Source organism: Dermacentor albipictus, chromosome 2, assembly GCF_038994185.2.
Source record: "Dermacentor albipictus isolate Rhodes 1998 colony chromosome 2, USDA_Dalb.pri_finalv2, whole genome shotgun sequence".
In the NCBI taxonomy this organism is placed as follows: Eukaryota; Metazoa; Arthropoda; class Arachnida; order Ixodida; family Ixodidae; genus Dermacentor; species Dermacentor albipictus.
This window is the reverse complement of record NC_091822.1, coordinates 189265390-189409568: the sequence shown is the minus strand read 5'-3', so window position 1 is coordinate 189409568 and position 144179 is coordinate 189265390. Positions and strand designations below refer to the sequence as shown.

Below are 144179 nucleotides of genomic sequence, written 5' to 3'. Positions count from 1 at the left end.
TTCTTGCGCAGAAAAGCGTAGCCGTGGGTCTGAGTAACCGGCAATACAGTCTTACTGGCAGCATAGAGTAAGACAGGGCACAGAAAAAAAAGTACTTGCAGTACAGCTCCTTCTCTTTTTTTTTTTTTGCCTTTCTCGTTGTTCTGATTGATCGATTCGCCAGACAGAGAACGCTTCGACAACGTTTTGCTTCAAAATCGGACCTTGCCGCACAGATGCCGGAGTTTGTGATGCCTGCCCTTTTCTGTGTGTCCCTGTGGCACTGCTGTGCAGTACACATTTCTTTTAACACACGAGAAATGCGCAGCGTGCGAACCTGACCATCTGATTCCGCAACCGTTAGTCAGTGTGGAAACACGGGAGGAAATGACCAGTAATATTTACAGATGGTGGTGTCCAGAGGCGCGGAGTGATGTTGAATAGTGGAAGCGTTGCTTTGTAGCACATATTCAACGCTGACTAACTTCAGCGTTCCCAACTCTTGCGAGTATTGTGGGTCGTACTGAGCAAAAAAAGAAAGAACGCGTGTCTGTGTGTCCATATGATATTGTACTGATTTTTCTCGTGATCGCTTCTTCTTCTTCTTCTTTTTGCGTGTGCGGGGGTGGTGGGGCCATTTGGTTGTGTGCGCGTGTTTACAAGTTTGTTTTGAAAGTGTTCGCCTATTGGTCGAGGTCGGCTTCTCCTTTTCCTTTACAAGTTTTATAAAGAATGATCTGTTTGGACGCGATAACGTTAAGGGCTCCGCATCGCAGAAAACCTAGTGTTGGCGTAGGAGTCGGCGTCCGAGAAAAAACATCCCGAACCACGCATTTCTATACGGCACTAACCCCCGTATTCAGAAATGAATCTTAACTTGAAACCCACGCTTGACCTAATTTAAATTTCACGACCCAAGACATTTCCTGCGGGTCGTGAACGCCCCAAAGGAAACATCTTGGGCGCGCTCACATCAGGTGTCAGTTATATCAAGTCAAGCATGGGCTTCAAGTTAAGGTACACTTATGAATACGGGAATCAAGTTGTTCTTCTATCACTAAAGTTGCCAATACCTTGCCTTACGTTCCTTACAATGTTATTGCTCGGAATTTTGAGAATGGCAGCCCACAAACAAATGCCATGAAAGAAAACACGTCAGCGCATGTCGTTTATGGTAAATCTTCTCAGACTGAAATGTCAAAAGTGCGAAACAAGATCAGAAGATAGGCCCACGCAAGAGGCCGCGTTTCAACCAGAAAACTCCACTTGCACAGATTTCGCCGTCGGGGTTTAACGGTTAACATTACAGTTACCTATAAGCTTCAGTTGTCCGGAAGCGTGAGAAGCAGTCAGGCATCCTTGAATGCTATCGCGTTCCACTCTTAAAGGCGAAGCCTAAGCGTCTTCCAAATTTTTTGCTTATGCATGCTCACGTGTTGCATACAATATTTGTAACTAGACGAACAATTCTGTTCGTTAGCCATCAGCACGATCACCGACCACTATATCTTTCCTCGTGGAAGGTAATCCAAGTTTATCCATCTGTAGTGGACGTACAGGGCTTACTTTTCTCAGAATTGTAAAGCACCATTGTATGTATCTTTGCTGCGTGATTTAGCAGTTGGGTAGAATGGAGTCCACACTCTATTCACTTATGGCAGGCGTCTTGGACGTTCCTGGACCATAGTGTATCCTGCCTTACAATGGAACTTTACAATTCTGAGAAAAATAAGCCCTGCATATCCGCTACAGGTGGATGAGTTTGGACTGACTTGCACGAGGAAAAATCCAGTGGCGGGTGATTGTGCTGATGACAAAAGAACCGAATTTTGGTGTGACTGAGGTACTTCTATCATTCCTGCGAGATACAGTCCTAAGTCGCACTGTAAATGAAGTGTGTTGGTGCGTTTCGTGTGCGCGTTTCTTTAAATGCGATTAGCGTTCCCTGCCTAGTCCAAGCGTTTTGAATCTGTCCAACGTCACGCTGTCCTCATTATACCATCGTCGCCACTTTGTCGTTCTCATAGAGTTGTCGTCACGCCATCGTCATCACACACTTTTCGTTATCGCACTGTCCTCGTGCCGTCATGGTTTCTCCGTTTTCGTTACCCTGTCGTCATCATTTCAGAATCGTCATCTTTTTGTCGTCATACCGTCTTTGTCGTTATATCGACGCCATTCCTTTGTCATTCCGTCGTCGTCACTGTCTTCGTACAATCGTCGTCACCCCTTCATGCTTACGGTCGATCATGGCAAGCAAGTGCCACAGGCAAATTGAGTGGACACCGTAGATGGTGTATGTCGCATATAGCCGAAGCAACGGAAGTCTGAGAATGACCCTTACAGACTTTAATAAACGTGATGTCAGCGATACATTGGGTGGCTTCATTGCTTGAATGTTAATTGAATTACCGTCGACAGTCTTCGTGGGATGGAATTTGCCGTGTTTTTTTCCCTCTTCATCTATCTATCTATCTATCTATCTATCTATCTATCTATCTATCTATCTATCTATCTATCTATCTATCTATCTATCTATCTATCTATCTATCTATCTATCTATCTATCTATCTATCTATCTATCTATCTATCTATCTATCTATCTATCTATCTATCTATCTATCTATCTATCTATCTATCTATCTATCTATCTATCTATCTATCTATCTATCTATCTATCTATCTATCTATCTATCTAACCTGCAGGAAAAATTACGTCTACGCTGCTTTTGAGACAACGTGAAAGAACAGCGATTATCCAATGGTTATACAGCGACGCGATCGAAGATCGCTGCTCCAAACGCGAGTTCAGTTTGCGTTCATTTTCTCCTCACACGGTTGGCCTAGGCCGCGCCGAGTAGTCAGCCGCCGAGCGTGGCTGACGATTTGGCGCGGCCTAGGCCAGTCGCCTGAGGCTAAACTGAACTCAAACTGAACGTGCGTTTCGAACAACAATCTTCGATCGCGTCCCAGCTTACTTCAACTGATGTTCTGTGCTGCCGCAAACAAAAGCTTCGCTTCTGAATACATAAGCTTTCCAGAAAAAATCGCTAAATTTAGTCGATCATAGGATGTGCAGCGATGCGTGCATACATTTCGCCGTCTGATTTGTGTACTGTTTTATTTGCTTTGCAGAAGTATCGAGAACCAGAGAAACTTCGTGGAGCTCAACGAGACTCAGCTGCAGTGGTACCCTTCCCTGAAGACACTGTGAGTGGAATCGGCCGTCTCCTTTTGTAGAAGTTCGACTGTTTTCTTTCTTCTTATTCTTTTTAAATTGAACGGCGACGAGTAATGAAGATATTTGAAGTCCTAGGGTGTATTCGGGTTCTCGGGTTTAAAACCGGTTAGCTCGGTTAAAGTTTGAACAGGCCTAACTTCGCAGAAGTTGTTTCATCGTTAGGTAAAGTTACGTTAATACTTATGACCGCAGAACTTTTTGGCACATTGTCAGAAAGCACTCACTCCGTTGGCGATTCTGGGACGCCTTTTTCGCGGTCGGACATTGATATAAAGACCTCTTTGTTTGTCACGACATTCTCTTGTTAGCCGACGTTGGGAAGTGCAAAGTGATTCACATACAGCAATATATAGTTGTCTTTCAAGTGAGAAACCCATGGTCTCGGAAACGCTAAGCCAAGCCGCAAGATGCGTCAGCAAGGGTAACAGGCACAGGTTAGGAATTTTTTGCGTTTGTGCATTAGTGCGTTCTTTCTGTAAATTGATAATTATTCTCCGCTTCTTACATCGCCTGACTAGCGGAGACTTGTCTCAATGCTGCAAGAGGGTCCTCAAAGACGTCGCTATCCTAAAAGACTGTCAGAGTTAAAGCAGCACAACAGTTTCGGTTTTCCATTTTACTTCTTGCGTGTGACCAATGTGATAATCTGAGAGCAAGATACCGAAACACACACAAAATATTTCATTAAATTCATTTCATCTCTTGTGTAGTCTCAGCGTCGTGCTCTTAGATAGCAGTCACTCGACGCGCAGCCACAGCTGAAGGCTGCGACAGCTGTGGCGTCGACTGCAGTCATTGAGAAAAATGACGCTCGTTACGTTTCAGTCTACTGATCCCCAAGCCGCAGTTTGTGTATTTTCCCCGACTGAGCGCGTCCCGCTGCAAATGCTGTTGCTTCGTTGGTTGAGTTTGATTAAACCTGGGTTTTGGGCTTCCACGCGAGCTTTGCACACGAAGCCAGGTGATCCACGAAACAGAGAGCTGCAGGTCATAGAAAAAGACTGCTATTGAATTCATTTTGACAGACAGCGAGTTGCGCCTCATAATCAGAGGTTGGATACGATGCAATGTAAGAAAGACAATGATTCAAAAATTGATATTTGTTACATCTGTTACAAACTGTAATGTGTTGTCATACTGCCAAACACAAATAAATGCAAAAAAAATGAAACTCCAGCAGAACCCATCTCAAGATGTATGCTGACCTTAGTGCGATTAGCATTGAAGCAATGTGGTGACGCACCATATTGTCATTCCTGAAACGCTTCGTGTATGAGACGTGTATGTAGTAGCGCTTCTCTCTCTCTCACTCACCCCTGTGGACACGCTGCGCCATCTAGTGACGACGCCGCGAAGCCCACGCATTGTACGTGTGTGAATATATATTCAGACAAGTTTGAATACGCCTATGTCACCCATATGCTGTTCAACCCAGCACTGGGTAAATTTTAGAGGATTTCTGTTGTCCTTGAAGAACGCCACATCCCCAGTGTCACATAGCCAGTGACCCAAGTTGGCGTGAAAGAGATTAATTGAAGAGTGACAAATACCCAGTGTCGCATACTCAGCGACCAAAGCTGGTCCAACGGGTGGTTTTGAACAACGTTCCCTCAGCACAGCAGCCCGACCCTCCACCCATTAGACCATATCTGCCCAGTGACCCAAGTTGGCGAAACATTGGTTAGAGACATAGAAGACATAGAGACATAGATATAGACCGGATAGTCCGTGAAGTATCTTAAGAATGCTAGTCTAGTATTAAAAAAACAGTGTTCCTGGCAGATTCGTACCACCTTCTCAATCGTGAGCCATCAGGCCAGACCCTGCTGCAGCCCTTTTTATTATGGCAAGTCAGTTTTTAATTCTCGATGTTATGATTAGGAAAATTATTCCAAAATATTATGTCATGCTGATTTGGAGAATAAACACGTCAGAGAAACATATGGTAAGCTTAACAATTTTGGGCTAAACAACTGAAACTTTATAAAGGGAAGAGTACTCCGACTAACTTCGCTAGAAATTCCAAGCGTGAGGTTCGTATTCAGCGCACGATCGCGGCAGTTATCGCCTAGGGCTCCACGAGTGAAAAATCACCACCTGTCAAACGCGCCCGACGTTAACAGGAACGATTTGTCAGGAGACCCACCACTTTGCCCGTCAACGATGTTAATCCGAGCGACAACGTTAGTGCACACCACTCGCCTCTCTGCGTTACAGCGCGGGCAGACACAGTCTATGCGTGTGAGCGCCTCGTCACAGCTGCATGTGTCGCATGTGGGGCTCTTAGCCATTCCAACGAGGAAAGCGTAGGGGTTAGTAAATGATATGTACTGTGACATATTGAACGTTCAGTTGTGAGAGCGTACTGGCAAGCTTGGAGCGAGGGGGTATGCAGGGGCGCGCGGGGTGATTAGCTCGGGTTCGTAACGATACCGAAAGCGCGTGCACTAACTCCGCTGTGCGATGGTCGAAGGGACGCTGTGTTCGCGGTGAAGTCACGTGCGCTTTGAACTCTTGCGAACACCGGTCACAAACATGGCGGGCAACTCCGACATGCTCATCCCACAGTAAAGCTTGGAAGGGCATTCGCTGGTGTTTATATAGTTTTCGCAAAGATGGGCACCTCCTTGATGGGTATCCCTGCAGTCTTCTATGAAAACTGTTATTTAATTACAAGCAGCTAGGGCTTACAATATGTACTAGCAATATGTCAGCGTTCATTTTGCGTAACATATTTTTATTACAGGAGGTCTCCTTTCAGCTATGCGGTCTGTGACCTCATTCTGTTTATTCATGTACACATGCATGTTTTTTTTTTACGAATAAGATAAACTGAAACTGAAACTAATCCCTCCGGTGTCATCTACGCGCCTGTTGCGCTGTTTAGATCTGCACATGATGGCGTCAACTGCGTTGCCATTCTTCTTTCGAGAGCCCACTCAGTGAAAGAACATTCCGCACTTGCGCGTGACCTGACATTAACTCAATGGAATTCATTCGAGTTCACAAGTACGCGCCTTCATACCCTGGACCCTAATTTACAGCTCCGTATTCCTCCCGACTTTCCACGACGTAACTTCTATCATTAGAAGCGCATCAGTCCGTCTATGGCTAGGAGTAGCATTTTTAAATGCGTACTCCTTTCTTATCTGAATGGCCAACAGCCCGTTTTGTGTCTTCTGCGGGTGCAATGAAACAATCACGCACCTTCTTTGTGAGTGCCCTTGTTTCAACCCACGAAGAGCAGTCCTCTCAGCCACCCTAGACAAACTGGACAAGCGCCCAATGACAGAAAACAAGATCCTTGGAAACTGGCCTACGCGAACATCAACGCGATCCGCTATGAAGGAGCTGCTGCAGTACTTAAAAGACACGGGACTGTCTGACAAATTGTAACTTTACACTGTGTGACATAGGATTTCACGGTGACACTGCATAATACTAGGAACGCCTTTGCGGGCTGCGTGACAATGGCCGCAGAAACAGTTCAAGCGCGCGCGCGCTCGCGCGCGTGTGCGTGCGTGTGTGCGTTTCATTTTTCATTTTTTTATTCTTTTCTCCCTCTCGCCTATCGCATCACTTTGCTCTTCCCTCAGTACATGGTAGTCAACCGGAAATAATATCTGGTTAACCTCCCTGTATTTCCTTTGCCCTCTTTCTCTCTCTCTCTCTGTCTCTCTCATTGCGTCAAGCTGATTTCGTGAAGCGTGCACCGGCTACCGCCGCGAAGCGTCCCCGGTTACAAAACTTGATCGTGAATTTCTATCCTAAACCTGTCCTAGTCACGACGTCGTCCACGCTACCAATTATCGTCTTCCCTTTTATGGACAAAGCAGGGCCGGTTTCTATTCCGCGTTCTAACTGATAAGTATCACGCGGCAGCAGACGCGAAGCTGGAAGGCGGCCTAATCTAGCTCGGAGCACTAGCTCTCCGCAGGTCAGCGTAACGCAGGTATTAGGGTAGTGGTTTGTGCGGGGGCTCTACGGTCAAGAATCCCGCAAGACGTAGCTCTCCTTGTCTTTGTTGAGGATCTGGTGGATCAATCGCCCGGCCACTGAAAAGTGGAGCACGTGGTTCGTGGGGACGACGGGCTGGCGTCGCGAGTGGTGGAACGATGTAGTCGTGGCAGAAAGACAAGAGCAGATACCGGGACTCACAAGAAAGGAAGGGGGGAGGGCGAACAGCGTTGTGCGTGTGAGCCGGCGGCAGTTCATGCGAGCGGCTGTAAAGCCGAAGGACGAACGGAGACGTCGTCCTCGCAGCTTCTTTTACGACAACCAGTGCGCCAGGGAAATCTCGTCTTCTTGGTATATACTGTCCGCCGCTTCGCCAGATTTTATGCGCGCGAGCATGCTCTGGAGCGGCCAGGCTGATGAATCGCTTGCCTCTGTGTTAGTCCCCTCTGTGTAACGAGTATGCTATAGTCTTTAGCCGTCATGTCACTGCGAGTGTCTTCCGAACTCTTTTTATCTCTGTCTTTCGGTCTTCTCTCTTAGTTCGCGGTACTGCTCTTTATCTGTCTTCGTGTTTTTCTTGTGTATAATACATTCAGCTAAAGTCCAGTGTCGCCACCTTGACGACAAACGTCTTCGTGCTTTGCCGCGGCTTCCGCCATGAACATGAGATCCAGCAAACATTTATAGAAAAAGCTAAATAAGCTATCTGTTTCTCTCTTTTTTTTTCTGTGTGTGTGCGCCTTTGCAGAACGTCTTTTACGAAGACGTGGGCCTGCGATTTTGTGCGCCCACAGGTCTTGTCATTGTTAGCGACCGGGAAAGCACGAGCACTAAGCCCCGGCCGGAATAAGTGGGCCACTGTTCGGATTTCGTGGATTAACCTACCTCCTTTATAAAGGTTATTTTTTTTTTTGCTTTCCTTCTGGCTTCATCTCTTTTTTTTTTTCTTCCGCAACTATAGAAACGCGTTTTGTCGGCGTGCGCCTTTCGTTTTATTCCGCTTGACGAGGCGACCTTGAAAGGTAAATCCTTAGCGATGAAAACTCGCTGGGGTTTTTCCGCTCGCAGTATGAGCGCAACATAAACATTTCCGTGGAGTACTTCCGTCAGCAAGCAGAAGGGGGTGTGGCAATGAGGGAAACTTTAACTGTTTGTCTAACTAGGAAAGTTTAGACGTTTAACTGCCTGTGAACTTAAGCACATCACGTAGCCCAACGACACAACCACGAAATCCCGACCACAGCGGCCGCATTTCCATGGGGGCGAAATGCGAAAACACCCGTGTACTTAGATTTAGGTACATGTTAATGTAACCCAGGTGGTCCAAATTTCCGGAGTCCCACACTACGGCGTGCTTCATAATCAGATCGCGAGTTTGGCACGTGAAACCCCTTAATTTAATTTCTAATTTTAACCACGAATTAAGACACGTCGCAGGCGTTGCGATGCCGATGATTGGCTCCTGTGAGGTGTCTCTAAGTCTTGTTTTTGTCGTTGTGCTACGTCAAGCACTTTAGCAAGCACGAACTAACACGACAAGTTATCCAGTAGCCCTTGATCGCCCGGCGAGTAATGGTTGCTGTAGAAATGCTAACATTCAGTAAGGAATGGGGTCGATGCGCTGCTCTCATATGGTTGAGTTCTCAACAATGCTCTCGCCTCAGATCCTGGATGGCCCGCGCATCGTCCATCAGATGCGTTTTCAGGTGACTGGTCTGGAAAACGTAACTCTCGCGAACACAATCGTGAGTAATAGACACGTTGCATCTTTTTAGGAAAAGTGTCAGACGACCTGCAACGCTAGAAACCCGTTCGCTCACTCGCTTGGTCAGGAAGGGTTTTTGCACTGCTATTTCTTTTTCATTGTGTAAATGTTTTTCGCTTCTCTTTCTATGGCTTATGGTGACGTAATTTGGGGTTTGTTTTCTGACCGTCTTACTTAAAGAATCATAGAAATCAACTTCATCACTCTATCTTACTACGACTCGCCTCACACCGGTGCATCACTTGCATCACCCTTGTTCCACTGTTTATGTAGCTAGCGATCTGTTGCTCTCTGAACTAGGGCAGTGAAATGACCATATGTAGCAAGATGTCGAACAACAATGTGAATCATACGGCGTGACACTGTTACTATGGTGCATTGCTTGCTTTTCGTTTATGCGATCGTCTGCATGGGGCTCTTGTTCTTTTCTTCTTTCTTTCTTCACAGGACTGTTCACAAATGTGGCCTGAAATACGTCTCTCCTAAAGCCTTCCAGCACAACCAGGAAATCCAGAAAATGTAAGTGGTGCCACAGTCATCAGATCTGACAGGACGTCTCGAACTATCTCTTAGCCTATCTTGTTATCTCCCTCCAAACAATGTGTCCTTTTTTTTCTTTCTTTTTTTAAAATCTGAGTGGTCATTCGCACCTGCGAGGAACTTGAAGCAGACGCGCAGTTTTTGGCAATTTTTTACGATTGGTTGGTTGATTTATTTCTTTATATCAGTAACCTTGAAAACGTTCGTCGTCGATTTTCTCAAGGTATTGGATTGTCAAATGAACAGGGCAAAATGACCTGAAGAAATAGTAAAATAAGAAATTCCAAATTTTTCTCCTCCGTCACTTCATTTATTTTTTAAAATTTCAGATGTAATAAAGTAGGAAGGCTGACTTCGCTCGCTTTATTAGATTATAGAGGTATTATTGTTCTCAAACATCGCTACTGACAGCGCAGAATGCGCAATACTTCAGACTGCGAAATATTCTGTTTACTCGTACATACTTCGCCGCCCACATTTCACGATAGTGTATGCAACAGTCCTCGTCGAACATTGCAATTTACAGCAGTCGAGTCACTCACTCCGTGCTCAAGTTAAAAAAAAAGAACAGACAGGAAGCCGGGATCAACCATTGTTACTGCGAAGTATAGACGCCAAATTTAGACGGAGATATAGGCACTCTACGGTCGTCTTGACATATATGCCGCTAGGCCGCCTCCGCATTTTTCTGACAGACTGTGACGTGAAGGCACTCTGCTCACTTTCAAACACGGCTATTGCCCTTGCGTAGCGTGCAAAGCCTGACTCCTGAGAGCGAGGACGTGCCAGATCGCAATGTGAACGAGTTAGGACGATGTTGCTGCAACAAGCTCGGCAGCAAGGACCGTCGCTTTTCTCTACTGTCTATCTTCCTTTCGCAAGAAACTGTCGTTCACTCCCAGTGTCTCGTCAGATTGCCGAAAAAGAATGAAAACAGAGGACGCCACGAAAAATCAGGCACCGTCGGCAGAGAGCGTGGACCGTATATGAGAAAGTGCACCTGATCTCGACGTATCAAAGGGCTGTGCTTTTCCGAGACTCCATCACGCCGGCTGCGCGAGCTGTAAAATAAAGTCCGCGCCTCAAGATTGGAAGCGCGCCGACGGCAGAGCCCGTATACACTGCTTCATTTTAACAAAAGCCCTGGTGCGGAGACGGATTCAAGCGTGTGCCAGCGCCGCATGAACTCGCTCCCCGTCATATACTTCTCTTTCTTTTACTCTCTCTTTTTTTTCCGGAGACTCGCATATCGCTCCTGCGCCCGTCGAAGCACTCCGCCCGTCGCCGTCGACCTCTGCGCTGAACCTGCTGGGCACTCACCCCCGATTCCCGCTAGGCGACTGCTTCCCGAAAGGTCTTCTTTTCTACCGAAAGCATATCTCGCTCGCGAAAGCCAATTCGCTCTCGGGCAAACAACAAACGAACGAGCGGCCCCGACGCGGGGGTCATCAATTCTTACGCGACCTTGAAAATAACGCGCTCGGAGCTGACAGCGGCACTCCCATTTGCTCGTCGACATTGAACAACGGAGACCCGCGGACCGAGGCCGTTGTTTTCATTAATCCGGCCGTCTTCGTAGAGCGTGCGAGAGAGGGCGCGGGTTAGAGGGTGAGGGAGAGCGTGGGTGATTTCGAGGCGGCATGGGACGACCGCCTCGCGACAACCTCGGCGTCCGTTATTTCCACAGGGATCTCCCGCGATCTCAGCGAGCGGGGAGCTCGGCGGGCGTCGAAGCGCGGACATGCTGTGTTTGCGGCTGCACACACACGCGCACTAACACGAAGGAAGTCGCGGCTTGCTTTGCCTTCACGCCGTTCTGCCACGAGCGAAGTCGATATTACTTGCTTCGGCCGCGCTATGTGAACACGTGTTAGGGCGAGATTGTTTCGAGGAAGCTCCGCCGAAAGGACGGAAACGTGCACCCGCCTTGTCATCAACTACGTATACCACACATTCGGCACCCGCTGTTACGTTACCTTTATTTATATTGGCATAGGCAGGCTATACATCGCTCCGGTCGTTACGCCTCCTAACCCAAGCACGCTAATTTTGTACACATAATCTGCTGGCTTGAGCGAGAAGTCGGATATGTTAGCCTGGCGCGCTGCTTCTCCGAGTGAGCGGCGAAATATCGCTATCGCGCACGCCGACCACGCGCGCCAGCTCGCCCGCACCCGCCTCGAGGCTTCACAGGAGCATCAGAGACGCCTCTATGATTGCCACCATCGCGACGTGCACTTTACTCCGGGTTCTCTGGTGCTTCTCTGGTCACCCATTCGACGTGTGGGCCTTTCCGAAAAGCTGCTGTCGCTCTACACTGGCCCATACCGTGTGGTGCGACAAGTGACCGATGTCACGTATGAAGTCATCCCCGCCGAACTCTCAGCGTCATCGTCGGCTGCAAGTGACATCGTTCACGTGGCGAGACTAAAGCCATACCACACACCTTTAACCGCGGATGTGTAGATTAAGCACCTGGACGGTGCTTCTACTGCCGGGGGTGTTGCTACGGAACAGCCGCCACAGTGTGGCTGCACTGAGGAGGAGGAAGACGACGTGGGCCCGCTTGACATAACGTCGCCATTTTGGCCTTCCGTTAGCGTCCCTGTAAATAGAGTGTATATAGCATTAGGCTTCAGCTACACGTAACAATATCAAGTAACATTTGCATACACTTTTCCACCGCTGCGCAAACACCGTGCGCGCATAACGCATACCTACCAAGGCAAACGTTCTAGCATGTTCCAGGCTTCGTACAAGACGTCGCTGAGTCCTGCTGCCCCTATGAATACCGGAACCACTTTCGCTCGGTCCGAAGCGCCATAAAAACTTCCGCGAGTTTATTAAATGATCAAAGCTTGATCCTCTGCTAAACGTCAACGTTCCGAGAGAATGAGGTGAACTGGAAGATGGGTATTCGTTTAGAGCCAACTCTGAACGAAATGAAGCCTCAGAAGGTGGTTAGGCTGTTTAGGCAGGTGAATCTATTTTTCATCAACGTCTGTGGGGTAATCTTTAGCAAACGTTTTTTATACAGCTGTACTATCCTCGTGTGACAAGGTGCAGCCAACACAACCCCCTGTTACCAAAGCCTCCTTACTTAATGTGGAGTTTTCGAAACCTCATCACAAGGTCCGAATTTCTCATTAGTTGAGGTTTATTCCAAACAAATGCACACGCCTTACCTTCCCTCGTCAGTAGAGGTATTGTGACACTGCCCTGTTACCTTGTGTGTATTGCTGTTCGTTTGTTTGCTTGTTTGTTATTTGTTTGTTTTTCGATGTCTCTCTCTTTTTCTGTGTGTGCTTTTCTCCTTCATCTTTCTCTCGCCACTTACCCCATCCCCAGTGCAGGGTAGCAAACTGGATATCTATCTTCCGGTTAACCTCCCTGCCTTTCGCATCTCGTTTATTTCTCTCTTCCTCTCTCGTCGCACTCTCTTAAGCACGAAAGAGGCACCAAGGCGAAAATAGGGTCAATATTTTAACCTTGGTGCCTCTTTCATCAGTTTGCATGTCCTTCTTTCTGTAAAGAGTAGATTAAGCAATCGAATGTGTGCTTTGTTAAACTATATGTCAGTCTCTTCTCTCTCTCTCTCTCTCTCTCTCTCTCTCTCTTTCTCTCTATCTCTATCTCTATCTCTCTCTCTCTCCCTGCGTTTAAAGATTTTACGGGAACACCTCTAAATTTTGCTTCACTAAAAACTTTTGAGGACGTTAACCTCAACGTCTTCTCACTGATGCTAGTTCTTAGTACAAGCTGAGACCTGTTATTGACGAACCTGTTAAAGAGGTCCCATGGTAGCTATTCCCGCCAGTTCTCACATTATTCTGTGGGCGAACAAGCTCGCTACTAAACCTCCTTTTTCAAGGTCGCCTTTAGAGCAAGGCCATTTCAAAGAGAGTACTCAGAGTGGTATTCAGGGCCATGCCCAGAGCGGAACTAAGGGTGCGAAATATCTGCTTTGAAAAACGCTCGATCGTTGTTCCTCTCTAGTTTCGGTGCGACATGTCTCTGAAATTCTTGTAGCCGCCTTGTGTTCACTCCGACACGTGTCAGGCAATGAAAACCCTCTCGCTTCTTAGCAGCGCAGCTGAGCTGTGTCAAAAAAGCGAACTTAACGCTTGCGAGACGGTTCTGTTGAGTTCCCGGCGTCGGTTCAGATTCCGCACAACTGAACACAAGAAAAAAAAATTTTATGAAGTAGTTTTATGGTGACGTAAGTAACCTGCGTTTAATTCAACCTTGTGAGTTCGGACATTCTATCTTTGTTTTCTTCTTGCCGAAAACGGGCGAACATTGATGTGCAGAATAAATAATGCTGTGTTAGTCAGCTTTCTTTCGAAACGAATGTTTAATAGTTGTGCGATGCGTTTACCTTTCACTTACCTAAAAGGTCCTTCAAAAGCAATGGAAGTTTACCGAGTTGGCATGAACTAAGCACCTTGAAAAGCGGCCTTCTCAATGGTTTTCTTCTTAATTTTTTTACCGTGCTCAGGATTCAAGAGCGTACTAAAAGAATAGCAACCATAAGCGAGCTTCAGCTTATTCTTTGAGCGGTTGTTTAGTGCGCGGGCCCGTTTACTGGAAATTCGTAAGACACGATTATTAAAAGGCCGAATCCGTTGTCACAACTCCGGGTTATAAGGGTTAAAAAATCATGTTAGCTGGCTAGCAATCGCTAGCTCTGCCCACAAGATCGTTCTGCAGTGTAAAGTGAACGAGTAACGAAATACATGAAGACACCCACGCAGACGCGCGCACGAATGCATGGACACACATAAAAAAGTGTTGTGCCGATTTGTTTGCTGTCAACTATAACGCAGACGGTGGCCTTTCACTCAAGTGTTTATGCGGCGCAGCTAAACCACTGATAGCTTATTTATTCATATTTCATTGAAATGCTCATTTCTACTCAGACTTATTCGCAGCCTTTAATGAGTTGAAATTCAGGATGTTTCGCATCTAAATCTTATTGATTTGAAAATAAACTTTACGCTCTCTCTCTCGCAACTTGATCAAGGAAGGTCACTGTGCTTCAAGAATTTTACTCGTCTTTCTTTTTCGTTCCTGTCATTTTCTGGGATTCTTCTGTTAATGTCTTTCAACTGCCTCATACTTCGTAAACAGCCAACTTAAGCAACAATTTTGTAGTTTCTTTTTTCTGGCTTAGTGCTTTGGAACAATGCGAAAAAGAGGGCTCTCCCGCGTGTTGATCAAGAAACTGCTCGTCAGGAACGGGAAAAGAAAATATAAATCACGTGAAGTGTGTTGCATGCAAAACGCAGCAGCAGTACAGGGCAAACTGAAAGTGGTTTAGCCGCTTCTGGCACATTTTATGTCACTGTCTCCAGCCTCCAACCGATGAAAGACATCGTGAACGCGAGTAAACAATTACATTGCAGCACTACAACAAGAGAACGCGGTGAGATATGCGAGAAGAGAACGACAGAGGAGCCAGCATATACGCAGGCGGCACACGCAGACTAGGTCAGTAGTCCACGCTCTTCAGGCAGGAAATAGCTGAAGAACCATTTCGACCGTATATAAATAATGTGCCCCGAAGAACACACGCACTTACATATAAATAGATGTCCGGTTTCAAAATGTGCGCGGGGCAAGCGATGGCTTCGGCAGCCATTTATCGCCGCTATGTAAAAGCGCCGCACATTACAGCTCGCCTCGCCTTTTATCGACTTTTATTGCATGTCTGAAACAATTATTATGTGCATATATCTCTGCTTTATCCGACTTATCCTATATCATTTATGTCGCATGGGCCGGAATTGCTGTGTGTTTAAAGCGCAAAAAAACGCCCTCTGAATGAGTCTATTCGATATGCTATGATGGTCTAGATTACCTGCTCTTTCAGAAAAATGTTATGCAAGGTCGTAATGATGAGCACTGTTTCAGATGGCGCGATACACTCCGAAACTGGTGTGACATCTGTACTTGTCTTTTATTCTATTTCAGCGATCTAAGGTTCAACCAGATAGAAGCGATCGCCTGGACTGCCATCGACGGACTACAAACTATAGAGCTGTAAGTAAGGTTACCGGCTTTTTGGGAGGCCGGTCGGTGTTTAGAAGTTCAGAACTGTTTCATTTCTTGCAACCTGGCGAGGGTCTTGCAGGCGAAATACAGTTACATGTAGCTTCACTAAGTCTCAGGGCTCTTCAAGGCTGCGGAATACTTATTGAACTTAAACAGGCGCTTGTTGAACTATAATATACAGCCTAGAGCTCAAATCAGCTTACGAGAGAGTATGTAGATACCAAAAAGATCAAATACAGTTGAGCTAGGATTTTATGAATACCAATATTACCAGTTTGTTCATTTAATGAACACTCAAAATTACAAAACGTTTGCCATTCGATTGAATGTATTTACGAATTCAATTCTACGAAGAAAAGTTTACGACCGCTTCCGATTTTGCGAAGCCTGTCCCCCCCCCCCCCCAGAAAAAAAGAAGGGGGGGGAGGGCAGCTCAAGGCGCCACAGAGAGAGCTACGCGAACTACAGCTGTGTTTTAAGGCGATAGCTCTGCTCCTCGAGGTACAACTTCCAAGGTCAATCTCGGCGTGCATTTGACCTTCAGCTATCGGCGCGCGAGTGTGAAAGTGTGACGTCGCATCACGTGATCCACTGCAAAGAGGCGTCGCAGCTGGGCTCACTCGAGTCTCACCGCTGCGTACCACGTGACTAGGCGAGGGTTGCTTCACCGGCGCTTGGTCGCTTAGTCTTGCCATGGATGAAGCACGCGCCGGTACGAGCGCATCAACTATTCGCCGCAGGCACCAAGCTGAGTCTGAGCACCCTGCCGATACAGCTCGCCGGGAAGAAGCACTGGAGAACCGTGTCTAAGCATGCTTAACAGAGCTTTCGCTCGTATTACTAGGTTCAAGCCACGTTGAACCCCAGCCACTTTATTTCCTTATCTAGAAAAAAAAAAGAAACTCAACCGCACTTATATGAGCCTGTCTTTTCTCACCTAACTGATTGTAGAGGAAATGTCACATACACCTGCCTTGCGACTGTTTGTGGGTGATAACGCACTCGCGAGCTCCTTCAGGGCAGCTGTAGATGCGATTACGCTATATTGTAGCAGTAGCTAATAATGATCTTTCTTTCTTTTCTTTTTATTTCGTTGGGTTTCCAACTAGGCATTTCTTTGGTTCATACTAAATGAATAATTTCCCTGTTTGACCTGGACATTATTCTGCTGTTCGATTTTACGAGACTCACGATTTTGCGAAAGTTTGAGCATTCCGCGTCGACTTCGTAAAATTGGGGTGAAACTATGCAGACATTCACGTAAGTAACCGCCGAAATTACCAGTGTTCACTAAAGAACACATACACAATCTTAAATCTGTTACAATCGTTACATCTTCAAACACAAGGTATACACACGATTCGGCGCCCCAACTCCAGCGCAGAAACGGAACAAAAGGAATAACTTGATGACACTGACTTGAATGTATATTCTTTCCTATCTTATATTATTTTTTAAGAGGACGCTTTCTCTAAAGGTTTCTTATGCGGTGATATTAAACTAAGAGCAAGAGTTGCATTCTTTCAGATTCCCCATATTATTTCATCAAAGCAACGATGCGTTGGGGTCAGATGTGACTAAGCTGAACATCAATCAGAGGGAGGAAGCATACAAACCAGAAGAGTTGCATTGTCATTAATAGTACTGTGTGGCGACCAGAAGTCCACGAAGCCATCATAACAAGCTGGATGCTCGTAGTGAAACGCCCTAAAAAAGATAAGCTTAATTATGAAGCTGTTCGATTGTCGGCGGTGTTACTCTCAGAAGCTTGTTACCTCTCTCATTGCAACCAAGCTTTCTTCAGTCGCCGTTTATTGTCCTAAATTTATTAATAATTTAGAAGAATGACATCAGGTTGCAAAGTTTATTTCACGCGTAAAATGTTCTAATTGTAACACGATGTAGTTGTTACCATGTTGTCTCAAGCGCGGCCAAAGTAAGTAGGGATTTCTTTTTTGCAATAAACAAATACGATTCTTCATTGTTGCACTAAACAAAGACGATCCTTCATTCATTCAGTTTTAACTGGTGTTTTCAGTGCTCTAAGTGAAGCTCTAACACTTACTTTTCAATGTGTGCTTTCTATTATCTGTCTGCACGTCATCGTCTCGCTTTGGATCACCTTGCAAGAGTGTGCGCTCCATCACGTTCTTCGACTAGATCAGACGCGGGCAAGATATGGTCCGCGAGCCAACTGTGACCCTCCATTTGAGCCCCATCCGGACCACCGAGCCCAATTCATAGCCTCGGAAACTATCCGCCTACTGCTTTAAAGCCAACATATTACACATTTCATTACCTGATCCCGATACATTTCTGCATGTGTCAACAAAAAAAGTAACAAGAAACAATTAACGTAAATACGACAACAACTCAGTTAACTCACCTAATTAATGTGGATAGCATTTTCTTCGGCAAACTGGCCCCGGCCCCTGTGCCTCATGCGGCCCCTCTAGAACAAGAATTGTGCAAACCTGAACTTCTCTGTCATAACATTGCGTACAATAGCTAACGTAAGTAGCTCATCTGCGGATTCATATGTTCCCTTTGGACCATTGGACCGTTGGACCATTAGGGTTACAGAATGGGTACCAAGAGAATGGAAACGCAATCGAGGACGACAGAAGACTAAGTGGAGCGATGAAATTAGGAAATTCGCGGGTGCTAGTTGGAATCGGTTGGCGCAGGACAGGGGTAATTGGAGATTGCAGGGGGAGGCCTTCGTCCTGCAGTGGACATAAAACAGGCTGATGATGATGATGATGTTCCCTTTGGTCCCTGTGTTCTTCTTTTCCCCGTGATTCAGTGCTGAGAAGCATTTAGCCGGCAATAGTTTCAATTAAGGCAGCGCATTGTTATGTCATACAGGCAGTGGAGCGTTCCTCATCTAAATTGCAGCTTCCTTCGAGAATGGTAATTTTTCGGTCTGATCGCTTCCGCTCGATCAGCAATCGCTCCCGACCGAGACCGCGGTTTCACTTATTAGGTGCCTGACTTTTTTATTATTTCTGAAATGAAAATAAATAGAGGAATTATTTCGTCGCATGCTGTCGCGGTCTACTATATTCTATTAATATTATGTAATAAATTATGTAATACACAAAAAATATCAAGATGCCTACAGCGCACCTGTCTCGCGCTGTCTTTGCAAGTATGAAAATGTTTCCTTTAGTTAAGTAAACATAAAGGCGATATATTAGCGTGCTAACTGGAGAGTTATAGGTGCACTCCAAACAAGGGAAACAAAACAGAAATGTTGGTCTCTCCTAAATGAGCCGCTGACAACCCAATCGCTGTTGAGTTATTTCGAAATATGATTGAGTGGAGAGAGGACGCAAAAATTCTGTGCAGCGGCTAAACAAGAAGTATAAGGGCACCACAAGAATAAAGAAATACCCACAGGCACAGCAACGTGTACTTAAGCTTGAGTCGCATGGAGAGATATTTCCTTCTCGAGTCCTCCTCATCTCCCATCCCCAGCTGTTTGTTGCTCGGCACACACCGTCTCGGCAGCATTTCGGGGAGACGAAATGTTCGCAACCACCGCTCATCACGCAGTACGCCTCCCCTCCCACCGCTCGCAGGCTGATCAGCGACAACAGGCTGTCGTGCAACTGCAGCAGCAAGTGGATCCAGCTGCAGATCGCGCGCAACAGCAGCATCTTCGGGCCCCTGGGCAACAAGATCGAGTGCTGGCCGCCAGACGGCAGTCCGCAGCCGCTGCTCCTGGCCACCTACCCCATCACCGGATGCGGTAGGTGCGCGCGAGACGCTGTCGGTCGGCCGCGCTTTCCGTTCTCCTAGGAGGAAGCGTCGCATTCGACGTATCCGTACGTAAATACACGGGAACGAACAAACTACACTGCCGAGTCGAGTTTGATTAGGTTTGCCGCATTTGAGATATGCACTTTGTTGTTTGTCTTAATTATGTCGTGATCTAGGCCGAACGGCGTTGCAGATGTGTAGTAGAACGGAAAGCACAACTACGAGAGAGAGAGAGAGAGAGAGAGAGAGAAATGAAATGAAATGAAATGGAGGAAGGCGGGTAGTTTAACCGGACGAGACGCTTCTGGTTTGCTAGCCTACATTGAGGTTGGCTAAAAGAAGTGGCTGTGGCCTTGCGTTGATGAGCTGCACATCGAGGGCTCGATACAGACCGCCTTTCGACGGAGGCGAAATGCAAAAAAAAAAAGGAACTGTTCGTGTACTTATATACAGGTGCATGTTAAAGAACCTCAGGTGATCAAAATTGTTCCGGAGTACCCCACTGTGGCGTACCTTATAATCAAATTGTAGTTTTGGCAGAAAATTTAAATTTAATAACCTATTCATAATTCCCAATTATGAAATCTTAGCTAATGCCTTGCTGAAGTTTGTTATCGACAATGGCAGCTGTGTCTCTAGGAGAATGCTTCCATTCCTACGATGTTCTGAGAGAGAGAGAAAAAAAATGGCTGAAAGCGTCATGCTTGCCTGTTCGGTTTTTACCTTGGCGCGATGATGGATGTGACGCACCCGCAATAGTGTTGTAAAATTGTCACTCAAAAGGGGAAAATGGTGATACTATACTTTCAAACGGGGTCAAATGTACTGTTGTTCTACGTGACGCAAGAGATAGAAACGCTATATTCACTTTCTTTGACGTTATACTAGCAGTACGGTTAAGAAGAGGAAATAATTGAAATTAATTGCACTGAATTATTTTGAAAAAGCTACAGCGAAAAAAAAATGGTTTTCATGATGTGGGTACTGCACGGTTGCAGAAAACTCTAGTTTAGGACTCACTAATAGTTTTACCTACTAATAATTTTAAAGATGATGACATGTTTAAAGATCATGGAGCTTTCAGAATGAGTTCATATTTTTTTGTCTAGGTTTATATTTTAGAAAAACTAACAAAAAACAAACGAGAAAGAATATTTTATAGCAGGAAGCAGGACCTTTATAACCTTCTAACTTTGGAACAAAGATATCTCAGTACGATAAACTGCATCGATTAGGACGTATGAAGCGAAAAATATTGGGATATTACACAAAGCTATCAAATATACGACTGATTTGTGAAAAGAGCTTGTGCAGAACTTGTGAAACCTGGGTAACAACTGCGTTTAAGCTGCAAGCAAACATACGGTGTATGTCCGTTTCGAACGATCTAATAGATGAACTTGCAGAATAGCTGTTTTCGGTGCGGAGTTACGCATATTTGAACTGCGTTCTTTTTGTCTTTTTTTAATATAGGACTTTTAGACACAATTTATGCAATATTTTAGGCGATACGTCGAAATTTCCTTTCCGACAGGCTTTAGAATTCAGCAATTTCACTTAATTTTTTTTTAAATTATTCACATACATGATTTTCCAACATAGGCATTTCTGTCTTGGGGCGAACTCCGGCTCCACTGTTACAATAAATAATAAACGAGTGATGAGAAAGACTTTTATTTTAAGGCTTTCTCGTATAATCGCTTGTTATTTAACCATTTAGTAATTATCTTTTATGGTAATGCTGGTGGAAAAATAGCTGCCAAACTTCATAATTTGTGTGATTTACCGTCAGAAATGGCACAACGTATCTTCTTTTTTGAAATCTTTGCTTCTCCTATAATTATTGTTTCGAGCAGAATTGTCGTGTCCGTGGAGAGGCTGGCCAACCTCTTTTTAATACAGTTAATAAAAAGAAATATCTAATCACATTGAAATGAATCCATCGAAACACAGAAAAGTTATTTTATTTGACATCCACTGAACCAATCTAGTATAAAAAAATTTAAGGCAATCGCCTTCAGTACAAAACAGATGAAGCAAACAGTACTTACTGAAACAAACACCTTTCAACTTGCGCATTAGTACCGGTCTCCGCCAGTTCCACGACTCCCGTTTATGCATGCACCAGATGTTTTTTCAGTCGCACGACGTCACTCGTAAAAACGTTCATTAGTTTAACAACACAACGTGGAGAAGGAAGGATATGTTGCAGCGAAGCTGTTAGCGTCTAGTTGGTCGAGATATTTCGTCGGCTCGTGCTCATCTAAAACCGGTGCCGCCACCTAGCTGCCGCGGCCACTCAGACAGTCCTCAAATAGCAGTTGGAGAAGGGCCTTGTCTTTGAGGTTCTGCGTAATAGAATTATGTTTTGTCGTATATGGTATAATATGATTACTATCCGAAGGTATCATTCCTGCAGCTTTTGTATAAATCGTAATTTAGGAATTTTCTGACGCAAGAATTCTATTAGTTCAATAAGACACTTGCGCTTGGCGGAGTGCCTGGACGAAAAAGGATGTAGGCTGCACTTCCGCACGCGTCTGTGCGCACGTGATGTACGTGGGCACACAGTGTATCTGTCCTTTGTGGTGGTGGTGCTTGTCTAACGTCAGCAACAGCTTCGCTGTACATGCACTTTCACAGGGTGGAATGGAGGCGGATTTTTTTTTTCTCGATCTCGTCTTCTGAAAAGAGAAGAAAACGCTTTGTTTGTTTTTTTTACAACTTCTCCCGAGTTCCAGAATTCCTTCCAGATTTCTCCCAGATATCGCAAAGAAATCTACTAAACGGGAGACTCGTACGACGAAAGCCATACCCTTGGAAACTTTAAGGCCGGGTTCGCCTGAAACAAGCAACACTCCTCCTCCTCCTCCTTGGTCGAACCTAAATTTTAAACCGGCTGACACGACAGAAGGGCAGGTTATGGTGTCTGCCAATAGCTCTTATTTTCATTTGTAACGGTGTTTGAAATCATTGCTTCCTTCAAACTATCGCAGTGCTACGCCGTGTGTCAACTTCTTTAGGCAGACCTCGCACGTGGAAGTGGTTCGTGAGTATCACTTTACGAAACCATGTACGTCGAAGTACAGTGTTTTGAGAGCTCGGCAAATACAGAGAGCGGCACACTTCTTGAAGCTCTCCGAACAGAGCACTAGACAAGGATGCACTCCTGTTTATTCTTGTGTATTCTTGAGTCGACAGAACGAGCGGAGCCTAGGGGGCAGAATGGATGCTTCCGTGTGCTTCGGCTAAATCTGGGCCACCTTCCATCATCTCGAACTGCGGCGTGCCGAGAAACTGCTCGGCCAATCTCGCGCGTTATGTTCTGCTTTCAATTTTTCATCGTGCTTTGCGAAACTAGCGGAGAGGCTCGTTCGCATCCGTCTGACGTCGCGTGTTGAACCGAGGAAGTGAGAACGCGTTAGATAACTAGACCGAAGCAACGAACAGACAACCAAGGACATTGAGCTCTACCTCCTGGGATGCTTCGTGCGCCAGATGGAATGAGGTTTTCTTGGCATATGCCGCATTATCTTTCACCGAATCGACAAGCCAGAGTTGCTACGCGCAATCGGTGGTAATGCAAGAGGCTACTGCGCGGCGAGCCGCACGCCCGACTTGTTTGCCTAACAGGTAAGTACCCTTTACAGAGTGACGGAACCGCTGCAGTCTTGAGCACGTCACTTCCATTTATTCGCCGACAAAGGGTTCCAGCGTGATTTGGAGAGGCCACCAGGCTTGGTTGAAATCTTTCATGCGAGCCCAATCACGACACACACTAGCTGTGCCAAGCTGCAGGCATATCGTGCCGTACGTCAGCGATGATTTACCGCCATGCTTATTTTGCTGCTCGCTTTCTGCTTAAGTACACACGAAAGAAAAACAAAACTCTCCACGGCTATTCTAAGCGGCGGTTGCAACTGCGCATGCCGGACTGGCAGTCTCTAGCGGTAACGCAACACGCGGCGCACAGGTTAACTCGCACGTGTTTATTTTACCGAACGGCCGTCGCCATTTGTATAAGTAGGCTGCACGCTGCCTTGTTGATCGACTCGGCCGCTTTCGCCCGTAGACCGAGCAGTCGGCGGGAACAGCGCCCGCAGTCACGATGAGAGGCCGACTTCAAGGCGCGCCGCAGCTGATCTCTGGCCGCGGCGACGACGGCTCTCTCACGAAAGAACGCTGTAAAGGCACAAGTGTTGGGAAAAAGAATCAAAAAGAAATAGAAGAAGCTCTGCATGCTAAACGAAAGCGATGTAGCACTTAGCCAAAGCGTCGAATTTTAGAAAAGCCTTTAGTCTAGACAGTACACAGTCGGGACTCGTTCTAAGCCACGCCTTCGCAACGTGGTTTCGGATGGTTTGGTTTATTTGTGTCTTATGTAAGGCTAAAAATGTGTATTTATCAGGCCAGGCAGTTTCCCCTGCTACCGCTGCATGGGCGTGTCCGTCCGTTAGTACGTTAGTCTGTGCGTTAATGTATAGGTGTTTCGTTCGTATGTCAAAAAGTTATGGCATTCTTATTGATTGCGTCCCGAATAGTTACTCGAAACAGTGGTTGAAGAGTGTGCATAACATATAATTTGTTCCCAAAGCTTGCTTTGGCTGCAAACACGTAAACTAAACTAAAAGCAGTTCCTGACGCGCGCGCGCGCGTGCACATGTGTGTGTGTGTGTGTGTGTGTGTGTGTGTGTGTGTGTGTGTGTGTGTGTGTGTGTGTGTGTGTGTGTGTGTGTGTGTGTGTGTGTGTGTGTGTGTGGTGTGTGTGTGTGTGTGTGTGCGTGCGTGCGTGCGTGCGTGTGTGTGTGTGTGTGTGTGTGTGTGTGTGTGTGCGTGTGTGCGTGCGTGCGTATGTGCGTGTGTGCGTGTGTGTGTGTGTGTGTGTGTGTGTGTGTGTGTGTGTGTGTGTGTGTGTGTGTGTGTGTGTGAGTGAGAGAGAGCGAGAGCGATCTAACGAGGTACATGTGCCATAATGGCACTGAAGCTTCAAGACTCACGCAGAAATAGAAAGGACTTCATTAAAGTTAATAATGTAGACTGCAACTACACTGCACAAAAAAAAAGAAAAAAAGGGTGGCCGACTGAACACTAGGACAAGTGGGAAAAAGGCAAGCCATCCATGAAAATCTACAACTCGCGTCCTGACCACCACACCATGACTGGAATGTGTTGTCCTGCTTGGCGAGATATAATGCAGGAAACTTTCCTATCCACACTGAATTAGGTCGGCGCTTGTGTCTGCGTAGTCTGCGGCGCTATAACGTAAAACTATTCCAAACTTTTTCCATTCCACTTCTGCAATCAGCCCTCCGCGATTGGTGCAAAAGTTTTTTGGACCACCCCCACTTCATCTGTCTGTCACGCGACGTCACAGAAACCACAATAGCTCCCCATCTGATATGACGTGTACACACCGATTATGCATGATTTAACCGAACAACAGATAGTTATTTCTGATTCGACGCATTTTCGCCGTTAGACCTCGACTATTGGTCAAAAGTTTTAGAGCTGCACCCACTTCACCTGCTTGTCACGCGCCGTCAGAAAACCGCGAAAGCTCGCCACGTCAACCTGACGTGTACGCGTCAAAGATGCATTATTATGCCGAACAAAAGTGATTTTTTCTCTGAATAGCCGCAGGCTGCCCCGTTCCAAATAGAATAAAAGGTGGCTGCCGCCAATCGCTCAGGCACTGGCTGCTCGCCCCTGCCGGAGAGCATGGGTTTATTTGCGTGTAATAAAGCTTTCTGCATGGCCGTGTAATGTTTTCGAGAACTTTCGGTACGTTTACGACCTCGTTCTGCCAACTATTCTTTGCACCGGATCGATTTTAGCGTCATTCTTAAGCTTCCGTTGCATGCCGCCGCGATTGTCGACAAGCCATCGCATGCTAAGTAAGAGAAAGCGGACCAATCGCAGACGCCGGCATCACCCTCCTCATCCGGTTATCGATTTTCAGTGCAGTGGCTCGGCCCCATCGAATCCTTCTCCACTTCAGCGTGCTCCTCGCATCGTGTGAGCCAATTAGATAAGACAAGCCACTCAGTGTAGGCAATGTTATTCTATTTTCAATCACACAAAAGTGACCTCCTATGAACGAGGAGAGCGTTTGACTGGTCTGTTGAGACAACCCTGCGGGTGACCGCCCGTTACGCAAATTTGACTTTAGGAGATTGGAATAAAAACATATTGGAATAGTTTTACGTTATAGGGCCCAAGCAGAACCAACGAGTCCAGTTATTGACGTTACTACGCAGCAACTTAATTTGGGCTTGCACATGTGGGAGCGGCCACATACAAGCTTGATCTTTAAACCCTGGTATTAGTAAACAAGTCTTCGCTCGAAGGTCTTCCTCGATTAAGCAGCCCGCAGAGTTTCATCGGCGCGCCTTGATTATTGTTACGGCGAAGGGTTGCTTGAAAAACGCACCTTTACTGCAGCGTACTGTAAGAGAAATCCAGAGAACCTCGTTACGACATTTTTTGCTTAATGAACATCGCAGAGTGTCAACAAAGCGCAGTGACCAGTTCACTGGAAGGACGACACTGCAATGCATTTCCTCGAGCACGGAGGAATCCTCGCCGCTGAAGGCGCCCGGTTCAGCAACATTTTCGACAACCTTTCGGCAATCTGCGCGGTTTCCATGACTTCTGGGGCAGCATTGATATTCGTAAAGATATACGCACCATCCTACCGGCTCCGTAAACACCTTTCCTTCTCTTTGTTTGTCTCTTCTTTTTCTTCATCAGTAAATGGAAAAATATGCTGAAAGATGGTCGGCATTTTCTGCAAGCGCCCTGAAACTGCAATTGCAGAGAGAGATGCGTTGAGTTGACTCGATTTATATTTTACATACAAGTATACACACACATGTGCGGTGAAAAGGAAACAGGAGAGAAAGCTGCATTGACACGCAACTTGACTGGCCCCGTCTTCTTCACAACTTTGGCAGAACAGACTCCATGGACTGAAAATGTTTCTTTGCAAACGTACGGCGCACCAGCGCCTGTATATATACATCGGTAACATAATCTTTGCACAGAAATGACACCGATATAGGGTGCTGTGCTGCGTAGCACTAAGGGCTCGGGTTCGATTCCTGGCCGCGGCTGCCGCATTCCGATGGGGGTCGGATGCAATAACGCTCACGTGCAGTGCTTTGAGGGCAGGTTTAGAAAACCCAGGCGAGAAAAATTAATCCGGAATTTAACGACGACGACTCTCATAATCTACTGCGCAATTCGGGCAGCTTAAATGCCAAAATTTTAGAATAAATAGTGAACGAATATATATATATATATATATATATATATATATATATATATATATATATATATATATATATATATATATATATATATATATATATATATATATATATATATATATATATATATATATATGTATGTGTGTGTGTGTGTGTGTGTGTGTGTGTGTGTGTGTGTGTGTGTGTGTGTGTTTTAGACATATCACGAAAGAAAAACCATAATTATATCATACTATAGCGTACTATGCAAAGTTCTTTTACGCAATGTTTGTGGCACTTCTTCAGTGATATCGAATTTTAGTGTGGTCGCGGTGCAGCACAACGTAACGTCTGTAAGCCATAGTTTCAGAAATTTACACAAGTATGGAGCGTGGGGCATTCGCTCCGCAGCCGGTGAAATATTTCGAGTCACGCCGTTCATTCTGTTGCCGGTCGATTGACCGGCGCGAGAAAAATGAGGGCGGCCAGCGGCGACGACGACGACATCCAGAGGGGCTCGGATGGAATTGACTTCCGGACGCGATGTCGTCGCACTGGGCCCGTCGTTGGACGACCGCCAACGGAACGGCACCTTTTCCGCGGCCGGTTTGGGCCCAAACCTGGCTCCGGCCGGGCTCTCTCTCTCTAAACAAGCGGAACAGATGTCGACGCGGCGCCGACCGCGTCGTGAGGCCGCGGGCGCATTTAGCACTCCGCGAAAGAACGGCGCACTGCTGCCCCGCGAGACTGGGTCAACCCATGCGGCCTGTCGGGCACTGTCGGGTGCGTACACACGCGACACGAGGCAGCGCGATCACGTTGCATTGCACGGATTTACTTCTGGGAAGATCAATCTCTTTTTTTCCTCGTCGAGGATTATATATGAGCTGCGACGACGTATGAAACTTCATTTCAGTTTATCCCTTCATGTAAAACGATATGGGGCTGAGAGAAAAAAAAACTGGAGTTTTGTCCATAATGCGAAGATGTGACGTGATAGCTGGCGCAACATTAGCCCTGGCAGTGTACTATATTGTGCGGCATCAATTCGAGTAAACATTCGCAGATGCGCGCGAACAATCTCCTTTCGAGAATAAATGGAAAACTTTATTCGGTTACGACGTGCCGTGTGCGAGAGACAACAACTGCAGCGACGACGGTTATGACTCTGTAATCCAAGCCGTCTTCCTTTGTAGAGGTCGTGTTCCTCAGGAATGGAGAAGAGCCGCAACGTTTTCTTCCTCCTCTTTCCTATTTTCCTCCCTTTCGTTTCTTGCCACTAACTTCCTTCATATTGTTTCATCTCAGTGCTGATTAATCGACTAGCTTCAGTGCGTACTGTCAGCCAATCATGTTAGAGAGCGCTCAAGAGACTGCAGGCACAGCATTCTCGAGGCGAAATATTCTTATTTGCTGTGGCATCGGCCGAGCGGGTGGGCTAGGATCTTCGCCTGGCTATTTCCGAGTCTGTAGTTGGGGTCCTGGCGAGTCTGCCTTTTTTATTTATTTATTTTTAATACACGCAAAGCGTTTTTGAGGCTCCTACGACGGTCAGAAGGACCAGTGCAGCGAGTCTATAACAACTATCGCTATAAATAGTCCTCCTTATTGGCCGTTTAGAGTACTATCCAGCTTTAACAACTGCATATACTAATGCTGCATACCTAACGGAACCAAACTTTAGCGTAAGGGAAAAAGAAAACAGAGAGATGAGATCATAACTAATAATCAGAATATCTCGGCGATTCCGCGGGTTTTGCACTCAAAGCGACATAGGGCTCTCACAGTTGGCACCGCCACATTTCAAGAACAAACTAGTGTTGTGGCCTCAACACATATCTGCAGTTGACATGCTTTTGTCTAAGGGAGATAAGACAAATATTACATTTGCTTAAAAGGTTAGATTACGCTTTCAGAAACTCGTTTGCATTTATTTAGAAGAAATAAGTGAGGTTGATTATTCCTGCAGAAGTTTAAAATGCTGAACGTCCATATATTTGAATTTCGCGTCAAAAGTGAGGCGCAAGTGGCATCGGTGTGTCACCACGGATTTCCAGACATATCTTTAGTGGTTAGATCTACAGCGCAGCTGTCTATGGCTAGGAGGAGGAGGAGGAATAAACTTTATTTGTGCACAGCAGATTTGAGACCTAGGCCTCTACCTAAATGACGGCCTCGAGCCCTTGGGCCCTGGCGGCATCTTCGGCCTGCTGGATTGCCTTGCGTTGGTCTTCCGGTGCACAGCTGAGCAACGCGGTCTCCCACTGCTCTCTGGTTTTAATTATTTTATTCTGTATGGGTGTACGAGGACAAGCCCATACCATGTGTTGTAGGTCCGCCCTTTCTTCACAGAATCTACATATGGCTAGGATCCCGGGATTTTTTCATGGCGGAGCGTCGACAGAAAACTGTCATCTATGGCTCATACCCCCGAATGCAATGACTCATACCCCCGTAAGGCAGAGTCTACGACCACTCAGCAAAGTGAAGCGAACAGTGCATACATTCTTTGGAATCACGTATACAGCATACAGAACAGCGTACGTTTAAATAAAGAACAAGCTCAAAACAAGCATCCGAACCACATAATGATCATAAGGTGCTCCTGTGCCTACATGAAATGCGAAGTACATAGCGCTCCCCGCATACGTTTCCCGGTAAAGATAACCGTTGCTGAAGCTGCCGCGGCGACGGCAGCTTGACTGCAGCATACGAAACAGGAAGTGACGTAACTAGACTTTCGTACGTAGAAGAAGAACCCGCCTAGAAACTGATTTGTGCTGTGACAGTGCTATGGGAAGGCCACGTATAGTGAGGATTCCTCAAGAGCAGCATGCATAGGAGGCACGGCGGATGTCTCTTATCTCTGGTCGGCTCTTTGTAGGCGCACGAAGTAGCGGCGAAAGCCAAGTCGCAGGCCGTCGAAACGTATTAGGCTAATAATTAGGTAAAGAACATGTGAATGCCGCCATGTGAACCTACGTCGCAATGGGTAATCGTTCCAGTCGTCGTTTACATAGAAGGGTGATGGTTTGGGCTAGTTGGTTTGTCCCCATTTTTTATGTGTGCCCTGTCTCCGCTTCGGGCTGTATCACACTGTCGTTTACAGCTTCGCTGTCCAACCACCTTCACAGCGTGGATTGGAGACCATATTTCCCAGGGAGAATCTGACGCGAACGCCCGTGAGCGGATCTTATCCGTCGAGGATAAAGCAGAACGGTAAAAATAACGAGCATAAGGACATTAGTCACTAATTATATTCATATATTCACGAATGTGGGCCTGCGCTTGCACGTAGTGTGTAAGAAACAGCGCATATGAATTCAGCGGTCACTTGCGACGTCCACAGTATAGGCAACAGGACAGTCCTCGAGATTATTGCGCGACGCACTGTTGGAACAACCTTCAAGGCTGCAACAATGAAAAGCCTCAATCTCTTATGCTATGCAGAACCTGATGCATACACGAAAATTATTCGCTGTGTTACGAAGCCGGACAACACTAATTTTTTTTTTACTGTACCTACATTAGATTTTTTTTCGGAATGAAGCCGGCACACGCTTTCCGAAAAGAACTTCGAAGTTTTCCATCACCGAAGGGAAAGGCCGATAATAGAACGGCCCTCCTTTGGTGACCGTGTTAGGAGCCCGTGAGCTTCTTCTCGTCCACCTTACTTGCGCTGACGAGAACGCGATGCCCGAGGGGTCCTTCACCCTGCTGCGAGGCGAAGGAAGGCCGGAAGCACTCGCTTGTTGCGGCCAAAATGCCGCGTCACGTTCGCGCATCGCGACTCCGCTCCGAACGTGACGGGCGGCTGCTCGGCCGGGGTCCCAGACTGGGGCCAACGCCTTCCTGGCAGAGACGGGCTCGGTACGGCTTCGCGCGATGTTTGCAGCGCCACTAGGCACTTCGCCTTCCCCACGTGAGCTCTGCCTATACCTTAGCAAAAATCACGACGCTCCGCTAAGAAAAAGACGAGGCATGCCTGGTCCAAAAAGGAGGCGGCCAACAAACTGATTCAACGAAACATCGTTTTGTTCTATCGTTTATTTTTATTTTTTCACTTGCGTTTCTCGAACAGGATATCTCATTGAACAGTACGAAGCCGCTGTTGACGGCTTCAGTGTATGTCTTGAAGCAACTTGGAGGTGAAGGGCCGACCATAGAAAGAAAAAAAAAAATCCGAAGACACATAGCACTTCTGGTGAGTTATAATTTTTATGACTCGTGAATGCGAAAGCATTGATGTCCAATCGAATGCCGCTGAGTGGTCCTTAGGGGTGTGAACTCCTCGCGGACAAGCGAGCGCGTTGAGGCACTTGAACGAGGTCAGTGCACTTCGATCCGTGACGTCATGCTACCTTGCTCCACTGCCACATAATCTGATGGGGACGCTCCCGGGTAAGCCGCGGTGAATTTGACGTCACTGTTGTCATCACAGCGGGCTTGACAATGCAAATTTCGGTCCAAGTAGGATGATGTCATAAAGCGAAGTGCACAGGCCTGCTATGTAGGAGGCGCTGGTTTAGCGCAGTGGCTAAGACACTCGGCTTCTGAGCATGGGGTCGTTGTTACGGAACTCACAGCCGCCAACGTTCTTCTCCTCTAATTTATTCTGTTTTATATACATTAATTTCTTTATAGCGATTACCAAGGTGAAGTCAGAACGCAGGCGAGAGCTTACGCAGACAAGGAACGCCTGGAAAACGCGGGCTCCCGACTGCGAGAGTGAGAGTGACGCGGCGTCGTGGCGGTGCACTCTCCCTTCACGCAACACCTGGTGCGCTAGCGCCCCAGCAGGTCGTTCCCTATCGCACGTTCTCCTTCGAGGCGCGCACGTGACCTTGGCTCGCAGCCAATGAGAATTTAGGTGCCGTTTCGCTTCTACAGACACCAGCTTTTTCGCTCAGTAGGTCTTGTGATGTTTTCGCACCGAAACAGCATCGCAGAACTGATGCAGAAAAAAATCGCCATCCCGACTCTCCGAGAGTGGATGTCAAGTGAAGCTGTTGAAAACCACCACTACAATCTGCAGAGGGGCTATGCAATGCTTTATGGCCTTAGAGTAACGGTAGTAGGGCTATTTTAGAGTAATAATAGGAATGGGAGTAATAGTAATTTTGACAGCACGCCACCGCCAATAGCGGTGCTGCAACAACACTGAAATCAGTTGCTAGGCTGGTTATTTTATATACGAAAAGCTAGGGACGTCACACTCCACGTCGTAAGCTGCCGTCGCCGCGGCAGCTTGCGCGACAGTAATCTTAACCGGAAAACGTGTGCGGGGAGCGCTACGTGCTTCGCATTGCTTTGACGAGCGCCTTAGGTTCAATTATGTGGTTAGGATGCTTGTTTTGAGCTTGGTCTTTATTAAAAGGTATGCCGTTCTGTATGTTGTATGTGTGATTCCAGAGAATTATGAACTGTTCGCTTCATTTTGCTGAGTGCTTGTAGCATCTGCCTTACGGGGGTATGAGCCATTGCATTTTTTTCCTTGCTTACGGGGGGGGATAATCGAGTGCTTACAGGGTAGGAGCCATTGATGACGACAGTTTTCTGTCAACGGACGCGAAAGGATCCCGGGATCCTAGCCTTATACAGCTTTGCTGTAAAAAAAAAAGAAAGATTGTATTGGTGCTCGCGATGATAATGGTGCTGTGCATAAAATCTGACCAATACTGCAGAATATATATCGTCCTTTACTTAGTCAACACAAAAGCATATATAAAGTGCTAACGGGGATTGGCTTACGAATACGATAGCAACATTTAAGCCACCTCTTTCGGTGACACTGTTCAATTCAGACTTCTTTCAACACAACCACTTTGAAAGCGAATTGGCAGTTTAACTAAGCACTCGAGCCTAAACACTCTAAACTAAACACTCGAACCTGAGCCGTGTCCGTATACCGTGTCCGTCACCGGGTACGTGTGCTTTTACCGCCTCTTCGGGGGTTCTCCAACTCGTTTCTCTCACTAAACTTGCGGAGCTGACCATTCATTTTCCTATCTCTCCTCCTCATCCCCCATCTCGGCTCGGCACATCCATCCCGGTGCTCCAAATTAACTCATTCGCTGCATCGCAGTTCGCGTGGAACGGACCTGTAGCTGTGAGGAAAGGGCCTGCGGGGAGGGTGGGGGCAGACTTCAGTTCCCAGCTGGCCCCGCTGCGGTCGCCTTGTTTCCAGCCGCTTCGCTCCGCCACCGTCGATCACCTCTCGTCCAGTGAGAAAGGTTCCACTCTGCTGCCCCCGAGGCGCAGCGTCGCGAACGTTGGCGCGTTAGCGTGAAGCCCAGCCGTCGCCGACTGTCAAGAGCGGTGCGCGCGCCATTAGCGGCAGCCTGTCCTTTGGCGTTTTCACGCCGGGTGCATCGCTTCTGTGGAGTGATGGCTGCGTCTCACGGCAGTCCGCCGCCTGCTCGACCAACTGTTCGCGTGGCCTGGCGTCGGGCATCCGTTTTATCTGTCTTTCCACGCTCCTCACTTTCGGCTCTCCGAGAGACCGTTGTGCCCTCCCAAGGTTAGCCGCGTACGGCGCCACCCTGAAGGCTGCATCCTCGGGAAGGCAGCCTGAGAAGCCGCCGGAAGTCGTACTCGTTCTTTGCCTTGCTCGATCAAGAGTTTATACGCTTATCAAAAGCGGGTGCTATATCCCTCTTGCTGGAACTTCACCGAGCAACCGTGACAACGCGGTCCTTTCACGTCGCCAAGGGGGGTTAATTAGGTAAAATTTCGAAAAGCAAGAAGAAATAAAAATTATGGCATAAAGTCCCCCATTTCTTTGTAATGATTACTTATGAAGCCTACACTCTACCCCTGAAACCAATATTGCTGTACATTAGGAAAGAAGCAACTCTAAGGAATACCACGCACACTTTGACAACTTCCCCAGTAAAATCGCTTTTGCCACCAATCTTGTGTTTGGTAAACGAAAGGAGTCTCGTTGTAGTGCTTTTTTTCTCTCGCACAATTTTTCCGCCGACACGCTTGTCTGCTTTCCAACGTCCTGTTCAGAAACTAAAACCTGTTGTTGCAGACGCAGTTATCTGCTTTCTTGCGTTTTCCGCACGCTTTCTGCCCGCGAACGCTCTCGTCTGCGGTCCAACTCCGCATCGGTAAGGCCAAATCGAAACGCGCGACGCGTCTCAACGTGAGGTCGCTTGCCCGCGAAAAATCCATGAGGATGGTCTGTGCCCCTTGTCGGTGAATGCGCCCATGGCGTAACCCTAGGGAAGATTGTAAGTCGATTTGTTTTGGGGAGAGATCAGGGGCAACGATTTCTTGAGAACTATCATCCGACCAAAACTTCGCGATGTGTTACTGCGTTGTGTCGTTTCTGCAAATACCATGAGTCGACCAAGTGTGCGTAGTTTTCTTCATGAAGTCGTTTCTATCAATATTTCGAATGTACAATTTTCTTTAGAATCCAATAGTGAAGTTACGGGCAAGAAATTGTATAAGTACCTTGTAGATGTCATGTTGCCGGAACTACTGTATCGTACCTTGTGTGCTATCGGCCCCGAGGCAGACGTCCTAAAGAGGGCAAATAGGGTGCCAGTGGGATCATAAACGGTTTTTCTTCTTTCAACTTCATAGCGGTACGCTTCCTGTCAAGTCTTGAGGCTTGCCCTATGACATGGTTAGGTTGATGTGCATGTTAGGTTGATGTGCACAGCCTATGAAAAACAAGAATGACTGTTTGAAAAGCAGATGCTGATGCCCGACCTGCCAGAGAGGATTTCATAAAAATTCCACGTATTTAAGAGGAATCTTCAGGAACCAAAGCGAATCTCCAGTACGTATTAATGTGCTGGATGACTTGGGGTCATTGAAGTGTTTCTAACTCCAACGGGTCATCTAAGAATCACTGTCGTGCCTTTTTATCATTAATCATTATCAGTGTTATGATTTCTTAGTATGTGCATGCATTGTGTGTTTCCTGTCCGCGAAAAACCAGTAATAAAGAAAAGCGTCTGTGACGTAATGATTTCAATACTTAGCAATTTCGTAGTAGACGTCGTGTGTTCGAAACTTGCCGTAGGAAATTTTAATGGTGTTTATTTAGTTATTAATAAAACGGTACTTTGTTTAAGTTTACAAAGCCATGAAGCCGTTTGAAGCCAAAAGGACGAAGTCTTGGCAAGTATATGTACTAATCATCACACCCTGCTGGCTGACAAAATATCGCGTCGGAATATCGTGCGCCCACAAGCAGGTGGCGGTAAACGTGCAGAGGTTTGTGTACCCACATAAATTCATCTATTCAAGCCTATATGGTGGTAGGTTTTTTTTTTTTTGAGGCACAAAACGGAAGGACGAACGGTGCGGGGCAGCATATGACCCCGGGCACCTAGCCAAAGAATGCTACGCACGAAAAGGGCTTATCAAGCGTCGGCGCTAAACAAGGCAAGGTCAACATACATGATGTTTCAGATGCTGCGATGATTAAATGTTGATTATATATATCTCCATTCTGTTTCTTTCGGTCTCTTTATCATGTTCATTATTCGCTCGTTTTGTACCCTGTTCGTATCGTATTTGAAGCGCAGTGACATCGGCCGTGTATTCTTTAGCGTCGGCACTCAATTGGTTGACTATTTATTTTTTTGACCTAGAGGCCTAGTGGACCGAACCCCTAGATCAGGAGAATCCAGAGATTCGGAGAATTCAGAAAACCAGTCTGTGGTGCAATTATGGTTAAATGTTTGGCACTAAATACGCCCGCACCATTAATCTTATCTATCCTAGGACTAATTTTCGCTTTTTGCCTCGTCGAAGTCTACATTTTGACGTATTTTGCTACTCGCTACAAAGCTCTATAGACGGGAAATGGCCGTTATTTTTTTTTCTGGGAGTGATTAGAAAATACACAGGTCCAAGATATGCCAAACCCGTGTAAAGCTAACAAATAAAACCTTCTTTTTCAGAAATGTCGCAGTTTCAGCTAAAGCGCGACGCAGTCACAACGATGTCTAGCGAAGTATTACGAGCTGCCCAGCAATGGTCGTATGCAACGTTCCAGACGGTGCGCGAATAATCTGCTCATCAATGCCTTCCTGACGTCGGGCTTCGTAACGCGCTAACAGTAAGCAAAGTTCCATCCATCCATTCGTCCATCTATTCATATGGGCGAATGGATGGATATTAGCAATATCCCCTCTTAAAGGTGGAGTGGCTGAAGCCACCAAGCTCATTATTTTTACCGTTCTTCTGCGCACATTATCAATCCTTAAGATCCATATGATTTGGTCTAACAGAGCATTGAACTTAATAGAAATCTATTGCCATATAAGATTTTATGCCTTTTCATTCTGTGTGTTCCCTGCCCATTACTATTTTCAAGCGAACATTCATGAGCCTTCCGTCTATTAACCGCCCCACGTGCGTTGAAACTGAACTATTAACGAGTACAAGAATGGTCTTGCTGCAGCGTAAACAATGCTCTAACATTAGGTTGGCTATCATATCTTCAGTGATTCTACAATTTATTTTATTTACATTATACTGCAGGCTGATTAGGGCCCAAGGAGGAGGGGTAATAGTACAAACAGGAGAAAAAAAAGAAATAAGCACGTATTCAGAACACAAACAAATCACAATCAAACTATAAAAGGGTCACATCAGCGAATACTTTATTTTAAAGAGTCAGTACTGCTTAGCAATGACAATGACAATCGTAGAGGGATAGTTTCACCAATGGGAGAACAATAAAAATTTGAAAACGTTGTCTGCTTAGCCGTGATGCTATATATATATATATATATATATATATATATATATCTTAAGGAGGAAAAGGAACGTAAGCTTCGGAACTTTCCGCCTACGCTGGAATGTATGGATTCCATGCATTTCCATGAGAATTGTGGGTGAGTCGGTTTTATAGTACTTGGAAAACACAACCTACTTCCTTTCCGTTGAACCATTTCAAGTGCGTTAATATTGTGTTTACTCTGAGGATCCCAGACGGTGCAAGCATATTCAATTTTATGTCTAATGAGTGATGAGTATGTATGAAATTTACTTTCGGGAGGCGTCTGTTTTAGTTTATGTTGAAGAATACAAAGCTTTTGGAATGACGCAGCACGTACATGGGAGATACAATTCCAACTTAGGTTGTTAGTTATTGTAACGCCCAAATATTCATATTCGCCAACTTCAACATGAGGATGAGTTGGAAGACTGTAAGGAAACATAAACTTATTTCTCTTCTTGGTAATCTGCATGTAAACTGCTTTTTCCTGATTAAACATCATGTCCCATTTTTACACCATGAGTAAATGTTGTTAAAGTTAATGTTCAAAAGTTCGTGAACCTCCCGGCAAGCAATCTCGTTACATAAGATACAGTCGTTTGCAAATAAACGAATTTGTGCAGGACCTTTAGTAACATCTCTGATATCAATAATTTAAAGCAAGAACAGGAGTGGTCCAAGCACACTAGCTTAGGGTACCCGGGAAGTAACCGGTAAATGTCGCGAGCAGTGACCATTAACGGAAACCATTTCATGTGCAAAATGCGCAATGCGCAAAACACCGCGTGACGCTCCGTCAGGGTTCACCGACTGCCTAATTACTCTGATATTGACAACAGAATCGTTCACTCTGTGTCCATCTAATTACTGTCTCTGAAGAACACAAGCAACCAGTTGCAGAATCTGATACCTCCCGTAGATAAAAGATGAGCATTGCTTTCTGTATGCTGTTTGTATATGTTGTTGGGGGCTTCATTCCCTGTGGCGGAGTCTAACACATCCCAGGGCAGGTTGCATGGACTGGGCAACAAACTCAACGCCGTACTCATTGGGTGCCTCTCCATCTGTGCACAAAGAGCTCCTTCTGTCTCGTCTTCCGTTTATTTGCTCCTCTAACATTTCATTGCTTTTTTTTTTCTTTACACCGACAGGGGATAGCCATGGAAGCCAAGCTGGGCTGCATAGTTCTGACGAAACACACAAGACGAAAACACGATCACACATACCGTGCGAGATGACGCAGAAATCCTGTGTTTGTGACTGCCTTTTCTTCTAGTGTGTTTCTTTAGATCTTTAAGAATCAACTACCCTACGCACAACCATTTATAGGATAGCCAATGGGAGTTATTCTCTCGTTAACCTCCTTGTCTTCCCCTTGTTCTCTCTCTCTCTCTCTAACCGGCCTGGTTGGCTAGATGTATATGCTTTTCAAGATGTTGCTCGAGTGTGAAAGCGTAGTCACAGATTTAGTTCCTCGTTCATAGTGGCTTCCCCTGCTCGATACTTGTGTTTGTTTGCCGAAGCATTGCCATCTATACACGTACGTGCCTACGCATATGTCTTTGTAATGTCTTTGTACTGTCATACAAGCATGTCGTTGTTTTTATAAACCTTCTCGACCCGCTATGATCGCGGAATCTTTAATCAACGAAAACAACGTGTTGTCGCCATGATGCAGGTGATGCAAGAGTCCATTTCCAGAGCGAAATAATTTATGTTCGAGAAAAGGCTCGCGAGGCGCTTCCTTTTCTTATAAACGTCTATGAATATGCAATCTTATCGTCGACAAGCAGACAGTCTGACAATAATGATTACCGAGAAGGTCGGCAACATGCGGCGACGAAGCGAATGCAGCTGCAAAATCGCGATAACAAAGATCGCTGTAATAAACTCAGATATCCTTAGCACTGATAAACTCTTGGCGTAATAAGCGGGGATGCCAGACGTAGCTTGCCTGCCACGCCATACGTTTTATAGCTTTAACTTCTGTGGTCTCTTCGAAGTTATGGAAAATTTTGGCCATGGGCGTCACAACTGAAACCCGGCACAAACTAGTTCCCGGCATGACGCTCTATTTGAACCGCTGTCAGCACTGCGGTGCGAGATCTTTGCGGGCATTTCATCGCCATCCTGCGCAGCGTGCAAATACCGCGCCAACAGCGAAGAAAATGCGTCAAAGATACGTTGTTCATGGACACTGCCAGGAAGGTAAAAAACGCAATTCTTTTATTATCATGGGTCTCGCCGAGGGGCCTATGCCAGTGATAACGGCGGCCCGGTGGTGCACGAGCCAATGACGAAGGGTAAAATGCATTAAAGTGAAACAGATCTGTAGAAAATACTATCTACCGGTATTTTCTGATGTATACATGTCATATTTTTTTCCCTTCGTCATGGGCTCGGTAGCCATCGCGACGCAGGAACAGGCCATTCGGCGATAAGAACAGAATAATATCAGAATCAAATCGAATATTTCAAATTGCCGTGCATGGTTGTTATTTCTTTCTTTGTTAGCAAGAATACTGCAGGCCTGAAAGGGGCCCTTGCAGGTGGGGCATCAAGTAGGAGAAATATCAATAACATAAATATTGAGAGTTAAAATGGAATAGTTATACAAAGTTAAACAGGCAAACGAACATACTATAAAAACTGCAAACACATACCGAGTATTTAGCAACACTCTTTATAATAAGACAATAAACAGTCATCGTGACTCGATACAAAAGCCTTTTAACATGAAGAAGTTCAGACTTAATTTGTCCACTAGAGTCAGTACAGTGTAGTGTTCTCAGAGGTAAACTTCCATTCATATATAGTGCGAGGGAAGAATGAATATTTAAAAGAATTGGGTTTGTTAATGAAGGAAGTTAATGATCCTACATGACCATGTCTTGTTTGTCGTGCTCTCAGTGGTGTAAAATGTGACTGAGTGCGATGGGACAATCTGTTATGTTTGATTAAAATAAGAAGTTATTATAGTCTTTCAATTTTTCGTCGTATATAGTTGTATCGTTGCAGTTTTTTTTTCCCCACTCCACCACTACGCGGCACACTGGGACCTTTGGTATCCTTATTTTCTGCGATGACACCACCAGTGACCGTGTGCTGCCAGCCACTTAAGCGAGCCTAACTGCGGCGAAAAAAGAAAAGAGTCTAAGGCTGGCGCTAAAATTAAACCAACAAATTCACGTTAATCTTGTCAGCTAGCTTAAACATCGCTTGCCAGAACCATTCGGCCCGGGCATTTTCTTTATTTATTTTATGGAAATATTATTAGTAGTGTCGAGCAAGCATTATTTATTATTACATTTGGAAACACACACACGAAAACCTACACGCGCACTTTCTACACAGTCCAATAAAAGTTAAAGAATCGGGCACACAAATCCAGCGGTGCAGCTCGTCCCCAATAACCATCAAGTGCATGTTTGCCTTAACGAAAAACTACATCTGTGAGCGCGAAATGTACGGCCATAGTATATGGCTTCGCTTTTTCCGACGCGAGTAAGTTTTGTATCTGTGCTTCCGTATGCAGACTCCACTTGCCGGACTACAGTTTAATTCGTTTCCTCTGTCATTAGTCCTTCGCTAGAAACAGCGTTCGGCGCCCATTTACAGCTCCTGGCTGCATGCGTGGCTGGTTGTTCGTGTCCGTAAGTACTGTCCTTCAAAACACCTTAGGTATACCACATAAGGATAGAGAACGAGAGTAAACATATCTCTATTGAATGCCTAGTACGATGCCTTCCCGCTCCAAGACAGCGTTGAAGCGCAACACAAGAGAGAGAGAGAGAGAGAGAGAGAGAGAGAGAGAGGATCTACTTGCACTGGGGCAGGGAGACGATGAGTAAGAGGAACGATTAGTGATGAAGGGGAGAAGGTATACGTATATATAAGACCACTGTAAGCGTCGTGGCATCTTTATAGCCATGTGTCATACAGCACGCGAATTAATGGAGGCCGATTACATAAAAAGACTTAGACAGCGCATCACTCAGTGACACTTCAATACAGCTGAGATTAGATTCTTTGAGCGTTTGTCCCATCAGGGTAAATTGATGCCTTTTGCGCATGGGCGACCATGCGCATATTTATTCCTGGGTTTGTACCCGAGCCAAGTGCGCTGAAAGCGCCGCCCGTGTCGCCAAAGCTGTTTTCTTTCGTGTGTGCGGTTTGTGTGCATCCTATCAACAGCAATTATGCTCCAGAGCAAGTACCGACTAGGCCAACAAGACGTTGTTCCGATGTCTGTAGTCCAGTGGCTCGTAAAAAAGGCCATCGTTGCCCTTATAATCACGGCTGCTTTTTTTACGTCAGGTCAAAGACCCAAAGCAAACTAATCAGAGTCCTGTCTGCTACTGACGCGTGCGATAAACCAGTATATGCCATTCTCACGCGTACGCAACTCATTATGTGTGCACTTGTTTATGGCAGCTGACAGCGTTCACAATTTGATCCAGTGTCTCTGCTACTTGTGAAGCGGCCCCGACATCAAGCCGAATCCAGTGCACCATACTTGTATGGTTGCGTTTGAGCTTCTGAATCATAAGGACCTTCATTCTTTGTCCGTCGATGTTGTTGACCCCATGAAATGAAGAAGGGCGTTCTTGTTGGTTCGTGAGAACACATTGCGTGCTTCAGAACGGAATATCAATACAGACAGATAGAAACAGAGAGAGAGAGCAGGACAGGGAGTGGACGTGCAGGTTGATGTGCGTGTGATGAAGGCGGCAAGGTATTATCGACAGGGAAACTTTGAGAGGGCCACCTGCGAGTGGCTAAAAGTCAATAAGATATCGTCGTTATTGAGTTAATCGCGACAGCGCACGCGCTGCGGGTGCCCTGCGGTGTACTAAACATAATGGACAAAATCATGAGACGGGAGGAATAGCGCGATTTCGCGTCTGCGCAGACGTGCCCGAGGTGGAGGTGGTGAACTCGAGTGCCGTGGTGAACGAGCGCGATCGTGTGACCCTGACGTGCCGCGGCTGGGGCCAGCCGCCGCCCAAAGTGCACTGGAACACGACGAGGGTCGAGGCGGCGCCCTTCGACGTCGCCAACACGGTCTCCGAGCAGGTCGGCCCCGACGGTCGCCTCATCCAGGTTAAGACGGCCGAACTGATCCTGCACAGCGTGGACGGCACAGCCAGCGGCATGCTGCGATGCTACGCGGACAACGTCGTAGGCCGCTCCAAGGCAGAAGTCAGCCTCACCATATTCAGTGAGTGGCCGCATGACTTCTTCCGTCACCCTTTGTCGCTGATCGCTCGATTGGCAGGTGCCGTAATATAATCGCCCGGCTACTACCGCCCAGACGATATTCGAGGCTGGTGCTTGCTGCCGATCCAGTAAGCGCATCGCTTTAAATGCAATTTGTACGTAGGTGAATGGGTAAATCAGAAGGAGTTGCACCAAGCAGCTAGCACCCTTCGTACTAGCACCTCATGTTGGACTGGGACACTGGCCAGCGCTAAATAAAGACAGGACGACGGAAGAAGCGCGGGAGACAAGCTATGGGTAACATGCATATATCTTTTTGTACAGACTGTTTAGCGCTGCTTCATTGGTTGACCGTGTTTGCACAGTTTAACCACCAAATGACTCGGATCTTTTCTAGAGTTGATGTTTAGATCGACGATCACTGTAACTATTTTAGTATCCAAAAATTGAGTGATTTATTTATTTATTTATTTATTTATTTATTTATTTATTTACTTATTTACTTATTCATTTATTTTCCAGCACCGCCCCGCTTCTTGTCCATGAGCTTGAGCAAGGGCTACTACCAACACATCAAATACGAAGCGGTGGGTTATCCGGCGTACAATTACACCTGGTACTTCAACAACCAGCCACTGATCTTGGACGACAAAAACGATAAGAACGAGAAGAACAAGTACAGCGCCGTCAACGTCAAGACCGACGCTGCCATCTACAGAGGTACGCATTGGAACCTCGAAGGAGTCAACCAAGAGAAACGCAACTAAGCGTGGTGGTAATGGGCAGCGCACTCTGTGTGTTAACTCCACCACACTATAGCAGTCGGTATTTCGTGATATAGCTTTTTTACTTTGCGCTATTCTCTGCGAGTGTAAATAAATGCCGTGAAATAAGCCAACTCTACCTCTCTTGCAAAAAAATAAGCATGATCTTCTGCTGTATCTCAAGAGGCAGTTTATTGAAGGCAATAAAGTCATTCGGAACAACAGAATTTTCGTACTGACTCCCGTGTGAGCTGCCCTATATTTAAAAGCCTTTGGAAGCAGTAGCTGTCACCCTTCAATAATTTTTGCAATTACAATGAAGAATAGAAAATAGAAGTTTGAGGAAAGCCAGTACTGTTGAACTGCAGTGAACAAAGCGAACCTTTAGTAAATTTACGGCAACGAAGGTCAATTATACAAAAATGAATAGCAGTCTGAAACTAGAATGAATGGTACGATGTTACACGAATGGCAATGGGCATGTGTCTGTGTCAAACTGTTCTATGTGTGCATTATTTCGTGGTAGCTATTGTATATTATACAAGCTATTCGCGAATAAAGTGTCGAATAAAGTGGCGCTACGGGGGAACACAGGTTACCTGGAGTTCCAGACAGACCTTCCTTCCAACGAGGGCATCTACACTCTGGTCATCGAGAACGAGTACGGCGTCGCCAACAAAAGCGTCGAGGTGTCCTTCACGCCATGTGAGTCCGTCCAGCGAAAGGCGCTCCTCATGTTCTTAATATGAATGCATGACCCCGGAGCTGTTTGTTTAAATGCCTGGCAATGGAGCCGTTGTTGTAAGCAGTGTGTCGGAACGGAAAGAAAAGAAAAACGAAAAAGGAAACGAAACAATATTTTTTTGCACCGGCACGAAAACGTAACCGACATGTTATTTATTATTTTGTTTCGGAGTGAAGCCTAAGTAGTTTTGATCGGTTTTCGGTTCAAAGGGAAAGTCAGCAATCCGAAACAACTGACGTCAGGCAACGTCAGAATTAGCGCGTATCTCAGGCAACTATAGCACGAACGATAGCCGATCGAGCATTCCACTAGTCTAAGCCTGCCGCTCCGTGCCCTAGCAGATCTGCATCGTAGCAAAACTCAGGGCTTGCTCTCTAAAACACTTCTCGTTTCGTTTTTGTACGCGTAAAACGTTTTGTTACTGAAGTTTTATCGTTCGTTTATGTTCGTTTTATAGAAACAGCGGTCTCGCATTTCGGCGAGTATACTCGATGACGTCCTGCTTCTGAGATCATGCTCAGTGCCTTCACTCAAGGCACTGAGCATGATCTCAGAATTAATAGTTCATTTATTGAGAAAAATAAATACAATGTTGTTATCGTTACATTGCTTCCAAAATTTTTTGCACGTGAACAAAAACGTTATGAGCCGCTACGGATCATTACCTTCTCTTTCCGGAGCAGAACCGAAAGGGAACTTTTCATCACTAGAAAGAAATTAAAACCATAACGAAAAAACATTTCGTTCCGACACCCTGGTTGTAAGCAGTATCCACTGAACCGATTTTGCCAATGATTCCATTTCTTCTTTCTTTGCAAAAAAGCATCCATAGAATTTTTTTTCAATTCGATATACGTTGCAGTCACACCGGTTACGATTAGTAAATTGCAATGCGTGTCGTGCGGTAACAGTTAAAAAATATAATTAGTTAATTTCATAAATTAGTCAATTGTGCATTTCGACTTATCGTGCAAATAATGTCCGTCTTATTTATCAATCTAAATCTAGGGAACCACTGTGCTGTCTGTCACATGTGATTTTTAAGAATTGCTATAAGTTTTCGCAGAAACAGCCCGTAGCAGCATTTCCTTTTAATACGTACTTGGTAAATAAAAGAAAACATCAAAATCGCGCAAAGGAATCATGGCAGATGCAAGCCTATGCGCTGCTGATAGTGGCGTCACGCTGGCAACGGCTGCTGTGCGTCGCTAATCGAAATACTTGTTCGCAGTTCCCCAGAACGGACACAAACTCCCGAGAATGCCGGTGCCTTCCGGAAAGCCCCGGGTCCAGGAGCGAGAAATGACAGACGCCGAGCAGGTCAGTATGCGTGCGCCATCGCGATTAAGAGAGCTTTGGCACTGTGGAGACGTGTAGTCGATCAGACGCATAGATTGTATGCCACGACGTCACTACGGGCGCCGTACTTACACTCCACTTGCACGGTGAATGGCTGCTCATCTGATTTGCTTTCTTTTCTTTTTTTTTTGCCTCTCTCCTGCAGCACCGAGGAGGCTATAAGTGGTTTACCGAAAACACGGCAGTCCGTGACGTCGCGGGCGATAAGCGCACGGGAAGGCGTAGAACGCGAATAGAAGCGCTGCAGGAAACCTGAATTGTATCGCTCTAGAGATCAGCTGTTGCTTTCCCGCGCCTTTGTTAAATCTCTAAATTTAAATCATGGGGTTTTACGTGCCGAAACCACTTTCTGATTATGAGGCACGCCGTAGTGGGGGACTCCGGAAATTTCGACCACCTGGGGTTCTTTAACGTGCACCGAACTCGAAGTACACGGGTGTTTTCGCATTTCGCCCCCATCGAAATGTGGCCGGGATTCGATCCCGCGACCTCGTGCTCAGCAGCCTAACACCATAGCCACTGAGCAACCACGGCGGGTTTTTGTTAAATCTCTGCCACCCGTAAAGGAAGGAAGAAACTTTACAGTCACATATATATTTGTGATATATGTTTACATACATACATACATACATACATACATACATACATACATACATACATACATACATACATACATACATACATACATACATATATATATATATATATATATATATATATATGTGTGTGTGTGTGTGTGTGTGTGTGTGTGTGTGTGTGTGTGTGTGTGTGTGTGTGTGTGTGTGTGTGTGTGTGTGTGTGTGTGTGTGTGTGTGTGTTACGCGCACAACAGTGTCGTTCACCCAAGCAACCCTTCTCCGCCGCGCGAGCAGCACCAGCTTCCCATGATAGTGGCGCTGAGCGTGCTGCTGGTGCTGGTGGCGGTGGGCGGCGCGCTCGTGATGCTGCGCTGGTGCCAGTTCCGGCAGGACTACGCGGCCGACGGCACCCGCTTCTCGGCCTGGCTCTGGGACTCGCTGCGACCGGGCGGCCGGCGCTGCTTCGACCGCAAGAGGGTCGTGGGCCGCGAGCGCATCCCGCTCAACATGGCGCGCATGGTGGAGAACCCAAACTACCCCGTCTACCACCAGGACTCGCTCAAGGGCGGCAAAAATGGTGCGCCGCTTTTGTTTGCGAGCGATGCTTTCGTCGTAGCGTGGGCAACGCGACTCGAGGAGGGCGGGCCGGACTTGTGCGCAACGAGTGCTATGTGGTTAATTACTTGTAACCGGTTAAAGTTTTGGTAGTTTTGTAGTTTAAACATTACTTTTTGCTCGGTAACGCTCACTGTAATTTAGATACTTTTTCAATGATCAATTACATGTAAGCAGTTCCTTTCTGGCGAAACAAGATTTGAACAGTTGAATTTGGCGGGAACTATACAGTAGAGTGGTCCGTGGTGTGCAAGTTGCATCGTCCAAAGGAATGAAAACTTGTACGTACACGGGACACCTCTTTACCACAATAGAACCTTCCAGAGATATGCGCGCGTTTCTGAAAAGGTCCATTAGCGTCCTTCAGCCACGCCTCGATCACCACCTGAACATGGCAGGCTTGCAGGTTCTTCACACACGTATCTTGGAAGCGCTTTTAGCGGCCTTCGGAGGCCGTAAAACCTGCTGCTCGTTTCTACTTTGCTTCGTCCAGTCTATGACCCCTCCGATGCAGACAGAAGTTCTTGCTGTTATACGTACATGTTCCTATCTGTCTCACACGTGGCTCACATAGACGTAATTTTAAGGTTGTAACACACGGGCATTCTCTTGGAGCCGAATGAGATGCAGTATTTGAAAGCGAAGCAGTCCTTCCCGGCCATGGCTGCTGGGTGCTGACGATCTCTTGATGATGTGTCCGTATTTTTTCCGTCTTCACTGTCAGGCAGATGGTGCAAAACGCTGTGCAACATACATTCAGTTGCATGACATTTCTTTAACCGCTTCACGCAAGCTTCTCTCTTCAGATTTCGACGTGTGGGTTGGACGTGCACAATTTGGCTATCTTTTCCAGAAAAGTGAACATATGCTGGCGTCTGTTATAATTCCTTCTTTGGGTCAAAATGGCCAATGAGAGTTCTACCAGGCTACGACGACATGAAGCGGCGCTCTTATAGCTCGATAGCGATTCCGACGTTAATGCTAGGAATTCAGCTATGGACAATTTTCGTGTTTTTTTTACACTTGCCCTACCGGGAGCGCTTTGCCCTAGCCCAGACGCGAGCATCACGGCATTTGGTAACGACAACCTTGTGCGCAAGGTGTTTGATTGGCCGCAATGGATGCACAGCAAGGCCAGTTCATTCTATTTACTGTATATGTGCAATGATATTAAAAGTTGTGAGGAAAGTAACGTAAAAGTAACCGATTACATTTTAGTAATTGCTCACTTGCTTACCTGGAGCAGTGAGGGCTAGCTCTACTTAATTACATTTTTGATTGAAGTTATTGTAATCGGTTACCTCCTTATTTCTTTTTTTTTGCATCTTGTACAAGTCTGTGAAGCGCTAAGTGGAAAAAACTCGGTTACGCAACCATTGTACGTATCTGACGGAAGAAGTCCGTCAATTGCTGGATTTAAAGGAGTGCTTGCGTGACATTTCCATCTTTTCATTTCTTTTTTGTTGTTGTTGTTGTTGTTGTATGAAGGTTTTCCATCTAAACCCTAGAAAAAAAAAGAATACCGGCAAGCCTCACCAAAGCAAATACCGAATGATGGGAGACGCGAGCTCGTTGCACGCTCAACTACGGCAGCGCAGAAGAGGTACCGGCATTTCTCGGGGCAGTTGACGTCAAGGTGGAGCAATTTTTAAGAGCCTTTCTAGGCTCATGGTGAAGTTTTCGTCAGCAGACCTGACCGCCAGAGTGTCCGCCAAAGCGTCATCACGCCATATGAAGACAGATTAAAGAATGAAAAATGACTGATAGTGACAGTTAGTGAATGATAACGTTATAATAGAGATTGGTAGAAGTTAATAATGACTTGCAATGACTAATTATGGCTACTAATAACTCCGATATGACCAATATGTCCAACGACGGCTTGTAATCACCACAATTGAAAAGAAATGGCTATAAATGTCTAGTAATGAGTAGTAATAACTAAAATGACTACTAATTACTTGTAATAACTACTAATGACTACGAAATGACCAGTATGTCTAACGACGGCTTGTAATGACCACAATTGATTACAAATGACCAAAATACTTACTAGTGAACAGTAATGACTAATAATGACTGAAATGACTCGTAATGACTAGTACTGACTATGAAATGACCAATATGTCTAACGACAACTCGTGACGACTACAATTGATTAGAAATGACCAAAATGCTTAGTAATGACCAGTAATTACTACTAATTACTACTAATGACTACGAACTGACCATTATGTCTAACGAGGAATTGTAACTAAAATTGATTAGCTATGACCAAAATGCTTAGTAATGACCAGTAATGACTTAAATGACTTGTAATGACTACTAATGACTATGAATGACCAATATGTCTAACGACAACTTGTAACGGCTATGATTCATTACAAATGACTAAAATGCTTAGTCATGACCAGTAATGACTAATAATGACTGAAATGACTTGTAGTGACCATTAAAGACTATGATATGACCAACATGTCTAACGACGGCTTCTAATGACCACAATTGATCACAAATGACTAAAAATGCTGAGTAGTGAGCAGTAATGACTAAAGGAAAGAAGAAAAACACAAGAGGCAAAGAGCCGAATGATAGAGGCGCATGAGGCGAATGATAAGAGGAGGAAGAGTAGGTTTTCGCCGTTCACCTCTTACGAGAGATCTTAAGAGACCCTGCAATTTTTTTTTTTTTGAGCTCGCAGGGCAGGCGCAGTGATGTTTTGTGAGAAAAGCTTGTACCGAATTTCTAGGTCTTGGGCCGGTGGGTCCCTACGCTCCCTAATGATCGTTCACGTCCCTGTGCAGCAGTGCGACATATCGCGCGCGAGAAGATCAGCTTCATCCAGTCGCTGGGCGAAGGTGCGTTCGGGCGCGTGTTCCTGGGCACCGTGGACTACCTGACCCCCGACGAGCCGACGACGCTGGTCGCCGTGAAGACGCTCAAGGACGCGGCGGGCGACGAGGCACGCGTGGACTTCGAGCGCGAGGCCGAACTGCTCACCAACCTGCACCACGCAAACATTGTGCGCTTCTACGGCGTCTCCACCGACGGGGACCCGCTCATGATCCTCTTCGAGTACATGGAGTACGGGGATCTCAACAATTTTCTCAGGTGAGTGATCCCTATTAGGGAGTGAGAGCCATCCCGACTGCCTGAGAAGTTCAGCGCTCCCCTGTCTGCCCCTCTCGTTGCGTTTTCGGCTTTGTCCGTATGTATCTTGTTGCACAGTCACTCGTACTTATAAACGCTTTCCTGTCCACAGAACCTTTATGTCTATCTTTCTCTCTCCCTCCCCTGCAAACGATGCTGAGACGCAACTGCCTCAATTTGTCCTGCTAGATTTGCGCGGCCTGAATAGTGACTATACCTGACCTATTGGAGATACGCGCAGGCATAGCGGACGTGTCACTTCTTACTTCACTTGTTCGTAGTCTTAAACGGCGCGCTTATTGTTAAAGCCACCTGTTTGTCTTCGAGGCACGCGAGCTTCGCAACGTTTCCTGGCGACCTGAAGCCTTTGTTCAGAAATTCCAAGGCAACGCCCGAGTTTTAAAGTATGCTGCCGTGCCTTGTGTCATGTAGAGCTTCGGAGCACAGTGATAGTGAAAACAATCAGCTGAACTTCGAAGTACTGAAAGTGCCGCAGGCCTATGTCGCCTGCTAAGCGACAGCCTCGGTCACGTGCACTAAGGCTTCTAAACATTGTAGTGGCAGCTGAGGCATAACCTGTTGCGGTACCGTTTCTCACTTCGACCAGTTTGTGACCAATATTTCGTTTTTCTTTCTTAAAGTCTACCGACTGTCTGACCTGACTAAAGGTCGATGAAAACAAATGCCACTCTTTAGGCAAGTGACATCATGTTGCGCTTAGAGTGATCCCGCAATGCTTCCTAAACAATCGCAGTCAAGCGCAGTGTTATTTTCTTAGGGATCGTGGCCCGGATCGGTCGGTGCTGGATCCTGGCGCCAAAGCTGTTGCACCTCTGACAAGGGCTGACCTGCTGAAGATATCGGTCCAAGTACGTTCTTTCTTTAGTTTGAGTTGATTTATTCTACCACATACACGGAGTTTCACATAAGTGGTTGGGACGAAGAAAAAAAGCTGCATTAGAAACAGCTTGACTAGCCCTACGCTCCCGGTTCGCTATGGCAGCATGGCAGTAAAAGAATACATTTCAACGTCAGTGTCAAATGCGAATATACATGATAAACACAGAAAATTATTTTACAAAAAGAGAACTTATTTAGCAACATGCTTATTTAGCAACAGAACTTATTTAGCAACAGCATGCTTAAAACAGAAGTGCTAGAGAGTGTGCGAACATTTTCTTAAGGAAGTTTGAAATTATTTACTGTCTTTGGCCAACAGTAACTTAAAGTTTGAAAGCCATAGTTCGTGCACGGCCGTGGCACATGCCATTGTTCCTAGTGTCGGTTTAAGCGTGAAGAAGGATTTAGTTGCAAGTCAGCTACACTGTGTATGTAACCGCGATTCTTTACAGTGCCTGTTCTAAAGGAAAGTAATAAATTGTATTCTTATGGCACGTTTAATTTAATTACATTATATTTAATGAATAGTTCCGAAGTGTATACATTAAATCGTAGGGTTTGCAACAGAACCTAGGGTCATTTTTTTGTAGGATAAGGTTATTTGTGGATTGCTTTGTTCCGTTACGCCAAATTAAGTTACAAGAGCGCAGATGAGATTAGAAAAGTGCCTTAAATGAAAGTTTTCGAGGAACTGGCAATACACACTGACATTTTCTCTGTACGCCCAAGAGCTTGCAAAGTTTGTTTTGCAAAAATTCCGTATGATGGTCCCATTTCATATATTCATGAAAAATAACACCTAAAGATTTTGCCGTAGAAGAAAATTCAATTTTATCATTGTTTAACATGAGATTATAAGAATGAGTGGGCTCGTAAAGCGGGGATTGAGAGCGAAAAAGAACAGCTTTAGTTTTGGAACAGTCAATTTGTAAAGAACGTACAAGTGTCCAGGTGTCCAGGTGTCTACTTTTTATAATGTTATGTCAGCTAGATTCACGAGATGATGCATATTTGTCCCAGAAAAGAAAAGACTTGCATGTATCATCAGCATAGATTATGTATTGGGCTGAAGGGTCAACACTTACAATATTATTAATAAATATAATAAACAAAAGCAGTCCCAATATGCTGCCTTGGGGAACTCCGTATTTAACAAGTCTCATGGGAGACAGAGTTCTGCTTATCGATACACTTTAATGTCTGTTTTCTACGTAGTTTTGAATTAGATAGAAGGCAACACCACGAACACTGCAGCTTTCCTATTAATGTTGCATGAATAATTTTGGCAGAGCCCTTGGACATATCCAAAAATAGGCCGAGTGTGAATCTTTCTGCTTCAATATTTTTTTTAGGATCGATTCTTTTTTAAACAGTAGAGCACTTTCTGTTGAAAAACCTGATCTAAATCCATATTGCGGTTTTGTTATGACGGGATGTTTGTCAATAAATTTTGACAGTCTAAGATGAATAACTTTTTCGAGTGCTTTGGAGAATAGGTGAAAGTTTGAGATGGGCCTATAATTACGAGAATATTTTTATCACCACTTTTGTATATTACCGTCACCTTAGCACTCTTCATATATTGTGGCAAAATGCCAGTTTTTAAGGAAAAGTTGTAAATACGTGTCACACACGGGCTAAGATAAATAATTTATTTAATCGGCACCATTTTTTGACCATTTATATCTTCTTTATATATCGACACTTTCGACAACGCTCTTGGTGACGAGCATCGTGGAACGCTTCTTTTACTGACGTCACCGCCTCTTGGTCCAGGTGGCAGCCGGCATGGAGTACCTGGCGTCGCAGCACTTCGTGCACAGAGATCTCGCGACACGCAACTGTCTCGTCGGCGACATGTTGGTCATCAAAATAGGCGACTTCGGAATGTCTCGGGACGTCTACAGCACCGACTACTACAGGGTGAGCTTAATACGAACATATGCGCGCACCGCAAGCGCGCATCACGACCTGGTACGTAACAGTGTGCAAACGTTCTAGCCAGCTACACACCATTTCACCAATTCCGTGCACTGTAGCGAAGGCTACGGGTCGCGTCGACCGACCACAACCGAGAACCAGGTGAAAGGCTCCTCCACTGTCCACCTCGATCGCGCGACGCCCACTGAACGTTACCTTCACGGAAGGATAAGCAGCGAACGCTGGGCGAGCCCTCATCACTTCTTCGGAACACGCAGCCGACAATCGTTACTGATTTGCGGATACGTATCTTAGTTGCTGAGTCTGGACTCTGCCGATACATCTTCGCCAGCCCGGCAGCACTAAACCGCGAATCAGTTTTAACGCTTTCTAAATTTCGTTCCCACAGCAACGTTAAGGGCTTTGTCACGTAATATGGTCCCCGGCTGCGCTCTTTTTCTACCCTACCTGTCAAATCTTACGATATGCTAAGACCCCCTCAATGTACGCAGGTGGGAAGACACACCATGTTGCCCATCCGGTGGATGCCTCCGGAGAGCATCCTATACCGCAAGTTCACTGTCGAGTCGGACGTCTGGAGCTTCGGCGTCGTGCTCTGGGAAATATTCGCGTTCGGCAAGCAACCCTGGTACGAGCTGTCAAACCACGAGGTAAGATTCTGTTATCCAGCTTGCATATATTTCAATATCTGTTAGGTAAACCACGCTTTGCAAGAGTAATGCGCCATGAAGACCCGAAAACGATAGTTACTCGGCACCTTAAGACACATCACCACACATACCTAGCCACATCACTACACTGTAGCCCTTCCTAATATTCATGCAGCAGCAGTTTCAAGTCTGATGGACTTGCAGTTACCAGACCTTCTCAAAGGAGTTCAAATTAACATCCACATACGTTGATCCAGCGCTTACGACAAGAACTATAGGTGATTCGGGCTACGTACGCTATGGAATGATCGTTTATCTCCTCACCTTCATATCACACGTGATCTTGAGCAAGGGGCGCGTCTGTAGGCAAAAATATATGCACACCAATGCAGGATGTCTGAGAGAGCCTGATAAAGTGAATCAGTTGTGTAGGCAAAAGCAGCGAATGACTACACTGACTGCCCGCTTCACATTCTCTCTATTCTGCTTTGTACGATATTGTGGGCAGAACGCTTGACAAATTGACCTGTATATTCAACTTGGCTTTCCGCAACAGTCGTACCTGTAGGCCTCATCTTGTGTCGCGCTAGATGTACAAACCCGCAAGCATATTCTTGGAATTCGTGCTATGGGAATGACTACCTCTCTTGCCCACACTGAATTACGATTTCTTGCTTGCACCGAAATTAACGACAGCGCCGCTGTGTTTTTGTAATCTCAAGTTCTGCAGTGCATTGTCCACGGCGTTGCGTAACGGCAAGCTTAAATAACTTCGCAAATCTGCGCGCAGGTGATCCAGCAGGTGACAAGCGGTAAACTCCTGACCAAACCCGACGGCTGCCCCGAGGAGATCTATCAGATGATGCTGACCTGCTGGAAGACGCAGCCGCAGGACAGGTGCCCTATCAAGGAGCTCCACTCACAGCTGGAGCACTTCTGCAAGGCCGAGTCGGAGTACATGCCCGTCATTGAGTGATCATCGCACCGGTGCTGTTGTGACGACAGGGCTACACCACGCCTTGTGTGCCCTCAACCATGCTCGGGACGCACAAGATGGCAGTCCTAACCTGCGCGCTCTCTGCAACGAGCAAATAGCTGAACAGATAACACTATCCGTTGAGCAGCAGCCCGTGCAGCCTCTTCTGCCTTCCACGTGTAGGGAGCTTCGAGCTTTCGTTTCATAGAGCAGAAATTGGCCACGACGACAGAAAGTGAGCATCACAGTGAAATCAGGCTCAAACACTCGATGACACACACGCGCGAATAAAAATTTTACTCAATATCTCGCACTAGAGCTTCGTCAAGTTCGTCAGCCGTTGCATAAAAAAAACGATGATGTAGGTCTGCGCAACTGGACGCTCCGTTAGCTGCCCTAATTTCAGAAACGGCCAGTATCGTCTCTCGATGAAAGTCATCCGCCAATATCAATCGGCTTACACTGTGACAGATATTATTCGGAGTGCGGGCGACATCCAACGGCAAAAACGCCCTATACACAACAGAGCCTCCAAGATCAGCGAAGGGGTACACAAACTTCTAAGGATCGTTCTTGAAGACCGAACTCTTTATGGCAAAAGCTGCGATGAAGACACCGCCAAGCAGTGGGAGGAAATGCATCTAGCGAACGACCTTCCCTAACAAGCAAGGCACTGCATGTTGCGAAGTGCCTTCTGTCAAGAGCGGTCATGTGGATTCGGCGCTGAAACACGGAAGGCACCCGTTTCTCTGCTTCGCTACCTTGCCCGTGGTGTCACAAAAATCACGGACCAACTGGCTCGATGCTTCTATTTTTGTGCATTGCGATTTCAGTACGTACGTTTGTCGTCATAGTATAGCTGTAACAGAACGTGTCACAGTCATTTTGGAGCGCAGAAAACCCTACAGTAAGCGTGAGGATTCTGTTATCAGTGCCAACTAATTCGCGGCAGGGCAGGTTAATGCACGACCATCAGCGCTAAGCAGGTGCTTGACCTCTGTGCCTGCTACCATGGTCAACAGGCGATGTAGAACATCAATGTAGCTCAGATATTTCGCTAAAGCCATAAGCCTGGCATTAGTTTATAATTATTGCTAAACAATACAGGCTCAACTATTTCGCGCATCATACGAGGCATCCCGAGGCACCTAGGCTTGGTAGCTTCTGCAGGGAGGCACCTACAACTCTAAACGGAGGCCTGGTATGCGTGGTGTCGTCTGTTTCGGTTCACGCTTTAATGAAATCAACGAGGAATCAGCATAGCAACCAAAGACTGGGGTAGAGCTTGATTAATTAAGGTTCGCTCGGCCGGCTGAGGGCACAAGTCAAGGAACGAAGTAAAGCGAAAAGCACATTTCGCAGGTCGACCTGTTGTCGTTCCGGAAACTCCGCTGCCACCAATCGAAGGTAACGGGACCTAGTCAGGGTCACCAGAAAGAGATGTTTTGTCGTTATAACGTTGCTTTAAAGGAGTGGCAGCGAGGCCCACTTTGCGGTCACGCTGGCAGATTAAATGCCAACACTAGCAAGGACTGCGGAGGCGAAAAATTAAAGAAAAGCAAGAATGCTTTTCCGTCTTTTCTGTTAGAGCACTTACAGATGGACGATTGGGGACTCGGCGACACCAAAAATTAACAAATGAGCGAACTCGCCTCCTAGAAAAGCGCCTTTCTGGACGACTACAAAACCAAATTCCCAACGTCAAAGTCCCGGTAGTTTTTACAAAGCATCCGAAAACGCGGAAACGTGCGCAGAAGCTCACAGAATCCACCGCAAAGCATTGCAAGCGCAGTTCAGAATATTGCATGCATTACTACAGCATCGTCGCACAGTGTGTGCCATCGAGCGCGCCGGAAGCCGTCATCGATTTGTAGCAAGTCATCGAAAGCATACGGAGCCCGCATCAAGCCTGCCGAGGCCGTGTGCGCGACAGTGCTTCACTTGTGACCCTTTGTTTGCGTGTGCTCGAGCGCGTCACAATGAAGCTGCGTGATGTACTGTCTCCTCGCATAACTCAGCTTCGTCAGAATGAACTTTTACTACCAGCATCGACACACCACGCGTTCTAACGTCATTCCTCGTTCTGTTCCGTGATTTAATGGCGCTTCTGAACGGTGCCACAGAGACGGACACCATCTTGTGCGCGGAAGTGTGTTCGTGTTCGTGTACCCACCCACGTCGAAGAGAATGTGTCGCACGCGGGGACGTCGTCAAAATGTGCTTTTATTTTCTGACCCGCCGTCCGGCGCATTAGGAACCTCCATCGCGCTTACGTGGGACAAAAGCGATACGAAGAGATGTTTACCTCGTTTACGCTTCTGGTGTACACACATAAATGTACAAAATGTGCTTTCCATGATAAGTCCGTGTTGCAATGCGGCGACGACGTATTGCGTTGCCTCGACATACCGAGCCAGCGCGCACATGGTACCGGTAAGTGTACATATACCGCGGCCGTGTACACGTCCGCGGAAAATCCGTCGGCGTAATCGGCGTGACCGAAAGGCAGTACCAAAAATGGCCGACGCCGCAAGATGGCCGACGGCGTCGGGGAACCGTGCTCGTTTTGCACCTCGGAGGCCCGGGCTCGATTCCCCTCCAGACCGAAATGTGCCGAATTTTCCTTTCGAATCCCTTAATTTATTTATAGGAGCCTCCGTGAGAAACTTGACGTGAATGCGAGCGTTTTTTACGTGATTTTAATCTTTGCGCCGTCGGCAATTTTTGCTACCATCGATCGGTCATGCCGACGGATTTTCGCGTAATGGGGCATTTAATGCGTTCGCATTAAAATAAGCGTGCAGCTCGGGATTATGGCGTATTCGATCTTGTGGTCACAGCAGCAGCAGTAAGCCAGAGGTTGACATTACGTCACATTTACTATCTGAAAGCGGTGAAAGCTGATAGAAAAAAACGTCGGCAGCTGTCCATCTGTAAGTTTGGGTTTCGCTTCGAGCGGTTTTTTTTTTCCTCTAAGCGCACTTACAAAAGTCTACCGCACGTCCAACATGCATAACTTAGCATTTTCACCATATTTAGAACAGTTGCAGTTTCAACAAAGCACCAACTTGAACCAGTTGTTCAGAACACAGGAGGATGCAGAAAAGGCAAAACAGCAACGGTTCTATCTAGAGCGCAAGACGCAAGAAAAAAGAAGGCACGGGCCCCTGGAAAACTAATCTTGTGTTTTCCACCCTAAGACAAATATTTCTTCATTCCGACCTTTGATTTTTGAAACATCAATTTAGTTTTCTACAGTTTACATAGATACAATATATACAGGGCATTATTTTTTCTTTTTTTCTGGCTGCACCAAATCATTAAAATTATAAAAATATCAACCACGGTAACGTTACGTTTACCATTCGAGTGTACAGATTAGCAGCCTCTAGATACAGAGCAATTTCCGCAATTACGTGCCTAATTAGCGGTTACGGTAAATAATTTTCTTATTATCAACAATAGTTGGCTACAGCACATGAGTACTTTGGGGCCCGTCCTCGACATTCCCTACCTAACGATTAAATTTTGAATAGCGGATTTCATGTGGGAGCTACGCGAACAGTTACTTCCCCTTGGTAAGCTCCTTGAAACCGAAACTGGTTGGCAAAAGAGCGCCTGTGTTGTCGAACCGAAGGCTCGCCGCGTAGGCATCGCCGTCATCCTGACATAAGTGCTTTTGTAATTAGAGGTCACGCGTACTATAGGTGACTGTTAGTGTAACTTTTTTTTTTTTTTGAAGGAGAGCTGGAAGTTTATTGCCTGCCTTAGAAATGGGCGAGCAAGACATCTCGCGATGAACGTGCGCAATCGCGTTTCGCGGAGCCTACTGAGCTGGTTTGAACGTCCCGTCATATTTCCAAGTAGCGTACTTTCCGATCTACAAGTCGCACCACATTTTTATAACGCCTTCGACGCAAAAAAAAAAAAAAATGCTGTATAAGACGCACCCATTTTAGACTGGTCAACGGTAGGTCGGAGGCGCGCGCGTCTAATACACCGGAAGATACGTTACACGAAAATTTCACGATGAAACACTCTAAGCAGCTTAAACGCCGACTGCGATGACTGCGATGAAGAAAGGCGTCAGGCAAGGAGATACGATCTCTCCAATGCTATTCACAGCGTGTTTACAGGAGGTATTCAGAAACCTGGATTGGGAAGAATTAGGGATAAGAGTTAATGGAGAATACCTTAGTAACCTGCGATTCGCTGATGATATTGCCTTGCTTAGTCACTCAGGAGACCGATTGCAATGCATGCTCACTGACCTGGAGAGGCAAAGCAGAAGAGTGGGTCTAAAAATTAATCTGCAGAAAACTAAAATAATGTTTAACAGTATCGGAAGAGAACAGCAGTTTACGATAGGTAGCGAGGCACTGGAAGTGGTAAGGGAATACATCTACTTAGGGCAGGTAGTGACCGCGGACCCGCATCATGAGACTGAAATGATCAGAAGAATAAGAATGGACTGGGGTGCGTTTGGCAGGCATTCTCAGATCATGAACAGCAGGTTGCCATTATCCCTCAAGAGAAAAGTGTATAACAGCTGTGTCTTACCAGTACTCACGAACGGGGCAGAAACCTGGAGGCTTACGAAAAGGGATCTACTTCAATTGAGGACGACGCAACAAGCTATGGAAAGAAGAATGATGGGTGTAACGGTAATTCATAAGAGCAGATTGGGCGGGGGTACAGACGCGAGTTGATGACACCTTAGTTGAAATTAAGAAAACGAAATGGGCATGGGCAGGACATGTAATGAGGAGGGAAGATAACCGATGGTCACTAAGGGCTACGGACTGGATTCCAAGGGAAGAGAAGCGCAGCAGGGGGCGGCAGAAAGTTAGGTGGGCGGATGAGATTAAGAAGTCTGCAGGGACAACATGGCCACAATTAGCACATTACCGGGGTAGTTGGAGAAGTATGGGAGAGGCCTTTGCCCTGCCGTTGGCGCAACCAGGCTGATGATATTTGATGCGATGTTTCAAGTTATCCTGAACCAGTAGTATTCCCATTAGGAATGACTTCAGCAGAGCTGCAGGGCTCGCAATCCGCCTTTATTCTTTTTTTCCTGTGCTGCCCTCTGCCGCACCCCGTTGGAAACGTTTTGGAAGGGTGCCGGGGCTTTCGCCGGTTGATTTATGTACGAATGCCCATCTTGAGTTTGCGTCGGCGGTGCATTTCGTGGTTTGCCATTCATTATTAATGACTTCTTAGGGGCAGCATGTCATACCTGGAAGCCACGTCGCACTTACCGTGAATACTGGATGAGCAAGTCTTAAGCGCGCTGTTGTGCGAACAGTGCGACCACTGAAGACGTGCCGACTGGCAGTCTTCGGGAACGGTGATGTACAGTCGACCAAAAAAGTTTACGGACCAAAAGACCCGACAAAAAGCGGAATATCTCCGCAGCCTCCAAATGCAGCCTGGTATTCCCATTTCCAGCCTTTACTGGTATATGCGAACAACATTGCGATGTACGGTTTTACTGGCTACTTTTAAAGGCAGCTCGTATATTTAGCATTTTCTGAGACCCCGTGGTCCGTAAGCTTTTTTTGGTCGACTGTACATATGTTGGCAAAGCGCTGTTTCGCGGTTTGCCACTTCTGCTGTGCGCGCCGTGCGAAGTAAAGATGACTTGATTTCAAATCGCTAAGGACAGAACGGAACTATAAAAGCAGCTTCCCATCGACGTAACTACAGTTTACATTTCAGTTCAGGTCCGCCGGTAGCGGGTGCGTAATGTCGACGGCACCAGGCCTCACCTTCGGTGAACGGGACCGTGGGTGACTATAGGATACGGTCCCACACCACAGCGTCGAAGGCTATCAGCATGCTGCAAGTAAGCTGAAAATCCTTGGGGGAATTTCAAATTAAAGACATTTCGGAAGCTGCACTATCGACTCTGGAACTACGTCCAAAATTTTATTTCAGTTCGCATATAACGCCAGTGAACGCCGAGTTGACAATATGCACTACGAAAAAAGTCAAAATGTTTACAACTGTACAATGTTCTCCACACAGGGGAAATATACCCAAAGCAAAAGAACACCTTCGTCATTTTATTAAGTTCCAGTGAACATTGTACAGCAAGTACATGTTACAGAAAAGTACAAGTGAATTCAAGCAGGTAAGTTTACACAGGGCAGTGAACAGTGAAGTACAAAAGCAACGGTGATGAAACAATGATCAAGACGTCACATCGCAGGCACGTACGGTGGTGGCATCCGATCAATGTCTAATCTTGCTGAAGGGAGGTTCAGGATCTGCTTTGCTTCGCTGTGCAGTGGTACGCAGCTTTACCGCTAACATGAATAATAACTAGACAGGTTTTTAAACTAAGCATGGTGCCACGCCAGAACTACAGTCATCAAGCTGATAAGCATGATGTTCACAAGCTAACGGAAATGTTTAGTTGCCTTTAATCACGCCATATGCTCTTTGTAACGGTACGCTGATGCTTCGCATTAGCCATGATGAATAACTTGATAAACAAGGACGATATGGACAAAGAAAACAACCAACAGAGACCCCTTGGATTAGAAAAGTCGACGAGGCAAGGGCCACAGCCAGTACACCACTGGACGCCCTTCAATTAAGGGGAACGCCCAGAGCAAAGCTGGAAGGATTTTAGAAAAGATTGGCGACCATCACTGCGGAACAATCAACGAGCTTTCTGAAGAATTTACAGATTAGACGAGGCCAGCCACCAAGAATTCCACGGAAGAAGTGAGAACGCACACAGCTAAAAATATGCCAACAACGAGATGAAGTGATCGAAGTCGCACGGGCGCATAATAGACAACATACATGCAGAAACACACACACGCATGCTCATACGAACACATACGCGCGCGCAACTTCACAATGCTAACCAGCATCAGCGTACTATTGCGAATGCATAGGGTATGAATTAACGTGCACCAACATCCAGATTGAGTGAGAAATGTACCACAGATGAGCCAGCTTGTTACCTGGAATTTTTTTTGTTCGCTCGTCAAACAGTCAGGTACCCTCAATACTAGTCTATATCGAACTGCTATGAAACAGCTACCAGGCGGAAAGAACTCCCACAGGGATGTCGAGATCGGGGTTAGTGTCCCGACTCCGTAGTTGTGCAGCGTCACCGAGGCAGCACGGAGCAGGCAGCGAGGGACTTTTCCTGCAGCTCAACGTCAGCGGGCGCAGCAATGTGACGAACTGTCTCGTGAGCAAGGCTTGCCGCATTACGTTGAGCACTGGACGTCATGGCCTACTACGCAGGTGGAACAAATCTTGAGTGGCGACTGTGTCGAAACAAGGGTTGTATACTGAAACGACAAAAGAAAAAAAACGTTAATTACCCGCCAGCACACCATCGCAGCACGGGTCGGAAGAATTTTATTTACCTACGCGCAGTCGACGTACTGCAGGGCGGGTCGTGCAGGTTTCTCCATTGGCCAGGAAACCAGTAGCTGTGTGGCTGGAGGAGAAGTGTACGGACGGTCAGCCGCGGGGAACAGCAGGCGATGAACGTCATCCGTGTGGGACACGGCAGGGCGTAAGAAAATCCATCGCACGTGACTGATGGCAAAGGCTGGGGAACTGAAACGACAAGGAGGCGTCATGTTAAGCATTCGTCAGCACAACGCCACAGCACGGGCCAGAATAACTCGGATTTACCTACGCGCAGTCGACGTACTGCAAGGTGGGTCGTGCAGGTTTCTCCATTGGCCAGGAAACCAGTAGCTGTGTGGCTGGAGGAGAAGTGTACAGACGGTCAGCCGCGGGGAACAGCAGGCGATGAACGTCATCCGTGTGGGACACGGCAGGGCGTAAGAAAATCCATGGCACGTGACTGATGGCAAAGGCTGGGGAACTGAAACGACAAGGAGGCGTCATGTTAAGCATTCGTCAGCACAACGCCACAGCACGGGCCAGAATAACTCGGATTTACCTACGCGCAGTCGACGTACTGCAAGGTGGGTCGTGCAGGTTTCTCCATTGGCCAGGAAACCAGTAGCTGTGTGGCTGGAGGAGAAGTGTACGGACGGTCATCCGCGGGGAACAGCAGGCGATGAACGTCATCCGTGTGGGACACGGCAGGGCGTAAGAAAATCCATCGCACGTGACTGATGGCAAAGGCTGGGGAACTGAAACGACAAGGAGGCGTCATGTTAAGTATTCGTCAGCACAACGCCACAGCACGGGCCAGAATAACTCGGATTTACCTACGCGCAGTCGACGTACTGCAGGGCGAGTCGTGCAGGTTTCTCCATTGGCCAGGAAACCAGTAGCTGTGTGGCTGGAGGAGAAGTGTACGGACGGTCAGCCGCGGGGAACAGCAGGCGATGAACGTCATCCGTGTGGGACACGGCAGGGCGTAAGAAAATCCATCGCACGTGACTGATGGCAAAGGCTGGGGAACTGAAACGACAAGGAGGCGTCATGTTAAGTATTCGTCAGCACAACGCCACAGCACGGGCCAGAATAACTCGGATTTACCTACGCGCAGTCGACGTACTGCAGGGCGAGTCGTGCAGGTTTCTCCATTGGCCAGGAAACCAGTAGCTGTGTGGCTGGAGGAGAAGTGTACGGACGGTCAGCCGCGGGGAACAGCAGGCGATGAACGTCATCCGTGTGGGACACGGCAGGGCGTAAGAAAATCCATCGCACGTGACTGATGGCAAAGGCTGGGGAACTGAAACGACAAGGAGGCGTCATGTTAAGCATTCGTCAGCACAACGCCACAGCACGGGCCAGAATAACTCGGATTTACCTACGCGCAGTCGACGTACTGCAGGGCGAGTCGTGCAGGTTTCTCCATTGGCCAGGAAACCAGTAGCTGTGTGGCTGGAGGAGAAGTGTACGGACGGTCAGCCGCGGGGAACAGCAGGCGATGAACGTCATCCGTGTGGGACACGGCAGGGCGTAAGAAAATCCATCGCACGTGACTGATGGCAAAGGCTGGGGAACTGAAACGACAAGGAGGCGTCATGTTAAGCATTCGTCAGCACAACGCCACAGCACGGGCCAGAATAACTCGGATTTACCTACGCGCAGTCGACGTACTGCAGGGCGAGTCGTGCAGGTTTCTCCATTGGCCAGGAAACCAGTAGCTGTGTGGCTGGAGGAGAAGTGTACGGACGGTCAGCCGCGGGGAACAGCAGGCGATGAACGTCATCCGTGTGGGACACGGCAGGGCGTAAGAAAATCCATCGCACGTGACTGATGGCAAAGGCTGGGGAACTGAAACGACAAGGAGGCGTCATGTTAAGTATTCGTCAGCACAACGCCACAGCACGGGCCAGAATAACTCGGATTTACCTACGCGCAGTCGACGTACTGCAGGGCGAGTCGTGCAGGTTTCTCCATTGGCCAGGAAACCAGTAGCTGTGTGGCTGGAGGAGAAGTGTACGGACGGTCAGCCGCGGGGAACAGCAGGCGATGAACGTCATCCGTGTGGGACACGGCAGGGCGTAAGAAAATCCATGGCACGTGACTGATGGCAAAGGCTGGGGAACTGAAACGACAAGGAGGCGTCATGTTAAGCATTCGTCAGCACAACGCCACAGCACGGGCCAGAATAACTCGGATTTACCTACGCGCAGTCGACGTACTGCAAGGTGGGTCGTGCAGGTTTCTCCATTGGCCAGGAAACCAGTAGCTGTGTGGCTGGAGGAGAAGTGTACGGACGGTCATCCGCGGGGAACAGCAGGCGATGAAAGTCATCCGTGTGGGACACGGCAGGGCGTAAGAAAATCCATCGCACGTGACTGATGGCAAAGGCTGGGGAACTGAAACGACAAGGAGGCGTCATGTTAAGTATTCGTCAGCACAACGCCACAGCACGGGCCAGAATAACTCGGATTTACCTACGCGCAGTCGACGTACTGCAGGGCGAGTCGTGCAGGTTTCTCCATTGGCCAGGAAACCAGTAGCTGTGTGGCTGGAGGAGAAGTGTACGGACGGTCAGCCGCGGGGAACAGCAGGCGATGAACGTCATCCGTGTGGGACACGGCAGGGCGTAAGAAAATCCATCGCACGTGACTGATGGCAAAGGCTGGGGAACTGAAACGACAAGGAGGCGTCATGTTAAGTATTCGTCAGCACAACGCCACAGCACGGGCCAGAATAACTCGGATTTACCTACGCGCAGTCGACGTACTGCAGGGCGAGTCGTGCAGGTTTCTCCATTGGCCAGGAAACCAGTAGCTGTGTGGCTGGAGGAGAAGTGTACGGACGGTCAGCCGCGGGGAACAGAAGGCGATGAACGTCATCCGTGTGGGACACGGCAGGGCGTAAGAAAATCCATCGCACGTGACTGATGGCAAAGGCTGGGGAACTGAAACGACAAGGAGGCGTCATGTTAAGCATTCGTCAGCACAACGCCACAGCACGGGCCAGAATAACTCGGATTTACCTACGCGCAGTCGACGTACTGCAGGGCGAGTCGTGCAGGTTTCTCCATTGGCCAGGAAACCAGTAGCTGTGTGGCTGGAGGAGAAGTGTACGGACGGTCAGCCGCGGGGAACAGCAGGCGATGAACGTCATCCGTGTGGGACACGGCAGGGCGTAAGAAAATCCATCGCACGTGACTGATGGCAAAGGCTGGGGAACTGAAACGACAAGGAGGCGTCATGTTAAGCATTCGTCAGCACAACGCCACAGCACGGGCCAGAATAACTCGGATTTACCTACGCGCAGTCGACGTACTGCAGGGCGAGTCGTGCAGGTTTCTCCATTGGCCAGGAAACCAGTAGCTGTGTGGCTGGAGGAGAAGTGTACGGACGGTCAGCCGCGGGGAACAGCAGGCGATGAACGTCATCCGTGTGGGACACGGCAGGGCGTAAGAAAATCCATCGCACGTGACTGATGGCAAAGGCTGGGGAACTGAAACGACAAGGAGGCGTCATGTTAAGTATTCGTCAGCACAACGCCACAGCACGGGCCAGAATAACTCGGATTTACCTACGCGCAGTCGACGTACTGCAGGGCGAGTCGTGCAGGTTTCTCCATTGGCCAGGAAACCAGTAGCTGTGTGGCTGGAGGAGAAGTGTACGGACGGTCAGCCGCGGGGAACAGCAGGCGGTGAACGTCATCCGTCTGGGACACGGCAGGGTGCAGGGATGTTGCTGGAGTGCGCCGAAAGCGGAGGCCTAGGGTGCGTACCTGAAACTAAAGAACGGGCATGTTTTACAAATTGAGAATATAACCAGAAAGTAGGCACTCACCATGACAGGTGTCATCGCACGAGCCGTGGGAGATGAACTCGTCAAACATAGTCCACGTGTCGAGTGACAAGAACACAGCGTGGCACAAGAAATGGAAAAGAAAAAAAATGGGTGTGGCTTAGCTAAGGTTAAGCCCAGGATGCGAAGCATACTAGCCTTTATTTTAGTTGTTGAACCACTGTTTAGCCTGGTGAACCGCTGTTGCTTGGCTATATTTGGTTCGGCTAGACGAAGAAACAACTCATGCGTTACTCTGCTTCGCCTTCAAGAGTGGAACGCGACAGCGTTCCCGTCGACTCGCCAGCGACTACGCGCCCCGCATTGGACGCGGTGAGCGTCGAGCAACGCAGCGTTCGGCGCGGCAACGAAATGTGCGCCTGAGCAAGCGACGCACGCCTGAGCCTTAGAAACAGCTAGTTTCTAAGGCAACACCGCATTCACTAGAGGCGCTTTTGTACCGCTTTGAAGCATCGTACTCATGGCTCAGTGGTAGCGTCTCCGTCTCACACTCCGGAGACCTTGGTTCGATTCCCACCCAGCCCATCTTGCGAGAGTTGAGCGACGCTGCGAGCGACGGCGCGAGTTGAAGCCCCGTTTTTCCTCTGTCGTGACGTCACGGTGTCACGTGGTATGGCATGGGGTCAAAGGTCATTGAAGGCGACACCGCCGCGCCTGAGGAGCTGGGTTGAGCTCTCGTAATATGCTTCGCATAAAAGTGGCCACGTATTTTGGCCGCAACGCGCCGCGCTGCGGACCGAAGGCAACGTCCGTGCTTCAGCGTAGCAAGATGAACTAGAAGTAATACGCCACTGGTTAGCCTAACGCTAATTCCGGATGCCACCTACTTCCACGATTCCACATTTCGCGCCCTTTTGCACGCGTGGACGCGAAATTGTGGCCGGGAAGCGATAGCACTCGGAACGGGCCGATGGCCGTGTCGAAAGCGACATAGAGGACCCCTGCCAGCTGTGGCCTGCGCAGCGTCAGCTAACTGCCTAGTGTTAGCTCAGCCTGAAGATAGAATCGCCCCACCCTGTCCTCTCCGCTTCCGTCACGGCGACGACCCGATGTGGCTGCAGCCGTCTTGCACTTGCACTTGCCAGTTTTGCCAGCTAGTTGCGACAGCGGGCGTCAACTTTTCCTGGAACACCACCGCAAACCTCTAGCCACGGCGTCACTAAGTCGACTGTGTGTGGGGAACAATACGCGCGTCCTCGACTCTCCATCGCTGCAGCCAAGATGAGTTCGACGAAGCAGGCTTTGTGCCTGAACCCGCCACCGCCGACCTGGTCTGCTGTGAACGGGGGAGTCCCCGAGGGAACGTAGTTTTAACAGTATGTAGCATGCCATCCATAAAAATCTACGCAGTAGCTCCGGTAACCCCAAAGGTATTGCTGATGCAGTTATTCAAAATTTCGGACAAACGTGAAATGTCAAGGACATCACATGACATGTTGTTCGGCACGCATGTCTTTTAACCCAGCTTCATAACTCTTCGAGGTCTCGAGTCCATGATTGAAACCGCATTCACCACATTGCAACGTTATGTTCAGGAGCTCGCTCGAAACACCGTCCCGCCTCTTCGAAGAGCGATTTGCAACTGACGGTGTTCCGAAGCGTGCGTGCGTGCGTGTGCGCGTACACGCACCCAACTCGTTCTTCTATGCCCTCCCGTGTACACGCACCCATGTACACGTACCCAACTCGCTCTTCTATTCTCTCCCGTACCTGCTCTGCCTCTACCACGTGGCCAGTGAGTGAGTGAGGAAACTTTATAGCTGGTCCGACGAGGACGCGAATTCGTCGCGCACTCGGCTAGTCCCACGTCGGGACCGGCAGGTCTAGCCCACCGGCCCGGTCGCGGGCTGGCCGGACAGCCAGCATTTGCTTGTCTATAGCGGGGCTACGCAGAAGCGAGTCCCACTCCTCCTTGATGAACTTAGGGTACGTCGACCAGCACTTCCGGAGAACGTGCGCTAGAGTGGAGGTCTGCCCGCAGGACGGGCAGGCGTTGTCGCGATACACGTCGGGGTAAGCCTCGTGGAGAACGGACATACTGGTCTGTAGAAGTCTAAGACTGGTCTGTAGATATGTGCTGGTCTGTAGAAGTCTAAGCAGAACGGCTTGCGCCGTATTCAACTTGGGGTGAGGGGGTGGAAAGACCCTTCTGGACATGTATAAATATTTAATAACCTCGTTGTGAGTAGCGGGAGCATCCTTGTGGCCGTAGGGAGGAGGGGAGATGGCGCTCCTTACAGAGGAAGCGCGGTTGGTGACGTCACACAGATAAGCTGTGGACAGCAGGTTGTGGACGTAGGGAATGACGCTTTTCGAATTCCTTTTAAACCGCTGGAACTTTGGACAAGTTCCCCCCACCCCGCCCAAGCTGCTGACTCTTTAAAGACACGCATGCGCACTGGGCAGCTCTCGAACACAGGCTCGCTGCCGTCCGAGAGCACAGCGATGTACTTTGGCCTGAAATTTAGTGCGCAAGCATATGCAGGGACATTAGTTTGGATTTGCTCCCGACAGCACCTATTTTATTTAAAGGGACACGAAAGTGAGGAGCAAATGAATGTGCGCTAGTGAGGCATATACGGAAGTCCATTCCTGTGCCCCATGCAATATGCACCAACACCCTTCTTGACAATAAATAGTGGTAGCGAAGCAAGGCAGTATTTTCGACGTCCTTGTGGTTCCTTACTTTGCTCCCTAAAGCCAAGTCCTTTCGTATTGACCGTGCGTTTTGTATTAACCATTCCGGAATTTTTTTCTTTTTTTTAGCGAGAAGTGCTATTGATCGAGGACTCAACCTAAATTCTCTTCTACCAGTGCGTTCATCGCACAGTAAAATCCATACCGTTAAGGTCAGTCTATATACGTTTTATTGTAATTTTTCGTGGTTGGACAGGACCACTGAACAACCGCTGTTGTCTTGCTGGCGTGCTTTCCTAAATTTCCGCTTCCATGGACGCGCCCGCAGTTCTCCGTCCACGCTTTTGGCAGTGCGCGTACGTGACATCAAAAACGTTGCGTATATGCTCACACCAGCTAGTTCGCTCGCCCACTCGCTGATCTATGTGACCGCAACATTAGGCTGCTCTTTTCGCAGCTTCATATACACATTCAGAAAGATTTGCTGAGCACCACTGCAGGGGGCATTCCCATTGCTGTTTCTCTTGAACAACTGGCTCGGTGTCGTCCGGAGTAGCCTGGCACGTACTTGGTGACGGCGCAGTGGATGAAGGCGAGCTCGATGAAGCAGGAACGGCAGATGCTTAATCGTGCTCAGCGAGAAACGCTTCCACAGGAGAGACGGCCATGCTGGAAACTCGAGTATGTATAAACCCCGATTAGTTTTGTGCAGACAAATGTTTCTTATAACGCAGTAAACGATAATAATAATTATTGCATATAAACGTTTATTGTAAGACGTAACAGCATTTGCAATCTTGCACAAAACTGCGACAACTTCTGGCTTTTGCTTCTTGTGAAGATGTGTGGCGCACGCCGGGTTTTTTCATTGCAAGCGTTATCATAATCATTTTCATCATCATCATCATCACCATCATAATATTTTATGTTCCCTGCAGGACGAAGGCCTCTCCATGCGATCTCCAATTACCACTGTCCTTTTTTTTATTTCAGTTCAGTAAACAGGCTCTCACCATTCCATATAGTAGACGGGTGAAAACGCATAAAATTATGCGATTATAACTTTTTTTGTGTGTGATCACCGCCTAATTTAGGTAACATGGAAAGTTTGAAGTACGACCTATTTGCAGTCTCGCGGAAAAAGTGGCTGGCGCTTATGAGGGCGTTGGCGGGGCTTCACTGCAGACTTAAGTTGTATCCGACTATACGTGAATGTGTTGCATTGTTTACAATGGTTATGCAAAAGTCCTACTCACCAATAAGTGGTTCATTTAGGAGCTATGTATATTAATAAATTTTGTCCGCTTTACATGTACTATTAGATGCAATTTACAGATTTGCCGTTCATGTTTCACTGCTGAGTTACACAGCTGTAAACATGGTAATTTCTAAAAAATTTTGATATTCATCAATTTTTATTAAAAAATTCAGTTTCAAAAAATAAAGGCTGCTAACTTTGCCTTTTAAATGCAACGATATTAATCAAATTTGGTGCAGTAGTTGCCAAGAAACACGATTTCTTATTTTCCGTAGAGAGGAGCCTCCGAGCTAAAGCTTTTAATGCGGATCAATGAGAATAAAGGCTACACTGCGCATGATGTTTACATGTTTCGCTCACGTAGCATAATGTAAAATACACACATAACAATAACAAAAGCTGAAAACGTGATTGATGAAAGTCGATTTGGTCCGCAATCTCTGCTGGCTTCCACAGCCTTTTCCAACTGCAACGAAATTTCACTTTGCCTCAATTGACTATAAATGCCTCGCGTATACTTTCAAAGTAATATGGGCAAAGCCGCAAGGTTGGCAATTGACTAATTTTGTTACTAGCAGATATTACAGCGAAGCTGTATACCTCTACCGTCCAAGAAAATTTTCGAGTCGTAAGCAAAAAACTCCCCGCACGTGGGCCCATCCCGGAGATAGTGCAATGCCGGTCCGCCAGGCGGCGGAGGTGCAGTTCGCCATTAAGGAACCCACGTACGCAACTTCGCCGGTCATCCTTCTTCACAGAGTGGAAGGGCACCGAGCTTTAAAATATAGAGCCTATATACGCAGACGACACGTGCACCTGGCGGCAAAGCGGTAGCGATGCAAATATGGCGAATATTGAAGAATTGTGCGCGACTGTTGACCTCTCAGTTGTCTTATTTGCATTAAAGGCAGCCAGGCGCATTGTTCGCTTGTCATTTGCGAGTTGGCGGGCGTCTCTCTCAACGTGCATTCTCCCTGTTGCGCTCGTGATTTGGGCTGTTGCAAGAATGCCGATGCGTTGCTTGGCTTTCTAGACTTACATGCGACGACTGTCAGCCGGTGCGCGCGAATTTCGAAGGCCATGCCGAGCCTCGGGTACTCATCGTTTACAACAGATGGCGGTAGTTGTCTGATCCATCGACGAATCCGGCGTTTCTTGCTTGCCAGGCAGCGGCAGGTGCAGTCAAGGTATCAGATACATGAATAATAACTGCATTGCCATTGCCAAAGATGCTGCAAACGAATTCTTAAAATTTAGTAAAGCAATGAAGGGGGCTAGTTCGTGAACGTTCATGGTTATATTGCGCTTAGTTTTACACTGACGATATTAAGTGAAGGACAGGACGTGGACGTACGTAGCGCAAACTACCGACTGTTTAATACTCTTAAAGAATGCGCTTATATACAAGGAGATATGGCTCATGGTTATATTGCGCTTAGTTTTACACAAGTGAAGGACAGGTCACCTGTCCTTCAGTCTGATTGCTCACTTGCTTGATTGCTTCACTCTGAAGTCCCTGATTGCTGCATTAGTAAAACACATTGAAAATGTGTTTTGCTAAGGCACTTACTAAATCATGCCATCATTGCACTGACGAAGCATTCACATAACAGGCCATGCGGCTACATGAAGAAGGTTATCCCAAACATGTTCTGGCATCAGTTGCAGAGGGAATACTTAGGCAAGTGCAGCAATCAGGGACTTCTGAACATGCGGACGGAAATAGTAACAGAGAGAAAAAAAGACCAACAGTGATACCTTATATCCACCGGTTGTCGCACAACCTAAAGAAAATTGCCCGCCAAAGTAACACTGATGTGGTTTTTTCTGCACCTAACAAGCTAATCAGCCTGTGCAGGAAAACAAGACCAGAAAAGAAATATAGTGCTCCTAGCTGCCAAGTTAAACACAGAAAGAAGTTTAGAGATTGCAAGACATCAATTATATGTCGTATACCCTTACCATGTGGGAAATATTACGTCGGACAGTCGAGCAGATGCATTAATACTTGACTGCGCAAACACAAAAATAAAGTCGACAAACTTGTATCAGATGGCTTTCTCTCGCTTCATTGTAAGCAACATAAGCACTCCCCTCTCTTCAAATCAACAATCATTACCGGTAGAAATGAGTGCGAACTCACTAGGCTTATAGTAGAAGCCGAGCAGATTGATGCCCTAGGGGATTCATGCATCAGCAAACAGTCATTGGCACTCTCTGAAAAAGAGCTGAAATTTTTGCGCATGGCTTAACATATCACTTACAAAAAATGTTTCGCTCTGATTGTTTATCTGTTCACATGGTTGTGACTCATGTTGGCTGAGTGTATAAGTATGACCTGGTTTTCGATAATAAACATCATTGGGAGTTAGCACTGTGTGTGTCCCTGTGTGTCTTCTTATGTCCTGTCTTTTAATTGCGCTACCGTACACTCCTTGAAGATAGTATGTGAGACAGCTGGTCGACCATCGCTATCACAAAAATGCAGTAATGTGACAAAGAATGCTTTGCATTAACAGCCTTGAACTATCATGGTCAGAAAGAACATGTGCGGAATAGCACATGTGATATCAAAGTGATATTCCCAGCTGGGTATACAAGCCTGCATCATGGCAGGAAGTGAAAAGCCTTTAATGTCTCATGTTTAAAGACCAGATCAAAAGTTCACAACTGCACGAAGAGCATGTAACAGCCTCACTCATGGCTCACACACCAGTTCCTTGAGCAGCAAATCAATTTCAAAAGAGTCAACTCAAGTGCGAAACAAATACACCTTGCGCTCCTCAAAGGCACTGTACTTATCAGCACAGCAAGTTGGACAAAACTCTTCCCATTAAACAAATCTGCAGAAAAAGACTACCCCCTCACTGTATGCCAAGTCAGCACACACACGAAAATGGGCAGACAACAGCCAAACACAGCACAAGAACACAACTCCAGTGATTGTCATAGATTTAAAGACAAAATATCCATTAAAAATGTCACTTTGGGTTCATGCACACTTTTAAGCCATGAGGAGCGTATCCTTTAAAGCTGGTTATTCACAGTCATACACAATCACGACATGTCCAAAAGAAATATTTTCTCTCAGCCAAAACGGTACCAGAGCGCACTCTAGGCTAATAGCAGTAAAAAAATTTTTGGTGGTAGAAGTTCACTGAAATATTGACGCTGTAAAATGTTTTTTTCATGATATAAAACTGTCCTGTTATCATGGTAGGGAAGACACCACACAGATGTTGAAAAGTGTCATGCACTTGGTGAAGGGATTATTTATGGCATATGATCACTGCTTTGTCCACAAGGAGGCCAGCACTTAAAGGATTCTTTGTGCTGGCATAGAGGGATCAAACACAGAAGCAAAAAGACAGGTTAGGCATATATCAAGAACACTGCTGCAAGTAAATACCTCAAATAAATAACAATGCAACACTGTAACTGCACGAACTGAGGCCAACACTATGTTGCTTCAGAAATAGGAAAAAGAAGAAAGATGCCCCATATCCCCAGGCCCATGAAGCACTGAAGAAACTTCCACTTTGGTCAAACAGAAAGAGCAGGGCCAGCATAGTGTAGACTCGTATCACCAGACTACCACTTCGGACCAGCCGATTCTGGCAATAATGTAAGGGAGGCACTGTTTGGACGAATGATGAAGCACAAAACTGAATAGAACTAGAACAAGATCATTACATTATTTCTGCCGAGAAGCTCGACATCAGCACACAAATAAAACTGCCACATATGCTGGACTTTCTGAAAGTACCTGCTGCCAAAACAAGTGCCTTGTCAACAAACAACAATGACCAGCATTTCCTTTAAGAGGTGCGCAGAGTGCTGCTCAAAGGATGATGACAGCTGTGCAGCAACAGACCAACTTGGTAAAAAGACTGCAGCGGCCTTTATTTGCAAGTGCCAGAAACTTGGCATGCCCAGCTCTACATTCATAGCACAGTGACAGGTCCTCAAAACACTGCCTGTCACTACTTTGTCTGATAGTTTAATTATGATTAGCAGAAAACTATGAGCTGCTTTAAGCCCATGCGCCTTTACTGAAGGCTTTTCTCTGGGTTTTCTGATCTGCTTGTATAAAGGCAGCAGCTAAAAATTAATTTTAAAGGTTGTAAAAGCAAAGCTATTATAAACCTAGCACTTAATCACGGAAAGAAAGATCTTATGATGTTCAACAATGCAATACTTATGTTAAAATAACCTATAAAGGCATGTAAACAACAGAGTCATTAAACAATTTAGAACATAAAATTGGATGCGGTAATAACTAACTAGGAATAAAATTTGCAGTTATCAATATATACCTACTACAACATTCATTAGCATTACTATCAAATGGTGCACCCCTACAAACTCTTTCAAGCTACTAATGTGACCATAAAAGAGTGCACATCAAATATAAAATCAGAATGCTAGCTTAAATCTCAATTCTGCTCTATTATTTGTAAAAGTACCACACGGGCGCAACGTATAAATTGACTTGTAAAGTGTAAAGGCACAAAATAATTCTTTACAATGTCTGCTACTAGTAAACTTGCTATTTAACTTTTCGCTGACATCTTCCTTAGTATCGATAACACCTAGCTCTATACCACTGCCTTCAATTAACTTTGGGAAAACTGATACAGTCCTCCAATTGAACTTTCCCACTGCCAAAATTTAGAATGTAAAGAAAAAGAAAGAGATGCCCAGCTCCAAGGCAGTACACATCTGTTTGAAGATACAGCATTTAAGTACGTCCCCTGTTTGTTTATGTTCCTGCATCCATGCCTACTATGCTGAACTCCATTACTCCATGCGGAGTACACTAAGGCAAAAAAACCACCAAAGGATTGCTTGCAGCATTATAAGCAAGAGAATGGCCTTGTCGAAACAAGCCTTTAAACAACCATTGAGTCATCCTAATGAAACCTATGGGCAGGAAAATGTGTACTTGATCTGTTTCCTTTGTGGCAGACAGAAACAACACTTTACTAAACTTGGCAAGGCTGTGTACTCCTTATGTAAAAATTGTGCGCACGCAATAACCTGCATGTCACTAAGCCTGGGAATGCTTTTTCATTAAGGGACGCTGAAGGCAAAAAGTATGTCAAGCTAAGCTGATGATGCACGAAGAATAGTCATTGATGGTGGACAATAAAGAGGCAAGTCACAATGCATTGTAATATGAAGAAGTGCAACTAAGCCACGATTGCTGGTCTGTCATAGAAAAACACTCCACAGTATCTGTTTTCAACTCAAAAGGGCGACAGTGCACGATATGACAGCAGTTTCTGCACAGCGCCAACAATCATGTGGCCATGAATGTGGTATCTTCATAATTCAAGGACAGTGAAAACAGAGAGAGACATGCCATTTTGAACTGACTACCCTTCTCTTAAAAAAACAAACTAATAAAAAAAACAATGAGTTTTCAGGAATGCCATCTGTCACTATAGTTAGACTCAATGTCACCTTTAGCACCCTTTTAAATCAAACAGGCCACAGAACATACTAATATAAGCAAAAAACGGCACTGCAGTCAGGCGATAGTGCCATCTTGAAAACGCCAGGTGGTGAATAACACGAATATCTTTGCTGTGGCGCATTGTGGGACAAACATTGCTTCACGATAACATTGCTGCTTGTACACTGGCCATACCTCACTGGTCAGGCAGCTTAGAAAACTTCAGCACTGACAGTCAAGAATGGCGGCAACTGCAAGAAGAAGCAAGAGTGGCCTACACGAAGAGCAGCATGGCAAGACACAAAAGCAGTGCAAGCAACTGAAAGATGGGGCATAAAGCCACAGCTAGGCGTTACAGACAACCAGGTACCGCAAACACCAGTCTTGCGCATAGGCCAAAAACTGGTTGGCACAAAAAAGAGCAAAATGTTTAAAAAGCTCCCAAATTATGCCCCTTGCTACACTGTAAATGGATAATGCACCACTAGGGAAGGAATGATTTTTGGCATTTTCAGAATAACTTGGCCACATTTCTCATACCTAAGACAGGCTTATCACACAGTAAGAAATAGAGCAGTTCTGTTCACTTTCAGCGAAACTTTTAGCAGTGATGTACTACTGTAAAAAGAAAAAAATACAAAAAAAACACAAGGAGGCTTTCGTATTGTATGCAGGGTAAAAATTAGTTATTTCTTTCACTCGGTTCTGTTCCTTTGTTATCATCTACAGCTCACAAGTGGCCGATCCTGGTGATATAATAGGTCAAACTTAGTTTGAGCTACTGACAAACAGTGAAAAGGAAAATAATTAGAGTAAAACTTAAATTATCCTGGCCCTCATTAAACAAGATATGACTCATTCAAGATCTACAGATGGCAGACAAGAATTTGCCATGTCACACAGCAGAAAGTTTATAGAGTGCAGCATGAAGATACAGAAATTATCTAGTGGTTGTGGTGGCCATTTGTTAGGTTAGCTAATATGGGCTTTTTGTAGCATCACAGAGCTTCCTTAGCTGTGCAATTTGCACAGAGATCTGCAACTTTTGCACAGGGTGCATTGTGCACCAACATCACAAAAGTGATTTGCAAGTCTCCTTCATCAAGCACAACTGCTGTTCACTTTGGCACAGCTCGGAATGGAGAAAATGGAACACCCAATCATGAAAAAGCTTTCACACCAAGTTTCTGCATAGACGCCTACAGAAATAGCAACAATTGGACAGCACTCTGCATTCATCCTAATGTGTCTGCTGAGCCAAACAAACATGCAACCACAAAAAAGGCTGACATTTGTTTTTGCTTACATGGAAGTTAAAGTGTGTGCGAGCTGAAAGTTGCAAAGGAGAGAAAATATACATGGCAAACAATGCCATGCCTGCTCTCATCATATAGACCTTAACAATTTCATGAAGAGAATGGGGGTGATAAATCTGAACTTTGTGTAGAAGTAAGAACGCAAGGACAGAGGTAGGTAACAGCGAACTCTTTTTTTGAAAGTATTATTCCTTTAGAATGGACACATTGCAACTCGTCATGCTACAGTACTTACCAGCTATTTACTTTAGCAATGCACATGATACCAAAGAACAGAAGCTTTCACATCACATGACACTTAATAAAAAAAAAGAATACCAGAGCTTCAAGGATGCTGCTTCACAATAGCAGAGGAAAATTGTTGGCAGTAATATTACACATATAGACCGGCATAAAAAAGAAGTTAATTGTGGCTGGTACAAGAAGATATGCATACTTCTTATTCTAACATCTGGTCATGTTGCGCTGACTATAATTTGTAAAGAAGCCAGTCTATCACGTGCCTTTAAATTTTGGGTGGGCTTTAGAAATTGGTACAGTTACTCCACGCTGAACAATATCACGTTTCTCTGAGCAATACACACTTTGCGTGTACTAAAGCGCATGTTCGGCAGAAGTGAAGCAGAAGAGAGTTCTCTACAGAGATCTCAGCAAAAGGCAACGCGTCCACAAACTCCTCTATCGGAACTGAGTATCACTCAAATTGATAAAATAGAAATAAGATGGCTACTCCTGCCCAAGAGCAAGCAGGTGTCACAGGATAAGAAAGCAAAAACAAAAAAACCACGACAGAAAAACGAAACCTCAAAGCAGAACAGTTGCCCGGCGTGATCCAGACTTATACAAGAGTGGCACTGAGCATCCCCTATGGAGGGATCTGGGTCTGAAGGTAGGCTGTCACCAAGAGTGCAAACGCACCTGCCACGGAGACTCGCGTCCGGTGCTCTCCTAGGCTGCTCGATGATGGCTTCTGTGTAGTGCTCAAAGCACCACTGCCACCACTCCGCACCTTACAGGGTGCAGCCGTCTTGGCGGGCCCAGTTTCTACCCCGCCACCGACTGACTCTTGCAGCAGAGTTCTTTCTTGCAGACACGCATCCAGAATAGGCATTTCTGCACTCAAGAGGAGTGTGCCACTTGAATCCTCAGGTATACTTTGTTCGGCATTCACTGCAGCGTACTCCACCACAGTGCTGCTTACAGCTGCAACACCGACAACAGGAGCGGCCGATATACTGCATTTCAGTCCTTGCATCTGTTCAAAAGTCAATTCACTGGCGAGAGAGTGGTGCTTCTCAGCTGTCTGGTCCTGCCTACTAGAAGACGGGAGTTGTGCACAGGCGTCTGCTGAGTGAGAAGACGTCGCCATCCCTGGGACGTTGTTTGTGGGATGCTGTCAGATGGCATTCTGAGCTTCAAGTTTCAAACCCTGCAGCTTGCGTAGCACCTGCACAGCAAGACACGAAATTACCTTGTCACAGGTGTTGTCTGGCTCTGCATGTTCAAAATGACTGGGAATAAAATCTCTGGAAACAAAATCTCTGGAAATAACTCCTTGAGGGGCACCTAGCTACCAGCTTCCAAGATGTATACCAATCAAACATGGTTTTCCATTAAACCCCTGCCTTTAGGTGCCGTGTGCACAATTGTGCATGCCAAGATACAGTCCACACGTGTTACAATGGATCCACATATGTACAACATATCGTATTTACTCACATAATGATCGCACTTTCTTGTAAAAAAAATTGACGCAAATTTGGGGGTGCGATCATTACGCAGGTCAAATTTCCCGCAAAAAGAAAAAAATATTTTTTTCATCTCGGTTTGCTGCGGGATGACAACAGGTCAACAAATAGGCGGCGGCCGCTGTATGTAGTGTGGGACACCAAAACAAAAATGGTGGCCGGCGGTGTAAGCCGAACGTGCCAAACGTGATTTTTTTTTCTTCTCACGAGTACATTACATGCATTGAAACAGTTTCTTCCGAATCAGTACTGAATAATATCGTTAATATCGGCAAGTTTGCAGCAATAACGTAGCCATGTCCACTTTGAGGGGACAGAAACTGATGGGTGATGAAAGGGATGAAATGGGGCATCTGCTTAAGAATGGTGCGTGCAGACCGCTTGGTTTGTCTTCAAGAGTCGTTCGCATAGCATTCGACAGATGGTAAGCGCAATCACTATTAGCTATACTTGGCACACGACATATCGCTGCGGCAAGTTCGGGATGCAATCATTACACGGGAAATTTTAAAAAATGGAATTTTGACAACAAAATTCAGGGGTGCGATCATTACGCAAGTGCGATCATTATGCGAGTAAATACGGTACTTTCGGATATAACAGAATACTCATCTCACTTAGTTTGGTCTGCAATGTAACCAATTCTACTTTTAGCAGACCCGGCTATAAGGGACTGTCGGCTACAAAAGACAAAAGTTCAGGTAAACTTTGTTTGCATGGTGTAAAATACAACGTACTTTGCTGTAGTGGTATGTGAACGCGTGCAGCAGTGCACTGCATGCAACTTTTTTTGGTCACTTGCGGAATTTGCAAAAATGCTGTTTTTTTTTTAACGAATGAATACGCTAGCGGCAAGCTTCGTGCAACAGCGTGCCACGCAAGGCCCCACTGGCGAAAAGTTTTCATGTCGACCATGCAAGCAGACCATCACTACCGGCACAATGCTGAACAAGAACCGAGGCTGCCACTAGGCCTAACTAGCTTCGAAGCGAAGCAGTAGCATGGAAGTATCGAAGCATGAAACCGACAATTATGTATGTGTGTGCCTCCTTCTGGTCCTGCATATTGGCTTTTCCTGGTTCCCTTTTAGTTCAAAACATGAACGAACTAGCCCACCAATTTATGCTTCTAAAGCAGTCGCATACGACGTTCAAGAACCGCCAACTATCATAAAATGCACCCTTTTGAGGAAACCATTTCTCATGGCATCAATTCATGAAAAAAAAAAAAGAGAAAAGATATGCTGCTATTTGCGGCGTCCAGAGCGCAAGGCACGTGTTGCAGTCGAGCAGTCTTGCATGCAGTGCAGTGGCGGCTAGATGCAGGCTCCTAGTCGAACTTGCCAAGTACAGCAGCTTTTGTTCGTGCTATAGATTTTACAGTGGTCGTCGCATGTTGCCAAAAATAAAATTAAGACATCGGTTTATACTAGCAACCCCTGATTTGTGTGAGGGACAAACGGTAGGCATTGTTTGTGTTATTGGTGGAGGCGATGTGCTCGGGCCAGGCAGTTGGCACGCCAGTGCTGGCCAGCTGGCTCCCTACCATTGTGCCGACCATTAATCTTGCCATTGTGCGGGTGCATATTGTCCCGAGTGGTGCTACACACCGGTAATTAGAGAAGACGAGCATGCAGCAAGACAAACACTTATTGAGGCGAACTTGGGCCCTGCATAACCAAAAGCAACTAGCCCAGTAGCAGCAACATATGCACACATGGAAAGCAATTGACAAAGAATGAGCATTACCCATGTGCAGGCAGTATTTATAGGCTGTGAAGGAACGTGCGTAGAACTATCGTGAGAAATAGCACGAGTTGCCCTGGCTGATACGATGGGCCCATCGTTGATAAGACGCTATCACAGTAGGTTTGTGTGAGTGGTTGCATGCACTAATACCCGTCATTCGAAAGCCACCGGCACAGAACCAAAGCCCGAAAGGCACGTGGCAATATGCCTTAGTGCCGAAAAACTTCCATTTGTCAGCAACCAGCAACCGAAAAATGGCAAACAGGAAGATACCATGCCGTGTGATTGTACGATCACCGTACAAACTGTTTATTTAGTTTATTTCAATGTTCTTACAATTTTTGAGTTCGCTTATGGGTCAGACTGTGGTAAAGTTTCCATTCCACGTCCTTAATTTGGATATAACGGAAATCAGATATAATAAAATTAAATTATGGGGTTTTACGTGCCAAAACCACAATCTCATTATGAGGCACGCGAGGGGGACTTCGGAAATTTGGATCACCTCAGGTTCTTTAACATGCACCTAAATCTAAGTACACAGGTGTTTTCGCATTTCGCCCCCATAAAAATGTGGCTGAAATGCGGCCACTGTGGCCTGGATTAAATCCCGTGCCCTCGTGCTTAGCAGCCCAACACCACAGCCAACAGGCAACCATGGTGGGTAGGACTTCAGATATAATGGACCTTTCTCGCTGGATTATCATGGTCCATTGTATCAAGTGTCGACTATAGTGCCTCAAAAGCAATAGTGTTGATGAACACATTAAAACAGTCAACTTCTGATTTTTCGGACTCCCTAGGGGGCCGCGAAAACATCCGAAATAATGAATGCACGCCTTTTGCTGCTCACAAGGACTCAAATTGCCGCAGGCACATCCGAAATAGCTCTGAAGGCCTGCCAGTACACTTATTAGGCATACCGGTGCTTGTACTGTGACAGGAGACGACGGCTGCATGCGCATATAATTAAGGAATACATACTATGTCTCATGCCAATTGTCCCTTCCAACTCGTGGTATGCTTTACTGCAATACTTAGCATATGCTTGACCATGTAACACTGCTTTACTGTGGCGAAGGTGACTTTTTGGAATTGGAATTACGCAATGCATCATGCTTTCCGAGCTCCAAAGCCATTGGCCAGGATTACAAAGGTGGATCCAGTACCATTGCTGATAGCAGCTAATTCTTTCAATGAAACGCACGGCACCGAACCGCAAGAAGCTTGGTACTGAATGTCGAAGCAGGTTGGTTTAGCGTCGCCACAGTGGTTGCTACGGCTGCCAGCAGACCTGCAGACCAGCAGGCCGTGCGATAATCAAAATGGTGGTGGTGGTGGCTTTGATAATGCTGTTTCAGACCCGCAGTCATGGCGAAAAGTCCGGAAAATCAGATGGCAAAGGGTTTTTGCGCCTGAAATTTCAGACATGCTTATACATTATCAGGCACGTCTGTTAGAAAAATTAGGCGTCCAGAAAACAAGTAATTGACTGTATTTAAGATATGTCGCACACATCTTTAAACACTTCTGACTGGACCTGTGCTGCAAGTTTGAATAATATGCAAAATGTTTTAGCAAAACTAGTTGGAAGGTAAAGGGCTGGGTGCTGGCTCTCGGTGTCAGTACTTTTACAGTCTTTAACAACGTATTAGAGCAGCCGTATCTTCAAGTGGTTAGATGTAGGTGCTTTCCAATTACGCTAGACTTTATAATTTATTTCATTTCCGATGTTCTTGTAGAGTTCTCATGTAGACTCCACATTTTGTAAACTTCACAAAAGTCACTGAATTTAAAATTCTTATTCCATTCTGCAGCTGTACAGGTTTCATGATTTTGAAGACACAAGAGATATAGCGAAACTAGTTAAATTTCAATGGACCGAGTTAATTGGCACCTGAAGGGGTTAATAATTCAACCACCACAATGCAATAGAAAGCATCTCTACGAAAAAACATAGTTCACTTGATTCCATTCAAACTCTGTAGAAAGCACAGCATACTTTACAATTTGGCTGTGTGCTTCCACACAAGCCAATACTCAGATTCAGAATATTGACGCTGAAGCAGCAATATTGAAAATATGACACTACTCAGCTCTTTCACACATCCCACAGTATGCCAACTGTATATTTATTTCACTGTGTTCACTCATTTATGATATCATATGGGGACGTATTTTGCAACAATTGCTTTCGGTGATAGTACTGCCATCAGGCGTGCACTGATTGGCTGGTATAGCAAAATCAGATGAGGTGATTGGCTGGTTAAGCTACACGCCACATGAAGGCGATAGTCGTAGAGTACGTCCCATGGTCTCAATATTACTTGCATCTGTTAATCTCTTCATTCCAGTGGCCTTTTAATTTACTGTGCGTATGGTACCTGCGCAAAGGTGGGTCTCTCCTGAGGTTCCTCCTGCCAGGCAGCACGCATGAGCTCGTACACTTCACTAGGACAGCCCTCAGGCGATTCCATGCGGTAGCCCTTGCTCACGTGACGCACCACATCTGCCAGGGGCTGCAAGCATGCACAACACACAACACGTCACTGCAGCACTCTTCCCCTTGGCTATCACAAGCCTGCTATTGCACTATATGCCATGACCGTCTTCATTTGCTTTTTGTGCCTGATGATTACAGCATGCTTTCAGGGCATCAACAGACTCACTGTGTTCAGTTTACATTGCAAATAAGCCCACAGATATTGCTGATTGATTGATTCCTAGGGTTTAACGTCCCAAAGCAACAATGAAGCAATGAGCGAGGCCTTAGTGGATGCCTGTGCTGGAGGGAATGAGAACAAAGGTATATATACAGAGAAAAGGGATGTGAAAGACTAAGAAGTCAAATAGACGCAAGAAAACACAAGTTACTTGGTCACAGCTCCTCATGCAAGTTCAATGACCTCAAGATGTACAGGAAGAGAGGTGCAAAAAATTTCTACACCCATCTCTTGTTATCATGAGAAAGAGAGAGAAAAAACTGACTGCAGCAACTCACAATTCGAGGGTAGGGTACCCGGCCGAAGGAGTAGATCTCCCACAGCAGAATGCCAAAGCTCCACATGTCTGACTTGTTGGAGAATTTCTGCACAGAAGAGTTTGAATGGCAGAAGGTTGGAAAAGGAAATAATGGGAACACAACATCCAATGCTCACTGGACATTGGCCAACATATTACAGTCGAATCTCGTTAATTTGAACACACTTAATTCGAACTTTTGTTTTATTCGAACTGACGCCATGGTCCCGTCAAAGTTATTTATACCCCAATAGGCGAAAACGCCCAGCAATTAGAACGTGCAAGCATTTGCGATGGCTAATTCAAACATACCGCGCTCTGACAATGCTCTCAGCAGCATACCATATCATGTGGCAGCGTCTCTGACCACTATTGCTCTGACCCTGCCATAGACGAAAGGTTTAGGGGAGACACCTCAACGCAGTGTGAAAAAAAAAGAGAAAAGAAAAGAAAACGCAGTAGCAATTTCACCTTTTCTCAAATGGCAAGGTCGCCATTTCTGCGTCGTGCCTGAATGTCCCAGCCACACTAGCGGCAAAACGTGCACTGCGGGAGGGATTGGTCCTGTGCCGATTTTTGGTGGCGAGCCGTGAGCAGAAGAGGCCGTTAAGAGTGGCCCCTACAGTGACGTAAGCACGGGAAACTAGTATCATGTGGATCCGCCTGACCACTCTATTTGTACTCGCATCTAGTTCAGCCGGACCACTTGTTTCGCACTATCATCTGGTTGCATCAGCTCTCACTCGTGTTTGTTTTGGTTGGCTTGATTGGTCTCATTCACGCTTGTTTAGTTTTCTTTATTATTATTTTTATTTCTAACAATGATGTGTTTAAACCGAAACGCCTCGATGGAAAGGTTGTTGGAGACAGTGCCCCATATGCAATTTTGTACGACAAGACAGATCCTGAATACAAGAACAAGTCCTTCATTTAATTCGAACAAATTTCAAGCCCCTTCAAGTACGAATTATTGAGATTCGACTGTAGCATAACTACCAAGCAATACGTCTAGCAGAGCCAATTGTGTAGCCATGCACTAAATCCTTTCTTGCATGCACAGCAGTGCAAGTATTCAGTCTGCATACGGCAACATGAAAGTCCATATAGTTGCCGATTGATAATTTGGAACCAGCAACCTGCCATGGTTGCTCAGTAGCTATGGTGTTGGGCTGCTGAGCACGAGGTCATGGGATCGAATCCCGGTCACGGCGGCTGCATCTCGACGGGGGCGAAATGCGAAAAAAAAAAACACCCGTGTACTTAGATTTAGGTGCACGTTAAAGAACGCCAGCTGGTCGAAATTTCCGGAGTTTCCCACTACGGTGTGCCTCATAATCAGGAAGTGGTTTTGGCCTGTAAAACCGCATAATTTAATTTGGATCCAGCAGGGACGACGTAAAACTCCGAATACATAGTCGAGAGTCCAAAATAACAGCTGCCAGAAAATAAGTGTCTTATTATACATGTGACCAAAAAAGCTTGTAACACATTGCTGCACGCAGGTTCGCTTGTGTGCTACCTGATCAGTGTGTACTTCAACAATTGTCATGCTGTTGATACAAGAAAACAGAAGTATGGTAACGGCACGCACCGAATTTCGATCTCCTAGCAACTTGAACAGAGATCGACTGTGCTCTAGCACCCAAATGATTATGGGGTTTATTTGCAACAGTGATTGTTGAGGACTTTTCTCGCTTTATTGCTGCTCCTGTCAATGCCAACATTGAGGGGGGAGTTGGCGCTATTTGAAGCTGATCGACAATTCTGAGGGACAAAAATTTGTAACAGTAGATAAAGTTGCCCATGACCATGTTGCTACATAAGGGGGCATTAAAAAGGAAATAATTAATGAGCTTAAGTAAAGCATTCTTTCAAAACTTATAGTTTTCTGATTTGACAGAAGTAGGATGGTAATTAAAGGGTCCCGGAAACAGTTTGGACAAATTTTATAGATGCGTAGGGTACAGCCACAGTAAAACATTCGCACCACAATTTAAGTGAAGCGTCTCACATTAAAAGGGCGCTGAACCACTTTTTATCAAAGTCGAGCAATGCATTTGAAGTAAAAATAGACTATTTCATAAATGCTCTGCCACAAAAAGTACTTCAATGCTTTCCGCAGAAATGGAGTTATTGGCAATCAGAGGCCACCTTGATCCCCTTCATGCTGCCCCCGCTCCTTTTTCAATGCCTTGCAATGCGAAGGCTACAGTGGAGCAGGGCGTGCTCATAACCCTCCATCTACTCAACGATACCATTGCAGGCAGCTCAAATTTAATTTTGAATGTTCATGTAGATGCCACTATTTCTGATTTTGGCATCTTTGACACGCTTTGCAAACACAGTTGTCCTCAGTGGGCCACAGTACACTCAGTGAGTGGAGTGGTTGCGGCAACCTGCAGCAGCCGTGGCATCTAAGCTGAAAGCAGACCACAGCTACAACATGCAACTGTAGTTCATGTGCGCAGCGTTTGCTTTAAGCAAGACAGGGCTTGAATGCGTGCTTGCACACATATGTTCCTGCCTGGCTCAGCTATGTGGTGCTGACTGGCTTTGTCCTGCACCAGCGTCATTGACCCACGGATGGTTCAATAGTTCAATATGAAGCAAAGTCTGCCAAAGCATCTAGCCAGGAGTGAGAATGCGCTGGCAAGCGTGTGTGAGGTCTGACCTTAAGTTCTGCCTGGTTCGAGGCTAGTTGAGAGTTGAAATTAGTGAGCCCCAATGGCTACGACATCAATAAGCAGTCTAGTCACAGTTTATTTCCAACGAGGGCGGCGTCGGCCTTGCATAAGCAAATGGTAATCGACTTCTTCGGGAAGTATGCAATTCTTATCAAAATTCAAACGCAGATTTTCACTTACTTCGGTATACGTAGTAAACTGCATCAATAAATATGAGGGTGAATTGGAAGGTCCTAGCCCCAATTTTTTTAGCCATATTATGGCTGTAAAATGAGAGGTCAACATATCCAGTCCCAGTGATAGATCTTTCTTGGACCGGCCCGGCCATATCTGCCGGTAGCTCCCTCCGTAGCAAGGCGCTGCTGTCAGTTGTTGAAGATGATGGTTGTGCTTCATACGGTGTACAAGCAACTAAGTGTGATTTATGTTCTATGGAGCAAGGGACAGACGGCCATAGAAATCCATAGGGAAATGCAGCCCACGCTCGGGGAAAGGTGTCTCGCTTTGAGAAGTGTGAGGTGGTGGTTTTGCGAGTTCGCAAAAGGCCATGAAGTCTTGCTTGACAATGAGTGTTCGGGGAGGCCGCATGCGTCGCTGACCGTTAACAAACTCTGGTCATTTCACTAGGAGAGTCTGGACCACCCACCATACAGTCCGGATCTCGCCCCTAGTGATTTCCATGTTTTCAGACCGCTGAAGAAGTTTTTGGCACGACAATAATTCATGTGCAACGACGAAGCCAAGACAGCAGTCCAATAGTGGTTCTACAGTCAGCCGGATGAATTCTACCACAGGGGCCTCAAATTTAGTGCTGCATGAGACAAATGTCTGAACTGGTACGGGGACTATGTGGAAAAATAGTGTAAGGTATGTAGAATAGTACGTATATTTGTAATTATCTGCACGTACGTCACTTTGGCTAATAAAGAACAGGGGCAAAGACTTTCCTATTCACCCTCGTATACACAGCAATATCAGGAAGAATCGCAGTGATCCAAACACCTTTACTGACGTAAGCTATTGGCTAATAGCAGCCAGGTATGGGAATATGCTGTATGATGAAATATAGCGCCCGAAAAGAATAAGGAGGGCTTCTGTCGAAATGTAGTGTTTGAGAAAAAGGTGACTTCGCGCCCCTCCTATGAACTCCGTGTGTCATGCACAACTGCAAAATTTGGCTGAGCTGTTCACAGCAGCTTATGCTATCCGCAGACTGTGTTTTTTCACAAAGCCCAAAGAGCGTTTCCGGACCCCTTTAAAATAAACATGAATGGTTGTGTGCAAATACGAATTCTTGACTGATCAATTCGCAGGTTTTATGTCCTAAAGCAACACACCATGAAAGACAGCACAGTCGACAGCTATGAATTAGTTTTTACCAGCTGTAGTTCTCTAACAAGCACATAAGTCTAAGTACACAAGTGTTCTTGCCTTTTGCCCTCATCAAAAAGCAGCCATCACAACTGGGGATCAAATCTGCAACCTTGTGCACAAGAGCAGAATGCCACAGCTACTAAGTCACAGCAACAGTACACACAAATACTCTGGAATAATAATTTATATTGCAGTTACAGTAGAATCGCCTTAAGGGGCGACACTGCTATTTAAATAATGTTAATCTTTTTCATCAATATTAATGAAACTTTCCAATGTTATTAAGGTTGTTGTGCTGATTTCAAATATGTAATTAGTTTTGTTGTAGGTCAATTAGTTTCTACAATAATTAACATTTCACTTCCATTGTGTAAGGCCACAATGGAAAATAAATGGTACAATAAAACATTATTTGTAAGGCATGTTTAGATAGTTTAAAAGAGTAAGGAATGATGTACAGCAAGCACATCTTTTATCTGACCCTTAATAGATATATTGTAGCCCACTGAATGCAAGCCCACAAAATATGGCAACCATGTGGCAGAAATTTTAGCAAAATAACTAATTTACAAACTGAAAACAAAAATATTTCCTTGCTATACTGCATAGAGTATACATTAGGCTCCATTCTGCAAAAATATTTTTGTTCTATCTGTTTTTGGTGTTGAGATATCAAGGTTTGAATATTACAAGGAGCCCGAAATTCATGTCTTAAGAAAAGTACAAAAAAGCAAACAACATTAAATATGAGGGGACACAGCATCCAGAACCACCATTTTTTATACTCGCTCTAGACACATGAAACTTTCAGGACACATCCAAGCTTGTGTGCTGCTTATAAATATACAATTAGATTTTTTCTGAGGTCAATAAAAAAAAAAGTGGTTACAATTATTCTTGTCTTAAATATTTAGGACGCAATTTGTAAAATATTTACTGCAACAACATAGCTAAAGTTTAGCAGGTATGTTCCTGTATAATCAATTACTGCAAGTCAGCACTTGGATGTTTATATCTGTACTTTAGCCAAAGTTATGAAATTCTGAAGTTGCAGCTTTACAAATGTGAATTCTTGTTAGTGACTTCTACAGGATTTCAAAATATTTCAGTGTCCTAAGACACTATATCATAGTTTCTGCGCGCTCTCTGACTTGCCTGCATTCAGGGAAAAAAGAATGACGAGAATTGAATGAGTAGAAGGGTCACAGTGCTGATCCCAAAATTTGATACTTTAAATATGCTGTACATGAGAAAAAAGAAACTAAAAAAACTGGGAAAATGTAAATTTCAAGCTTGAAAACTGGGAAATTATAATTCCAATATAATTGAAAACGCAAAATTCTTCTGCTGGTGTAGACATTCGGCGCACATATAGGCTCGTAACAGCATCTGGAATGCACCATCACGAATCCGTGTACGCGCGAGAGGAACTGGAATAGGCATCGGCACATCCTCTGCGGTCTGCAAAGTAAACCTACCCACTGGGATAAAAGGAAATGGTTAGCTTCGCTGCTGCGTTATTGCCGATCTGGTATGAGATTGCATAATGCAGTGACTTATCTTCGGCGCGATCTTGTAGGCTCGTATAAATCTTGGGATAACCACCTCTTTCTTGCTGTAGGAAGCAGAGACGGCTTGTGCTTCACTTTTCGTGAACCCATATTCAGTTTCAACTTTTTTTTCTTTAGGGAGGTTTGATTTGCAGCTTACGTTTACGATGAACAAAGAAATGGTGTATCAGCTGCTTCAGAAGTGACCCATAGAGAAAGAAATTCAACAAGAGGGGACACTCTTCAAAAACTGGCAACAGGAAACATGTCACGCCTCGTTTCAACAACATCCGTTAGTTGACGCGAGCATCAGAAAAAAAGAATGTGAAATAAACTTCCAGACGTTTTATTTTTTTTATTCCTTCCCTCTAAAAGTGAAAAAGTTTTGCGTGTAAATGAACTTATACTTCGCAACTTTTTGTTGCGTTGCCTAGCAACAAGCTAGCGGTATACGTATACGGCAGACGCGCGTATACGTCATGCGCCAGAAAAGCTGCAGGAGTGAGCGAGGATGGTCGTATGTGCGAAGCTCGCGTGCTCGGCGAACCATCTATTTTGGATATAGCCCATTTTATTGGGCTCCCGGTCTTCTCTATGCTTCTCTTGCATGTCGTCTGCATTTCGACGCGGCACCACTGCACTACTGGACTACGGCAAGGTGAGAAATTGTGTTTGACAGTGTGCGGGCTCATTTTAATCACATTTAGGCTTAGGTCGAGTGGCGCAGTTAGCGAAAAACAGCACCGCCATCCTGGCGCAGTTCACTTGAGTTAATGCCTCGTCCTGGCAGATGTTTGCAACGCTTTCTATGAGCCCCAACATGACTGTAACTTATTTTGGTAGTTCTTGGGCACGCTTGCCGCGCCCGGCTTATTGACGCAGTAAGCGAAAACCGGCTCAGCCGTGTGACGCATTTGCGCGTGTAGTACATGCGTGTACTACGTCGTAGCGCCTAAGACAGACAAGTTTTCGCACATTCTGTGGCCCCCAACATTATTGTAACTAACGTCGTTATATTTGGGGTAGTTTAGAAGCACGGTTGCCGCGCCCGGCTTATTGACGCAGTTAGCGAAAAGCAGCTCGGCTGTGTGCCGCAGTTAGTTTCGCGTGTACTGAATCTTACTGGTAGAAGTTCGTGACGCATGCTCTGACCCGAAAAAGTATTGTAATTTGTTTGGTAACTTTTTGGGATATCTTGAGGCTTGCTCGCCGCACCTGGGGTTTTGAAGCTGTTAGCAAAAAAGCAAGCCGGCCATAGTGAGTTACTTTTGCGTGTACTGAATTTTAGTGGGACACGTTTCTGACGCATTTTATAGCCCTGCAACAACATATATCTTATGTCGGTACTCACACTTCTCGAAAACGTGACGAGCGATTGGGGAGAGTGATAACACGGGAGTGTTGCATGCGCCGGCAGGACGCGTAAAAGATAACACGGAGGAGCTCAAGAACATGACATTTATGTATTCTGAGCGACTGAAAACAGGCTTTGCACCCACGAGTCTCACTTGAGTTCGATTAGAATGCATTCTGCGAGTGTATAACATGGTCTGGCTGAGCCTGTGTTGTAGTCACCTTTGTGTACTTGGCGTACCATCGTGTCGACTGACGCCAAGTTGTTTCGGAAATGCACAGTCACCCGTGTATTTGTGCACTTAAAGTGCAGGAAATAATGCCTGGGAAAGGAGGGGTGCTTGAAAGTTGGATGTTCAGATTTTATGGCATTGTTTGGGAGGAGTCTTTGCTGCGAAATGTACCTAAAAGTGAATTTATCTGTAATGCCGCTCATTCACCACTTACGCACGTTTCGCCTCTACACGCAATACTCCTGTTAGGTCAATATACCGAAATGATACGTGCTTGTAATTTACTTTCTTTCAGCTGATAGAATCCGGTGGAGCATCGTACGGCAACGACTGCTACTTACCTGGTGCCACAACTTTGGATGAATGCAGAAGAAGCCCGGAACGAGCATTTATATAGAGCAAAATAAACATTTCATCATTTTAGAAGACGTCCTTCGTTTTCTTTATGAAATTGCAGCCAACAGATTCGGCGCAGTCTTGTAAAGGTCAATCGCAATCATTTCTACTTAATAATGAAACGATTACACGCCAAGGCCACGCGAGGTTCAGCAGAAGCGAAAAAAAAAAAAAATGAATGCCGCGCCGAGCAGCGGAGCTGGCGCGGCGTGTACCAACAGGTGTTCAAAACGCGCGCGCCCAAGAACGAAACCGGAAGGAGTCAACAACAACCGCTTGGTGCGCTACAGTCAATTCGGCCGCTGGGCTCTATGGGAGTGTCCGCTCTTGTTGAAATTTCTTTCTCTATGAGTGACCCACTGCCAGGCCGAGGAGATGAGCTCGTCTGCTAGGCCTAGTTGCCATAGCAACAGCCAATCAGAAGGCACCTCTCAGTACGCTAGCGCACTGAGCCAATTAGAGGGCCGCATGCATCGCAAGTTTTGTCAGAAATGGCCCCTGATTGCTTTACGTTTGCGCTTTTTCTATGCAGCATTCAGTGGCGAGGATGTGGGGAACTGAAAGGCAGAACTTTGAGCTTTCTAACAATAACAAGATGGCGGCGCTCAGTGGCGGGAAAGACGAAAAATAGCTCCGTGAACACCGTTTCTGCGTGATTTTGGGGTCGTTTCTCGCTGTCCGCACTGACAAAATAATTTTTTTCGTTAAGGTGCATTTTGGGGCAAATCGTTTTGATATGGAGTAGATTAGGCATTACAGATGCCGAAACAAGTAGTTCTGAAAAAATACTTCTTTTGCAACTTTCGATTCTTAATACCCATGTCCCCCCTCAATTTGAAGTGCAAGGGGACCAGAAATTGTGAAATAAGTGAGACCCTTACATGAGTCTATGTGGTAATTCTACATTCGGTTGATTTGGACATGTCTTTCTGTCTCATGAAATCCAAAGTAAAGAGGCTTTACTGTATGCACCTTCTCTTATGTACCTGCTCTTGTAGCATATCTGTTCAAATTCAACAGGATGTATACATCTTTTCGAGAAATGAGGCTTCAGTATGTTCTGGACCGTATTTTACTTAACTTCACTAATGCACAGAAAGATGCCTGGTCCCTATGAAACTTTGATAATGTTTATTGATTGTATTTCCAATCAGATATAATAAGTTTCCTTGGTCGAAGTACACAGCTAGTATCACCACTTACGTTGCATTTGAGGGCTTCGGGGGCAGTCCATTTGATAGGAAACTTGCCACCCTCTAGATTGTCACTCTCGTCTTTTGCCAGGCCAAAGTCGGATACCTGCAAGCACAAGAGGAGTCCACTTTATTGCCATAGCAATTATATAACACGCCAGGCGAATTTTGACATTGTTGCTATGATGTTCCATACAAAGTTCAAGTGTGATAAGATTGTGCCTCGTGCACCAATTGTTGTGGGTGAGAAGAAAAGCATTTGAGGGCGAGCCAAGACAGATAGTGGTTTGATGCACACCATCCTCCTGCGTGCCCTATGTAGGAGGTCACTAGACCAAATGTACACTAGATAGAAGGGGAGGGGGGTGGGGGACAGGTGAGTGGTCGTCTCCTTCTCTGCCCTGGCAGTAGCTGTGCGTGGCTGTGTATGTGGCTGAGAGGTAAATGTGCGCCGTCTTCCCATGTGCCTACCATTGGAATTCACGTAATCTCAAATGTCAGACGGGCATTAAAGTGAGAGGCAGCCCGACGTGTTTGTTCCCTGAAGCCAGCGCTCTTCATCATGCCAGCATTGTGACAGCGAGTGTTAGTGGTCATCGAGTGAGACCTCTTCATGTTTGCTTGTGTATGCATGACACTATGCTTGTTCATTAGATCAATGTTTGCAGCAATTTATACGACTTACAGAACTACGACCTGTACCTTGCGTACTTGTATGATACTTTGCTATCGCTATAAATGCTTTGCCTTTCAGGTAGAACTGCAAATCTTACAGCACTAAACTGTAGTAACACCAAAACAGCCAGACAAACAAGAAAATAAGACCTCGAATGCTATCATAGACATTATAAAATTCTGCTATATTATCAAATTCGCCATGCTGACTGACCATGATTGGCGCAGAGGGGTGCTATGGCATCTATGACTGGCTCAAATTGCCCCCGTTACACGATTTGATGATGTCCAAAATACCACCCCATATAACAAAAAAGAACTTGAAGTGCAAGTTATAGAAGGTGCTAATAGGACAAACATGAGAGTTTCAGAGCATGCACACCTTGGCGAGGCAGTCATCCGAGATGAGCACATTCCGAGCAGCAAGGTCTCGATGCACCACATGCTTGGACTCTAGGTACGCCATGCCCGCACACGTGTCACTGCAGTGAAGAGGGTTGTAACGAAATAGACAGCACAGACAATGGAAAAATTAATACAGCACTAGCAAAATGAAAAATTACACTGAACGTTCCAAGCACCTACGGGGCTTTGAAACACTTCTTAAACGCATGATACAAATCTTCCAGATTATTATATTTTGTCAGAGCAAGCTTCTAATTCAAATTCACACACTTTTGCTCATTCACCGTAAATTATCTATAATCATTTTTGGAATTTCACTATCCAGAGTTCCTGCAAATGCTTCACATTCTTGCTATAGATCTCACCTTGCAGCAATGCCGAAGGTGCGAGACGTACACAGGCTTGCGCAGCAGAATATAGTTCCGGGCATAACTGGCTGATTATTCACTGAACTAGAGATATTTATTTTTGCTCGCTACATGATACGGTACAGCGATACGTGACATGTTAGGACCCTTAGTGCATGCATGTCGTTTAACAAGAATTACAGTGGCAGTTACTGTCAGTAACCGTAATAGCCACCCTAACCGTGATCACCTAGCAACATGGCAGTGCCCATACAGTGCCGAACACCTGCTTCAATTCAAATTCACGCTTGTTACTTGCTCTTCACCATGTCAGCAAGAAAAAAGTGACAAAATCCACCATAGGCTTAAGCTGTGATGAAACCATTAGGCATGTTATTAGACATTAGGCATCCCTATGCGCTCGGAGGACCCTTTTTCTCAATCTCTCGAGCACATCCACGTAGTAGGCAGCGTTGACTGTCTGCCCTTGGGGTGCGAATTCTTTGTGAACCACACCCTTGATGTCGAAAAAGACAATTAGCATTGTTTTTACTTTCGACTAGCTCCTTTTTGTCTTCTTGGGGCAAGGGTACTCCCAGGTGTGCCATTCGGAACTTTGGCGCTTCTTCTCAGGATCGTACTCAAATACCCATGTTTCGTCACCAGTAATGACACAATCCAAAAAATAAGGTTGAATTTGCACGCATTCTAAAAGTTCACTCGCGATCCCCACTCGGTTGTTCTTGTGGTCGTCAGTCAACAGTTTGGGGACCAGCTTGGTGCACGCTTTCTGCATGTTCATATTGTCGCTTACGATGCCAAGCACGGTGGTTTTCGGAATATTGAGAGTCTGTGCTATCATCCGCACACTCATATGATGGTCGGTGTTCAAAATATCACAAACATGAGACACATCTTGGTCACTTTTGCTCATTGATGGCCATCCAGAGTGGGAAACATCATCGATGTCCTCTCGGCCTCCTTTAAACGCCTTCGATCACCTTGAAACTTGAGAATATCGCAAAACAGAATTCCTCGATGTCCTCTCCACCTCCTTTAAACGCCTTTGATCACCTTGAAACTTGAGAATATCACAAAACAAAATTCCTGTAGGCTTGCTGAATCATTTGGTAGGTATCAGCAAGACTGTTATCAAGTTGTGACAAGAGCACTATCAGAAAGTTCATGGAAACGGCAATCCTGACGCTCCCAGAGCTTGGTGCAGACTGCGCTAGGCAATGATGAAAAGCTAAGAGTCCCCCTACCTATCCCAACCAATCCAATCGTGGTACATCCAATAGCAGCACCAGAAAAAAAATCATTGCATTACTTTCCGGACACACTCTGTAGATCAAATAGGATAAATGGCTTTTGGCTGAATTCCTACAATGTCATAAATGACAAAAATTACGGAGCAGAGTGGCTGAGCAGCCCATTTACACCTTTTAAGAACAGTGAAGAGCGCCGCATGTTGACGCCATCAATGGACCCAGCAGTTCAAACATCTCTTTGCACTTGTGAGCTGACATTCCTACAAGACAACACTCCTACAACTATCACTTTACTGCCTCGCAAAAGGCCTCACCTCACACAGTATGCCTTACCAAAGTAACATATTTATTTGAGTATAAAGTGGTCATGATAATAAGGCAAGGGTGCCCAACTGGGTGACCCAAAAAAAGAATTCAAGTATGCACAATATAAAATAGCCAACAGATTATTGAGACTGTAGGAATTGCCTGCAATATGGAATTAACACCATCAAAACGCAAAATGGCAACCATGATATGGGGGAAAGGGTTGGGTTCCCTAAAAGGGAGTAAGACCAAATTCGTAAGAACTTTTACATGAGATATGGCTTTAAGGCAGCGTGCTCCGGAGCGCTGCAAAAAAGCAAAAGCGGCGCTAGTGTTGAACTGAAACAAAGTGCTAGAGTCCGCATTGCCATAGTCATCAGTGGCAATCCCACACAAACTATAGCAAGGCCTGAACGCTTTTTGCCTATTTGTGCTATTATAGCCTTTATTCTCGTGTTTACCACAGAGCATAAGACATTGGCCGTGTTCCCTCACAACTGCGTAGTCACCATCTATAATCTATAATCGTGTACACAACAACCAAAATTTCCCCCACAGCGGTTGTAACAAACAGTAGTTTAGCTTTGACTCAGTGCATGTGTCGGCCGCGAGCCTTCAGAACTGTGCAGTCACCATTCATGATCACATCGTTAGTGACCATGGTTTCATCTGCAGCAGTTGCAGCAAACAGTAGTTTTGTTTTTACCTTGTGCACGTCGGCTGCGTGCCTTCAGAGCTGCGTGGTCACCGTTCATGACTGGTTTTTGTCAGCAGCATTTGCAGCAAACAATAGTTTCATTCTGACTCAGTACAATAGCTGTGCACGCAATGTCACAAACACGGCGGAAGCTATCAAGAATGAAGAGCGCCAGCTACATCACGATGGATGAACGACAAGTTGGCAACCAGCTCAATGGCGACAAAATAATCAAGATGAGTGCACGGTAGTGTACGTAGTGCATGTCTCACATGAAGTCGTAGAATAGGGAGTTGAATAGAAATAGTCAAATAGAAACAGAATTTGATAATTCGTTTAGTAAACAAAAGTGTGTTGAGGCAGTAAGAATTTGTTTGTTGTTTTCTTGATACCCTAGATAATTATATATTCAGCTAATTCGGGCATTTTTTTCGGTCCTGTGAAATCCGAATTTACCATGAGTGCTGTGTTTTGCAACGTCAGACCGATGCTTCGCAAAGCTGCACAGTATGTTTTTCTTTTCCTTCCCCAGTACCACTCTCATTTCCACTATTGCGGATAAAGAACAATCGCAAAGCCTGAACAAATGTTCTTTTCATGCTTGAGCTGTATGCGCCAGGTTACTGCTCTGGCCAGTGGACCATGGCCATGCAAATGGCTATGTGCATTTCAGCATAACAAAAGCAAGACAGGCAAGGAGTTGAAAACCGAAAAAGATCAATTCGATCAGCTGATAGCTCTTGACAGAAAGCACTTTCAATAAGTTCTTCAGAAGAAGGTTTATGAGCCAGCGACTTCTCACACCTCAGGCACTCCGCAACTTTAGTTGTAAAGTGTACTAATCTGCAGTAAAAGGTGAAAAAATGCATGACGGCCACATTTTGCACATTACAAATTGGAATCGTGGCTACTTACGTGGCAAAGTTGATCTGATCCACACGTGTGACATGGAGCCGTCCCCGGGAACGCAAGTAGTCCACCAGGGAACCTTTGGCCATGTACTCGGTGACAATTTGCAGTGAGTTCTCCTCAATGACCAGGCCAAGAAGCTGGACAAGGTTTGGGTGACGTAGGGACCTGCATTGTTTTTCATGGGCATGAACATTAAGGCATTTTCCTGGCAGTGCCAGCCAAAACTTGCTACACAGTTTACCAAAGGCACGGGAAAATAAATTTTGAAATCATGACAAAAGCAGATCCATGTTGCAAATGAAATGTGCAGCAGAGTGAATTGAAGTCATTTTGCTGCTAACTGTGCACAAAATTGGGTGATGACTGTGTAACTGACACTTCTGTTACCTTATATCATGCCGAAAACCATTTTCTGCGCAGCTTTTGTTGGCATGACACAGGTTTGATTTGCCATATCCTCCTCCTCCCCCCCCCCCCCCTCCTTTTATGTCAAGTGTGAATACTGCATATAGCAGCGTCAAAACGAATAAAATCAGTTAATAGACTGTGCTCTTTCCATCCACCTTGTCTTTTTCCTGTGTTCATCCTTTTGTACGCGGAACTCTTTCTAACAGCCACGCACCAGCTCGCCCAGCAAGCGGCTCTAAACTACCATGGGACACTATGGCCGAGGATCAAGAACACTACCTTATGCTCCACAACAGGACGCCATATCCAATAAGCCACCAGACAGCCTGTAGTGCTAACTGAACGAACAGTTGGTCAAATGGTAAAGATGTAGACCGAAGCTGCAGAGGTACTGACTGCCATCAGCAGAAATCCACATTATTAATAGTATAACGTAATAGTTCTGTGGAAACGTGCAAGGTGAAGAGGAGTAATTATTAAGGGAAAATCAGACATCCACCCGTTCATAGCAATTGCTACAAAGGCAACCCATACGGGTTCCACGAAAGAAAGGCGTCGCAGTTGAAGAAAAATTAGTCCTGGTCCAGGACTCGAACTTGGGACCACCGCCGCAATACAGTATATATTAGAATCTAGGCAAATAGTTCTTTTTTCTTTTTCTTTTTTTCAAATCATCATATGCCGAATTCTAGGTAGTTTAGATTTGAGCTTCTTAAAAAAATGCCAGTTTTTAATTGAAATTGATAAATACGGTGCATAGCTAGCATTACCTAGAAAAGTTGGTATTGCAGCGCTACTAGCCATGCCAGTAGCCAACTGAAGTACATGAGCGACATCGCTATTTTCACCTGTCGTATCAGAGCTGGTTCTTTATTCTATGGTAGTCATTGACTGATTTTTCGGGCTCCAAAAATTCGGACGTGCTCAATTATTCGGTCTGCTTCGCGGCACAGCGATTCTAACTATAGACCATAATGTATAATAACTGCCGAAAGTTCGGACACCTTGTAACTTCTCGTCTGATTTCTCGGACACTCCTGGAGCCAACTCGATCGAGAGCACCATGCACCGACTCTGACCAGTGCATGGTTCGACTTGCTGAACGCCATTTTTGTTTTGAAGGGAGCCTCCTTGCTGCCCCACAAAGTGGCGCTACTGCGAATCCGAACTCATCATCATCGTTTCTGCCTGGTTCGACAGAGTGGCTACAGCAGTTTTAGTCTCAGCTTAGTAAGCCATGTCAAGACAATCCAGCAGCTAATTTGTTTCTTTCTTCTTGCACGACACTGCTGGTAGGCCACGTTTTTTGTTTGTGCGACTGGTGTCAGCGTGACGGCGTGGTGGTGTTTGCTTTGTGTGCTGTGTCGAGGTTGTGGTGATCCAACACGGCATATGGAAACATCGCGTCAAGTGTCTAATGGCACTGACAGTACCCGCGCAGACTGCGCTGGGGAATGCCGGCAAGCTGGTGCTGGGAGGCCTAGGATTTGTCGCCTTCCGATGTGCTCCTTACTGACGCCGAAAATGTTCTGCCGAGACCTACGACGGCAAGATCATTCGTCAGGTTTCTGCTGCACTGCCGCACGATGACTCCAAGTTGGAAGATTACACACCATGTGCTACGCTGCCGTCGCATGTGGAGCATGTACAAGCAGTGACTGTGCTTTCAGCTGCCTATAGTGACCGTATGACCCTCTCGGAGATTCAGGCTTATCTGATTGCGCGTAAACGGAACAGCATCCAACGGCGCATTCACGATTTCTTCAAGCCTACTGCCGAGCCCAAATAAGTGCGTGGAAATAAAGGATATAATTTTTTTTCCCTTAATCTCGTTTTTCGGATACCTGTTTATTCGGACATTTCCGCAATCCCCGTGAGGTCCGAATTAACGGTCGGCGACTGTATTAGCATGCAGCGTGGCATTATCGTAAGGGAACCAAACAATCTATGCCACTATAGTGCTGCTTTCATACGAAAAGTTGTGCTAGCCGCAGAGGCATCGTCAAACGTTGAGGCCGCGTGGGACTTCAACATCGTTGAGACAAACACCTGTCGTTGGAGGGGCAATGGGAGATGCTTTTGTGCATGCGCCTTGAGGAGGATGGAATTTACTATTTGAAAATGACAGTGATAAGGAAGATGGTGACAGGGCTAGGGGCGATGACGTAGAATGAGCTCGGCATGGTCATCAGTCAACAAATGCTGTTTTCATTTTGTGAACGCTGTCCTCACTTTTTGGTTCAGCCTCCATTCAAGGTAAGCTTTCTTTTTCTGGCTTCAGACTTTCGAGGGTCAGCTTAAAATCAGGGTCAGCCTAGATTCGAGTAAATATGGTACGTATTCCGTTACTTTTGTTGTCACTTCTTGCAATAATTACACACAAAGAAAATCTGCCGATATTAGCGGCGTAATCAACTGCAATGCAAGCACAGCCGAGCCAGTCATCTGCCATCAGTAGCCATGCACTGCAGCTGAGCTCGACAAGTATCGGAGCTCTTGTTCATGTTACAATCAACAAAACTTCGACAGTGGAGATAGTTTTTCACAAAATGCACAATTTATCCATCACTTTATCTAGCGGAAATTACTTTGCTTGGAATAGAAGCTGCAGCCAATGTTTGTGTTGCCAGTGGCAGAGCTGTGTGGTCATCTAATAACCCATCCGTCATGCAGTGCACGGTGCGCCGGCCGAACTGCCGTCCACTTTTGGGCACCCCCGTGCGGCAGACATTCTACAGCGCTGGAGGACGGTTCGCCACCAGCGTGAATGTGCCTTTAGCCTTGAAGCCACTCCCTGCATTATATGTGAGGCTCGTAGATTCAGTTAATGTTTCAATACGGCGATCCAGATTTTAAATGGCAGCACAAATTGTAAGAACTAATAAACCTTGGCAGGTGAAGTAGTGCTGCATTGTTGCGCGTATAACCCACACAGAGTATTTTTAAAGTTTAACAGTAGGGCGGGGTGCAAGTCACAGCCAGAAACAGAGTTTTTGGACGTGCCTGATAGTTCAGACAACCTGTAGGCATCGCCACATACCCCATAGAGCATACAAGGACATCTGAAATTTCGGATGCTGATAACCTTCATCGTCCAATTTTTTGAAGACTTCTTGCTGTGACCACAGGTCCGAAACGGTGTTAATCGAAGCCACCCTTAGCACCATTCTAATTATTTCACAGGCTCAAACCAGCGCTCTTGCACGCCAATTTGCTGGCCGCCATGCCCTCTGTGCGCACTGCAATGCTAAGCTTAGCTGCTACAATGTTCACTGCCAAACTTTTGGCTGTTTGGTTCGGTGTCTTATGGTGAAGTTGGACATGGCTAGGGCATTTCCATTGTCCACGAACAATCGGCGAACTAGCTTGCTGGTGCCCCTTGGCGCAACCGCGCAATAGCACTCGTGCCACTGCTCACACGTTAGTCATCGTCGTCTCCTTCTACAGCTGGCTCCATTGCCACTCATTGCTTAAGGGGGTATGAGCCAGTTACTGGCTGGCAAGAGGAAACTATCGTCATCAGCATCATCATAAACATAAACTGTCACCATCAGCAATGGCTTGAGCACTGTCATCTTTTTCAACAGCTGGCTCCATCGCCACTTATCATTCCAGCGTAGAATTTCATTTCCCTTCTGTCGTTGTAATGGGGACGCTGCATTAAAATTTTTTTTTTTTTTAATTCACGGTGGCTTGAACCATTGCTTAAGGGGGTATGAACAGAGCCATTCTTTGTCTTACGTGATGGACGCATTTAATAACAGAGGTGACACGCGAATTTGTGTGCATACCTATCGTCATGATGACCACCAATCAGGACAACAAATATGTTAGTACCTTTGTTCAAAATTCTATGTCCCCTCTGAGTTGTGTGCTAAACAGCTTCCCTGGTCGTCCACCTTCACAGAGTGGAATGGCTCATGATTTTTTCATTGAAAGGTTTTGCCACTGTTAGCAATGGCACTGACTCTACCTTCGTCATCCTCGCCAGTGGCTTCAAAATGCGGAAAGCATGGCAAGGATCTAAAAAGCACTGCATAGCTTTGGTTCCCAAAAGTCAGCCTCACCGCAATACAGCGAAAGTTACATGGTCAAGCATACACAATGTATTGCGGTGAAGCATACGATGAGTGGTCCACTGCATAGTATGGAATTATACATGCGTGCTCCCGCCAACTCCTGTAACAGTATGAGCACTGAGACGCCTAATACTGTAAGTGTACTGGCAGGCTTTTAGAGCTACGTCAGATATGGCTGTAGCAACGTAAGCCCTTGAAGAAAGTAAAAGGCATGCATTAGTTTTTTTCGGTTTGCGAGATTTTTCAGACGTTTTCACAGTCCCTAGGGAGTCCAAAAAAGTGGACGTCGACTGTATATGCGAAATCTGCATACAACCTGCACCGTTTATTCCAAGGCTTCTGATTATTCAGTATTTTGAGCAATCCTTGCTACGTCGGAATAATCAGTCAGTCTGCTACTCTACATCACCTAATATTAGTGCGCATATTTGAGTTTTTCCTCAGGTCCCCCAAACGTACCCTCGCCTTATAATCGCGACCACCTTAGGATGAAATAAATACACTTAGTCCTCGTGCACAACTACAAAACGGGCAATGGGACGCACAGGTTGTCATGAGTTGGCATTAGCAATGACTGTGCTCCAACCCCCCGCTGGGAGGATACATCCTGAGGGCAAATGTCAAAAGCCACATTCAGCCTTTCACTACTATGATAATCCTTTTCCAACATCTCTTAATGTTTTAGAAGGAGAGCCAGGCTATCAGGCATGACTCATGTAAAAAAAGATGTCTAGAAACAACAAAAAGAGTCACACTGGAAATAATACAAAAGAAGGTACTTACGTCATAAGTGACGCCTCAGCAATGAGCATGTTCTTGCCAGATTCCTTTATTTTTTTTACTGCTACCTTCTGGCCTTTGTAGTTTGCAAGCAAGACATCTGTGGACAAGAGAGACAAAGAAGAAAGACGTGTTCTAACCATCTGCCAGAAAAAGTGGTGCTGGGAACAGAAGTAACCCTTAAAAGATGTCTTTTTGCCCAGCCGAAAACACATACTATGGATCGTTAAAAAGAAATATGAGGGAACAGCATTCTAATCAGCCGGTGTAGGGGAAAAAAGAAAAACAGGGGGGAGGCAGGAGCTTTTATGTTAAAACAGCCCACTGCTCATACAGATTGTAATATATGTATGTGCTTCTTGGAGCAACATGGCCTTTCTCTGAAGCAGTTTAGATGACTGAAGGAATCAACATGGGAAAGCTCTAGATGCATGGCAATTTGCAATGTGTTTGTTCTTCAGTGGTGGCCATTTTCCAGCCGGGTGTGCTGTCACTGCACCTGCTTATCGCTGTCATGAACCGTCGCAAGGGAAGCACATTGGTGGCATAAATCGCACAGCCAACACCTGCATCACTGCCCTGTTGACTTTTAAGCAACATCATACCCTGCTAGATGCTATGTTCGTTAGTATGAGAAATGCTTGGGAGTGCTGTAATCACAACGTGCATGTGGGCATGTCACATTGTACTTTTTTGTATTTCGCGAGCATCTGCAGTGTGTGGAAAAACACTACAACCTAATAGATAGAAAGTTAGAAACTGTTAAATCGGATGTTTTGCAAAGTGCTCTATAACTTTGTTGCTTCATAAGTTGTTTAATTAATCTTGACTAATTATCCAATTCAGCAGAACAAAAAGAAATTGTGTGACTTAGTCCAGACAATAGTCAGCAACATGCATTTGGTTGCGTCGCCTTAGAATGAGTCGGCATATTTTTAAACTCAGGCTAAAGTTAGCTGGGACACCCTGTATACAGTCACATAGTGAGCCTGTTTAAGCTGGTGACAAAGAAAGGCACAGGTACACAAGCAGTGGCTCACACAGATTACTTGCAACAATGGATGCACTCCCTGATCCAGGAACCAGCCGCAACTGTAATCTGCTAGTTAAATCCCATTCTGGTCAATAAAGAAGCTTAGCAATTGTGTTGCAATCAGCTTTGTGGATTCACTGCATTGAATGACCTATTTCAGTTAAGAGTTGTTTTTTTTGTATCCTTCCCAGCTTTGCATGCACAATAGCGGCTTGATCAAGACAGTACTGATAGGTGTTGAGAAGGGGTAGTAGCTGAGAAATACAACAGTAAACTCACCTCCAAACTCGCCCTTGCCAATGTTCTCAATCACTTGTAAGTCCTGCTTCTTGATTGCCCAGCCAGCCATCTCAAACGCTCGGTGGTCAATTGCCACCTCACCACCTTGCTTAGGCACCGAGCGCGACAGCCGTGTGCATAGCCCATCTGCATCTTGCTCGTAATGCTGGTTTCAAGAAAAGAACATGAAATTCCAAGATTCATTGCAGCCTTCTGCATACAAAGTGACTAGCTCATAATGACACACTCTTTCCCATTTTTGTCAGAACCACAGCATAAGTAAACCCATGAACATTATATAATTCTATCAGGAGCTCAACATAACAGAAGTGCACTGAATCTATGACAAATAAAATGAAGCCTCCAAATTCCTGAGCCTATCACAGAATTCAGGTTCACAGAGTTTACAGCAGTGGACAGTATATTAAGGTGGAGCCAGACTAAAAGGTGGTATGGCAGAAGTGTAATCAGAAGAGTCATGAACATGGCTGGGCTTTTCAAACTTTCTTTATATGGTATCAGAAGAAAGGGGGAACCAAGGGGTCCAATTTTGGTTAGTCACAACCATATGAAGCTTGTGGAGAATGAAGCCAAGGAAAGCATAGGGGAAATTATTTGTAGTCTTAACTGAAATGTAGAAATCACAAGTGAAAGGAAAATGAAAATGGATGGAAAAACAAATTATCCCCGGTGGGAGCTGAACCCACAACTTTCTTATTACACATGCGATGCACTACCAATTGTGCTACGGTGACGGCTGTTCCAATGTCCACAATCTTGGTTATTTATGTGTGTGTAACCGTGGGAGTGTTAGCCAATGCCGCCCTCACCATTACAGCAGACATAGAACACTCTTTTGACCGGTGGCACCATGTAGTACGTAAACTTTTGTGAGCAAATGTAATGCTTATCTAAGTTATTACCACAGTTATCACTGCTCTCGTCATTGCTGCTGATTGTGCCGCTCGTCATGGGGCACATGATATCGCTGGCTTCCAAAGGACCACAAACTGCCGCTCAGTGGTCAACAATCATAAAGTCCTCAAAGGAAACACCACAAAGAGCTGGGGGGAAATTAGCCTTTTCAGCGGGAGACAGCGTGACTTCAGCATCTTTGGTGGGAGACAGCATGTCGTCAGCGACTTCTGCAGGACACAGTGTGTTTTTGGCTTCTTTGGCATGAGAATTATCAAAGCATTCGCTGCCCACTGGCGTTGATTAAGTCGATGCTGCTGCTATTAGGGTCACGAATCTGTCTTTCTTTAGACTATCTGCTATAGATTGTGGCTTAACCAGTTGCCATGCTCGAGCAATCATGTGCACAGCACTGAGCAGAGTAGCTTCATATTCTTTGTTGCTTCTGATGCATGTGATCGTTCACTGAACAATAATCTTCCTGTACAAGACCTTCAAATTCCTTTTTACACCCTGGTCCAGGGATTGCATGATTGCGTTACTTTAGGTGGCAGGAACTCAAGGTGTATCGCAGTCAGCCCTTCCACTTTAACATGTGCACTGCAGTTATCGACAATGAAGACTATGAGTTGATCTTTAAGTGTAAATTTCTTATCCAACTTAATCTATTTGCAGAATAATTCAGCCATCATCCATGCTTTCAAGCTTGTAGCATAGTCAACTGGGAGTGTCTTGAATGAATGAATGAATTCTGGGATTTTAAGTGCCAAAACCATGATTTGGTTATGAGGTATACCATAGTGGGGGACTCCGCATTAATTTTGACCACCAGGGGATCTTTAACGAGCCCCCAATGCACGGGATGCAGGCATTCTTGCCACTGCGGCGGGGTGGGTGTGTCATCACTTTTCTGAAACACCGTGCACGGAAGCCTCCCTGCCTATGACAAGCAAGCGATATCCATCTGTGCCGGCTATGTTCACAGCAATCAGCACAGATAGTGCACTCACTTGCGTTCAGATAGCACTCACGTTCAAGTTTGGAACTGTCAGATTCTGAAAGTTCTACAGTGATGACCGTACGGAGCTTCACGAGCCTGGCCATCATGGCATGCTCACTGTTTCATCGCGTCGGGACGTCTTGTATAACCTCGAGAGGGTTCAGCTGCATGTTTCTCTGAATTTCCTGAAGCCGTCCTCGGGCCTTGGCACTCCATTTGTATCTAGCCACAATCGCTCTGGCCTTAGCACAGAGTTGCAAAAACCCCGACACTTCTCTTTTGGCATCACTGACACACATCTGAAGGGTGCGTCCGTAACACTGCACACCACTCCAGGACGACCGCGCTACTGCGGAAGTAAAGTTCCTTCCATTATCTGTAATGACGAAGATCAGCAAAGTATCGTGGCCTGGAAGTCCCCACTCCTCGATGACACCTGCGATAAATAGCTCCAGGTTTTCTGCAGTCTGAGAGTCTGTCATCTCCGTGCAAGCCAATGCATGCACGTGTTGCACGAAGTCACTGTTCATGACGTGACAAGTTAGAAAAACGTAGCTGTCATTTGCCTGCGATGTCCAACCATCAGTTGTGATTGTGAAAGCGACTCCACTCCGCTTGCAAAAATGTCCCCGAGCTTCTTTTTCACCTTCTCTTTGCTTGATGCATAGAGGTCCGGAATAAGGGCTCTCGAGAATGTTGTCCAAGACGGCACGGCATAATCCGGCATAGCGAACTTCATCATGTCGAGGAAACCCGGTTCTTCGACAATGTTGTAGGGGTGCATACCACGAGCTACGAAGCGAGCTATCATTTTTGTCATCTGTTGGGCTTTTGGGGCTGATGCTTTCATTTTCGGCTTGAAACTGTCGGCTATAGATGGCTGTTGACTACTTGCCTTGCTTACCCCCTTGAGCTTGGAAGGCCTTTCGCGTGCGTCCCGCTTTTCCTGGTAGTCCTTGTGCAAGTCCGGGTGTCTCCTTAAATGCGTTGCTAGGGTTGTTGTCGTACTTGTCGGGGTCTTCAGGACTGCCTTGAATTTAAGACATCGAGCTTCGGCTCCCAGTGGAATCCTTACAAAAAAGTTCAGAACGAGATTGCTGGTGCTTGTGGATTGCGGATTGCCATGGTGCTCTCTGGAGTGGTCCAAGGTGGCTGGGATTGATCAAATGCCGACGCGGCAGAGACAGAGTCGCCCACTAAACACAATCAACCACACCGATGAGATGCGCTTTTGTACGCCTTTGTTCCGAGTATAGTTCTGTTTTCCTGGCTTGGTTTGGATTGGATTGGGAAAAGTATCACTGAATCCAAAACCGAAACTTCCAAAAAGGCCTTCTCCCTGCTGCGTGTGGCTATTCATTAGAGCCGAATACTTCGAAATTTCCTAATAACAAAATTCAAATCGAAGCGAATATCGAATAGTGCATTATTCGTTCAACTATTCAAAAATATTGAATATTCACACAAGCCTAGTGGGGAGAGACCTGTTTCCACTAGTCGGAACATTCTACTGTTATGACTACGCAGAGATGGTAGTCCCCCTTGCACAGCACGTGAAAATAAAACTGTATGTGGAGCTTGGCAACTTAGTGGCAGCAACACCATTATCAAGGATCAATGTACTTGAAGGGGCCATGAAGAAACACAAATTAGACAAGCAGGCAAAACATGCCCATACAGCAAAATAAAATAATTATTGGGCCAGTTCAAGTGAAAGCATGATGAAATTACCACGACTCGACCTGGCTTCTTGGTTGCATTGGTGAGTACCTAGTCTTCAACAAGAACAGGCACTAGCAGGATCAAGTAGCTTAGGAACGGAATATTAACAATTCAACCTTTGAAACAAGACAAGCTGCACAGCATCATAAATGAAGTTCCAAGTCTGCGCAAACTTGGCAATAATGGCAATCAGCCTCAATCCCTTCATAGCTAACCCTGGCCCAGGCAGGGCACACAGCACGTGCACGTGCCACGGTGGCACGAAGTAGACTCCCCCTTGATCAGAAATGCTGTCAACTTATAAAGCCTTGGCCAGAATACTACGTGACTACCGTATTTACTTGCATAATGATTGCACTTTTTTGTAAAAAAAATTGATGCCAATTCAGGAATGCGATCATTATGCAGGTTGAATTTCCCGCGAAAAGAAAAATTTTTGTTGTTGTTGTTGTTGTTGGCCACAACCATTATAAAGCCTACACATAATAAAGGCAAGTTTGGTGGTAGCTTTTTTTTTTTGTCATGGAAGTGCGGAAAGTGATGAAAGGAATGAGATGTAGCATCTGCTTAACGCTTAAGAATGCTTGGTTTGTCTTGAAGAGTCGTTCGCATAGCATTTGACAGATGGTACGTGCGATCATTATTAGCTAGAATTGGCACATGACATATCACTGCGGCAAGTTCGGGGTGCGATCATTACATAGGAAATTTGTAAAAATTGAATTTTGACGACAAAATTCAGGGGTGCGATCATTATGCGAGTAAATACGGTAGTTTGCCAGAGTCACAGCTGTAGCACAATAAAGAGGTGGCTGCATATAGATTGTTGTGGCAAACAATTGTTGGGATCTCCACAATCCTCATACGCCAAAGCATGGCACACAGCAGAAGAGAAACGGAGAAACAAGCACTTGTGTTACTGTCTTCTCTGTTGTGTCCCATGATATAACACTTCATTTTTCACCATGTCCGCACAAAATACAACAGGCATGCACGTCCCATAGCAGATCGGTGTGCATGTCACTAGTGCAGCACAGACAGAAGCACCTACTGCGAGATAGTACAACAGCCAGATGTTAAAATTCACAATATGAAGTGCGCCATACATAACGTTGCACCACGCACCTCAATGAGCTGTGGCAGCCCTTCAAAGTATTCCTCCTCGTCAATTGTGAGCTTGCCCATGCGGTAGATAACACGATAGTGCTCCACCTTAGATCGGAAGCAGACACACAGTGTGTAATCACCAGGGTAGTTGGTGCTTTCGCGCACCAGGAAGAGCCCGTCTTCCCGAGGCTGTAGCAACATCTCTGCTCGCTCGCGGCTTATCTTTCCGTGGAACCATCTGAGCAAGAATAAAGGAGTGGAGGTTAAGGAGTGCTCACTTACAGCTCCACACCACCAACAAGCACTCATAAGAGTTAATGCAAAAAAGCATTACAATAAACAAAAATCTTTTTTCATCGTTCTGCTTCAGCTAGTTTCGATTGGTAAAACTTAATTTTACCAGTAAACCACAAAATAAAAATCAGAAGAGACTTATTGACCAGGGCTGCGCAGACTATCATTGAAACATGAGTGCCTTGTTAAAGAGAATATTATCGTAAATTGAGAATCTGGACACAGTAGCATTAGGCAAAGAACAGCAGTGACCTTGCTGTACCTGCCACGTGGAGCAGGGGTCGCTATCAGTGGCGTAGCAACAGGGGGGGCCGGGGGGGGCGCGGGCCCCGGGTGCCAGGTGTGTGGGGGGGGGGTGTCATATATATCTGAAGACCCCCTCTTTCCACCGGCTTGACTGGGCATAAACAGTAAAGAATTCTCCGGTAACCAGCAGCCCGAGCTCATGCACCCGATGTACCAGGTAGTGCCGCAGAATTGTTGGGTGCAGCTTTATCAACACTTTACGCAATAAATGGGCGAAAGTGCGGGCTAAAAAAGTAAAAGTGGTCGTTAAACTACTCACCTTAGCGTAACGTTTCATTTGCGGTGCGCTCTTCTTAAAATAGGATTTATTAAATAACTGTTTAATTAGGAGTTATAGCTTTGCTATTCGGGAATTGAGGACCCAAAGTTATATTAACTGAACAAAACCTTCTTCTCTAAATGAAATCGTCTTGGTTGCTAGAGCCTGCAGTACCTTAGCACTGCGGGCGGCCCAGTACAGCAGTACCGAAAGAAATATGAAACAGTGCACCAGTGACCTCGATCCCTCTATCCTATCCATTGCGAGTGCAGGCCAACAGTAGCGCAAGCTTTCGCTGGCATGGGTGTGATGGCAGCCTTCTCTCTCTCTCTTTTTGCCTGGTGACGCCAGAAATTGTCTCGAAGTGTGCTCTATTCCGTTCAGAACCTTGTGACAGCACCGCAGCTCGGATAATCACGTTTGCCAATAGCAGCAAATAAAAAAAGGCTTTATGGATCAGAATAAGAACTCATAATTGTCATAGCATTGGCGCCCGCGCAGCAAGGAAACAGGTGGCGTTTTCTAATAGGGCAGGGGGATCAGCGTCACTGACGCGCTATTTAATTTTTCGTTTGGGTCCAAGGCAGCCCACAACCAAAATACTGCATGCCATAGTACCAATGACGATTTCTGTGAAGCTGTTGTTGGGCAACAAATGACTGTGGGGCTTCAATTGTGCAAATGCAATATTGCCTCTAAAATTGCTAATTAAAACTTTATAAAAAATATTTTTCTTACTTTGCTTTAGAGCCATATTTTCCACGATTGCACATCTGTATTGGCCGCCAAACCTTACAGTCGGACAGCAGAATGTGCTTATCACAAGTTATTAGTGCAGCACCCTGTGTTATTTGTTGCAGAAAATAAAACAGCGTGTATACCTGCATTCGCGATCTCTGGGAACGAAAGCGAATTGGGGGGACATGCGTGGTATCCAAGGCGGCCGTGCTGGTGCTGAAACATCAATCCCTTCGCCCCTTCCCCGGAAATTTTCGATATCCTCATCTTCTTGACTACAACTCGGGGCAGGAGGGGGGGTGACAGAAGACCTATGGGCCCCGGATGCCAGACGACCAAGCTGCGCCACTGGGCGCTATCCACAGTAGCGAGCAGAAGTCGGAAAACCACAGATGTCACGAAAAAAAAGAATTTTTTGTTGCAGTCTAGGCATAGAGCCGCAAAATGAAGTCATACAGATGACTTATGCGTGGTTGACCAATTCAATGTAATCAAAGAATTGCATGGCTGTCACACATTTTTGCAGACACCTTGGTCTTCAGACATTTGCTCGCAATTTCTGACAATTTCTGAACCCAAAGTGGCTGCCACACCAGCAAAACAGCACACACTTTGTACAAGTGCATCTTTAATACATATTGCATTGCATGAAAAAATAGTTTTGCCATAAACCTTCCATTTTGTCACTCATCAGGTGTGAAAAGTAAAAATAATTCTGATGACAGTTTGAGCTCCAGCAGCTACATATAGATTAACTTTCATTTACTTCTGTTACCCCACTTCAATGTATCAATTATTTATCAAGTAATTTTGAGCTGTCGGGCCTCCGTAGTAGCTCTTTGTCATACCTCATATGTATAAAGATGTCCTAAACTTCTCTGTTCTCTGAAAGACATGTTGATTTATGGCAGTACCACAACTGCTGTTGAACTGCAGGTTTGTGTGTGCTGTAGAGGGAGCAGAGCAGCATATACTGCAGAGCACTTGGGGAAGTGCTTTCTCCGAGTACATTACTCGTTCCCTTTTTCCCGATTACCTTCATTAAAATAAGTTCTGAAAAACTCCACTAGCTTTGCAAACTATAATGTGGAAGCACACTGTAAATACTGAATGAAGTACAACACGGAATAGAAAAAATTGGTCAGTTTTGCCCAAAGGGTGGTGTATTGAAAATGACAGCAATGTTTAGTGTTGTGCTAAAGCTCCTGAGACGGTGTACTAAGAATATGCAGATGCAACATGTTGACACAATGCAGCATGCAAGGAAACTAAGATGCCAAGTCAAGTACTGCAGGACGTATACTGTATTCAAAAATCTAGGTTATGTATTTGTTCGATTATAAGGCAGTCACAATTATAAGGCAAGTGTGGGGAAAGAACTCACCTTATATTCAAATAAATACGGTATACGAGATGATTTTCGTGAAGAACCCTAACAAAAATCATCAGCATTTGTAGCTTTAAGGGGTCCATCCCGTTTAGATGCCTGCACACTGTTGCATGCACACAGCTGCTCAGCAGGAACATTTGCGCTTGTGCACCCAATCGTCATGCGAGCAGTGCGATGCAAAACACTGCCCTGGCTCCGCTGCACAGCCAAGTGAGCAGAGCATGAGGATGTGCCCACTTTGCTTCTGCATTTTTGCAGCCAAATGCACTGCATGTCGATAACATGACGCATGATGATTGTAGCGTCAACAGCGCAAATTTGCCTTGAGCATCTGTATGATTGCTATTGCAATAAGACCATTATACGTTTCAGAAGACTTACTAAGGTTGAATACTGGGCGTGTTGGTATAGCATACTATATGGTGGATTGTGTAACATTTTGACAGGAACCACAGAAGAGAAACACCCAAAAGAGCGCTTGTGCGTGTTTTGGAGAAGACACCACAGTAACCTCACAAGAACACAGCAGGCTTCTTCATTTGTTTCTAGACATTAGTGAAAAAATTTTAAATACAAAGCCGGAAACCTCCCCACCTCCCCTCTTTGCGTTATTGTAACATAATTTGGTAGCATAAAAATGTGCCACAAGAAGGCTTCAGCTGTTGTGAAGTGTCAACGGAAGGTTGACCTTTTTCTTGAAGGTTTACAACATATACGCACTTGCTCACTTCTATCCACTGCTGTCTTCAAGCTTGTTCAGCAGGTCTCTTGGTTAAATATTTGCAGCTTTTCTTTTCTTGCACCTTTCAGCTCAATACACAGCAACAATATTTCTTGGAATTATGTTAAACAGCACATAATGTTCAATCAAAGCAACATCATGCGCGTAATGCGTTAGTTCAGTTGTCCTGGAACAGCAATATTTAAAACAGTACAACCCCATATCTGTGATGTATCAATCTGCAGCTGGTGGGGTTGCTCGACTCTCACAAGTCCCCCAATGCTTTCCCTGCATAACTCTCGTGTGTCCTGTAACCCGGCTTCACAATGTAGCTAAGTGCTGACAGCAGGCAGTGTGGTTGCAGATTAGTATGAGAGATAGCATGAGTGTTTCACTGCGAGTGCCACCTAATGGCGGGGTTACTTGGGCACAAAAGGGAGCACAGCCTGTTCCTCCTTGGCTTGAGGTCAGCGAGCGGTGCCGACAGTTTGTGCCGTCGCGCACCATTCGGGAGACCATCTTGCAAAAGGCTTAGGAGCAGGACATTGGAATGTACGAATTCGATCGTTCGAACGCAACACCATTCCTGCGACTGCACACACAAATGATTAGCCATTGGTGTCCACCATGGCAACGGACATACTTTATGCGCTCTAATTGGTTAGAAATTAGCGGTGGCAGATGTGGTCGGGCGTCTTCACGGTCTTCTTCCACGTCTGCGCAGGGTCGACGCCCTTATTCCAGGGCACCACTGAGGGTGCCTACTCGGTGAGCGTGCCTTACTAGTCCATGCTGGACTTTCGGGTCACTGCTGGAGAGCACCCTCTCTGACTGCTCTGCACTCAGGTCTTTTATTTGAAGGAATTGTTGATTGTGAATGCATCCCCATGTAATGTGATATAAGGTGGGCTTGGCGCCGCACCAGGGGCAAATGTCTCTATACGGGGTGGGAAACATCTTTCTTAGTGTGTTTAGATTTGGGTATGTTCCTGTTTGCAGCCTCCTCCAAGAGGTTGCTTCATGCTGATTTAGGTAGTGATTCTGCTGGCTAGACCGGTGCATAACAGGTGCAATAAAATGACCTTGTGATTGTTCGCACTACCGTGTTGTCATTCCTTTTTCCTAAGAGCATGTTTGAGAACCCCACAAGATCACCTATATATATATAAAGGTCTCAATCCAAGCTAGTAACCAAGGCAACATCTTAGACAGCCACAACGCAAAAGACAGGGCAGGCAAGTGGCACACAGTGCCCTGTGTTTACCACTTGCTTGTTCCTTCTTTCCTGCCGTTGCCATCGCAGATGAAAAAAGGCTTTTGCAGATGAGTACTGTTGGGAAAACAATAATATAAGGATTAAGATAGAATATGTAATGCCTAAATTAACATGAAAGGCATTGTATGTCGAATTGAAGGCTCCAGTACATGGGATGATGACGGCAAGGCATAACCTCTATTCCAAACATTGTTTCGTTATGCACCTTTGTATGCAGTCTTGCGCTGGGCGCAATTCATAGCAGCGGGCAAGCAAAGCTCTGTGAGTGTGCAACAAGGTCCTACTCACGGCATAGAATTGAGCTTGACCTCCGCCCTGCGGAGGATGTAGTTGAGTGGTATCAGGCCTTCACGCCCATCACTATGCCTTGCCCGGAACCAATTGCAGTCCTGGAAAAGAGACAGCATGTATTACAGCCATGAGTTGACATTACGACCATCAAGTGACTTGCTGCATGAACAAAAGAACAGAATTTAATGTGAAATCAAAATGAAGTGCCTAGTGGTCAGATAACAGTGCTATACAATGTGAGGAAAAAAGGAATAGCCGATCGCAGTTTCCTCCCCCTACTCCACTTCCTTCAGGAAGACTTCTGGGTCAATTCACGGGAACACGAGGCTCCAGATATCACTGCTAGCCAGGATAGACCATATATTTTTTTGCAGGTTTTGTTCACATGCAATAGACAACCCAGGAATAGCTGTGCGTAGCTAAACTGATGCAATATTTAAAATGTGTTCGTGGTCTGGTACGGTACCCCCGCCTCTGCAGCGCAAACACTATGGCAACACCAGTAGTCTCTCTCACCGGAGTCTCGGAGACGATGGTCATGATATCCCCCTTGGTAAAAGACAGGTCCTCACTCGACTTGCCATTGAAGTTGTAGCGGGCCACCACTTCTGTACCTGACGGCAACATCTGTGCAAAAAATCCCCACTCATGAGCCTATGTCATCACCTTCAACAAAAGTGCTGAACATTAGCAGAAGTGACTCATGCAAAGTGGATATCCAGATTCCGAGGACTGAGGGTCCGAACGCAGCTTCTTATATGACAGGTAATACATAAGTAATACAAACAAGTAATATTTAAAAAATTTTCACACAGAATCATACACTTATTCGATTTGGCCCTCAAATCAAATGGCTGCTTTTTGACATTTTAAATATGGCTTTCGAAAAATTCAAACCCGGACAGGATGACTGACAAGCAGATCTGAAACGAATTGACAGTACTTTCTGCCAAAAACACAAATCACTAGGCCAGAAACATAAGCGAGTCACCATAACTATAGAACTATGTACAGTATAAGCCTTGAGTTGGTGCTTCAAGCTACTCAAAAATTATTGGAGAACTATTTGTTTCAACACCATCATTATGTGAATTATATTCAATTTCGTGCTATCACAATTTGCTGTCTCATCGGCTTCTGCTCCAAAAATCAATATTTGTCAACTTTTACACTGCACAACAACAAAAATAAAAAATAAATGTTCAAATACAGTCTTTTCACTGTTTGGAAGTGCCATCAAAAAGCAACCCTAGTAACAGAAAAGGTGCCCAAGCCTCTCCATCACCATTCAACATGACACTCACAAGTAATAACTGAGGCAGGTGCTTGAACTATGCTTCACACTAATTGACAAACTGGGCATTGATAAGCTTATCTAGAACTGCACTGTTTTCCTATTGCCTCACTACTTTTATCACAATTCGTGCACCCATAACACACCAGCTGTTAGCTATTGAGTCTGTAGTGCCCCTCCTTACATCCGGTTTTTGACCTCACGGCTTTATTAGCTCCAATGGCGCTGGCATGCCTGAAGTGTCTGCAATCATCAGAACGTGGGTAAATTTTTCAACTGATATGACCATACATACACCTGGAGCATCAAAGCATATTAAGAGTTCCATGCTATTTTGATTTCTTCTTAACTCCAGTGTTTGGAGTTGCTACTACCAGCAAAAATATGTTGCATTTTCTGCATGCTCCATGCTACTTTATTCACTTCCTTTATATAGGCAGGAGAACTGCTACTGAAATGAGATCCTTTTTACATCAATGGAAGCACGAATTAAGAATTTTAGTCAGACAGGTAGTCTAGCATTTCTGAGAATGGCTGAACATCTTGCTTAATATACGATTATGAAAGTAAAGTAGAACTGCACTTGAAAACTATTTAAATGTGTGCAATTACTAGTCATCTGCATGCATAAGTGCTTAATCTATTTACGCTAATACAGCTGCAAGCCATTGACAAAAGAAGTAATATTGCCAATTCTCAATCTTTCTGTAGTGACCTACCAATGCGAACAATGATTCTTATGCTTGCATGACATGGACTTTTACACTAACCACTTTAATTTTCTTCTATAAACAATACATGTCACAAAGGCACTGTTGAGCACACTTGTTTGAGTCAACAAAAACCAAACATGAAGACTAAGCACTGCTACGTCATTTTTACGTACCCTTGAATTTTATCTTGCTATATCCATACAGACTGGACATATTTAATGCACTCAAAAACCACAATGCTGATTTATTTCAAAGCCAGCCAAAATTGTCCATGCAAAAAGGACATAAAATTTGTAAAGTTTTGCAAGGAAAAAGTCATGTCTGCCAGGGGAGTTCACACTTCCAGAATTGGACTTTTTGGTGCAGTAGTTTGAATATCACACATTTTGAACAGCCTTTTTTTTTCTTTCTTTCTTTTAAACATCGAAGCATACAAAACAAAGCTCATAAACCTGCTGCAATACATGGCTGGCATAACAGGGCTGTCTGATGTTGCGGCTTCAGTTTTGCTTCTTTAGTGCACTCTGTCGTTTTTCTTTACAGAGGGACTCGTTACAGGCTACAGTAGTGTAAATGTTCGTGCATGTACAATATCTGAAACTAACAGTGACTGACAAGGTATTTTGAACACATTATCCAGATGTTTATGGGTAAAAGACCAATGCTCAAATGCTCAAGCGTGAGGCTACGACAAGTGTGACTGCTTTAAAGGATGCCAAAATAATTGGCCGCTGTTGGCTACCCAGAAGCAACTTGGCGCAATACATTCCAAAGCAGTAAGCACCGAGTTCGGAAGCCGTCTGATCATTTGATGTTTTACTCTGGTTCCTGAGAACTGCGAACTCTTACCCGAAAGCAAAGAGGCGCGATCAACCGCTACGGAGCACCACACACCTGTGTACACAGTTTGCAGTTCGTAACCGACACCGGAATCTCGCTGACACGGGCATTCAGTAAACTCACTTTGTCAACACGATGACAGCATGTCAGAGGCGCTCAGCCATTGGTGGCAAGGACACGGTTGCGCTCATTGCCGTCGCCTCCGGCGCAGGACATTCCACAGCACGGGCAATTTTCCTGCACGCATCCGAGAGAGTGCGATTCGAACTCCGTGGGCCTGCAACCCGACACCACGGAAACGCGGCACGCATTCTGCACGGCCGTGAACTTGCAGTGCATTGCGTTGGTAGGGCAGTGCGCAGACGCACGCAAGCGGGCGACGCAAAACACTCGCGTGAGTTTTACACTGAAAGCACCCTAGCCGAAGCGTCGACTGCCAGAAATGATTAACCACATAGGGCGTGTGGCTCGATCTCTTGAGCACACACACATCATGTCGCAGGCGGTGCAGCTATCAGTGCTTACTTTTCAAGGCGTGTGCTCGACCACACAACACTAACGGTTGCTTCACATGCACGCTTAACTCAACATAGTCATAACTGACTATTAGGTTCTCACAATTAGGGGAGCGCGAGAACAGAGAAATAAGCAAAATAGTTGAGAAGCACACACCGCTCTAGTCAACACAAGCGAAGCGTGAGGTTATCGATCCCTGCAAGAGTGTCACGAGCGTGCCACACGCAATCTTACCATATTGGCAGACTTTTGCAACTATACGTATAATGAAAAAAGTTATGCAACAAACATTCTCAGAAGTACACGACTGATGCGAAAGCCGCTCGGCAGCGCCTACTGCACGTCCTACGCGCGGATGATTGATACGAACGCGGAACGCTAAACAAGAGTTAGGCTTACAGATTGTGAATCAAATACTCACCGAGTTTGCATAAAGGGTGCCTAAGTTTATAAAATCCTACACGTGTCTAAACAACACCATAAATGTGACATTCTCACACTGTAGTGTCGACTTGATGTCACCCATAAAATTCTGCCATTGCACCTGGCAGCTATTTGTTTCCTTTCATTTGCGCTACGGCAAGTCTCTGATCAGATCGGAGAGATGGCGCCACGAGCCCATGCGGTTTTTAAACCAACGTTTTTAACTTATGGAAAGGACCGTGACTACCGACTGAACCGATTCATTCAGCAACTACAGCACACGCACAGAACTGGAACGAGCGGACTGTTCGATTAAAAACGAAGAGAGAAGCTCCACATCTCTGAAATGTTTTTCACTTTATTACTTTGAAAGCCCTGTTTTATTTTGGCATGAGTCTCCACGCTGGCTTGCTTCTACGTAACCTACTGCTTTTGGTCTTAGTGAGGACCGGTCAGGACAAATTGACGGAGTCCATGCTTCCTGAACGCACATCTTCGACATCATTATTTTGTCATAATTTTGTCCCTGAACAGCGATATCAACACGTAAAGCCGTGGCCGTGCAGTGCTGCACAAGCGCGATTTGCACGGAAAATGCAACGCCTGGCGCCATCTCTTGGTTGAGTTGTAAAATATTTTCTTCAGTAAAATTTTTTGCCTGGCGTTTGCGTTGGAATGGTTGGAATGAAGATAGCAAGATTATAAAAAACGAAACATTTTTACCACATAATAAATTAGTAATGCTAGTGCGTTTGCTTACAGGACTTCAAAAAGTAATAAATTATTGTCGTTACTTTTTTATTCTTTTACGTTGTCCTTCAGGTTTTACAGATTCACACGCTGCACGTTAGTTCGTCGCAGGTTTTAGTCTTCGCGTCGACGTAAACATGACAAAATGGTAGGCAATCAGTGTATGGAATATATCATAGTTATCATAGTTGTTTCGGTCGTGCAGTCGTGGCAATGGTCGTGTACGTTATCTGCGTCGTTTGGCTAATCTGTCATCAGGTCCTTTGCCCACCGTCTGTGCTGCATAACTGCGCTGCAATGCCGATCTTCATGTGTTTCACGTGGTTACACGTCTGGAACGCCGTGGTGCGTACTTCGTGCATTGTAGCCTACGTAGCCGTTTAAGCCTGCTAAAACACAAGACAGAACAGAAATGTAAATTACCAGCTCGCCCAAATTCACTCCCCGCGTAGCTTATTCTCTAAAACAGATGGCCATAATGTGCACACTACAATCATAGATCTCATATCTTGATTAGAAACCAGAAATGCTCAGGCTTTGGCCACGTCCTTTTTTTTTTTTTCGCCGGGACCAACACGTCGGCGTGGCTTCGCGTGGCATCGTGGCCTGAAATGAATTCAACAGGACGCTCGCTTTAACCGGTAATCGTATGTTAGTGAAGTACATTCCTGCTGAAGTGAGTGGATGGTCGTCGCGTATCGTAGAATGAACGCGCCAACAGCTAATGACTCCATGCAAGAACAAATAAATAGATATTAGGAAAACCCAATTCTGCGGTTCTGTACTCGATTACTACTATGCGCAACGCTTCTGAAACCCTAAGCTAACCTCCAGAACTGTACGCAATGGCAGTGCGACGATGGAATGATGAAGACTGGGTACACAGTGACGACTGTGGCGGCTTGGTTGTATGGTATCCGATGCTAAATAATTTAAAATAAACGATGCATAAATTACACCACAACGACGCATGTCACAGCGTTGTCTGAAGGCACACAGCTAAACTCAGGGTGTCTGCCAACCGGGAAAACCAGGAATTCTCGGGGATTTTGAGTAGTCTGGAAAAACTCCGGGGAATTTGTGCCTCTATCAGGGAACATTAGCTGTAATTTTATTGAAAGTGTCGAAAGTAGCGCTAATGATGGCTCGAGTAACAGAGAGGAATCGTAACGAATCGTCTTTGACACTATGTCGTCGGTCGGAAGAGTTGCCCGGGTACAATGACCGATTTTCCGGACGCCCGATAATTCGAATGGCTTCACGCCAATAATCTCCCTCCACCATTCACCTCCAAAAACAGGTTACTTACATACCACGACATTTGCGGGCATTACCGCCTAGGTCGCCTAACCCTCGCTCATTTAATGATTCGGTCCTCACGCATACACGAGGTACTACGGCGTAAACTACAGACTCGCACTTTTCTATCTCCTGCCTTACGTCACAAAATCTACTTCAGCCCGCAAGTTTTGTCCTACTAGCAGAGCGGACCTTAACCACATTATGTGGCAATGCAAGAACCACTCCCCTCTCCCTAACCTTTGTACAGCTTTAAGTAGTAGGGAGCTGTGGGAGGCTGCCATGCGCAGCTACAACCCCGAACTTCAGGAAGCTATCCTGAGGTGGGCTGAGGTGGTAGAGGAGGCCTACCGCGAGTAGGATAACCTCCCTCGCCTTCTTCTCGCAACCCCTTTCCCTTGAAGATGGGATGAATAAAGTTGTGTGTGTCTCTCTCGCGCGCTGCACCACCATGCAACCCATAGAGTCAATGTATAAGAACTTATGAAATTTCGGATGCAAGAACCTTTCGCCGTCTGATTTTCCGGACATTTTGCCTTCATCGCAGATTCGAAACGACATTAATCAAAGCCACCAGCACCGCCATTTTGATTATCTCGCCTCCTCGAACCGGCGCTCTCGCACGCAAACCCGCTGGCAGCCGTATCCACCACCGCGGCAACGCTAGGCGTAGCCGCTTTCACGTTCGCTACCAAGCTTCCTGCCCTTGCATGCCGTGTTTTTTATTGAAAGATTTCGCTGCTATCAGCAATGGCACGGACTCCGCCTTTGTGGTCCTCGCGATTGGCTTAGAAGCTTGGAAAGCGCGGTGCGTTGCATAAAGCCGGTTCCCGAAAGTCAGCTTCGCCTCCATACAGAAATGTTGCGTGGTGAAGCATACGCGAACGTATTGCAGTGAAGCATAACAAGCATGGGAAGGGGCTATTGCCACGGGACACAGTATGTATTCGTTAATTATACACGCGTGTACCCGGTATTTCCTGTCACAGTACGAGCACCGATATGCCTAATACGATTACCTACAGGCTTTAAGAGCGTTTTCGAATGTTCCTGTGGCGGTTTGAGCCCTTAAGGGCAGTAAATAACATGCATTCATGTTTTCCAACTGGCCGATTTTTCGGACGTTTTCGCGGCCCCTAGGGAGTTCGAAAAATCGGACGTGTTCTGTGCAACTGACCAAGAAGATGCTTCAAATGGTCTGTGGGGCGAACGAGTGGCGGAAGGAGGTCAAGAACAGAAAGGACCTACACATTGAGGAATGAACGGGAAAGGATCTAAGCGTGCTGCCGCCGTTTTGAAGGAGCTCGAGCTCAAAAAACAAAGTGTTGGCTGATGCCGAGATGCAGGTGTCCCTCATCCAAATCAAAATAAACCCTTTAAAGCAGTGAAACACTACACTGAGGCGTCGTGCGCGGGCTGAGAGTATGTCAGGACAGTTGAGGTTGACTTACGAGCTGTTGAAAGAGAATCCCAATTGTGACTAAGTTCGGGCCTCATACCACTGGGCTTGCTATCAGTCGATAGAAATGGCTCATATTCGAGAATATTTGCTTCTGTATGAAGCAGGGTGTTCCGCAGGGTGTGCAGCGGTGGCGCGGAGGTAGAACACCCACCTCGCGTGCAAGAGGTCCGTGGTTCGAATCCCGGTGCCGGCAATTTTCCACCGGATTAAAAAAAAAATCCGCGTGTTGATAAAATTGCACAAACAGGCCTGGAGTGTGGCCTGATCCCGGTGAACAGAACCGGTAACGCACTCCCTCACCAGAGCAGGATTGGCCACCCTGGTGCAGTACTTGGCCACAACCTCCTATATGAACACAAAAATAAAACCCCGGCTCCTCAGTCCCCAGCATGCAGCTGCGAAGCAACTGACCACGGCGCCGGTCAGACCTGCGACGCTGCAGAGGGTGCTAAGAATCACTGGCTCCGGACAGGCCGCCATTGGAATATGAACCTGGCAACGTTTAACGCTAGAACGTTATCTAGTGAGGCGAGTCTAGCAGTGCTATTGGAGGAATTAGAGGGCAGTGAATGGGATATAATAGGGCTCAGTGAAGTTAGGAGGCCAGAAGAAACGTATACAGTGCTAAAAAGCGGGCACGTCCTGTGCTACCGGGGCTTAGCGGAGAGAAGAGAACTAGGAGTCGGATTCCTGATTAATAAGAATAGCTGGTAACATACAGGAATTCTATAGCATTAACAAGAGGGTGGCAGCTCTTGTTGTGAAACTTAATAAGAGGTACAAAATGAAGATTATACAGGTCTACGCCCCTACATCCAGTCATAATGACCAGTAAGTCGAAAGTTTCTATGAAGACGTGGAATCGGCGATGGGTAGAGTGAAAGCTAAATACACCATACTAATGGGCGACTTTAATGCCAAGGTAGGCAAGAAGCAGGCTGGAGACAAGGCAGTGGGGGAATATGGCATAGGCACTAGGAATAGCAGGGGAGAGTTATTAGTAGAGTTTGCAGAACATAATAATATGAGGATAATGAATACCTTCTTCCGCAAGCGGGATAGCCGAAAGTGGACGTGGAGGAGCCCGAGCGGCGAGACTAGATATGAAATAGACCTCATACCCTGCGCTAACCCTGGCATCATACAAGATATGGACCTGCTCGGCAAGGTGCGCTGCAGTGACCACAGGATAGTAAGAACTCGAATTAGCCTAGACCTGAGGAGGGAACGGAAGAAACTGGTACATAAGAAGCCGATTAATGAATTAGCGGTAAGAGGGAAAATAGAGGAATTCCAGATCAAGCTACAGAACAGGTATTCGGCTTTAACTCAGGAAGAGGACCTTAGTGTTGAAGCAATGAACGACAGTCTTGTGGGCATCATTAAGGAGTGTGCAATGGAAGTCGGTGGTAACTCCGTTAGGCAGGATACTAGCAAACTATCGCAGGAGACGAAAGATCTGATCAAGAAACGCCAACGTATGAAAGCCTCTAACCCTACAGCTAGAATAGAACTGGCAGAACTTTCGAAGTTAATCAACAAGCGTAAGACAGCTGACATAAGGAAGTATAATATGGATAGAATTGAACATGCTCTCAGGAACGGAGGAAGCCTAAAAACAGCGAAGAAGAAACTAGGAATTGGCAAGAATGAGATGTATGTGTTAAGAGACAAAGCCGGCGATAACATTACTAATATGGATGAGATAGTTCAAGTGACTGAGGAGTTCTATAGAGATTTATACAGTACCAGTGGCACCCACGACGATAATGGAAGAGAAAATAGTCTAGAGGAATTCGAAATCCCAAAGGTAACGCCGGAAGAAGTAAAGAAAGCCTTGGGAGATATGCAAAGGGGGAAGGCAGCTGGGGAGGATCAGGTAACAGCAGATTTGTTGAAGGATGGTGGACAGATTGTTCTAGAGAAACTGGCCACCCTGTATACGCAATGCCTCAAGACCTCGAGCGTACCGGAATCTTGGAAGAACGCTAACATAATCCTAATCCATAAGAAAGGGGAATACAAAGACTTGAAAAATTATAGACCGATCAGCTTACTGTCCGTTGCCTACAAACTATTTACTAAGGTAATCGCAAATAGAATCAGGAACACCTTAGACTTCTGTCAAGCAAAGGACCAGGCAGGATTCCGTAAAGGCTACTCAACAATATATCATATTCACACTATCAATGAGGTGATAGAGAAATGTGCGGAATATAGCCAACCCTTATATATAGCTTTCATTGATTACGAGAAAGCGTTTGATTCTGTCGAAACATCAGCAGTCATGGAGGCGTTACGGAATCAGGGTGTAGACGAGCCGTATGTAAAAATACTGAAAGATATCTATACACTCTAAGCCAAAAAGGACTAAAACGGGTATGGCTGTTAGTCTCTTGGGGGACTAAATGACCTGCCACAGATTTTGAACCAATTTTGGACTAACTGCGGGAGCAAATGCAGCGGCCTAACCGGGGGAGCAACTACTGCAGACTAAGAGTGAGGGCAACTTTTAGTCCCTCCCAGTTAGTTCCTAGAGGATCAACGGTTAGTCTGTTAAAGTTAGTCTACAGGAGTAACTGCAGGAGCAACTTTTAGTCCCTCCCAGTTAGACCCTAGGGCACCAACAGTTAGTCTGTTAAGGTTAGTCCACAGGGAGTAACTGTAGGAGCAACTTTTAGTCCTTCCCAGTTAGTCGCTAGAGGACCAACGGTTAGTCTGTTCAGGTTAGTCCACAGGGAGTAACTGCAGGAGCAACTTTTAGTCCTTCCCAGTTAGTCCGAAATCACTTTTCCAATGATTCCAGGTTGCCATATATCTTTTCAAGCAAAAACAATGATCGAACTCAAGTAACCATGTTTATTTTTGATTACATATTGCCACCATCATCTTGAGCCACAATTAACAAAACAAAAAAAGGAATACTAGCATACAAATGCCAAGTCCTTGGTATACAGTAATGATATAAATACAGAAGATAAAAAAATTGACTGAAAATATGCAGCAGTTCAAACAAAATAAAACAACTCCAAAGTATACAGCAGATGAAAGGTGTCATAGCCAGAGTAAAATCATGAAAATAAAATTAAGTCAGGAGCAGTCACAGTCAAATATAATCTTAACCCCCGAATGCAGAGATCTAACTTGGCTCGAACTTGACTTCAGGCAGTCTCAAGACAGCTTCGCCGCGCGTCGTAAATCGTGCTTGATCTTGCGGACGACTTGGGAACGACTTGGCTGCGTCGAAGTCCGCTCAAGTTTGAAGTCTGCTCCCGGGCTAGCTTGAAACTGACTTCGTGTGTTATTCCAACATGGCAGCCTCCCGAACGGACGTCGCGCGGAGGTTAGCTGCTTTCGAGTTTGCTTGCTACGCCATGGATACAGCATTTTCAGAGGCGCAGCCCTTGCCGAAAATTCCGCGACCCACCCTACGTGACCGAGGGAATTCGATGGAGCTGTACGACGACGAACAATTCCTCGGTCGCTACAGATTCACGAAGAACGCCGTGCGACTTCTCGCTATGTTACCTATCCGGGTAAGCGGGGACAACAGAGGACCGACTGTGTGCCTACGTGTGTTTTACGGCGCTGGCACGTTTCAAACAGTCACCCGAGGTCCGGTCCGCATTCCTCAGTCAACAGTGTGCCGCGCAGTTGGAAAGGTGACTCTGCTCATCGCGAAGCACCTGCGCCCGATGCTGGTGCGCTTCCCGCAGTCGCGGAAAGATTGATTGCGAGCGTATTTTCTCATCTCCTGTGACTACACATAATAAAAAGTAGCCCAAATAAGTCAGTCATGCAGAAAATGTGTGCTTACCAGTTTTGTGGCGCTTTCCCTTTTCTTCCGCAGCTTCCTCTTTCCGCTTTTGCTTCAGGTTGGTCCAGCATTTTTTCAGTTGCAGGTGATCGCGCCGCGTAATCCCGTGGTTGGCATTCTAATGTTTTGCTATTTCTTTCCATGTCTGATTCTTCTTGGTCAACGACGCGACATTAGTTTTCTTGCATTCCACAATATGCTTGTAGCCGTTCAGGAGTGTCGTCGGCAGGCTCTTTTCGTCTTCTTTAAAACGGGCTGCCGTGTTGCGTTGCGGTGCATTCTCTTGGGAGGAGACCGTACGTGAGTGCGACATTCCAGCGTCAAAGCCTGTTGACAGAACAGCAGTTCCGTACCAAATGCGGCGCGCGGCCGTCGCGCGAGCCCCACAACTTGTTTTCCTAACCGACGACACTTTCCTAGCAGACGACACGCACTGCCAATTTGCGATGTCAACGACGGTGCCGCACTCTCCCTCTCGTTGTTCTCGACAAACCCTCCATGCGAAGCAGACAAATCGTTTGCACGTGTCATTTTATTTATTTATTTTGTTTTCTATCGGGTGTTGTCACCCATATGGGTCCGGGCAGGGGACTCAACGGCGCTCGGTACTCTTCGTTCGCAGCACATGTTGCAGTTTTTTTTTCTTGTTTGTGACGCCGGCCTAGTGCGTTCGAATAGGTTGGCTTTTTCTTCAAAGGGTCACGTAGCCCGAGCAGCTCCCTCAGAAACCGACCGTATGCCTCGTCTCGGCCTCTTGTATCCGGTTGCCGGCCCAGACGGCGCATGAACGCCTTGCGGCAATCGAGAACAAAAGCCGAGAAAGAAATGACAGACGAACAGACGGGGGCATAATCGGCAGACGCTGCCTCAGGACATCGAGACGACGGAAGAGTGCGCGCGCGCCCGCCGGGACAAAGGGGGCCGGCGTCGGACAAAGGGGGCCGCCGCCAGCAGAGAGGAACATGTACGCACCTTCAGACGCCCCGATGTGGTCTCCCCGGGACCCGACTTGCGCGCGCTTACCCGGAGTGCACGCAAGCAGGGCCCGATTCCCGCCAAAATGTTAGCCAATGGCGAAAGCCTGTTGACCTTCGTGTGGGCGGGATGACAGCAGAGCGACAGTGTTTTATGACCCGCTGCCACCCCGTCCAGGCAGGGAGGAGAGGGAGGACACGGAGCCCCCCTCTCTAAAGGGACTAAAGTCAGAGGACTAAATTGTGCCGTTGATCCCCACCGTCGACCGTTACCTTGCAAGGACGAACATTTAGTCCCACAAATTTGCGCACGACACTTCGCCTCTGCACACGGCACGCGCGGTGGATTAACCGTTGATCCAAAGGTCCAACGGCTGCCGTTAGTCCCCTTTTCCCCGTTTTCGGCTTAGAGTGTAGCGGCTCCACAGCCACCGTAGTCCTCCATAAAGCAAGCAACAAAATCCCAATAAAGAAAGGCGTCAGGTAGGGAGATACGATCTCTCCAATGCTATTCACAGCGTGTTTACAAGAGGTATTCAGAGACCTGGATTGGGAAGAATTGGGGATAAAAATTAATGGAGAATACCTTAGTAACTTGCGATTCGCTGATGATATTGCCTTGCTTAGTAACTCAGGGGACCAATTGCAATGCATGCTCACTGACCTGGAGAGGCAAAGCAGAAGAGTGGGTCTAAAAATTATTCTGCAGAAAACTAAAGTAATGTTTAAGTCTCGGAAGAGAACAGGAGTTTACGATAGGTAGCGAGGCACTGGAAGTGGTAAGGGAATACATCTACTTAGGGCAGGTAGTGACCGCGGATCCGGATCATGAGACTGAAATAATCAGAAGAATAAGAATGGGCTGGGGTGCATTTGGCAGGCATTCTGAGATCATGAACAGCAGATTGCCATTATCCCTCAAAAGAAAAGTGTACAACAGCTGTGTCTTACCAGTACTCACCTACGGGGCAGAAACCTGGAGGATTACGAAAAGGGTTCTACTTAAAATGAGGACGATGCAACGAGCTATGGAAGGAAGAATGATGGGTGTAACGTTAAGGGATAAGAAAAGAGCAGATTGGGTCAGGCAGAGAGAGAGAGAAAGAGAAAAAAACATTTATTCGGACCATCAAGGTGGTTGCTCTTGAGGTCGAGTGGGTGGGGTCCTCATTCCAGGACTCCACTGGCCGTGGCTGCTCGACGTAACAAACGCGGGTAAATGACATCTTAGTTGAAATCAAGAAAAAGAAATGGGCATGGGCAGGACATGTAATGAGGAGGGAAGATAACCGATGGTCCTTAAGGGTTACGGACTGGATTCCAAGAGAAGGGAAGCGTAGCAGGGGGCGGCAGAAAGTTAGGTGGGCGGATGAGATTAAGAAGTTTGCAGGGACAACATGACCACGATTAGCACATGACCGGGGTAGTTGGAGAGGTATGGGAGAGGCCTTTGCCCTGCAGTGGGTGTAGCCAGCATGATGATGATGATGATGATGATGATGAAGAAGAAGAAGAAAGGGAAGCTCATTACTTCTCGAAGCGAGATCCGCATGCCTTACAACACGCACCTACAAAGCAAGATATAAGAAGGAAGATGGAGCATGTGTTTGCTGCGGTAAAGCTAAGGAAACGATGGAGCATGTTTTATTAGAATGTGAAGATATCTGCTGAGCGGTCGATTTAGGCACCACTGACCTCCTTGAAGCCCTTGGGTTCAGCGAGAGCAGGGGGAAAGTAAACATGTCCGCAATAGGGATTAGTAAGAGACGATTGGAAGATCGGTGGAAGAAAAGTATGGAAACGAAAAAGAAAACTGAGACATACAAAAACAAAGGTCACAATAGGGGGTCAGAAAAGTTGGTTATGAGAATTCATCGTGGGGCTTTCTCTTTCTTTTTTTTTCTTTTTTAACGTAGGTAGAACATTAGGCAGTATAATAGCAAGAGCTTGGTGGCGCAACTCAACGCCCTGTTCCAAAGGGGACGCTCATAACATCCATGCATTCATCCTTGTCAGTTGTCGAGAGAGCATATTTTACGCGTTCCCGCAGACGTCACACCCGTATACAGGAAGTTGACCGTGGACCCCGGCATAATACACTTCCGTGTTAAAAAATTTCGAATGCACTGTGGCGCAACCCGGTGGCGAGCAAAGAAATTGGCTGGGTTGTATATAGACAAGACACCGCGCCATAAGGTAACATGGGTATCGCGGTTCTCGCTCGTTTTCTACGTTGTTTTGAGTTCTGTGCCTTAGTTTCTCGGAGATGAAAAAATGCTCGAAACACACACACGATCTTGTACACGCTAAAAACTGTAAAGCGGGCGCTCTTTGCTCCGACAAGCCATGTTGAAAACGAGCGGACCCGGCGACTACGGCGAGCAGCGCGCGATGCCCAAGCGATGTAATTGGCTGGGTATAGTATAAGTCGCAGCTCCGCACGGAGTTACGCTGTCATCAGGCTGTACAGCCAGTCTCGCTTAATTGGTTTGCGTGTTCAGGCTACACTTCTTACTTTGAAAGTTTACTCTACCTGAAAAGGCCCCTTCACTCTCTGACAGTAACCTGTGTCTCACCTCACCTAACCATGCAAGATGCAGGAGCAAGGATGCTGTCCCTGAAACCTCGTGTGGTGTCTTTTTTTTAGTTATCATTATTTAAGAACTGCCACGAACAGAAATGACAGGACTTAAGGGAATTTTCGATGGTGGAGTGGCCGAGGTATACTGAAGGAAGGCTCATATATGGCGGTAGAAATTGCTACAGAACACGTTGCTGAGAAGACATCTGAAACAAAATCGCCTGACCTGTGTACATATACAGCTAGTCACGGCATGAAGTTAGGGGAATGTAGATAAGCAGTGGTGTTTAAAAAACCCGTTGTCGCGTTATACGCTGCCGTTAAGCAAATGACTGACAAAAAAACGAAACAGTTCCGGCCTCACCGTTCTCTCTCTGACGCAAAGCCTAGGAAGACATAACCGCTCGAATTACGCATGGTCACTGCTGGGAAATATGCATCTGCCATATGAGATGATCATGTTTTGCGTCCAACGGCAGCCAGCGTCGACGCGCATAAGAACAGTCGGACACCTTATTTACGAGGCAAAATCAGAAAGTCATTGCCCCTATTTTTTTAAGTCAGATTAGGCCTGTAAACGCGAAGTCAACATATCCATTCCTTGCAGTGGACCTGACTTGGACCGGCCTGGCCTTATCTGCCGTTAGCTCGGCGGCACGGCGCTGCTGTAAGTTGCTGAAGATGGCGGTTATGCTTCACGCGTCCACGGTGTACGAGCAACGATGTGTGATTCGTTTTCTATGGAGCAAGGGGCGAAAGCCCATCGAAATCCACAGGAAAATACATCCCGCGTATGGGGAAAGGTATCTCGTTTTAAAAGTGTGGGGTGGCGGTGTGAGATTCGCAAAAGACCGCGAAGGATGACCGGTGGTTCCACAGACTGCCGGACGAATTCTACCAGTGGGGCATCTCGAAGTTAGTGCTGCGACCGGACAAATGTCTGAACGGGTGTGGGTACTATGTGGAAAAATAGTGTATGGTACCTAGAATGGTACGTATATTTCTAATTACCTGTATGGACCTTATTTCGGCTAATGAAAAAATTGGGGCGAAGATTTTCTCATTCGCCCTCGTATTAAGGTGAAAGCCTTAAGTGGCTCGTACCACCGGTAGTCTGGAAAACGCGGCGTGGGGCACCGAAAGTCATGCGAGCTCGCCGCGCACAGCCACGCGCTCGAGCCGCTGGTCGCGCGTTTGTCATCGTGTTCTTCCACAGCTGGCGCCGATGCCACTCATCATGCCCCCCCCCCCCCAAAAAAAAAAGAAATATTGTCACGTGGTAGTGACGGTGAAGAAAGAAGCAATACGGTGTTATACAAAGCTAGCTTTTATTGGGCGAACCTGTGCCCACAAAAACAGGCTACACTTATAGCACAACGATAGCGGCGAACACGGTCGACGATCGTCGGAAAACTGATCAGCGGGTCAAGCGCGTCGGCTTTTATAGATCAGTCGTCGAATGTTCCAGATTAACTGATGGGACCCGCGTGTCTTCCACAAAGTTCTACACCATTCGTGTCACGCGATGAAATCTGATAACACAAGGTTCGGCGACAACAGACACGCGGATAGAAGCGTCGATAACTTTCCAGAAACGTCGGATACATGCAGGCGCGTCCCTCGCTCTGCGATTACAGTTGTTAAGCGACGAAACGTGGTTGCCCGATAAAGATTAGTACACGTGTCAATATCTAGAGTTAATTCAGGCATTCGAATCCACGACCTTTGGTGTTAAGGCAAAGTTAACTAAAGCAGAATTGATTAATATACAGGTAATTAGGCACTCGTACGCACCACCTTTGGTGTTAATTAGGGCGAAATTATTAAAACACGGTTAATTAATGTAGCGTCAATTGTGGCACTCGAATCCACGACCTTTGATGGGAGAACACAACTAATAAGATGGAACAAGGCATTCGAAAGAGAATGTCAAGTAATTTGATTAATGTATCTTGAGCGAGCAGGCTTTCGCCTTCACCCTCTTTGGCGTATATGCGAAAGTGACTGTCAATTTTTATTTTATTAGTTAGTTACATCATTGTTAAGAGGGCAGTGTTCTGAGTTGATCGGCGTTAAGCGAATAGACACACATTGCAACAATCTGCCGCTGCAGCTTGACATTGTGTGTTTTGAACGGTACATACTGGAAAGCGGCAGCGCAGCGAAACATGTGTCTATACGGCTTCTCGTGCGCAGTGCATGCGTTCGGCGCATCACTTTGCTTCCTTTTCGACGGAAGGAGTGCTTCAAAGCCTTCCGTGCACTTATGTCTCTTAAGATTACCACGGTGGCGCGCACCTCAGACGGGCAGATATACCGCGGCGCTTTGCATTATCAGCAGGACCTCGCGTGTTGTGATACCCGAAACCGGTAAGCGCGGCCTGGAAGGGCGCTGTTGACCGGCGTTTCAGCAACGCCTCCATGGGCAGCGCATTACGCCCACGATGCAGGGACATAAAACATCGCTGTCCAACCTAGATAGAATTTGTACGGATGAGTCAACCAATTACGATCGCTCATTTTCATGACGTCACGGCGGCGATCTGACCGTTTTCAGCTAAGTTTAGGAGCGCGGAGCCACAGAGGGCAGGTGTAGCGTGGTTTTGTGGGCAGAGCTTCAAAATGAATATGTATATTCGGTAGATACCACCGAGTATAGACAAGCTGGATGGTATAGTACACAGAGGGTGCGCTGTGTCGCGAGTTGTAGTGAGGACACCGATTCTACATTTCTCCGTGCAAGGTGGAAACACACTTTCTAAACCGATATGGTGGCGACATGGAAAATAATGTTGTAGGAGGTGACATAATTGCTACACGAGAAGTTCTTTGCACGACTTGCAAGTTTTACTGACTTTTGTTAGTCTCAGAAGATTGACCAGCGGTTTTCTTTGTCACCACTATAGTGGCTCACAGCAGTGGCCGTCAAGACGTACCCGCCCTTACAGACCGAGCAGCGACCTCGTAAACTGTACGCATAATAGCAAGCCGACACGCATACCCTGTGCTCGTTCTCCGCTGTGCGCGCAGTCCCCTATAGTATGGCATTCTGGAGAAGAAAAAAAATAGGCTACGGAAAATCTATGAGCCCTCCCCCCCCCCCTAAAAAAAAAGTTAATAAAAATATTCTTGCTTTTCTCGAGAGCGCAACCCAAGGAAACTTGTCAACTCGATACGCGCAAGCTATGACTTGTGAATTAAGGCAGCGAAGATGGTCACGTCTTTCATTTTCCCTAGTGCAGCGCGCAAGACCATTCGCACTATTCTGGCTTTTTCTCGTATAATACCTCTAGCAGGTAAGAATGAGCTTGTTCATGCCATCGTAACAGTTGACTGGCGAATAAGGGCACAATCAATGCTGGGTGCGCACAATGCGAGAAAAGTCGCAGTTGGCATTTTATTAAGTGAAGGGATTGAGAATCGAAAATACTATACATTTAGAAAAGAGAGAAAAAAATCTTTTTTTTTTACTCGAATAGAGCTCGAGCCGCCTACACCATACAATGCAATTGCTATGCATAACGGGAACATACGCGTCCTGTTCTCGTGTTCCCTGCGACACTCGCGTCGTCCCACCGGGACAGCTTCCCCGTGGGACAGAGGGCGCAGCTCCTGGGAGAGACCCGGACCGCGAGCGACGGTATTTTTCAGTCGCGGAGAGCGGGCATACATTCTGTGTAGCGCATATAGCGTGAGCAAAAGTGGCGGTCACCGATGCAGGGCGCAAGCCTCGGCTCGCCGAAGCGGAGAGCGCTATAGGAAGAAAGGGGGGGGGGTGAGAGGTGGGGGAGGGCAATGGAGACCGGAAGCCCAATCAGCCGGAAAGGCCGGGGTGCTGGCCGCGCGCGACGGCAACTATTACCAGATTAAAACTGCCCCGCGGCGAGTAATTAATAGCCCTCCGGGAACGAGGTTCGGAGCGCATGTGCACGCAGTCGCGGGGTCTCGGCTTGGGCTGCTGCTCTCTCGATCCGAGGCTGCGTACGCGGGCGCCCTTTATTTTGCACCCAAGTGCGCGGGCTCTCGAGTGTGAGTGTGTGTGAACGCCTTACACGGCCGGTGCGACTAAGAGTGAAGAGCCCCGACTCAGAGGTGACCTTCAGGAACAGAGCGACGCCCACGTATGCTTGCAGAGCATCGCCAAAAGCTCATCAAGCGCAGAAGAGCAGCTCTCCCGGAGAACTAAACTGCTAGGTAAACGGAAAGGGGGGAGGGGGGGGGCTTCCTTCGCATATATATGTATATATAACAGCTGTGTCTTACCAGTACTCACGTACGGAGCAGAAACCTGGAGGCTTACGAAAAAGGTTCTACTTAAATTGAAGACGACGCAACGAGCTATGGAAAGAAGAATGATAGGTGTAACGTTAAGGGATAAGAAAAGGGCAGATTGGGCGAGGGAACAAACGCGAGTTAATGATATCTTAGTTGAAATCAAGAAAAAGAAATGGGCAGGGGCAGGACACGTCATGAGAAGGGAAGATAACCGATGGTCATTAAGAGTTACGGAATGGATTCCAAGGGAAGGGAAGCGTATACCAGAGGGCGGCAGAAAGTTAGGTGGGCGGTTGAGATTAAGAAGTTTGCAGGGACAACATGGCCAAAATTAGTACATGACCGGGGTAGTTGGAGAAGTATGGGAGAGGCATTTGCCCTGCAGTGGGCGTAACCAGGATGATGATGATGATGATGATGATGATGATGATGATGATGATGATGATATACCCGAGGTTTGGTGTGGGTCGGTTTTGCCCCTGGTGGGTTTGTCGTCGAGCGAAGAATACATATGCGTATTGATGCATCGGGTTGTTTATGCATTATGCTGACATCGGGTTTTTACCCAAGCGAGCTGTCTCTCGAAATGAAAACTGAGTGTTGAGAGTAGAAATCTGAACCGCGGACCCCCAACGCAACAGTACGGTGCTTTGCCCATTGTATAGACCGCAGAGGCTTACATGTGACACCGGGGCTTCGTGCCACCACTGTGACACGTGTCAGTTTCGCGCAAGTCATACTGTATCATTCATCGAGCGACGCAGGCATATGTGTCTTGCGCAAGCGCTATTCCTATCTCATCCCGCCGTTTACGGAAAGAGGTAATGAGCTATTGGTCGCAGCGGGCGCATACCGATGAAGGTGGAATGTAAAGGTGTTCATGTATGCCGCGTTTTAGATGCACGTTATAAAAGGAACTCAAAAGGTTGAGAAAATAACCAAGTTAAGGTGTCGAACACATGCCTTTTAAATTTGATTCACCCTTTTATGTCCAATCCATATGACCTCGTTATGACTGAGCTCCTTGCATAGCTCCGGAGTATAGTCGACATATATTCGCCGTCGAATTCGATGGAAGCAATGCCTTCTATATTTATAATGATCGCACAGTTCCCTTTCTCGGAGATATCCGCATAATCTGCTCTATCCAAGTGGGTTTTAAGGGTTTGACAAAGCTTAATTCACAAAGCTGTTCACAAAGTTCACAAAGCTGTTCGTTCGTAAGCGCTCTCTGCCATTGACCGACCGTCTCCGCTAATAGTATGTCCGACATCAGGATTGGCGTAAGGGCTTTTTGTGAATACGGGCCGTAAATATACAAGTGTCACATATATACAAGGCGCCCCACGTAACTTCAGCCAAACATTAAAAATATGCAAATCCCACGCAGCTGGACAGAACCAAGGTAATGTTGTTTACCGTTCCCTCGAGATACTCAGATTATTTTTTAAATTCATCCTAATTAGATAATTAGTCTTGATTAATCGATCAACTTTTCACATATTACAATTTGATGAAAAGTGTCAATCGGAAAATTGTAGAGCGACATGAAAAACTCAAAAACTCCCTACACAGCTTTCAGTTGCTGGATACGTGCTGCATAAAAGTGTTTTTCCGAGCGTGAAAGAAGTCCTCAAATACACGCAAAATTGCCGCATGACTGGCCGCTTGAGGCACTCTGTGTGTATTTGCGGGCTTCGGCTTCTGTCACGCTCGGATCAACACTTATGTGTAGCACGTATCGAGCAACAGAAAGCTGCATTGGTAGTTTTTCATATCGCTCTATTTTCATCTAATTGTAATATTTGAAAACTTGATTAAATAATCAAGACTAATTATGTAATTAGGCGGAATGAAAAATAATAAACTGAGTATCTCCAAGCGACGCCAAACAACATTACCTTGGTTCTGTCCAGCTACGTGGAATTTGCATATTTTTAATGTTTGGCTCGAGTTACGTAGGACGCCCGCCCCGTATATGTATAGTTGGTTGCCATCCAGTGACAGAGGAGCAACGACTTCGGCATCTGTAACGCGCTACTTCGAGCGTATACAGCCGCGCATGCGGAATGGTGCTACCGCGGCTCACGGTACTAACGTGAAAGCCTGTCGCCATGCGTCTTTCGTTGCATCTGGCCTCGCGCGTCAGTCTGCAGGCAGCAGCTGAGTGCAGCGAGGCTGCTGTAGAAGCCGGTCGCTTTCAATTGGCGGAGCCATTGCTAAGGCGGGCCGAAGTAAGGTACGGGCGTGACTGACTCTGGGTTATGGTTGTACACGCAGATGTATGTACACGCAGTGTTCGTGTACATACGTCAGCGGCACGTACGGCGCGCGTGGCACTTTCGCCGCCGCCGCCGCCACCACTGCAATCCGCCGCTAATCATGGGGCATCCGCGATCGGAGTCACGCTTTGCTGCCGCCCCCGTATAGCGCGCTCGTGATGATGATGGAGCGAGGCGCTTGAGCGGCATACGCGCTGTTTCGAGAAAGATGATCGCCCGCTGCGGCCAAACGGCGTGATGCTAATTATAACCGCGGAACCGCAACATGGCTAATTTTACATCAGGTGTGGCCGCAGAAGGCACCGTGTTTGTTGTGTATAGCGCTCAGCCAGTGGGTGCTTCGTCGGGGTATACGTGTGTCTTCATCGAACGCGTTCGGACCGCGCCTGATGAAGCAATTTTCGCTCGGAGCCGTACCCTCGCCTCGTGGTGTGCCAGTGACGCTGTCAGAACCTTTCTCTCCCTCTCCCCCCTCTCTCTCGTATCTTCACGAAAAAAAAAAAAAACGCAAGAAGGCTGACGATATATAGTGAAGTACTCACAGGTGTGCTCAACCGAAGACGGGCAAGGGGAAACTAAAGCGGGTGTTTGTGCAGTTGGATCTCACCTCAGAAGAAAAAAAAAGTGTATGTATGTGTGTTTGTGCGTGTTTGTGGGTAGAGTGGGGGTAGCTTGAACTAGCGCTTTTGGGGCATGTTACTTCATCCGGGTTACCCTTCCCATTTCTTCTCGCTTGACCCCTGCCGGGCGGCCGCCTAGCAGTGCTTCGGAGCCAGTTTGTGGATTCCGCAGTCAGTATACAAGCGCGCAGATGCTTCCGCGCTTCAAAGCCGCCATTTCACAGTGACGCAAGGAGGGCGCTGCTAAAGAGAGAGAGAGAGAGAGAGAGGTGGGAGGCATTTTTGATGAAAACTGCTACGCCAGATGGAAACGAAGAGAAATGAAATTTCTCCGTTCTGAACAATTTGAACGTTATGCACCGTGCAAACAAAGCCGTGCAAATGCCACAGTGCAAGCCCTGTCAAAGGAGTCTTCCTTCTCCCGCAGATTTTGCTACTGCATAATGAATTGCACTGTTGGCTGTAGCAGCACGGCACCGCCAATTCCCGGGGCCCGCCGTCCACTTCCACATCACGGACAAGGGTAGCTATGCTTTCAAGGACGTGCAAAATCGTACTAAAGCACGCCATCGACTCCATTTGCGGGCACTGACGGCGCTGTATATGCGAACAGCAGCAGCCTCAAGAGTGCGTAGCTGTGGCATCTTCTGCAGCGTAAGCCTAACACGATACCCGGGCCACGTGTGCGCCCGCGTGCGCGTGGCCGCTGGTCAGCTTTGCGCGCCGGCAGCTGCATGCAGCGACGCGGCACGAGCCGCGCCACGCCGCTCAGGCCGCTCTTGGCCGAGGCAGCGGCACTTTGGCGCCACCTTTGACCCGGCTTGACCAGCAGGCGGTGCGCAACCGATGTTTTGCGGCAATCAGTGGCAGCCACGTGCTCACGCGCGCGACGCACGCTCTGCGGACGGTTTCGCGAGTGCTGGCGCAGATACTCGATGTATATACGTGGAAGTATATAATGCTTTACACGGTTTTCTAGGTGTAATATGTCGTGAACAATTAGGTTCCACAAAAATCCGAGAAATGAAACAAGATTCAAACAAGGAAAAAACAAAAGAAATCAGGATATTTCGGTGACACCTCCGATACACGAATTCCTTTACAATGGGCAACAGAAGGCTGCCACAACAGATGCCGCAACCGTCTCAAGAACAACTGCTTCTTTGCTATGCACACAGCGTTCTCGTCGTTGGTCACAGTATTGCCTGTTGTGCGCTTTAATGAAATACAGGCACAGTACTGTTAGAGTAGGTGTGGGCGCCCAACCCAGCACAACTTACCAAGCACTAAAGCTGGTAAAACGTTTGAGGCAGTTCGTGAGTCATCCTATAAATGTGCGCAAGGTTAACCGTTTTTATCAGCTATTTGCACACATGCCCGAATAGGTCGAAGACGTGATTGGTTTGCTTGCCTGCAGATGAGTAGATATGGGTGCGTCAGTTATATTTGTACTAATGCTGTGTATTTCTCTCTTCACATATCGCGGGACGAATTGAGAAGCTTATCGTTTTCAGGGCGTTTACCTGCCTTTCATGTATTACGTCTCCTGTTGCCTATGCGCATTTACATTTCGTGTTTGCGCTTTCTGCCATAATGATTTAGTTACAAGTTAGCACTGACCGTGTGTGCTTCCCTGTTATCCCTGTCCTTTTTTCGTTGAAAAAAAAGATGTTGGAAGGTGAATCACGACCAAGTAGCCTGTCAGTGCCATGAGCAGCCAGTCTGTAGGTACAGTGAAGTTGATTTTTCTTTTTTTAAGCTACCATGTCGCGATTTACATCAACGGACGTGCAGCTAGACATATTATGAACGCATAGGATCCACAAAATCACTAGAACCACAACACAAACCGCCTTTGCATTTATGACAAGGCAACAAAAGACAAAAGAGAAGAATGCGCAAAAGAGTTGTCAGGCATATAAAAAGGAAATTAGCTTGTTCACTTTTATCCAGTAGAAAACGAACAGAAGTCGGTACATCTGGCCGTACTTGCTGAGTAAAGCAGGGACTGTCCAGTTAAATTTGGGATGGTTGGCAACCCTGGTCATTATGGATTAGGTTCGGTTGGGTTAGGTTAGAAAAGCTGCAAATATCTGGAAGAGTTTGTAGAGCAAGCACTTGCGCAGCGGTACTACTCTATGCGTCGCAAAATTGCTCGCATGCAGCGCGATTCCAAAGGACATCTACGAAAGTCTTGATAGGGAGGTGCGTTTGATCATCGCTTCGCAAAAGCTGTAGACGTGTTAAACGTTACATTTCGCAATTCGTAGTACCGCATTTCTCATCAAGTGCTTTAAAGTAAACTAAAAAAAAAATGAATGAATGAAATTTTGTAAATTGTCATTGTGTATCTCGATTTATTGAAATTGTAATGTCCGCCTCTCCGAGCAGTCTAGTTCAAGGATTAGAATTGTGCTATCTACCGCAGGCAATCTTAAATAATATGTATCTTATAAGAATACCAAGTATTTATTTATTTATTTATTTATGGTGTGTTGTCAGGTGGTATTCTATATATTTTTATATTCCTCAGGCTTTCTTTTTGTGCAGGTATAATTGTATCGCCAGTTGTATTTTGCTGAAGATATTCGTGTTCCATGTTCCTTCTAGCCGTTTACAAATTATTAGTAGGAGTCTTGTCAATAAGAGCAATACATAACGGCACAGATAAATATTTTATTTGACTAATGGAGGGCCCTCAGAAAAAAAAAGAAAAATGTTGATAATGGTATCTCAACTAGACAGCGAACAAAACAAATTCGGAGAAACCCATCTCATGACGGCTGTCGATGGTAATGCATTGAGTGCTAGGCAGTATCGAAGATACATGTATTTTAGATAATGTAGGTTAGGGTAGGGATAACTGTAATGAAATGCCGGCAACCGACGGTTTAACGCGTTGTGACGTTGGCCAAGCGTCGACCTGGGGTTATTCCCTATACTCACTTAGATACTCGTTGGGTATCTTGTATCTGTATCATAATATGTCTTTCAAGACGTGCATCAGTATCTGTATTTCCGATACATGAATAAATGTATCGTGTATCTTAAGATAAAAGATACTGATATCGCAACATCATCGTGCGGAACTATAAACGTTGGCTGAACTCCGCTTCTCAAGGTGATACGGTTGCCTCAAAGCCTTTCCGCCAGAGCCCTCCAGCAAGAGAGGGCGATGAGGTCTGCGCGTCCGTATTAGTGGAGCAGAGTCACGTGGTGGCGCTCGCGCCATCTTGACAAAAACAAGCGCGCGAACGCCTTTGCGCAGCCGAGCTTATTGTTTTCACGTTTTTTTTTTGTTTTTAGTTGCAACGGTGCCATGAGACTTGCTCGTGGCCACCGTACTGCGTTGCGCACGCCGATGCGTGCGGCATCTTTTGAGCAAATTCTGATACCGCTATACTGTCGTTAACGAAGTTTCCTTTGCGTGGTGCTTTGTTACGATGTCTGGAAAATGCAAGAATGGGGCTGCCTTGCGTCTAGTGGCTTTCACACATGAGTGATTTGAATGATCTCGAGGATGTGTGTTTGACCTGGTTTGACTGTTGTGAACCAAAGCGCGTATGGCGCTGCTTCTGGGAGACTTGTGCATAAGGCGGCTGATTTGTGTGCATGATTGCTGATAGCAAGCACCAAAAGCAATTTTGTGGACAATACTTCACATGCGTATAAACGGTAATACGTTAACGGACAAGGCAAAGCTCCACAGCCGCATTTGCACCATCGTGCAGAGGTTTCCTATTGAGGTTCTTGTAATTAGGTGGCAACACCCTAGCTGGTTGGTAAGCACAGCAGCGACTTCCATCAATTAAAAAAACGACAAGCAAGAACTGCTGAGAGCGCAGCGTATAAAGAGCTTTCATGTTAAGCAGCTAAAACAACCTTAGCAAATTGTTTCGGAATGACAATATTATACTTTGAGCAAGAAAGACAAAAATTTTGAGATACTAACACATTTCATTCGAATGAAACAAGGTTGGTCCGGGTTAAGAAATTTCCAAGCAACCAATTTTTGTGCATACGCGTTTACTGCTACATTATATAAATCTATAAGAAATTTGCGAATGCATCGAAGCATCTTTAGATATAGATAGGAAGTATCGTATCGGACACAATAATTGCGGTCGTATCTTGTATCTGTATCCTGGAATTATGACTACCATTTTAGCGTAACTCAAATAAAGATTCACCTTTCACTTCAGCTGTTGAGTAATCGTCGCGACATAGCGCTTTTGTCATTATTTCATAAATACGTCCACAACTATAACAAACGCTCCCTACACCTAGAAACATCATCGCACACGTCGCACAGATTACACAATCATCATAGTTTCACGCGCATCTATGGTAAAACCGAAGCATTTAACTCGTCTGCAATTCGATCCCCGTGCCATTCGGCTCTGGAACAGCCTCCCCGACTATATAGTTGCGGAAACTGACCGTGAAAAATGCAGGCACTCACTCGACTCGCTCAACCCTTGTTAACCATTGATATCACACTCACTGTCTTGTGCTATTTTTCCTACCTTTTTCTTGCACTGTAAGACGTTTGTTACAAACTTATAGAGTTATTTTTTATTGTACTCATATACAGCATTATGTAGCTAATATGTTTCTCTAACTCTTAGGCTGTGCACGTGGCTGGTGTTTTTTTTTAAATTATTATTATTGTTACTAGATTGTATGTACTTACTTGATTCTATGTCCCCCTTACTCAAGCCCCATGAAGCGGTCTTGTAAGGTTTTTACAAATAAATAAATAAATAAATAAATAAATAAGTAAACTCACACACACACACACACACACACACACACACACACACACACACACACACGCGCGCGCGCGCGCGCACGCACGCACGCACGCACGCACGAGACAGATAAAAAAGAAAGCAAATTGTCGGCTGTGCGCGCTCAGGTGTGTGCGAAATGTGTGACGGGTGCTGTGCATAAAACTCCGCTATCGTGCAGCCGGGCCAAGCTATAACGCTGTGTTAACGACGGCTTGCGAGGGAGCATGAGCCTTTCATAAAAAATAACGGTGTCGAACACTTATACCAGTGCGCTGTCGCGCCTGCTGTGCGTTCCGCTACCTGGGAAAATAAATATCTCGAAAAGAAGCAAAATATCATGCTGCAAGGTAGCTAATAGAAGCATTTGTGTATCGCCTCGAAGCGTAACGCATGCGTAAGTGCAACGATACGCCGATTTTTGTTGTTGTTTAGAAGCGTATAGAGGTTCGTGTGAGGCACGTTTCAGTGACGCATATTTTTTGCTTTTTTATTTAATATCGCGTTCTCACCACGAACACTGCCTCCAGCTTGGTTGTGCATGTGTGGAAACTTGTTTAAATTGACCCCTTAGTTCTCACTGGAAGGAAACACTACATTTGCGCCTGTCCGTACGCGTGCCTCTCCGTTCTCGTCCTTGTATATATGGCGCTGCACCTTTCCTCCAGAACAACGAGGTTGGCAGCTCCAAGAGCTGGACGACAAAAATAGCTAAATAACAGCTTGCATTGGGCAACACAAAGAGAGCGAAGCGAAGAAACGTTCTCGAGCACGCTCCGCCGATAACGAGACGCGTATTCGGGCCCGGCAGCGCTTATAAAGGAGACAACCGCGATGATGTGTGATTGTCGATGGCGCTCGATACATCGGCCTAGGCTCATGTCAATTGGACGGTCGACTGTAGGTCTTCGTATACAGCGCGATCATCACAACGTATACACAATGCTCTCGCGCGCAGTGGGAACCCGAGACCCACCGACGGGGAATGGCTGACCGAATGGAGGGGAGTCGTGTCGTTACCGGGAACGATAGAGAGATATGAACCTGCCAACGCCGGCGCTGCGAAACCGCGAAACGGCGCATTGTTGTCCCCATGCGAGCGCGCTAACAAGCACACGCGCCCAGGATTATACGATCCGGCGGCGGCTGCTTTACGACGCGCGTAGTGGTGGGCGTTCAGCTCGTAAGTCGAGCTGGCCGCACTCGTTGACCGACAGCGCAAAGCAGAGGCCCCGTTGTGTGCCGACGCGTCACGCCCATCGTTGGCAGCGTGGATGCGATCGCGGCTGCGCTACATAAAGCACGCGCTTTCCTCCGCAGCATTGACTCCCGCGTCGAGACTTCCATGCAGCACGGCCGGAGGACCCGGATGCCCGCGCCGCGCGGAATGGCGGTCGCGCCCGTGCGTGCGGACTGTTTTCACTGAGCAAAGAGAGGAGAGAAAGAGAAAAGGCGCAGGTGTTGAATACCAGCAAGCCAGTTTCTTCCCCGCCCCTTCTTTCTTTATTTTTTATTTCCTTTTATTTTCTTCTTTTTTTTTTTAAAGGCAGCGGCGCTTCGAATCATGACAGAGGAAGCGCGCTATATTATATGGGTCTGGCGAAAAACGACTGCGAATGCACAGCAGCAAAATCAGAAATTAGTCTGTTGAAACTTCCACGTACGGGAGATCGTTCTTAGTTGAGAGAGGCAACTATCAGTTTTATATGAAATCATCCAACTAAGGGCTTGCGTTTCTTTTGTTATTCAATAACTGTTGCATCTTTTCTTGTATAGTGTTCCTTTAGTGGCAGTGGGTTTGGGAGAGTGGTCTGTTAAGCAACCTACCTTAACTGCTTCTTTCTTATTTATATAATGAACAAAATGAGCACATAAAAAGCGGCGCAAAATGTATCCGAGATTATTAACATATGGCACCGTCCCTGAAGAACGATACCAGCGCGAAATATCTCAAGAGCGGTCACTTTCCTTTCAAATAAAGTTACTTTTGTGACGCTGACTCATTCTTCTCCTTTCTGGCGTTAGGAAACGGGTCTGCTACCTTCTGATCCTTGTAAAAACTGTACTGAAAATTTATTCCCCGTACACGGTGTAGGTCAGGTCGAGCTAGAGAAAATCACTGACGACAGCTGTTAGAACTTTCTTAACTCATTGAAATATTTGAGAAAAATCGTTTGGAGTGACAGTAAACGTGACGTCCTCCCTCGGAGCATACGTCGACCATGACCTGTATAATAACTGTGGGCCACAACTATCAGCGCTAGATCCGCCGTGGTTGCTCAGTGGCTATGGTGTTGGGCTGCTGAGCAAGAGGTCGCGGGATCAAATACCGGCGGCCGCATTTCCATGGGGGCGAAATGCGAAAACACTCGTGTACTTAGATTTAGGTGCACGTTGAAAAACCCCAGGTAGTCGAAATTTTCAGAGTCCTCCCCTACGGCGTCCCTAATAATCAGATCATAATGAGAAAGTAGTTTTGGCACGTAAAGCACCATAATTTAATTAAATTTTTTTTAACTATCAGCGCTCCATCTTGGAGGGTGAATCAACACGAAGACAACGAAAATTGGTTTTCAAAATGCCGCTGTCGTGTCGCTGCCGAGCGCAACAAAGCCGAGAAGGCGCAGTACGGGCGCTCGCTGCACCTTCTCTACCTTTTTACGTCCTTTCTTCAACCGCATGGCCCACATGTCCGACAAGACTGTGTGCTGTGAAACTGGTGTGTTCTAACGATGGACGACCTGTAGAATTCAGTCTAATACTTCTTTCTTGTCCTTTTCTTTATTACTTAAGCTCGATCCCATATCTGAGTGAATTGGCAACGATAATTCTCACGCAGGAAGAGAGAAAGAAAGAAGGTAAGAAGAGGAAAGGCAAGACGGTCAATCAGACGAATCTTTTGTTTGTTACCCTCATGCAGGGTAAGGCAAGATGAGGTAAAACGAGGAGTAGGGGATAGACAATATTAGGAGACAGGAAGTACTCGGCATGTCTCTAGTGCCAACATCTCTTACATACCGCATTCAATTACAAAGAAAAAAAGAAAGGCCCAGGGCGCTCTATGCGAGTGCCCAGAGGGTACTCCATAGTTTCGAACGAATCACCCACGGCCTCGGTGGCATATACTGCACCGTACACCGGTTATGACTAAATGTGCGTCGTTGCCGGACCTCGCGTCGGTTTCCCGCCCGAAGAGCGGCGCCCTCTAACGAGCCGTCAGCGGACAATGCCTTCTCGCGTGTTTTGCGGTGACGAGTGGGCGGCGACCTAGTGGGGCCACGCGGCGTCGATGTGCCAATGGCCGTCCTTATTAGCCACTTCCAGGCAGCGCCGAACCGCCGGTTGTTCAGGCGGAAGGCGCCGCTGGACCCCGTGTCCGGATAACGATGCCCGATCGCGCGCCGAGTCCAGCGTTGCGACGCCGGTGACGTTGCTCACGATTTTCCAGCTCAACGCAGTTTTCCCATAGCTATTTCCCACCAACGTATGACACCGGTCGGCCGACCATCCGCGCCACGTTGCACTTATGCTGATACTTTGCACTGTTACACCTTGAGTGTTGCGAAGAGAAAGCGTCGTTTGCATTTCTAGATGCTGACGTAGTCGAAGACAACTCTTTTGTTATGTGAATTAAAGACTGTTGTTCGTGCGAGCGCATCAGCTCTTTTTCTTTTTCTTCTCCCTTTGCCCACCGCAGGATAGCAGACCAGGTGCAACCTTGCTGCTACATCATTAAAGAGAGAGGGGTTAGAATATTGGCCTAAATTGGAGTAAAAGCGAAAGAATAAACGTTCTAATTACCATAAGTCCTATACCAGCCGGAGCTCGCTGTTCTCTTTTCAAGCAGCAAGGCTGCACTGAAACTATTACAGCGTGGTTTTCTCTTTGACAAGAGCATCTAGCGTACGTTATATGCTGTTAAAGAATGAGAAAACATCGACTTCACCATAATTTTCCAGTGGCTAAACTCTTGGATATTGGTGTAGCAGGGAACAAGACCACTGACAGTCTCGCGTGCAAAGCGTTGCAGTTAAGGCCAACGAAGAAGGCTCCTCAGTACACAAAACTGTCCCGAAGCCAATTCCTTTCGTTGTGGTCTCCACCGCACCAACTTTGTGTGGGTGAGGGACTTCACAGATCTGACGCCGCTCTCATTTATCGCATCCGCACAGGGTCAGCGCAAACTACAGCGTGGTGGTTCAAAACAGGACTTAGCAGATCATCGTCGTGAGTGCATTGTCAAGCTGCCGGTGACATCGGCCATTATTTGTTAAAGTGTCCTGAATTTGACGCAGAACGTAAAGTGTTATTAGATGGACTGAAGCGCAATATATAAGTCCCACACTCAAGCGCAAGTCGCATTTTGTTCCCGAGAGCACACTAGATATTTAAGAAAGAGCTGCTTCGTCTCCTCCTAAAGTCCCTCCGCAGAAGTTTGGAGTGTGAATGTCATCCATTGCACGTGGGGGCCGACGTGCAATGGATGACACAGAGCCTGTCGCGCTACGTGTCAAGTTCCTTGTGTTACCGGCTGTCGTTGTTACCAGATGGAATTTGACGGGCTTTAGACAATACCGCCTTTGATAGAAGGTGCACGGGCGGAGAAATTGCCAGCAACTTTTGCAAGGCTAGGTCCTCCTCCTGCAATAAAGGATATATGTCGTCCTCGTGATTTAGGCCTCTTACCTTGGAAACATGTGTCTTGTACATTCCGCCACGGTATACCGAGATTCCCTGCGTAAGTGCTAGGGCAACATAAACAGCCCCGTCATGTCGGGCCAAGGCATGGGGCGATCTCTTGGCCGGCCCTGCTTTCTGAAGCAGACACGAAACATGGTAAATCTTGAGGCACGAACATGAAAGAGAGTCTGTCTTTCCATGTGATTAAACACAAACTGGCGGCGCTAACTGACTTCTTGCTTTCGAGGATCTATCCGTGAAAAGGAAAAAAAAATAGACAACCGAGTTGTCGAGAATTGATAAGGCGAGAATATTATTAGACTCAACAAGGAAAAAAACTAATATATAAGAAAGACAGGGAAAGACATAAAGGAAATAATACGTATTAAAACCTGTTAGAAGACGACGCATGGTGCACATATGTCGCAGCTACTTTATGCCAGAAACCTGCACGACAGACAATGAGAAACAATGGCAGAGAGAGCTTTCTCTCCCTCGTTCGCAAGTGTTTATACTCGTTATCTGTTGTAGCAACTGGCTGACGACCGTCTGTAAAAACTAATTTAGCGCTTATACTCGGCCACTTTTGTGGACTTGGGTTCTTTGACTGACGTAGACGTGTCGCTTATCATACAGAGAAAGAGCATCTGACAAAGTGATAGCTTAAATCTCGCTGGCGGACACTGACGTTGTTATACTAGTATTTTTATTCTAGTGATTTCCTCCCCTGACTTTCACGATACTACAACCGTATTTATGAGTTACGTTCATTCGGTCGCTACCAAGGCTTCTTCGTAACGTGATGACTACAAACTACCGGTTGCAAGGTTTCCTCGGCAACACCGTAAAGCCAAACATCTCAACAAGGTTTTAGCCGAGCGCCATTTCAGTGCGGTGCAGCGTTCGGCTCAGTCGACACAGAGAGCGTCGAGTCCGGGCCGCGAGTCGGGCTCTCGACTGTGGGAGCCGCCGAGCAAATCGGTCGCTCTCTTCACGGCAGAGAGACCGTGCCATGTTTTATTCATGCCAGCTCACAACCCACCACCGGCCGCGGCCGAAGCTCGCAGGCCGGGATAATGAAGCGTCGCTTGAACACACTTGGAAGCGGCCGTCGGAACAGCTCGGTGATTCGATTGAAACAGCAGCGCGCTGGTTCATTGCCACGACAGGCCTCGCCTCGGGAACGGTGCTCGCCAGACACGGTGCAGCCCCCCATTGTTTCGCTCTCCCTCACTCTCTCGATCACACCCTC

At 46.2% G+C, this 144179-nt stretch overlaps 3 protein-coding genes across 8 annotated transcripts in view; 1 reads left to right on the top strand and 2 right to left on the bottom strand.

Annotated features, from left to right (window-relative positions):
• LOC135919618 (high affinity nerve growth factor receptor-like) overlaps positions 1-55551 on the top strand; it is a 173600-nt gene extending 118049 nt beyond the window's left edge. Inside the window, exons 2-15 of one of the 2 annotated variants that reach the window (XM_065453519.2) lie at positions 3115-3189; positions 9390-9461; positions 15456-15524; positions 19121-19290; positions 41212-41520; positions 42042-42239; positions 42878-42988; positions 44260-44348; positions 45260-45542; positions 48388-48691; positions 49509-49599; positions 51407-51553; positions 52063-52221; positions 53012-55551. In XM_065453519.2, the coding sequence (XP_065309591.1) occupies positions 3115-3189; positions 9390-9461; positions 15456-15524; positions 19121-19290; positions 41212-41520; positions 42042-42239; positions 42878-42988; positions 44260-44348; positions 45260-45542; positions 48388-48691; positions 49509-49599; positions 51407-51553; positions 52063-52221; positions 53012-53197 (2263 nt within the window). In that variant the 3' untranslated portion in view covers positions 53198-55551. Of the gene's footprint in view, positions 1-3114; positions 3190-9389; positions 9462-15455; positions 15525-19120; positions 19291-41211; positions 41521-42041; positions 42240-42877; positions 42989-44259; positions 44349-45259; positions 45543-48384; positions 48692-49508; positions 49600-51406; positions 51554-52062; positions 52222-53011 lie in introns of both variants that reach the window. The other variant, XM_065453518.2, reaches the window with a different exon arrangement.
• A 5107-nt stretch (positions 55552-60658) lies between these two features.
• LOC135919148 (uncharacterized) lies at positions 60659-64699 on the bottom strand. Its single transcript, XM_070533376.1, has 15 exons — positions 64414-64699; positions 64155-64357; positions 63881-64072; positions 63607-63798; positions 63333-63524; positions 63059-63250; positions 62781-62976; positions 62511-62702; positions 62237-62428; positions 61963-62154; positions 61689-61880; positions 61415-61606; positions 61141-61332; positions 60863-61058; positions 60659-60784 (listed from the first exon to the last, which is right to left on the bottom strand). The coding sequence occupies exons 2-14, from the start codon at positions 64279-64281 to the stop codon at positions 60863-60865; spliced, it is 2439 nt and encodes an 812-aa protein (XP_070389477.1). The 5' UTR covers positions 64282-64357; positions 64414-64699; the 3' UTR covers positions 60659-60784.
• Positions 64700-70915: 6216 nt separating this feature from the next.
• On the bottom strand, positions 70916-143034 carry LOC135919645 (tyrosine-protein kinase CSK-like). Of its 5 annotated transcripts, XR_010570022.2 has the most exons (14): positions 115396-115559; positions 114582-114695; positions 112128-112238; positions 111609-111709; positions 106355-106574; positions 101593-101758; positions 100284-100380; positions 95017-95178; positions 91458-91557; positions 90411-90506; positions 81598-81684; positions 80981-81115; positions 76019-76547; positions 70916-74035 (listed from the first exon to the last, which is right to left on the bottom strand). XR_010570022.2 is itself a non-coding variant. In XM_065453524.2 (13 exons), the coding sequence occupies exons 3-13, from the start codon at positions 112236-112238 to the stop codon at positions 76497-76499; spliced, it is 1326 nt and encodes a 441-aa protein (XP_065309596.1). In that variant the 5' UTR covers positions 114582-114695; positions 142934-143034; the 3' UTR covers positions 70916-76496. The 5 variants fall into 5 exon arrangements, 4 of the variants coding, with proteins under 4 accessions (XP_065309596.1, XP_065309592.1, XP_065309594.1 ...); XM_065453524.2 differs by lacking the exon at positions 115396-115559 and adding an exon at positions 142934-143034 and having other exon boundaries at positions 70916-76547; XM_065453520.2 differs by having other exon boundaries at positions 70916-76547.
• Between the last annotated feature and the right edge of the window lie 1145 nt (positions 143035-144179).

Coding starts and splice junctions, on each gene's coding strand:
- LOC135919148 (XM_070533376.1), bottom strand. CDS start 64,281: ATGACGTTCACCGCCTGCTGTTCCCCGCGGCTGACCGTCCGTACACTT. Junction 62,429..62,510: donor CTGCAGTACGTCGACTGCGC/GTAGGTAAATCC, acceptor TTGTCGTTTCAG/TTCCCCAGCCTTTGCCATCA. Junction 62,155..62,236: donor CTGCAGTACGTCGACTGCGC/GTAGGTAAATCC, acceptor TTGTCGTTTCAG/TTCCCCAGCCTTTGCCATCA.
- LOC135919645 (XM_065453524.2), bottom strand. CDS start 112,238: ATGTTGCCGTCAGGTACAGAAGTGGTGGCCCGCTACAACTTCAATGGC. Junction 111,710..112,127: donor CCATCGTCTCCGAGACTCCG/GTGAGAGAGACT, acceptor TCTCTTTTCCAG/GACTGCAATTGGTTCCGGGC. Junction 101,759..106,354: donor GGCTGCCACAGCTCATTGAG/GTGCGTGGTGCA, acceptor TCTTGAAACCAG/CATTACGAGCAAGATGCAGA.